General features: G+C 36.0%; 4 protein-coding genes, 3 long non-coding RNA genes and 1 pseudogene across 15 annotated transcripts in view; 6 read left to right on the forward strand and 2 right to left on the reverse strand.

The window, feature by feature from the left end:
* The window catches only part of LPPGAMMA (Phosphatidic acid phosphatase (PAP2) family protein), a 4,192-nt gene extending 4,085 nt beyond the window's left edge, over positions 1-107 (forward strand). Inside the window, exon 2 of the mRNA XM_086636478.1 lies at positions 1-107. This exon is cut by the window's left edge and continues 91 nt beyond it. The gene's annotated coding sequence lies outside the window, so the exon portion shown is untranslated.
* A 25,429-nt stretch (positions 108-25,536) lies between these two features.
* LOC147544173 (uncharacterized) lies at positions 25,537-27,494 on the reverse strand (annotated as a pseudogene).
* A 759-nt stretch (positions 27,495-28,253) lies between these two features.
* Positions 28,254-34,804, forward strand: LOC147544174 (uncharacterized). Its single transcript, XR_015224000.1, has 2 exons — positions 28,254-28,632; positions 34,561-34,804. It is a non-coding gene; the product is annotated as an uncharacterized LOC147544174 (long non-coding RNA).
* An 18,570-nt stretch (positions 34,805-53,374) lies between these two features.
* LOC147544175 (uncharacterized) lies at positions 53,375-58,814 on the reverse strand. 2 transcript variants are annotated; one of them, XR_015223917.1, is made up of 9 exons: positions 58,479-58,814; positions 58,293-58,344; positions 57,509-57,567; positions 56,723-56,782; positions 56,379-56,441; positions 55,483-55,984; positions 54,244-54,284; positions 53,818-53,921; positions 53,375-53,721 (listed from the first exon to the last, which is right to left on the reverse strand). It is a non-coding gene; the product is annotated as an uncharacterized LOC147544175 (long non-coding RNA). The 2 variants fall into 2 exon arrangements; XR_015223918.1 differs by having other exon boundaries at positions 57,509-57,571.
* Positions 58,815-60,998: 2,184 nt separating this feature from the next.
* LOC147544176 (uncharacterized) lies at positions 60,999-63,116 on the forward strand. Its single transcript, XR_015223704.1, has 2 exons — positions 60,999-62,573; positions 62,749-63,116. It is a non-coding gene; the product is annotated as an uncharacterized LOC147544176 (long non-coding RNA).
* A 2,032-nt stretch (positions 63,117-65,148) lies between these two features.
* Positions 65,149-86,586, forward strand: LOC147544177 (ABC transporter C family member 2-like). Of its 6 annotated transcripts, none has more exons than XM_086637322.1 (29): positions 65,149-65,365; positions 65,767-66,188; positions 67,119-67,297; positions 67,852-67,891; positions 68,033-68,189; positions 69,175-69,289; positions 69,379-69,459; positions 70,071-70,095; positions 70,999-71,055; positions 71,732-71,797; positions 71,933-72,007; positions 74,023-74,130; positions 75,062-75,196; positions 76,044-76,150; positions 76,239-76,332; positions 76,760-76,927; positions 77,393-77,533; positions 78,365-78,565; positions 78,881-78,979; positions 79,119-79,271; positions 79,789-80,174; positions 80,762-80,942; positions 81,309-81,632; positions 82,567-83,323; positions 83,872-83,993; positions 84,105-84,350; positions 84,748-85,168; positions 85,645-85,746; positions 86,215-86,586. In XM_086637322.1, exons 2-28 carry the CDS (start codon positions 65,856-65,858, stop codon positions 85,740-85,742), a joined length of 4,869 nt encoding a protein of 1,622 aa, XP_086493448.1. In that variant the 5' UTR covers positions 65,149-65,365; positions 65,767-65,855; the 3' UTR covers positions 85,743-85,746; positions 86,215-86,586. The 6 variants fall into 6 exon arrangements, with proteins under 6 accessions (XP_086493448.1, XP_086493451.1, XP_086493450.1 ...); XM_086637325.1 differs by having other exon boundaries at positions 65,170-65,365; positions 67,852-67,879; positions 68,127-68,189; XM_086637324.1 differs by having other exon boundaries at positions 65,276-65,545; positions 65,612-66,188.
* Positions 86,587-91,107: 4,521 nt separating this feature from the next.
* Positions 91,108-93,736, forward strand: LOC147544178 (tyrosine decarboxylase-like). Its single transcript, XM_086637315.1, has one exon. It carries the CDS (start codon positions 91,700-91,702, stop codon positions 93,320-93,322), a length of 1,623 nt encoding a protein of 540 aa, XP_086493441.1. The 5' UTR covers positions 91,108-91,699; the 3' UTR covers positions 93,323-93,736.
* A 22,368-nt stretch (positions 93,737-116,104) lies between these two features.
* On the forward strand, positions 116,105-119,572 carry LOC147544179 (pentatricopeptide repeat-containing protein At1g11290, chloroplastic-like). Of its 3 annotated transcripts, none has more exons than XM_086636970.1 (3): positions 116,105-118,892; positions 118,991-119,183; positions 119,330-119,572. In XM_086636970.1, the coding sequence occupies exon 1, from the start codon at positions 116,357-116,359 to the stop codon at positions 118,505-118,507; it is 2,151 nt and encodes a 716-aa protein (XP_086493096.1). In that variant the 5' UTR covers positions 116,105-116,356; the 3' UTR covers positions 118,508-118,892; positions 118,991-119,183; positions 119,330-119,572. The 3 variants fall into 3 exon arrangements, with proteins under 3 accessions (XP_086493096.1, XP_086493097.1, XP_086493098.1); XM_086636971.1 differs by having other exon boundaries at positions 116,172-118,892; positions 118,988-119,183; XM_086636972.1 differs by having other exon boundaries at positions 116,299-118,892; positions 118,979-119,183.
* The last annotated feature ends 24,607 nt before the right edge of the window (positions 119,573-144,179 follow it).

Genomic DNA, 144,179 nt, shown 5'->3' on the forward strand with positions numbered 1-144,179 from the left:
CTTATTTTTCTTCTGATCATGAAATATTGACTGTTAAATATTGATGTTTAGAGCAATATGAGATGTAATATGAATACTCCTTGCTAGAAATTATTTATAGTCTCCAATATTCGCAAACTGAGATACTCATATTGGAGACTACCACTTAAATTGGATACTGATATCACTTTGTTGGGTATAATGTGAGATTCTTATGTGAACTTATAGACAATCTTGTTAGGACCATAAAATATGATTCTGTATTAGGATCATTTGTGTATAGTGCAAAATGGTCGATTCAAAAGTAAAGACTACAAATCAAAATAAAGCATCTACCATGTATGTGTGTGTTTGTATATATATCTTATAATAGATATGTATAACTGTTCCAGTCCTACCAAGTCAATATACTATTTTAGGTGTGGGTTGTTTTACAATAGAGTGTAAGGAAAAAGAAAAGAAAATGTTTTTTTTAAGGTTTGATCTTCGAACCTTTGGAGCTTGCTTAGTGAAATGAGGTCTGACCAGTTGGCTACAATATAGACTTGTTTGATGTTGTGTTTGGAAATAAAATAAAATTAGGAAAATGACGGTGGATTCTGTGGGGCATAAAGAAAAATCTCTAGAGAATAAAGATTGACTTAGGGAGTACAATTATTCTTTAGTCCAAAGATCCGCTTGATCGTTTTTGGGTCCCTAATCTTCATCTTCATCTCTCCACCACCACAACTTTCGACCATCACTAATATTTCGAACATCAAACACCTTATTTTTTCTTTCTCTCTCTCTTTCTCACTCTCTCTCACTGTTTTGTTTTATATCTCAGACGTTCTCTCTGTAAATATCTCTCGGTAGATATCTATGTGTGTAGATCTCGACTTCTATCTCTTTGTCGCTCTTTGCAGATTTCTCTCTCTCTCTGCCTCTCTCTAGAGATTCCCCTGTCTACTCGTTTGTTTTTTTTATGTGTCTATCTTCTGCTCGTTCCTCTCTCTTCTTCAAGTTCAGATGATGAAGATTCAAATATCAAAAGACTTAGAAGAACAAGAAGACGGTGAATTAAATAAAGACCAAAAACAACAATCTCCCCTTTCTTCTCCTATCTTCATGATCAGTAATTGTTGGGGTGCTCTTCTTTATCTACCCTTCAATTTCATTAACGCACTAAACAAGGGTTTTCCCCAATTTTGTTTTTTCCATATTTCAAATGCTGCTCCTGTATGTTTACTTCGAATGATTGTGATAAGTACTTTTATTTAGGTTTATTGACTTAAAATTTATCCTATTTCTTCAATGTGAACGTAATTTTAGTTTTTGATACCTCAAAACTTTATACAATTATATGCTTGTAGGGTTCTCAGTTATTTTTATGATCTTACGAGCAGTTACAATTTCTTGAGTCGAACCTCTGTTCGTTAGGTTTTATTGTGTTATTCCTTAGGCAAGAATGTGTTTATTCATGGCGATACTGATATGGTACTAAATGTGTTTTTTCCTCAAGTGAGATATGAAAGAGAGAATGAACAAGAGAAAGATAGAATGAAAGAGACGCAGAGAGACGAGCAACATAGAAAGGTGGAGACAGATAGAGAGAGAAAGATAGAAATACGAGGTGGTGGGTGGGTGGTCGGAAATAATGAGTTGTGGTGGTGGAGGAGAGATGAAGATTAGGAAGTACAATACAATCAAGTTAAGGTTTGGACTACAAAATAAATGTCTTTTTAGTCAATCTTAATTGATCAAGTCTTCATTCTCTAGAGACTTTTCTTTATGCCCCAAAGCCGCGGCCAAAATGATCCAACAAGTGAAATTCTAGACAGATTTGGGAGGGAAATTTCAACCGTTAGATTATGTATTCTCTCCTCAATCTGCCTGGGATTTCTCTTTGGGCCAATGAAAGGCACCCATAATCGGGGAAGCAACGCGGGCCATGCAAGCAAACCCCTTGCTTCCGGCCTTAGGTCCTACTCTGATGGGCCAAATTGTGAATAATTTGATAACATCGATCTCAGCATTGATTAAATCAATAATTTTTGAGTTTATAGTCCAAAAAACGGGTTCTAATATGAGATATAATCCTCTATAATCCTATAAAGGGTTTCAAAACCAAAAAAAATAATATAAATGGATATCTAGTCCATTTGGTCTCATCTAGAGAGAAAACACAAATCCATAGAATACATATTAATTTATAATACCTATACTAACCTTCTTTAAATATAAAACTTGATTTACATTCTAAAATCTAAAATATATTTTTTCCATTTTTATCTCCACTTTGTCTCTCCAATCACGTTTAAATTGAAAGTAACCACTATCTTCAATATATTCCGTAACTGAAATTTCGTAACTTTCTCTCTCTCTCTCTCTAAAAACGAAATCTTCAATAAACCTCCATTAAACTCACCAGCAACAGTTCAAACCTCCATTGTTTCATCTTCATACAGCAGCAATAAAAACCTCCATTAAACTCACCAACAGCAGTTCAAACCTCCATTGTTTCATCTTCATACAGCAGTAGTAAAAACCTCCATTGTTTATCAGGTTTTAAACTGTTTCTCTCTTTGTTCAAACCATTGATAAGATCTAATATTGCTTTTTAGGTTAAAGAATCATATTCTCTCTCTAAAAATATCAGATTTTGATTTTGGTCTTTTTATTTTGTTTACTAATTCAATATCTTTGAATGTTTTCTGTTAATTTTCTCACTCTAAATTGTTCATACATGTTTTTGATCTTTATGTTTAATATTTATTTATTGATTCCTACAAATCTAAATCTGATGTTCTCATCCAATTATCTTGATGTTTAAGCTCTTTAATTTTCCTCAAATCTGTTTTTTCTGACCGTACAGGTAATGAAAGAGTTGTGTTTTCCGTACGATATGTCTTAACTGAATATAAAATATAATTAGTTTACCATACATTTTTATACTTTCTAGTACATTACGCAAACATATTCAGTACTATGATTTTATAACAGATGTATAAATATTTGTACTGTGTTACAAATTATACATACTGTATCAAATGTATCAAAAACATATTAGTCATGTGCGTAAATTATTAATAATTTACAAAAAATTATACGTGCTTTTTCACATAACATTATTCATGTCAAGCAGAACAACCAATTTCGTACTTTGTCACACATTTTACATAATTTACGAAAATGAACATTTCGTTTGTATTAAAATATATGATTACATATTAAATGTATATGTATTAATATTTGTAAATTTGATATCACAGATGGAGTTTCATACAGAATCATCAAATCAAAGTAAGAAGACGAAACTAAAATCAGATGGTTGGGATAAGATATTTACTGAACCTGGTCAATTATTTATGGTGGTGCAAAAGCCTTTCGATTTCCTCTTCGGCAATATAGTATAAACACTGGGCATGATGTTAAATTCATGAAAAAAATGATTCAAAGCGTGTAACTGCTGTATGTCCTGTTCAAGATTGCAAATGGAGAGTACATGGATGTGCACCATTGAAATGCAAATCCATGTTCATTTTGAAAGATATGGAAATGCAACATGACTGTGCAGATTTCATTAAAAAGAGCAAGAAACCCAAAATCAACAGTTCTTTTGTTGGTAAACTTATTCTCGATGAGGTTACTAGAAGTCTAGATTGTTCCACAGCAAGTTTGAAGAAAGATTTCTTGCAAGATTACGTTGTCCAGCTTCCATATTACTACACTTATGAGGGGAAAAAAGCTGCAATGAATGAAGCATTTGGTCAAGAAGGAGATTCCTATGCAAAGCTTAAATGGTATGCTGATGCCTTTTCACGTACAAATCCAAACAGCATAGTACAACTGGAAGTTGACGATGTAACTCGGAGATTTCAAAGAATTTTCATTGCACCACATGCTTGTATAGTTGGATTTCAATATTGTCGACCAGTTATATATGTGGATGGGACATTTTACAAAACTCGTTTTAACGGGTGCATACTCGCTGTTGTTGCTAAAGACGGAAACAATGGTAAATCCTAAACTTCTTGAAATACCAATACTCGAATAAACAGTATTGCCACTGTCAATATGTTATTACGTACTTTTCTAGTCCAGTTCCACAATTTATTATAAAGTTACAAAACTTTATTGAAAATTAGACATACAGTTTGACAAAGTTCACGTAGTAAAGCATAAACTATGGATCTTTTCACTAACCATAGTATACATTTTCAGGTCTATTTCCATTAGCTTATGCTATTGTTGATATGGAGAATGACCTTAATTGGGACTGGTTTCTAAGGCATTTGCGCAATGCTCTGAATATGGAAAAGACCTATATCTTTATTTCAGACCGTCACAATGGTATAATCAACGGTGTTAAAAATATTTTCCCGACAACACACCATTCCTTTTGTCTAATGGAGCTAAGGAACAATCTGAATTTAAGATTGGCTAATGGAGCTAGAAAATCAAAGTTCTCCAAACCTTGATTTTCAAGGCTGCTAGAGCTCTCCCCGAATCTGAGTATCATGCAACTATTAACCAGATGATACAGATGGGTGGTTCTAAAGTTGCTGCATTTTTCCAATCCTTAGACCCTGCTTCATAGGCAGATTCTTTCTTTCCCGGTATAAGTTATGATCACACAATATTTTTTTCATTTCATTATCTGTTTTGCGTTATTTATCTAAAATTATGAAATCCTCTAGATAAAGATTTAACTAATACTGATATAGTATACATAATTTACACAGCAAAATCCATTATTAACTATACATTAAGAGTATTTTTGTCTGCATGATCATAGTTAATGAAACTTCATTTATATTTTATACACATGTTTTAAGTTTTTTTAGTGTTGAAATAACCATATAGTATTTTTGTTTATACAGGTACACAGTTATATCTTCTCAACTATCAGAGTCCTTTAACAACCAGATTCGACATGCTCGTGGACTCCCAATTACAGCAATGTTGTATGCAATTCGTATTCATATAATGAACAAAATGAATGTAGCACTCGAATTGTCTAAATAATAGACTACGTTCTTGTGTCCAACCATCACCGATCTGTTGAAAGCAAAATATGATAGTGCCGCAACTTGGGATTTTGCCCAGGCAGCCCCATTCATATTTGAGGTTTACTCCGATCCATCTCATTGTGTTAATCTTCTTCTTATTTCTTGTACATGTAGAAGGTGGAAGGTTGATGGTGTTCCTTGTGAGCATGCCATGTTGTGCATTAAAAGCTTGTCTGGCGATCAACAAGATTGTTTCTACCATCCTATTTGGACAACTGAGTCTTATGTGAAGACTTACCAGGAACATATAATGCCTATCCCTAATTTTGATGAACCACGTACTTTTGATGAAGATTCCAAAATACTCCCACCGTTGATTCGGCGTAGACGTGGTAGGCCAAGAACAGTACGGATCGAGAGCTCGGTAACATACCAAGGAAATTGAGGATTTGTGGTAGGTGTAAGCAACCTTCCTACCACAACCGCAAAACATGTAGGGATAATATTTGATGTTTTCTCATGGTTACCGTTATGTAATATATACGTGAAATAATTAACAGATTACAAATGTTTAAAATTTATGTTTTGTCTAACGAATTTCTAGTTTAAGTTGGTTAATTTTTCATACTTTAGCATACTTTTAACATAATCTAGTTAAAGTTGGTTAATTTTTCATACAGAATAACTCACTAACCCATCAAATGCATACTATGTCATACATTTCAAAATTTGGTAAAGTATGACACATGCCACATATATAACTGGTCGACAATAACTCAGAAGGAACGCCATCAACCTCCCACCCATACTTTACATAGTTCTTACGAACACACCATCAAATTATGCATTTTTGATAATTCAGAGAAGGAATACATTTCAAAATTTAGCATCCATTTAACATACTGTATTTGTACAGAATAACTCTATCACCCATCAAATGCATGCCATGTCATACATTTCACAATTTAAGAGTCGTACATTTCATAATTTTCTCAAAAAAATACTTATTGTCTGTCAGCGTAAATTATTTTGTACTCATTATATATATCAAAATCTTAATAAATTACCATAACTTTTTCAACAAATATGAAATTTAGTAATGAAAAAGACATACTCACCAGTATCTTAAATTTCAAACAGTCAAATAACAAGTCATTACAAACAATTTCAAATCTAAAAAATTAACCATACTAAAAGAAAAACTATATTATTTTCTTTTTCCACTAATCTCTTGTTTCATACAATAGCTCGTATGTCACCTCCACCCTCTTTCACTGTGTTAATTCTATCCAATCGTCGGCAAGAAATTCCTTTGGTACTCCCCATTTGTAATGTTTCATGAATAGTAACTCCATATGTAGCATAACAAATAGACCGCAATCCGCACTGTCCGTCATTGATGAAATAATTATCATGAAACCACGAAATAATTAACATAAAACCATTTTGATATATTATAGTAATGAAAAAAATATTAAATGTTTGTTACTTATTTTTCTCCTTGTTGATGATCATACGCCGTCTTCGAAATCTTACATTTTCTTCTAAATTCAGGACTCATATATTTATACTTGTGAAGCACATCTAGTATGTTTTGCCCATACTTGACAACATTTTCTTCACAAAGTTTACGTAGCTTTACGTCGAAGAATAATGAATTGTAATGTGTCCAAGATTGATCAAAGTAATCAAATACTAACAAGGTCCAATGAATACCCCTACTAACATCTGTAAACATCGAATGACACATTGGAGCTACTATATAAGATATTAACCCTCTTTCAGCCTCATTCCTTATCCGATCTGAGAGGTGGTGGTCTATGTTTGTTTGAGTAGTTTTGTAATTTATCAAGGTCTGCGAGAGAAAATATATATATTGTACGTATCAGTATGCATACTTTATAAAAAATTTAATGTTCGAGTACATATAATATATACATATGTGTATAAATTACACATACTTTATTGCCAACACCCCATAATTTATTCAAGTTCAAATCGTATTGTATGACAAATAAAACAGTTCATCTAAATATATATCATACTTTAACATATACTTACCCATAACTCAGACGCGAGAACAAAGACTTGTCCAACTCCAAACATAACTTGGGAAGATAGATGCTTTCACCACCAATTGATAATCTGAGCATCTGTTTCGCAGTTCATCATAAGCCAATTCACCTCTCTTCCTCTAATATCACTCGTCAGATTGGATTCGCATACAATTGTTCTGCATATCAATATTTGTCAGTTCGTAGAACTAAATTTATAGATTAATAGTTATATTATATTAGAAATAACACATAAAGTCTGTTACAAACATCATAATCTTTCACAAACAACAAACATTTCATAACATAGTAAACGACAAAAGAAACTTATATTTCATTACTTCATCTTCACTCCTTGGTTAAATTCCTCAAGCAGCCCTTTCTCATTATCTTTGACTTTTTTCCACACTTCGCTTTTCTTCCAGTTGCTAAGTTTTTCTTCATCCTCAATTGAAGCTTCCTTTCCCTTTTTATCCACGTCTTCAACGTTTACGACATTTTTTTTTGCATTTTCATCCTTTTTCTTTTTGTCTTTGTTAGCCTTTTCTTTTGGTTCTGCTTTTTCAGTGAGTTTTCTTGTTCTTGGAGCTTGCTTGATCCTCTTAATTAGAGAATTTTGTTTTGGTGTTTGAACAGGATCATCTGGTTTCTCCGATCCACCTTCACAGCTTTTCATTTTGTTCTTTTCTTCTTCACTGTTCTTGGAGTAGTTTCCACAAAGCCATCATCATTTGCTTCTGTTTCAGCATTATCATTATAGGATGTTTCAACGTGAACAACGTCGGAGAAGTCATGTGGATTTGTAAAATTGATTCCCAAAGAAAAATTTAGAGTGGAACTATAATTCTTCTCTTCCTCAGTATGCACTAACACAATGGTTGTGCATGGTACATTTCCATCATGATCTGCAATCATGATTCATGTATGATTAGTATAATAAATTTCACATAAAAGAAAAGAATACTGTCATTAAATATAATATATTCATACACTGTCAAGTATATAACATTTTCATGTATAGATTAATGTAAACTATAAAGTATGCGTACTTTACAGTGAATTATACTACATTTTATCAAAAGTACATATAATGTAGTAACCTTCCTGTTGCTGTTCATCAACAATATGTTGATCCTCCACCTTATCATCTTGTTCACCACCATCAATCTTCATTTTGATCTCCATTATCTCCACCATTTCCTTCTTTATCTTCCTGATTGATAACTTCATCATCCCTCTCTTCCAAATTTAAAAGTTCTTTTAGTTGTATTACTTCATTCCTCAAACTTTCAATTTCATTTTCTTTTTTCTTCAACTCTTCTCTTTATTTATTCACTTCTCTACTCAGAGATTCTATCATCTCCATGTTATTCAACTGATCATCAAAAGGTATTTCCACTACTACCTTTTCGGTAAACTTTAACATTTCCTTCTCTTCTTCACTAATAGCTTCCACAACATTCTCAAAAACCTGCATCCCAAGTTACAAAATTTGTATTAATAATTGTATTTGGATACAACAAAGCTTCACAATCACATAATTTCATATAAAGTACACATCTTTTACCTCAAAGTATAACTTATTTTCCAATATTAATTATAAACAAGTATGATGTTCACATAGGAAAAACACATCCAAAAATATTTCTACATGCTCAGGTACCATTCCAGCTAGATCTTTTTCCATCACATTACTAAATTCATCCACAGACCACCTCAAGAACCTTGGGTATCTTGTTGCATTCAGTGCATTTTCGGGTACAGATTTGTATGTATGCACACCCAGAACTACAAAAAACAAATTTGTAAATAACTCATTATTTATTTGAAATATTTTGTAATTTAGTAAAAAAAGATGAGTTTTAAGATGTAACTCACTGGCAAAAGTAACAAGCATCCAGATGCTTTGGTTGGGTCTTCTGAATGCTTGTCGATCGTGTCCATCATATATGAGTGTATGGCTCTTGGCCATGATACGCTGCTGATAGCTCTTCTAGACTGGATGTTCTTATAAATGCTTGGCAATACAGTGAAACCCGCCAAAGTCGCAAGCATAAAGCTTGCAGATAACAACATGATTAGAAGACCAACAAATTCTATTGATGGTTCACCATTCCTCACATATTTCTGAAGTGCATTTCCGACAACAGCACTAGAAAGATCCATATTCTTGTTCCTGGATGCATCAAGTCTTTCTTTGAAATACTTGGTTAAGAAAGCACACTTCAAAGGATCTATATCGTTTTTCTTAGGAAAAACCTCATATTCGAAACCCTCCATTGGCATTCCCAACAACAGAGAGACATCTTCAGGTTTGAATTTGATCTCAACACCTCCAATAACAAATTTCTTTGTCGATTTTTTATATCGACAAAGAACATCCAATATGGCACTAGTTGGACGAGTAGTATAATTCTCCCTTAATATCGTACCATCTGCCATAGCATCAAAGAGTTTGCTGAAAGGAGTTTTGCTTATCTCTTCCTTCATTTCTTCAGTCATATAACTACGGATGCTATTTATCAACTCTATTAGTTTACTAAGGGTGTATCTGAATAAAGCAGATGACTTTTGATCAGGAATTAGCTTTTGTTCCCCTACAATATTAACCATTTTACTCCCACTTCCTTTATCCTTCAATTTTGAAGTTTTAGAACTCACACCAACCTGTACATTAAAATATGAATCATCATTGTACATTCAACCACAAACTATGTAAAGTATGCATAATTTACAATAAATTATTTAATTAATAGTAAACAAAATGCATAATATAACATATATAAATTATTTACTATATATCAGAAATGCAAATCTATAAAAATAATGTACACTGATATGTAAATGAGTCATACTTTATCACTTTTTGTATACAGTATCAATAAATTATAACAATTTACAAACACATTACCTCAGATATTGATGTTTCTTTACTTTTAGTTTTCTTCTTTCCAACTACTTCTTCAACAAGAGCTTTTCTTTTCAATGGACTCCTTCTTACTGTTGTTATTTCATCAGACACTTTCGGTGTCGATTTACTTTTAGGTGCCATCTTCCAGCTTTTGCTGCACAAAAATATATCATATTTTTGTAATTAAATGTTATGTATTTGTCAAAAATAACTAATACTTTTAATAACATCTTACAAAAACGATGGATTCTATTAAACCCTAAACCCCCAAAAAATGAATTCATTTTCAAGAAATTATGCGTATTTCTTTACACAAATGGATCTAAATGTCAGACATAAGTAAGAGTTTCAAAATAACAATTAGGGGTTTGAGATAAAAAAAAATTATAAAGATGAGATTATCGATCTACAAAACCATAGAACTATTATTCATCAATCAAAACTCATTCTTTATGCATAATATCACAAAATCAATATACCAAATAAACCCTAAACCCTCCAAATAGAAAACAAACTGAATAAAAACCATTCTATTTTTACAGAAAATTTTACCAAAATGATGAAATACTCTTCAATACAGAGTGAAATCAAACATGCAACAACAAATCTTATAAAGATTTCACCTGGTGAAAATGACAATTTGTTTTTTAACAGATTCTAAAACGAAATGGTGTTAATGAACAAACTTATCTTATCACCTGATAACAATGACAAAGAACAGTTGAGATGAAGAAAGGATGCTACCTTTTCAGATGTTACGATCTGGTTAGGGTTTGTCTTCAAGCAAACTGGAAATTTTTTGATTCCCAAACGGTGTTAGTAGAGAGGGAGAGAAAATTCTCTGTTTAGGTTGCGTTTATTTACCACCTACAAATCCCCAAATCACGCTCCCTCAATTTGGGAACTTTCCAGATTCAATCAGAAAATTAAAAAACCCGAGATTTGTAGATGAGGGACATGGAAGGTATTAATTGATAAAGTATGAGTTATTTATTCCCTTAATGTAAAAGGACTAAATGTCCATATTTTGGGAAGATTGGATCATATACCTATTACCAACATTATTTTGGTCTATATACCATATACCCATGGATGCGGTATTATGTGGATTTCAATTAATTTGCTAAGGCGGATAAGGGAGGATAACTTAAAAATTCAAAGTTTGGGATAATAGAAAACTATGTCCAATCTGGCATATATAGAAAAAAACTCATTTCGTAAAAAGACAAGTTTATTCTCGAAACGAAGCTTGTGCTCGAATTCGTCCGTATTACAATTTTCGCCCAAATCAACGTGAAAAACATTTTTGAAAATGTCTGAACAAGTCCTAGCTTGCTCTCAATAATTTTGTAAATTTCTGAACAAATATGTTTTTGCTCAAAAATTGAATTCCTAATATCTTTTACACTGTCTTTTGCATTTGACAAATACATTGACTGCCACTAACATTTTAGTTAAAGCATTTTTTTATTTGTCTTCTGAAGAAAGAAATGATTTCCGCATTTTATGTTGGGTTACTTTCCAAATAGCCCCCAACTTTGTGACCAGCTTCCTGCCTTGCCCCTTACTTTATCAAAAATCCCCAGATGACCCCCTTATCGCCACCTCATTGTCTTCACCGGCGAAGGTCGCCGGCCGGCCAAATTTCCGACCGACGACCTTCAGACATAATTTTTTTTTATCCCTCCTCTTTCTCTAGAAAAAATAATTTTTTTTATTCCTCTCTCTCTAAATACTCCGACAAAGGGGGTTTTCCTTCGCCAAAGGTCTGTCGAACAGACCATTTAAGGTCTGTTCGACAGACCTATGAAGGTCAGTCTGCCAGAAATTTGGCCGATCGGCAACCTTCGCCGGTGAAGACGATGAGGTGGCGATAAAATGAGGTGGCAGAGAGAGGTGATGAGATGGATGATAACTAGTTAACGTTGTTATAACTGTAATTGAAAAAGGGGGTCATCTGGGTATTTTTGATAAAGTAGGTGGCTAGGCAGGAAGTTGGTCACAAAGTTGGGACAATTTGGGAAATAACCTTTTTTTGTTTTGCTTTCTACATTTGCACCAATGTATTCTTTAATTTGTCTTTCACAAAAATTAAAATGTTATACATATTACCATTTGTATTTGACAACCCATTAACAGACAAATACTATTTTGGCTCTTATTTTTAAATTAAAATTTTATACCTCTCATTTTTGTCTCTCTGTAACTGTCTTCAATCTCTACGGTGAAGGGAGTGATCCCTTCACCAGAATCTCCTTTTCTTTGAAGGAGATTTTTAGTTGTCTTTTCTTAGTATATGTACTTTGATCCTGGTGGCCGATTAGTTTGATTTGAGTTTCCTTTGATTATCTTTCATCTCCTTCTTCATGTTCTGATCTTTTATGACTTTTCTGTTTTTTCTAGGTATAAAATCTAAAGAGAAGTTTAAATCAAATTTGGGAGTAAATCTCAAATATGAAATTATTGAGAAAGAGAAGATCAACAGTAGCTTTAATTCGTTACAGTAGTTGTTTAATTTGGCTAGAACAATGATGGAAAAAACACCAAAAATAACATTGGACATCATCTTATTAAGTCAAGATAACAACAACTTATTAAATGAAGAAGACAACATGACTCAACAAAGTCTGTTTGGTTCATCGTTCCAAGATATATATAAGTTTAATAAATATTAAGACCTTTAGGGTCTTTTCATTTGTGATCTTCAGGATCTTTTCATTTTGTGACCTTTAGGGTTAGTTTGTTATTGTAATGTTGTACTCCTTTAGCTTCACGTTGTACTTTACTTTTGTAAGTTTCGTGTTGTAAATCCCATGTTGTACTCAAAGGAGTCAAAACTCTCAAAACCATGTAAAATGTATTGGATTTAATTCATATATATGAATGAAAATTCTAGTTTAACTAAAACAAAAAATACTATTTTTGCCAATGTATTATATATGTTGCTAACAATATATTGTATCGACAGGTTATAACAAGTCATATCATAATTATATATGTTATCAACAATTGACTACGACATAATTATATATGCTGTCAACCGTTTATAACTATACAATTATATATATCGTCAATAGTTATAACAAGTCATGCCAACCGTTAAACAAACCCAGTAAAATAGTTCACATATTCGGTCTTGTTAACATCATAATTATAAATGTCGCCAACAACTTATAACAAGTCAGATCGTAATTTTATATGTTATCAACAGTTTATAACAACATAGTTATATATGTTGTCAACAGTTGATAACAAATATAATTATATATATATATATATATATAGTCAATAGTCTATAACAAGTCATAGCAACCGTTTGGCAAACCCATTAAAATAGTTAACATATTTGGTATTGTTAACAACATAATTATATATGTCGTCAACTGTTTATAACAAGCTTGGGCAATAGAATGGTAGAAAGAGGACTAAGGAAAAATATGACTGCCACAAGATGGGAAAATAACACAGAGATTCGTGTTTATGCTTGATTCGAGGTAATTTTTCAAAAGTGAGTTCAAAGAAAAACTCTGTGGATATATTTTTCCCTATTTGGACTTGTATTTTGAGCTTTTAGCATGCACATAATATGCTCTTTAGACTAAAGGTTGAAGATTGCAATTCAAGAATCATATACACTAACTTTGTTCTATTATGTATGACATATATATGCAGGGGAGAACCCATGTGTAGACCAGATTGGGTCCCGGACAGGCTGAAATTTGTATTTATTTATTAACGGAACTGTAGCTTAGTGATTGGGACAACACCTTGAGAAGTAGAGGTCAGGCGTTCGATCCAACTTCCATCCTATTTTTTTACTTTTATCTTCTTTGGCAAGTGTTAAAGGCTGTGCATATATAAAATGCGCCTCCATCAGGCGAAGTTTTGCGATGGGAAAAGGTGCCCTTTAAACTTTTTAGGGGCGTCTTTAAAACTACCCTAGGACTAGCTCTATTATGCCCTAATAATATGACCAACTCACAAAAGTGACCCCAAAATTTTAACCAGCTTCTAGATTTTCCCCTTATTTAATTTTGTTTGCTTTTTTAGAAATCGTTTTCCTTTGGTACATCTTATTTAAGTCTGCCCTGACTAGCTGAAAATCTTGGTTCCATCCCTGCATATATGGATTTAGAGTCGGACTCCTTTGAATAGATATTCATAACATCATTTCTCTTATAATCAATCACACATTACTCGCCTAAATTACAACGGACAGCAAAATGACTTACACGCTATATGTCCAAGTAATGTAGTAGTACATGTTTATAAAATAATGTTGGATTTATATAGACAACTAGAGTACAAATACCTGACAAGGCATGTTCTTAATATAACTAACATTATCGTTTTCGTCAATATTTGGTTGTCTAAGTGGTTTATAGTGTTGACATAAACTCCAAGACTTTGGAGGTCCAAGGTTCAATTCCTAGAGGTGGTGGAATCTATGGTTATTGAATTTGAGTTATTAAAGATGTAAATCTAATAGTAAGTTTGTCGGACTTTAGGCTCTATAGGCTTGGGCTTTAAGCCCTTTTAATTATTGGTCTGTCTGAGGGCGTTGTCGTGCTTATCACATCTTGGTGATGTATCAATGTCTTGTAATAATGAAAGTATACTGTAGTCGATTTCTAAAGAAAAACATTATCTTTTCCAACGTGAAGAAGATAAATGTTCGCCAAACAAACCACTGAATACTATGCATGCTACACTAGCGTCCAAATGACCAAGTGTTCATATTTTCAATTATGAGGTATACATTATTGTCTATAAAGTTTTCGGATATGATAAAACAAATATTCTCTTGCGGAGAAATGAAACATTGTAATTGGTAGTAGGGACGGGCTAAAGGCTCTCATGAAAATTGCTCTTCGCGCCTATCCTCTCTACGCGTATGATGTGACATGAAAATGTCACATTTGGAGAGCCTAACTTAGACTAATTAGTCATTTTCGAGTGTTATCAATAATATTTTATGTATTTTTCTTATTAGGTATCATATTTGGAGTTAAACATGAAATTCCGAATAAAAGGAGCGAATTATGACTATCATTTCATGTGCCCAAAGCGAGAGAAAATGACTTCAAGCAAATCAAATTACAAGCGGAGTCAATGACGAGTCCAACGGAAGTCGAATCGGAGTTCGGACGGGGAAGTTATGAAAGAAAGAAGCCAAGGTCTTTTCTTGAAGGCACTTCCCTTATGTTTAATGTAGAAACAAGATGGAGGCACCTCTTGATTTCTAAATCAAGCCCAAAGCCCACAAAAACCAAAGAAGAAAAGAGTAGAAAATATATGGGCACCCTCTTTATGGTTCAAAGTCAAGTTTGAGTCAAAGTCAAGATTGACTCTAGGGTTTTAGTAGTTTGGGCTACTAATCATCATCTTGATCATTCAACAACCAAGAGGTGAGAAAAGAAGAGGCTAGGGTTTTTGGGTGTTCATGAGCTCTAAGCTTCTAAGGTTTGAGTGGAAGAGAGGAAAAGAGAAAAGAAGGAGCCAAGGAGGTAGGAGTAGCCGGCCTTAGCTTGGCCGACCAAGCAAGGCCGGCACCACACGAGCTCGGGACGGGAGCCTAACAACATCTCGGGGTAGCTTCAATAGCAGCTCCAGCAAGCTTCAAGCTGCTGCTCTTGCTCGTGACGGACAGAGAAGGTAGCAGCAGCTCGGGATGGCCATAACAGCAGCAGCTTGGGATGCAAGGAAGCTGCTGCTCGGGATTTACTCAGCTGGAACTTCAAGGACACGAGCTTGAGAACTGCTGCACGGGATGCAAGGGAAGCTTGCTCAGGTCGCGGCTGCAGCTCGGAACGGCCTAGGCACGCGCGCACTTGCTCGGGAAGGACAAGATTTTGGCCGAATTTATTCATATCTTTGGCCAGATTTTTCTATGTTTTCGAGCCACTTTCTTGGCCGGAAACCTTAGGGCTTTTGTTCCCCTCGTCCTTGGCTAGCTTCTCATGTGGTTTGATTTGATTTTGGACAAGAAATTTCCAGAGGGAGAAAGCTAGGGTTAGCTTTAATGGAGGTTTTGTTCTAAATGGAGAAGATGACGGTGGTCGGTATGGGGAATCTAGAATTTGCTAAGGGGAGATCGGCTGCACCTTAAAGACTCATATTTTTCGAGGATCTTAGCCTCGAACCACATCGAAAAAGGGGAATTCTCTCATCATTTTCTTTCCATTTCTTATTCATTCACCATGTTTAGCTAACTTTAGTGTGTCGATTATATGAGATGAAATGCGATGAATTCGTGATTATGTTTAATATTATTTGATGTTTTGATTACAAATTGATGTTCATTTATTTCGATTATCGTTTCGATCGTATTTTCATGTGTCTTGTCAAGCACTTCGCATAATTAATAGACGAAACGAAGTATTCGATATCGATCGTATCTAAGTCATAATTTCATGTGTTTTGGCATGCACTTCACATAGTTAGGCGACTAGACGACACTTTCGATGACTCGGGATTAACCGATTTAGGCGTTTGTTTGACTAAGTATGATCTCCGGATATACGTAGTACTTAGAAACATCTACTTTAGGAGTCGAATATCGATTGTACCTCGACACATTAGATCGGACTACACATAGTCGTAGGTTTATCATTATGGATTCCCGGACTTCGACACCTCTCTCACTTATTTGTTTCCCGACTCTTGTTGCCTCCCGACTCTTGTTCCTCCGACTCTTCTCTCGAATCTCTCTTGCCCATTTACTTAGATAGTTTAGTAGTTTTATTTGTTTTCTTTTGTTTCTTATTCAATATCATAACCCCTCATTTATCCTTGTTTCTCTCCTTTTTAATCTAAGTTAGCTTTTAATATCTAGACCGAGGGATAAGACCCTTCGATATCCAAACTACCTTCCTATCCTTGGATCGATCCAGGCTTTGCCGGATTACTACTTGATACCTCTGCTTGGGTGTGCAACCTTTTCAGGTGCATCAGCGTACATCTCTCATCTTTCTCTCGACTTCTCTCTCTACTTTATATCTCTTCAAAAATCATTTGCTTCATAGATCCCTCATTCAAACATCATCCAATCAAGATTGCACCAAAAGTGGATTTGTTCTCTTGAAAGAGCAATTTGTTTATGAAGTATTGATCAAGATTATCCAACCCTTCAGAGATCTCAAGAAACCATAACTCAAGATCTTCCTCTCAACTTTTTGTCTCTCTCTCAATTAAGATTAGACCTTATACAAAAAATCCTGACATCGATCAAAATTAGATCGAACTTCCTAGCAATCCTCTCGACGTTCTCCTGAAAGATCCAACAAAATTATACACTACTAGTCTCGGACTAATGAAGATATGTCTCAGATTACACCAGTCCGAGCCCATAAGTAATGACTCAGGCTGACTTGTTCGAGCCCATAAGGAAGGACTTGATTTAACCAGTCTGAGCCTTTAAGCAAGGTTTGGATCAGGTTGAGACCCCTCGGGCTGACCAGTCTGAGACTTTGGTCAATCTACTCCATGACCGAGAGTTCCAATGGTAGTTCCTTTACTTGAAGCACCCGAGCAACTGACTTGATTTTTTCGTCTTTCTACTTAGCTAAAACCATCTCCGACAGCTAGACAAATAACTCCTTTCTGCTTTAGAGTTAGACCAGACAAATAGCATGAAGCTTTCTATCTCTGTCTACTTGATGTTGGTAGAGACGAAGATCTTTGTGAAAATTTTCCACACCTGTTTATGTTCTAAAGAAGCCCTTATATAGAACTACAAAAGTCAAAATCTAAATCGAACAAGGATTACATTTTGACCATATAAACAGTTATCTGAGTCCCACTAAGATTGAGATTTCCAGATGAGTTAATCATCTGGGAAAACCCTAATCAAGTAATCAGCCAGATTTTTTCCTTATTGGGTTGTGCCTGGCCGGGCCAATTAGTATGGTCGGCCATGGCATGGCCGACGTTCTTGCTGATGTCAAAAAATGTGTTTCCATTTTTAGTCAGAAAATCGAGACTTGATGCATGACAACATCTGTTATGATGGATATTCCGTCCAGATGATTGATACTCCTTCCTCCAATTTCTGCTCCTTAGAAACATGGGGGGAAGCTGCAAAAGGTTCGGAAACCTCTCCGACACTCAAGATAGTCAGATTATTCTTTACAGTTTAAATAATGAATATTGAGTGATCCTTGGGGAATGTATTTCTTGTTTAGCTTACCTTGGTGAAGGTGATGTGACGCCCTTTTATAGGCTGATTTGGACCGACTGTGATAGATGGTGTGGATGAGGCGGTTGTGATCCACAGTTTTGAAAGTATCTCACTGTTCGTACTTAAGGTTTCCCTTTTGGTTTATCTCTTATCTAGGATAATGATGCAGGCACAATCGGGCCAGGCACGCCGTCTGTGGGCCTCACGGCCAGTTTGACATCTTAGGCCAGTCGGCCATAGCATTAGGGTTTTAGGAAGAGTCCAAGTTTAGTAAGATTCGTATTGAATCTAGGTTTAGGAAGTTGCATTATTTCAGTATTTCTATTATTTAGGAAAGTCCAGTTTGAGTCTATCTAGGAAAGTCTAATATCCTATAAAAGGAGGTCCAGTCTGTCTTTATTATTTATGTTGAAGAGAAAATCCAATCAAGTTTACAGTTATTTAATCGTTCTTCACTTTACTTTTATTATCTTCTTTAATTCCGTTGCGCCTGCATCAAGTGGTATTCAGAGCCATTTTTTTTACAATTTGTTTACAATGGTAAACACTACTGTTACTGATACTCCCTTCAAAGAAAAAACGCCAACTTTTATTCCGAATGGGACAACATCAAAGAAAGATTGTCTTCGGTTACGAAGTTAGAAGAAGCTTTTGTCGAATCCAAGAAAGAGAACACCAAAAAATTTAACCGTATCGATCATCGACCTGATAAAATTAATGATGCAATCAGAGAGTTAACAATCCAAGTTGAAGGTAAGCGTAAAAAATCTTCTCCTTCTACAACCACAACACCACCGGCCACCACCCAACAAACATCCACCACTCTAACTTCTATACCCATTTATCCATCTTCACAACAACCCTTGTCTACCCCACCCACCGTGAACCCCAACACATACAACAACCCATATGGTTTGCCTCTGCAAAATTCACCAATCGATACGTATACAACCCCCCTATTTGGTCACACCTTCACAAACCCTTGTCCCGTCACACCACCACCATCCAACGTTGCGTACACGAGCCTGCCACCACTCTATAACACACCCATACAACCACCCTTTCGACAACCATACAACATCATCTTCGAACCGTCGACAAACCCTATCCTAGGTGGTCAAAACCCACAAATCCATCACTATTTGGCCGACCAATAAAACCCTAATTCCACCCTAACCGAACCCTCTTTCGATCCCTCCACTCGTACCCAAACCAGCCACCTTCACAGACCCGTTGAAACCCTACTCAAGAACCATACCCAACAGTGGGAGTCCAACCGACCCCTAACCACAACAACCTACCCGGACCCTTATAGGAACTATACCACGACCCAACCCATGTACCGGACCGATTCCTTGACCCCACTCTTACAACCCACTCCCGGAAAACTGAGGGCCCCATTACCCGAACCCAATACCAACAGTAACCTCTCACCTCCTACCCACTCCTCACAACCTATCAACCCCAACCACTAGACCTGTCAACTCGAGAACCAACCTTTCTCACGAACCCGTGAAGCCGAACCCATCGTTAACACCTACATACCTGTCACCTAGATACCCCACATCCCCAACAAAACCGTGAACCCGGACCAACCCTCAACAGAACCACAACACGCCAACCGATCTCTTCCCATTCGTCCACCATACCACCCACCGTGAACGCCCAATCCCGAACCGAGTTCGACCAGCCACCCCCCACGATCGAAACTGAACACATCCAATCGGGTGCTCTCCTAATTCAAGTCCATCTTACCGTATTCGTATGGATGTCCCAACTTACGACGGATCCATAAATATTGAGGAATTCTTAGATTACGTTTTCCGCATTGAAATCTTTTTCGACGTCATGCAAGTTCAAGGCCAAGAACAGGTACGTTGTGTAACTGGTTATTTATCTAAAACAACTCTTACTTGATAGAAACAGGAATTCGAACGTCGGCGTTTATTGAAGTTACCCCCTTTTTCCTCTTGGTTAGAACTAAAACCATTAATGTTTGCAAGGTTTCTCCCTCCAGATTATGAAAATAAACTATGTGCTTAATATCTTCGTTGCCGACAAAGAAGACGATCAGTCGAGGAGTATGCTTTGGAATTTCATCGCCTAAGTACACGGCTTAATCTACCCAATTCGGAATCTATGAAGGTAGAAAAATTCAAAGACGGTCTTCGAAACGATATTAAGGACCTCGTGAATCTACGATCCTTCTATTCCGTGTCCGAATGCATAAGCGTAGCTAGATCTTTTAAATCGGATTCATGAAGTCTTTATCGAGGACATCCTACTAGGAGACAACTGATCCGACATAATACGGATAGTCCGGATAAAACAAAACCAACGGATGAGAGCTCTAAAACCGCGACCGACAACCCATATAAGAAGCCTACCCCGGTTAAGTGTTATTGTTGTTATGAAACGGGACACTATTCTAATGCTTACCCATCGAGAGGTAAAGCTAATCTTGTGGAGAAGCAATCGGATTCAGAATCCGACGAAGAACAGGTAGAACGTGTCAGCCTCAATCCTGACAACGACGATCGAGTTATGTTGGTTACCCGAAAAATTCTTTTCACACCTTTTGAGAAGGAAAAATCACAACGAAAGTACTTGTTTGTTACACGGGGTACAGTACTGGATAAGGTATGTACCATTGTTATTGACAAAGAATGTGTAGAGAATCTTATGTCTACTACATTTGTTGATTACTTGGGAATGCAAACCATATCGAAACCTAACCCTTACCGAACTGCTACATCAAATCCGGTACCGCTACACGCGTTGATCGCATGTGTACTATCACACTTTCTATTGGTTCGACTTACAGGGCTGAGGTTACTTGTGATGTGACAAACATGGATTTATCCCACATTATTTTGGGTCGACCGGGCAATCGGATGTTGATCCAAATTTCCATGTACGCTTAAACACTTATAAATTTCTGTGGAATAAGAAGCTTGTGACGTTGTTGCCAATTGAAGAAGGTTCAGAGGAATTGAACGCCCTTCACAAACGGTTCGGGACGAACCTCGTGAGAGAAGGGGAGGCTGATGCAGGCACAACCGAGCCAGGCACGCCGTCCGTGGGGCTCACGGCCAGTTTGACATCTTAGGCCAGTCGGCCATGACATTAGGGTTTTAGGAAGAGTCCAAATTTAGTAAGATTCGTATTGAATCTAGGTTTAGGAAGTTGCATTATTTCAGTATTTCCATTATTTAGGAAAGTCCAGTTTGAGTGTATCTAGGAAAGTCTAATATCCTATAAAAGGAGGTCCAGTCTGTCTTTATTATTCATGTTGAAGAGAAAATCCAATCAAGTTTACAGTTATTTAATCATTCTTTAATCGTTCTTCGCTTTATTTTTATTATCTTCTTTAATTCCGCTGCGTCTACATCAGATAATTAGAAAATCCTATGTTCAAGGATACTTCGTAGATATCCTGCCGAGTTGATGGATCTTCTAGGAGATGTTTCCTCCTTTGAGACTCTTGAAGCCCAAGGTTCTTAAACACTTGGGATCTTTATCCCACTGAAATCTTTCGGAAGATTTAGGATTAAGTCGGTAAGCGTACAGTGCACTTCTGCGTTCCTAGTTTAGAACGTGAGGCATCGCCCTTGCTTACGTGGACCCCCTTACCCTTCTTGAGAATCCCAGGGCAGACCTGATTGTGTTTTAGGCGAAGCAAGGCTGTTACTCCTTAGCTGATCTTTGCGGACCTCCCAGTTCTTGGTTCAGGTGACGGATCTTTGTGGGTCCAGCAGTCCTGTTGCCTTAAGTCTGGTTGACTTGTTGGACTTCTGGTTTATTCTTGACTTATTGACGTTAGTCAACGGTTGAACTTTTTATACATCATTTCGAGTCCCCCTACTCCTTAGTGGAAAGTAGAGAAACTAAGGAGTAGAAGTACTCTGAAGTTCTACGCATTAATCCCAATTTTGAACTTGGGAACCCAATCCCTCCCACATTGAATTTGCTCTAAACTAGAGATAAGAAAAATTAATTTCTTGAAATAATTGATGATATTGATTTTAGAATTTTGAAACTTTTCGGAATTCTTGAAGAAAAAATATTGACTGAACAGAGGTTTTGAAGAATATCTTCTGGATATATGAGAACCAACAATTGCAATGATAATAAAAAAAAATGGAAATCTATTGGGAACCATCCCAAAAAAATCGAGAAACTTAAGAGGGTGTTTGATTTTTTAGCACTTACTAAGTAATAATCACTTAGTAAGTGATTATCAAATATAAGTGACATTGCGTTTGCTTTCCATCACTTTTATAATTGCTTGATTTTTTTCATATTAATTTTAGATGTTATAAAAATAAAAAATTGTCTATTTTGACCTTGAAATATTTACATATTAGTATCTCATACTGTTTCAACAAAAAAAAAAAAGTATCTCATACTAATCCATTAAGCTCGCGAGTTTGGATACTAGAGAATCAGGGTTTATGAATACTTTGTGTCGAAAATATTAACCTCAAATAATTAAGAATTATGAAGAGAAAGAGCTTACGTTGCATCATAGAGTTTGGGAGGTTCCGTGATTAATGAAGGAAGAGATGAAAAAAAATTTAGAAGAAAAGCTTAGGTGAAGGATGAGTGAAGAAGGAAAAAGTCATCGATGAAGTCATAAAAAGATTATGTACTTATCAATTGTTTAAGATTTTCTTCTTAATTATAATTATATTGGTAATTATTATATTAAGAGAAGGATAAAAATGTCATTTTTAGCACTTATAAAGTAAGTGAAAATATAAGCTTTAACATGAAGTGCACTTACTTTACCACCACTTAAAAGTGATTTTCACTTATTAAGTGAAAATAAATGGCCTAAAATTGTCGGCATACACTAAATAAGTGAAAGTCACTTAATAAGTGCAAAAATCAAACACCCTCAATTCTTTTTTTGATTTTAGTGAGAAAGAATGTGTTTCAATTTTGATATATTTCATGAAAGAGTCCTAGGGGATTTGGTCTAAAAAAATCTAAAAGGATTTTACGTCCCATCTTGCCAATAAATATGTCTCTCATCTCACATGTTTAGTCACGTAGAGAAAGAAATAAGGAGTTCTCTCACATGCGGTTCAAGTGGGAGTCCCTAGAGGTGGGTTGTGTAGCCTTGTTGAAAAATTTTAGTCTTTTTCATGTTATGGCTATATAATAAACTCATCCTGAGAATGTATTACCATCTTTGTCCCTGGTAGATTCCCGCCCAAATAAAGTTCAAGTTAAAATCCCAGCCTAGCTAGGTGAATACGAGAGGACTACCCATATTTCCTTCCCAAAACGTCAGCTTTAATTACCAAATAAGAATTTTGAAAACCCAAAACCCATTTTGCTTAAAACTCTTTATCTCTCTCTAAATTTCTTACTCTATTTCGCTCGCTCTCTCTAAATCCTCTCAATCTTACGGATCTCCCTTTCTAGGTCTCAGGTTTTTTTGCCTTTATTACATTGTTGCAAAATTAGGGTTTGCTATACATATCGTGTTGAACATAAATTTCCAGGATAATTACTGAAACCCCCGACTTTTGATAATGCGTTTACTGAAACCCCCGACTTTTGATAATGCGTTTACTGAAATCCCCGACTTTTATTAGTAATTACTGAAACCCCCGACTTCCGTTAGACTTAACGGTTATATTTTCAATATTACTTTCTTGTCCTCTTACTAAAACCCCCGACTTTTGATGATGTGTTTACTAAAACCCCCGACTTTTCTAACAGACTTGTCCCCTTACTAAAACCCCCACCTTTACTAATTGAGATTACTGAAACCCCCGACTTTTGAAATGAATAGACAATATCAATATGGAAGGCTAAGATGACATAAAACCCACACTTTTTGCCACTTTTGCTGCAACTATGTGAGTTTATTTGCATGGTTTTGTAATAAGAGTAATAGAACCATAATAAAATATTTTTGCCTGTAGGTTCAAGGAAAATGATAAGTTTTTAAAAAGGAGATAAGTTATGTTAATAAGATTTATGCGAGCAAGAGTCACATAATTGTATTACGAAGATAATGACCGGAATAAGCTTCATTTTCTATATCCATACATTAACACTTTTTTGTAATTGTAGACGTTATACTTGAAGGATTATCTATATGGTCATTTTGATTGTAATTTAATGTTCATAAAAACCTAAATATTGGTCAATATCAAACTGATAGAAGAGATGTTTAGTAATTATAAAAGTAGAGTGAAAGGGGGTGATCCCCATAACCAGCTAGGACATGGAATTTAATGTTCATAAAAATTTATGTATTGTCCACCACGGCACCACCCTTGTTGTTCACATTATTTTCCTTCAGAATATTAGACAGCATATAGCCGAATTCGTCTTCACGGACCTGCGTGTGTCGGAAGTGACAACATGAAAAATTAAGTAAAAGACAAGGGATGGAACTATTAGTCTTAAACCTGGAATTGAATAACTCGAAAGCCGAAACTAATTGTTTTTTGAACCTAGATTTCAATACAAAGTAGATTTCAATTATTAGTAGATTTCAGTGTCCATAAGAATGATGACCATGCAACGGCTAGAGAATGGAGTCAAAGGACTCAATTAAAAAAGAAGATATTTCATCACCAACCTCAGCATACCATTCCGACTATTAAAGTAACATCAATTTCATTAAAAACTAACATCCAACTGATAAAAAACTAACACCCATTCAACAAAAACTACCATCAATTCCACAAAAACTAAAAGTTAAATGTAAAGTTGTTGAACCCTCCGTCTCCTGTTATAGTCTGTTTAACACACTTAAGCGTCCTGGCTGGACGCTTTTGCCTTACCTTTATTCTTGTCAGTTGTTTTGGACAATGATGTGCTACCTGATGCTCGTGATACTGCTGCTGCTACACGTAATGCTGCTAATTCATTAAGAGAACGGGGTCGTGTTGTTGCTCTAGGATTACCTGTTTCCCGTGATTGTAAAGTATGATGTGCTGATGGAGTTGGAGTTGGAGTTGCAGACTCTCCAACTTGTGAAGGATTCCCTACTACGGTAGTTGTACTCTTTTTTGAGTTACTTCCAACAGCACCCCCTTTACAACTCCTGACATTATGACCAGTCTCTTTGCATCTTGAACACTTTCTAAGTTTGCTTGTTGACGCTCGATTAGGTTCTCCTGCAGACTTATATCTATTCACCTTTGGTCTACCCGGCTGCCTCTTCAATGGAGGTGCATTGACTGTTTCATTGGTAGACTGCATGTTCAAAATAGGATAGAATAAGAAACTAGAAACCCTAATCTCTTTACAAAGAAAGAAAACATAGTGGCACAACGTAATAAACACCACAATATAAGGCATTCATTCACATAAAAGGGTCCCTACATAAAACAAAAGTCATTGAAAACAACAAATTAAATATTAAAAAACCACATTAAAAATTAAACTATACCTTTACCCACTCAGTAGAATCACCAATTGGATGTACACTTCCTTCATATGAATCTTTGTATGCCCCACATCTATATAGAGCACTACACATGCTACATAAATGATAAACAAATATGAGATATAAATAAGCATAAAAGATAAACATAAGTATAAATAAGTAAGTAGGAAACCATATTTTTCGTATACTGCACCACCCAAATCCATTGCAGCACATACACCGTGAACACAAACAAACTTTCTTAGTTGCCACTGACCACAAGTGCAAGTCATGTCGACTACATTGACTGTCCAACACTTTTCAGAGTTAGTCAATTTAACTTCTGACTCATTCAAGTTAGCCCAATCAACAATGTACATGCCAACTGAAGATTCCATTAACTCCACTTCTTTTTGCATCCATGGGACCAACAAATTATCTCTCCAGTACTTACTCTTTTCTCTCCTATTTGTATGCATAACCCTAAGCATTTGGTTATGTTTGATGAATAACACACATATTGGTTTGTCCCTCAAAAGTTTCACCCAATTATTAAAAGACTCGCTCATACCATTTGTTGTATGCTCAGACTCAGAATCTTTGTCATAAAATGCTCGAGCCCATGTATACTTCGATTCCTTCATCAAATAGTCATATGCTTTTTCGTTCAATTCTCGAATCTTGGTAATCTACGTTTCGAAGTTTACCTCTTTGTGAGCTACTCCTGCCCTCCACATAAGGCTCTGCACGAAAGAATCCTTAAAATACTTCCTAAAATTTGCAAACAAGTGTCTTAAGCAAAATCTTGAACAAGCCTCGGGAAACACTCTCTCTACTGCTGCTACAAGACCTTTTCCTCTATCACTCATAAATGTAATTTTTTCACCTTCAACATCAAATGCGGCTTCAGTATTTCAAGAAAAATGGTCCAGTTGCCTTCATTCTCTGCATCACAAACCATAATTGCCAACGGGTACAGACCCCCCATTGCATCTAATGCGGTGGCTGCCAACAAAGTCCCACCATACCTACCTTTCAGAAAACATCCGTCTAGACCTATTATAGGTCTACAAGAGTTCCTGAATCCATTGACTGAAAATTGGTATGACACGCAACAATACCTGAACTGCCTAGTTACCATATCTATACCATATTGTGCAACACTACCAGGATTTGTTTCTAGAATTTTTTCACACAACAACGGTACGAAAGCAAATGACTCTTCAAAACTCCCGTATATCCTATCATTAAGAAGACACCAAGCTCTATAACCTTTCATATAATCAATTTTGACTTTGTAATGCTTCCATACATAATTTTGGACATCTTCTGAATTAAACCCAGACGGGTTCTCCCTTGCATGTTTTTCTACGACATCTGCACAAAATACATAAGAGGCACTACTATTCTTCTTACCAACCCTCTTTCCGCATGTATGCACATCATGTACCCTCCTGACTTTTATTGTTTTTGTACCACGAACTGAAGACGCATACATATGCCATGGACAACGATTTACATCATTATCTTCATGAACTTCATGATTAGGTTTGGGTTTTTCGATACAAACACACATTATCCTATCACCTTCGTTCCTTGGATGTCGCATTTCAAATTTATTTAAGATAGCATATTTTTTAGCTATCTTTCTAAGTACGCCAATAGATGAGAAAACCATACCTTTTTTAAATGCAAGGGGAACATGACTTTCATCGGTGAATTTCATTTCGAAGTCTTCCAACACCTCTGTGTCCTGAACAAAGTGGCCAAACTCTTCATCTTCCTGTGCTTGATCAAAATGCAGTGGAGGTTGTTGGGTTGGAGGATTCCCATTCTCCATAGCCTCTTCAGACTCAACATCAGTTTCTGGTTCATCTCCCTCATCCGCATCAGGTTCTGGTTCATCTTCCTCACCCAAAAATCCATTGTGCTTCCAAAAACTATTTTCATCTTCCTCATCTAGACAAATATCATCTAATCCCATTACATTGCCAGTTATCGGATCTATTTGAGCTTAAAAAAATACCGGAATAGGATCAGAAGGATCATCTACAATACAGTCATCAATTGTTAACGTAGTGTCGCTGAAAGTAGTAGTCTCACCTATTACAAGATAAAGACACTCATTTTCAAACAATCTTATAAAACAATCTCATAAAACAAAACTACAATGAAATTGGAGAAGATGAACAAAATCGATTACTTGGTAGTGGTGAAGGTGTTTCAACCATTCGTTTACGAGTACCCTTACCCCCAATTGGATTCCTGTTAGACAACTATGTTAATAAACACCCTCTCACATGAATAAACTTACATCACAAATTAAAAAATAAACTTACATTTTGCTTATCGAGCTCATAATGTCGTCGTGAAGCTATGTCTGAAATTATATCAAGAAAATCAAGTAAATTTCATACAAATCAAGCCAATTTCACAGAAAGCAAGTAAATTTTAATCAAACCGAGTCAATTTCATACAAATTAAGTCAATTTCATCATACAACCCAAGTCAATTTCATACAAATCAAATAAATTTCAATCAAATCAAGTCAATTTTGTACAAATCGAATAATATTCTAAATTCTTAAAATTTCAATGACATACTGTTGCCCAAGAAAAATATAATTTTGGGTGAAGGGGCATTAATGTCATTTATAAAAAAAACACAGACACTTGTTGCTCTATTACCAAGCAAAGTACCAAAAGACATTTAATACAACTTTATACCATCCATACACATCTAGATATGGATTTTAGTGCTTTTATTGCATGAGAAGTTTCTCATTCTACCTTCAATTTTGTGTCTCTAATTTTATTAGCTTCACTCATCTTCACCAAACAAAGAAGTTGTTACAAAGAAAAAACAATCTTGGTTTACCCAATTACAAGTCTGCTCTTTTTTAGAAATTGGGATTTTGCCCATATTTTGTACTAGGAATTTAATGAGGTGAACAATTAGATCTTAACTTTGGGGGTTTCTTGTATTGATAGATTTGAAATTGTTTCAAAGGTGAGAAGAATGTTGAATTGAAGTTGTAGAACAAGATGTTTAAATCATCAAGATGGAAGAGTGAGAAACCCAAAATCAACTGTGTATTCAAATTGCAGTTTCAAGTCATCCAGGTACAATTTTTACAGCAAATCAAATCAATTTTTCAACTTTCACCATCAAATTTGAAAACAGTACACATTATTTGCAAGTTTTATTGTGAACAATGTAGATGTAGATAGGGTGGTGGGATCCTAGGGCATCAGATTTTTGAGTCTTTTGACTGAAACATCCAAAAGGTTTGATTCAAAATCCTAATTGTAAGTTAAACCCTAAATCCACAATTCCCTCCCAATGTCATATATGAATATTTATTTCTCCTGAGTCCCAAAAATTCCCACCATCCGTTCATTGGTAACCTAAAAATATTACACAATTTATTCATCTTACGGAGCAAAAATTCCCACAGTCCATTCAATGGTAACCAAAAAATATTACATCCACAATTTTACCTTTACACATGGGTAGTTTGAATGGAAAGAGTGAGAATACCTGGTTTTATTTGTCGAGTTTCCTTGGAGAGAGAGGCTGGTTTGATGGAGTTTCGTTAGAGAGAGAGAGAATTACCTGGTTCGTTTCCTGGCTTTGTGGGAGAGAAGAAGGTTATGTTGAAGGCGCCCCGGCTTTCTGTCGTAGGCGCCCCAATTTTCTGAACCCTCAAAAAGTCCGGTTTTTTTTTTTTTTTGAGTGAAAGGTAAATTACCATAAATCATAAGTGTAACAATTACAATATAAAGTTGGGTTATCAAAACAGAAGAACCAAATACTTAGTCTAGGCAAACCAATTCCAGGGCTGCGAGTTCGTGGGCCAGCGTATTCGCGGTTCTTTTGACACAAGTGAACTGGACATTAAACGTGGCAGCATATCCCCGTAGCTCGCTTAAGTGGACGGCCAGATTCCAAGGAACCGTAGGATCCTGATCCTTTATGTATTCCCACAAAACCCTACAGTCTAGTTCGAGTATAAATCCGTCCATTCCCATCAGTTCCGCCGCTTCTAACCCTAAGAGAACCCCTTTGATTTCACTATGAAGAGGGGAAATAGGTTCGAAGGTTGTTGTTGTGGAGAAGATGATGTTACTCTCCGAATCCCTTATTACTGCTGCTGCCGATCCTCCATTATTTCTGTACGACCCATCTGTGTTGATCTTGTAACTACCATGTGGAGGTGGAATCCACTGTTCTTCCTGCATGAAAGGAAAGAAAGTTAGTAGTGAGCTAGGGTTTGTAGATTCAAAGTTAGAAACTTCAAACTTTGTTGCAGTCCAGCATCTGTTAAGATCTATAGGTTTATTATTGAAGATGAAATCATTTCTAGATTTCCACCAATTCCAGAGCAATGATGTGTAGGTAAGCCATAAGTTGTCTCCTTCTCTTCCTTTTTTTAGTAGGTTCTGAAGATTTTCGATCGGATCCATTAATAACTGTTGTAACAATAGGTTGTTTGTTGTCATGATCAGAGTTTTGAACTTCGAACAGGAGCCAAATAAATGATCCGAACTTTCTATTTCTCCTGTGTCACAGAGCAAACATATTTGAGGTAAATCATGTATTCTCTGCCCTATATTGCTTTTTGTTGCCAAACTATCATGGATGAATCTCCATATAAACATTTGGATCTTCGGATTAATTGTTGTTTTCTTCCAAAATTGTTTCCATGGGAAGTTGTTTAATCTTGATGGTAGAGATGGTAGTCTTTGAATTTCTTTATAGTATGATTTGGGATTGAATTTCCCATTCACTGTCTTCGTCCATACAAGTCTGTCCCTCAAGAAGTTTTCATTGATATGAATTTTTTGTATTGCCCTTACTGTTTCGACCGAGAAATGTGTCTCCAAAAGCTGAATGTTCCATCTCTTCGGGTTATAAAGTAAAAGATCCGATACCCAGAAGATATTTTGTGGTAGATGATATGTTAAATTAGGTTTAAACCCCACCAACTCTGGAATCCATGGATCTTGCTCGATCTTGATGGATGAACCATCTCCTACTTGCCATACACAATTATTTTCCATTGTAGGCCTAGCTCTAATGATGCCTTTTGGTCATTTCGCATTATCTAACAGCATATGAAAGTCCTCTAACGGCATATGATCGTTAAGTCTAACGAAAGTCGGGGGTTTCAGTAATTACTAATAAAAGTCGGGGGTTTCAGTAAACGCATTATCAAAAGTCGGGGGTTTCAGTAATTCTCCCTAAATTTCCATTTTTTTGTTTGATGTACATTGCCTTCATTTTGATTTCTATGCTTTTATTCATAAAGGCCACGCCTTTGGGGAACAAAGAAAAATCCGTGGAGAACAGAAGTTTTCTATAAAATTGGTCAACTGAGATTGATTTTCTTATTTCTATTTGTTGCTATAGGGATTCCAATTTTGGGAGTAAAGAAAATTAAATTTTTAGAAGGAACTTTTATAAACTAAAACAAAATCTTTTTAGGGATTTAAATCCTAAACTCCTTCAAAGTGTTTCTTCTTTTTTTCATCTTCCACTCCAAACTTTACTTTTTTCTAACCACTAAACCCTAAAAACATGAAGAACGACCTAATATATTTATAAGTGATGAAAAATATATTTTAGCGCTTCAAATTAATTGATTTTTAGGGTACCTCTCTCGGGGAGGATTAATGGATGAAGAAACTTGCTTTGGACGTCCCATGGAAGATGTATGAAGAGCTTCAAGAGATTTTGTTTGATGAATTCTAGAGTTTAGAATGTTTTTTCCCACTTTATCTTTCTAACTTTGTTTCTGATTTTAGAGAAATAAGGTAGTAGAGGTTGGAGATTTGATGAAAATAAGTAAGAAAAGTGATGAAGAAGGAAGAACAAAGAATAAAAAGAGGTGAAAAAAAATTCGAGTTTTTTTTTACTTAAACTTAATTTTGCAAATTGTAAATTTTTTTTGTATTCCCCAAAAAAATATTGCCTGCAGATTTTACAAAGAAACATGGATTCCCTAGAGATTTTATTCTCCGGAGATTTTTCTTTCTTCCGCAAAGCTGCAACCATTCATAAATGGGAAATTTTATAGGCAATGCCAAACTTGTTAAAGGTAATGTATTTCTCATCTATGATTTGGTCAAAAGAAGTTGATCAAGTATTGTTAAAGGCAATGCTCAAATTTGAGGGTGATTATCACCCACCTCTTGTTATCTTCTTCTTCCGGGAAACAGTCGCCACCCTGTAATCTCCGACCGGCGACTTATATTTTTCTTTCTCTCATTCCTTCTTCTGCTTTCTCCTTCCATCTTCCTTGTTCTTCTCACTCTATTCTCTTTACTCTGTCTCTGAAAAAAATCAAAATCAAGTTTAGTTTCAATTCAACCAAACCCTAAAAAAATCAACCAATCTATCTTCTTCTTCACTAAAATTACAAAATCATTCCATCTCTCGAAACCCTAATTTGAATCAACATCTCAATGGCAACTACTTCATTTCTCAAACCGATTTCCTTTAATATAGAATCAAAATCTCTATCTCTGAAATGGAACCCATTGCTTCAAACTTTCTCAACTCAAATTCCTCTTCGATCAATCAAAATCAACACCAATGGATTAATCAAAACTTCTTCCAAATTGAGCAAAATAAGTAAATTTAGGGTTCATAGTTTAATAAACTCGAAGAATTGTATTAAAGATGATGAAGAAAAGGGGAGTACGTGAAATCCATTTGAGGGTTTTGTTGAGGTGATTTTAAAACCCCAAAAGCTATTTAGAAACCTGCTATTACAATTGTTCTGTTAGAATTATTGCTTGCTTATAATCCACATTCAGCTTTAGCTACTTCAGGAGGTAGAGTTGGTGGACGAGCGTTTTCTTCGCATTCATCATCTTCATCAGGAAGTTATTAGACTAGAAGTCTAAGTCATAGTTTGTCTTATTCGTTGCATTATTATGCTTAGTCACTGTTTAGGTTTACTGATGGCGGTGGTGGATTACGTCGGTCCGGCTATCGGTGTTGTTGTTGGTCGGCGACGACTTAACGATGTCAATTATGCCGTTAGGTCGAACATTACTTGAGGCATTGCTTCCTTTGCCTACATTGTCTTTAACCATTTTATGAATTGCCTTTAACAAACTTTCCTTTAACAAGTTTGGGCATTGCATATAAAACCTCCCTTCATAAATTGTTATTTTGTTTTGGATATCAATGTTTTTTCAAAGAAAATCTAGGGTTTGCTGGACATTTCCTAGTATTCTTATTTTGATTTGGATATTTCAGTTTTTTTTTCAAATAAAATCTAGGGTTTCCTGAAATATAGTGATGTACAAAACTTGTTTTGTTTCATGTATTGTTATTGTAGTTTCGATATTTCTGATTTATGAAAGCAAATATGGGGTTTGTACGAAGCAAAATGTATTATGGTTTCCCCAAAATACGTTTTGTAACATGAATTAGGTGGTATGGTTGGTGAAAATACATTATGTTTTCACCAAAATACTTTTTGTTTTCACCAAAATACTTTTTGTTTCAAAAACACATTATTTTGATCGCAACATTTATAAATAACATTTTATTTTTATTGATTTTTATTTTCATATTACTGAATGTGAGGGTACGAAATCGCGGGTCAAGAAGTCAGCTGGACCGGACCGTTGACCGGATGTCGAACCTCCACCTGTTAATAATTTTGCGGGCACCGACGACGTCTTTGGGCTTAACCTGTGACAAAAGAGACAAAAACACACGTGACCGTAAGTCCCTTGGGACACCGGGATGATGTCGGCCTAAGGGGGCTCCGACGGTCATTGGGCTTAACCTGTGACAAAAAAGACAAAAACACACGTGACCGTAAGTCCCTTGGGACACCGGGATGGTGCCGTCTTAAGGGGCTCCGACGGTCAAGTCAGTAATCTTGCAAGAGAAGTAAAGGGTACGTGAACGATGTCTTTGGAAATATTACCGTCGGTTGGTATCGGAGTTTAGGCACGACTCGTAGAGTGGCCGGAGCTCGCTCTCTACGGATTGACTGACTTGTTGGAGAGAGATTATGAGGACTGTCCTTGGTTAAGGCAACCCTCGTAAATGTGGCAAAGTAAGAAAGGCCTGGCCTCTAGGAGAGATAAAGTCACTTGCTTATGCTTTGATCGTCAGGAGAGAGAAATAGTATGTCGTCCTCTTTTGGACGTTGGTCGATCTCCTTTGATGTGTAGTCGTAGGAGAGATAAAGATAGGTCCTTCTCCTTTGAACGTAGGTCGACCTTCTTTAGTGAGCGGTCGTCAGGAGAGAGAAATATGTGTCGACCTCCTTTTGATTAGTCGTATGTGGTTCAATGGATGTTTGATTAGTCGATCACAGAGAAAGAATAGGACGATAGTAATAGTGGGGGTGTCGTAGACGACTGATTGGTCCCTCTGTATGAGAGAGAAAATGATGGTGTGTACTCGATGATTGGTGATCGAGTGTCTTAACGTGAAGTTGGATGATAGTATTGAGTTTGTACTCGATGTGTTTGCCTTGGATCAGATGATCTGTATCATCTTCTTCTTGGTCCTTTTATAGAGTCTTCGATCGACTGCTACTCGGTGCTGAGTTGTCATCTTTAATGGTGGTAACGCATGACTTGTCACCATTAATATGGATTCCGTAACCTTCTGACGGATATATCCGGGATATTGTCATCTTGAATGACTGTAGCGTCTCTCCAACAGATATACGGCAGGAGGTCCGTTGAGGATTTGAGGTCGGACCTCTTTATCCAGAGCTGGATGTGCTTTCGTACTTAGGTTGCTGAGGAGGCGAGGGTGAACCTCTTCCTCCAGGGCTGGAAGTGCTTCAATATTTCAGCCTGGTAAGGGGGCGAGGTCGGACCTCTTCCTCCAAGGCTGGAAGTGCTTCTTTACTTTGGCGTTGCTTAGAAGCACCCGAAGGTAAATGGGTCGGGCCCATTAGCCCTTAATTCATGGGCTTGATCACCAAGTAAGACCATTAATCATGAATTTCTCGGGGCACTTCTGGTGACGTATTTTGGCCCATACACTGAACAACCTTTGGTGTGCAGGTCGAGGTCCCCCTCAACAGTGCAGAAAGAATAGGGCAAAGGAAATGATTGTGAGAATAATATTAGGCGCACATGATTGAAGATATGAAGGAGGAAATTGGTTGTACTCATTTTGATGTTTTTTCAGTAAATGATCATAGCATTTGTGTGTTTGTTTGTTACATTATGTATTTTTCTTTCAATAATATATAAAGCGTGGGCGTAACGTAACCTGTGGCCCTAGGGCACGGACAATATTTTCAAATGATATGTGAGGATCTGTATTTATCTCTTTCGAATCGACATTGGAAATTGACAACAAAAATAAGCAAAGAAGAGGCATGTTCTACTAAATCTCCAACTGAAATAGAAAGCTTCATTAATTACACTCAATACAACAATCAGTAACAACTCATCTCTTAATATTTTCTCATAAGAGATTTAAAGTTTAAAATGCAACTTTAGAAATAAGTTTAAACTTAATTTAAGTAAAAAAAAAGTCAAAATCAATTCATGCCTTCTTATTGCGAGGGGCACTGAAGCTTCTGGACAACACCATGCATATATTCATCTTCTTCATATGTCCCCTACAGACACCTGTAATGAATGCATGCGATCTTCTCTCCTCCACCGCTGCCTGCTGAAATTTTTGTACAATTATCAACTAAAATCAAAAATTAATTTATGATATTTGAATTTAAAATTTATGTCTAGTAGTTATATCTTTTGATATATTATTTGGGGAGATATCTCTTTTTGTGAAAAAAGTTTTTCTACTTAAAAAGAGTCTTTTTGTTCTCTATAAATAATGTTTTCTCTAAACACATTTTGATGTAATCGAAAACCATGTAGAAACTATGTCGGAATATCCTTTGCCATCTTCAATATGTTCTAATGCTCCTTAAGTGAAATTCTCCACAAGTTACTTGGTGTAGTTTCTCAAAGGCTTGTAATATCTTGGGAAGCAATTTGCCTTATAACCTTCAAGTAATCTCGATCGAGAGGGGGCAAATAATGCTTTAAGGAAAGTGTATCTAGTACACGTTTCAAGCCTCTGATGTCCATCCCTCTCATTTCTTTATCGAAGACAATTTGTCTAACAATCTTAAAGCATTATTTACATAGAGAGGGATGCTACAATAAAACAAGGAGATACGAAGTTTTCTTTCTGACCGACAACTCGAGTACAACAAAACATTTACAAACATTAACTAGTTGGAGGCCTCTTATAACAGTCACTGAGAAAGAAAGAGATGAACTACATTTATCCAGATAAATTTTTACTTCCTCTTTTTCTATTTTAATGGGAAATTGACAAAAAAATTTCAGTTACCCATCCATTACATTTTCTAACAAAATCCCTAAAATTTCTAACAAAATCTATACATTTTCCTGTTAGACATGAAAAGACAATATTTAATCATGAGTATTACAGTAACATGTGAATATACTATTAGATAAGTTTGGCGAGGAAACAAACAAAAAGAAAGAAAGAAAGAGGCGGTAAGAATTCCATGGATTGTCGTAGCATGTGAATTTTGATTCTGAACCTACCCTTGTACAAGAAAAATAAATTGTTAAAATTTCAGTTTCTCTGTCAAGAGGTTGGCTTAGAGAGTCTGGAAATTGGACTTTATTCTACATGGAATTTGAATTCTAAAGAGAGATGGAGATAATTGAATTCTAAAGAGAGAGTGGAAATTGAACATTCATTCTACATTGAATTTAAATTTTAAAGAGAGAGGGAGAGAATTGAATTTGATGCTTCGATCAATAATGTATGATGTCTATGCATGGGCGGTACAAATTCTTTTGCAGAGAAGGTTTATTTTTAATGACAATATCTCACTTATGTTAACAGAAGAATGGTGATCATAAGCATTTCTGCGTCCAATCAACATGAATGAAGGGAAACCTCTTCACTATGCTGTTAGAGATATAAGAGAGAATGAAATGTGTATCTTCCATCTACCTGATTCATCCGAAGGAAACAACTATTTGGTCTTCCATTATACCCTTCAAGGAAAAGAAGAATGAAGGGAATAGGAGAATGCAAGCAAATGCAAAAATTTGAGTCATGCCTTAAATCACATCTGTAGTCGAAGACCAAGTTTTACAAGCCAGATAAGTCTTCTTTCTTCCATTCTAGTTTAAAATCATTTGATTCGTTATACAATTGATATTTATTACTGTATAGTTCCAATTTTATGATAATAATGATTATGAACGGAAATGAAGTCATCGTTGTAAATTGAAATGGAAATTAAAACTTGATGGGCACATACTGTGATCAGTGGACATTCTTAAGGGATTCTTAATCTTATTATATAAGAAGAAACAATTTGATGTGGTGACACAAGTGGAACCGTCTCATTAATTGTTAGGAGAGAACAAGAAGGAAATAAACAACAATCAAGAGACTTTTGAAATAATCACTCATTTGAAAACCAAAAGGTGCCCCTCTAACTACCTTAACTAGCATCCTTACAATTATTTTTGTTTAGTTTGTAAAACCAAACGGTTCTCAATGTTAATGGTGGAGAATGATAAGGGATAGGACACCATCTTTTTGGATTGTTACACACTACTTATTATGTATAAAAGAATGTAGGGGTAATTAATTTTCATGAAAAAAAATATATGGACATGCCTATAACTATAGGGGGATCATGCTTGTCACAGAGCATAGTTGGAAATTTTCAATATAGAAAATGAAAAGTGAAGCTAAGTGGGTCTTGGCAGATACAATATTATATCATTAATTAATGTACTTGGCATCATCGTGGGCGGACCCACGTTGGGTCCTATGGGCACACGTGCCCCCACGGCTCCGAATGGGTTATGAGTTGAAAATGTATGTGATTCGGAAATTTCCTAAGGTCAGTTCTAAATAAAATCTGAGTAGTTGTTAAATCTTAACATGAAACTGGAATTGGCTAGGTGGTGAGGTAGTAGTGTTCTACTACAAAGGTCATGGGTTCAAATCCCAGTACCATCACCATTTCTTTTGGGTAATTTATTTTGGTCCCAACTTTCTTTGATGTTAGCATTTGGCACTCCGAATACTCTTCTTTTCTGATAAGATTTTTTTGTATTTTTGTTCTTTTACAAATTCGAGATTGACTTTTCCTTTATGCTAAAATTCACCCAATCTCCGGTAGAGTTATTTACGTCTTCATATTACCTTTATATCCTCTTCACAATTCATATTTATGTATATTTTCTAACAATATTATTTTAAATTACTCTCATATGTCTTCTTCCGTTTCCTTATTCTGTACGAAATATGAATTATGAAGATTTTTTTTCAAGATAAAATGTCTTCTTATTCTTTTAACATATAATTTGCACTTATTGATTTTTGTATAAATTAATTGTGCATACTAATTATTTGTAATTAGATTGTAGTCCAATCAACTCACGGTTGGTGGTAATCTAATTCGATGAGTGTTGCCATGACAGATAGAGATCATTGGTTTGAATGCTCATTATTTATTTATTTATTTTGCAATCCAAACTTATAACTCGTTTTGGTAGAGTTTCATAGTGAAGCTCGACAATTCGTCATTTGGGACGGTATTTGTTTTTTACTATTTAATATAATTAAATGTGCCACCACAAAGAAAAATTTCTGGGTTCGCCACTGATTCATATTATTGGAGAAATTTGTCAATGAAATTGTGAAAAGGAATATAAATGTGAGTATATATCCTTCGTCGCCAAAAGTACATAATTCCTTTTATATATGTTTCATGATAAAATAATCATGAATTGAGAAAGGAACATTAATACTGTAATTTACTAACAATCTATTTGTGGTTACTCATGCATACTCAAAATAATGGGGGTGATTAATTTTTATAAAATCATGTTCCTCAAAATATTGACAAATGTTATCGCAGTTGTAACAACAACAAATATTATCACAGTTAACAATATCTTGATGTTAGAGTGGTCTATCTAATTTCAAGTTGAAGATGTTACAATTTTAATATTTGATGCTCTCTAGTACATGCTACTGAAGGAGATAAAGAGATCAATTGTTGGATATTTAAAATTGTAAGGGTATCCAACGTCAAATTATTAGATTTGAAACAAAATATATGAGAAAGTGAATTTCAAATTTCCTAGTTGTTATTTATCTAAAATGTGAAGGTGGATATGATGGAATCAGTGAAAATTTTTAGACGTCGTCTATAACATAAAATGTGAAACACTTAATTCAATATTGAATTACTTTGTCATGTTTGCAATGTGAAAACAATATAGTAAATCAATTAAGTAAACCTATGACGAGAGGTTTGTTAAATTTACATCTAGAGAGAAGGGGTTGAAACTCTTTACATAAAAGTCACCATTGACGGCAACCCAACCTAATAACAAGACAGAGAGGGTATAGTAAATTGTTTTCCTCTCTGTTTTCAATGATTATTAGAAGGTCGAAAAACTATTTGGTGAGCGAAATCCGATACACGAAATAACGTCTTATGATTGTTGGACTAATTAGTTTAATTGTCCTTCTCGAATACACAATTCGATAATGATTTCTTTCGAAAAATTATGTAACAGACTAGCAACAATATAAAGTATAATTTTATGACCGAGTCGAGTATTGGATACTCTCTCCTTAAGACGTATTCGTCCCGCAATGGTGCTAAGCCGGGTTGTATATACGAATCGTCTCCCAAGATAAAACAGTCTTACCTTCTTGAAGCGCATCATTTCTTTCTTCAAGAAACTTCAATCCAAGTAAGTAGAGAACTCTCTTAACTTCTTAGACTTCTAATGCGAACTCTAAACTCAGAAAACTAATTGATTTTTCTATTTTTAAAATGAAATCTGGGTTATGTATATATAGATGATGGTGACTACATGGAGAGACATAATCCTAGAGATGTGTTTCTCCTAATTTTAATTCAACCAAGGCAATTGTTCAACCAAGGCAATGGTTCAACCAAGGCAATGGTTCAAATTGCCAACAATCCCCCACATGAATTAAAATTTATTCTATATGAAGACTATGCAAACTGACAATGCATACAGACTAAGAGAGTTCATATGGAAGTTGTTGCATCAGGAGAGGTGGCTTTTGGCTTTGAACCTTCCTTAGTGTATGGCTACCGGACTTACTAATTGATTAGTGAACATGATGTCTTGTGAAGGATATGATGCCTAAAGTCGGAAGGAATGGTACCCTTCCGAAGGAGTGTCCTTCGACCAAGGATGCAATGCGTGCAATTTGGCTAATAGGATCTTAATGACCTTATTCGGAAGATCATTAGTCCGGTCCAATTAGGGGTCGTAATGCTTAGCTAGAAGCCAACTACGATCGTCGAATCAAGAGTTGATTCGCGGCTAACATAGACCGGATCCTACAAGGGTTACACAACAGATTAATGATTTGAACGGAGAGAATTGACTAGATGGATAATGGCAAATAAGTGGATTGGATCCGCTATTGGTAAGTCCTGAAAGATTCGGAGAAGTCCGAAGAGATAAACATGTCCGGGCCCAAAAGGGAGGCCCGAAATGGCTTTAGGAAGGCCGGCCATGTGATGGCCGGCCCAGGAAATAGGGCCGGCCATGTGATGGCCGGCTAGGCCCTAAGTGGGCCGGACAAGGAAGCCCATAAAGGGCTATGTTGGCCGGCCACTTAAAGAAACCCAATGGAGGGTAGTTTGGGTGTTGCCTAATAATTAGGTTTATGGAATCCTAGTTTGAGTCTAATACCTCTTCTAGGGATTTCTATATATACCTAATTATACAACCTAAAGAGAGAGGCAATTGAGAGATAGAATTGTGTGTGTCTGAAAGAGTTTCAGAATATACATCTCAGAGAGAGAGAGAAAAGGAGTTTTCTCAAGTATCTAGTCAAGAAGAAGGAGTTCTTCATCTCAACCTTCAAGAAGGTCCTAGCTGACTGAAAGGAGGGAGTTCAAGTCATTATTCGGTGTCTCAAGTAGAGGAGCTACACTTGGAGCTCTTATCTTCCGAATACTGATCGGAATTTAGTTCGAGGGAAAGCGATTAAGAGGTAATCATCTTTCCAATCTAGTTCATTGGTATGTTCATGTATAGATCCTGGAAATAGTGTTAAACATATGATGTTTGAGATTCCGCTACCAACACTAGTCAATTAGGTGTATGAGATACACTAGGTTATTCCCCTTCAGTGGCATCACGAGCCGTTTGCATGAACTATCTTTGACTAGACGAATTAGATTCATACTTGAACAACTAGATATTAGTGTTTTGATGTTTGAATAGAGATTTAAACATAAGTTTGATGAGATCAAATTAGGGTTTTGGATGAGATTCATGACCTAGAAACACTATAAACATAGTTTTATGAAAAGAGTTTTCATAAACAAGCTTTAGGGTATTAGAATTTTGATAAAAATCATCAAAACCATGAAGATTGGTTGATGAATTGATCAAAAACAGTACCTAACAGCAGCTGGAACAAAGAAAAAGAAAAGAAAAATCAGTTGGAACGGTTGGATTTCCAAAAAGGTTTGGAAACCCTACTGGCCGGACCGGCCAGGACGCGTCCAAGACGCGTCCGGGCCGGACCAGCATGTCTCGGACAGACAGTCCGAGACAGACAGGGACACGGACTGGAAATCCCAGTCCGTGAAGGACCGGGAATCCTAGTCCGAGCTGGACTAGGAGTCCGAGACTCTCGGGTCCCGGACATCCCAGAGCGTCTAGGACGCGTCTAGGATATCCCAGTCCAACACGGACTAGGAGTCCGAGACTCTCGGGTCTCGGACGTCCCAGCGCGTGGAAGACGCGTCTGGGACATCCCAGTCCGAGACGGAATAGGATTCCGAGACAGGAGCGTCTCGGATATCCCTGACGCGTCTGGGACGCGCTCGAGGGAACCTATTTAGAGTCTCGGTCTAGGACCGAGACACTGGACGAGTGTCCGGATGCATCCAGGATGCGTCTGGAGCAACCAGAAGCATCTCGGATGCGACTGGAAGCTTTCGGACGCAACTCGGATGCGACCGGAACATCCAGAAGCGTCTAGAACGCGTCTGGACGCGTCCAGAAGGCATCCCAGAAAGGATGGCCTCGCCGTCTGTGCACAGAAGCGTCTGGGACGCGACTGTGGAGCACGGGTGCATCTCGGACCGAACATCCGAGATGGCACATGTGCTGTCCTAAGGCCAGACACGTCCGGGACGCGTCTGGGAGTTCCAACAGCTCTCGGATTAAGCATCCGAGAGGGATATAAGGCGACCGGATGGTCTGGACGCGTCTGGGACGCGACCAGGACGCATCCTAGACATCTCACCCGAGATGTCTATGGTCTGTCCTAGGACAGAAGCGTCTAGCTGGGCTAGGACGCGTCTGCCCGAGAGACAAAGCACGACAGGAAAGTGCTGTCTCTAGGACCGGACCTTGACCAGGCTGAGTCAAGAGTTGACCAGAGACCAGTCAAGGGACTTTGACCAGGGTTGACTCAGATCTTTTTGAGTGAGACTCAAGGGCTTTTTGGGCCATGATCTGAAAGGGAGTTTTTCAGACTTTTCCCCCAGTTCCGAGCATAATTTAACCGACATAGACCCGGGTTAGTGGAGAACCCGAACGGAGTTTTTCCTTATATTGATTTTGGAAACAATTAAGGAAGAAACATAATGTGCTTCTAGTTTGAGTATTGAGAATACGAAACTTTAGAAACATTAGACATTGAGATGTCACAAATTCCCACGAATAGCTATACGATAGCAAAACCTAGAAACGAATCTAGGATACATACTTTATTTATTATGATTGTCATATTTTTGTATGTATGGATGTATGTGATTGCGTAGAATATTATACCTTTAGATAGGATTATCGTTTCTTGTTCTAAGCGCAAGGAGTTGTGCCCGAATAATACTTAGAGTATAGGGTCTTAGAATCTATTGACGAACTGAATGATGAGATCATGGTTCAAGTGGGAGTAGTCAATAGAGGTTCTTGGATATGGATCCAATCGAACCGTAGGCGAACAAGAAATAAACTTAAAAGATGGGATCTTTTAAGGGGTAATACTAAGATTTAACAAATCATTACGCAAACCCACATAAACTTTTACGTAATAAATCATGAATGGTTATGCAAGAGTTCACAGTAACGCAACTTGATAAATTACGTAATAAGTCCCAAAAAGAATTTTGAGTAAAGCCTACCCAGATTAAGACACCTGTTGAGCCCTTGTTCATCGATGGTGGGTCATGCCAAAGCAGGGTGCCATCTTTTACCTCGGGACAATACGGGTAGATCTATGAAGAGGTCTACATGTCTAAATGGTTATTCTCAAACGAGTCAGCAAAAGGGTTTTGGACTTCGAGGCTAAAGGACGATTTAATGTTTAAATCGTCAACCAAGAGTCATATGAAATATGATCAGTAAGGAGTTACTCACCCAGGACGACGAATTAAGGGCAGTGCCAAAGTACGCTTAATTTCGAAGGAATGGGATCTTGGAATTATATTATTCTAAGGGGACGACAAAAGTAGAATAATATAGGCAAATTAAGAAAAATTGCTAGGATAACAAGTTTAATCACTTTCGCATTTCTTACATGTAGTTTAATTATGACAACAAACATCTTCAACCTCTACACCATACTTGAGAAATTGAACGATACCAACTTCGTTCAATGGGAGAGGAACCTGAGAAAGGTTCTAGGAGAAAGCGCAGAAATATTGGACATTCCAATCCCCGTGCTTTCAGAAACTTCTTCTGATGAAGAACGTAAGCAAGTAGACGATATTCGAAGGAAGTCAGCGCCAGTAACCGGTTTAATGCTAATGGCCATGGAAAGAAAATATATAGATATGTTCATTGAAATGGAGGCATACACCATTATTCGACGACTAAGAGAGGTGTTTGGAACACAATGTCGAATAGAAAGATTTAGAATCACAATGGTGACACTGGGAATGCGACTGGAGAAAGGGAAACCCGTCCGTTATCATGTTTTGGAGATGATTGATCACTTCAAAGACATGGAATGGATGGGGTCTCCTATGCCAGTCGTAATGGCAGTTGACATCATCCTGAATTCATTGGATGAAAGGTTTCAGGATGTAGTAGCAAACTTTGAAGATAAGTTTGGACGGGTATCCTTCGAAAATCTACTGGCGATTCTGGAAGTTGCTGAAAGTAGATTCAGCACCCCTGAAACTCTAGAAGAGATTCTAGGAGTTCAGGAGACTGTAAATACGGGAACGGAAGACGTTAGGAGAAGGAAGCCGTCTGGCAAGAGAATGGGCAGGAAAGCACCAAGACCCAGAACTATCCTTCCTAACAAGAGATGTTTTGTGTGCGGTAGCACATCTCATATTCGATTAAGAGATTGCTCGCGATTCTTGGAAGATCTAAACGACGGAGCTGGGAGTTCCGGTCAAGGTAAAAATTATTAAAAGTTATTCAATTAAATACACATTCCTCGAGGTATGTGATACCTAAAAGACTCTTATCATTATGAATGACAGGAGCAAGAGGGAGCTGAGTATTTATTGAAGACGAGATGAACCTGTCGAAAGCTGAGAAGGCAAGAGTTGCTGGAAAAGCTCAAGAAGGATCATAGACTCGATAGGCAATACTTTAAAGTAGTTTTAGTATTTCTTTTTCTTTTTAGAACAATGACTCTGTAATGAGATTATGGGAGTGAATAAAATATGAGATATTTTATAATGTTCTTAAAAGAGCCTATCTAACTTTTAAGTAATTTTAACGGATGATCCGACTTAGGCATTCTAAATCTAGTAAGAGTACAAGAGTTCAGTTAATCGTAGAAAATAATGTTAGACATGAAAGTCTGCGATTAGTGTGATTAGAATAGACATAAGACTTGATTGTGGAGAAGTTTTGGAAACAAATCCAAAATCGAGAAATGGGTCTGGATGACTAAAGAATATGATGAGATCATAAGTTCGATAGTCATCGGTCTTCCAAAACACAAAGTCTAATACGTATCTGCCAAACCACTAAAAACCTAAATAGCTATAGTGAATAATTGAGTCCATCTTGATATGGATAATATTTTAGAAGGAGTTCTAAAATTGTCAATTATTCTAATGTCTAAAGCGTGTTAGACATAAGTTCTTCAAGAAGAAGAACGGGGTTTTCTCGCCAATCATCGGAACACAATGAGATTGTTGCTCTCGATGGTGTCTTCATTAAAAGGAGGGTCGTTCTAAGAAGACAAGTGGGAGGAAAAATCGAATGGGATTCGATAAAGAACAACAAGAGGAAGTAAGGAGTTACTTGCCTTAAAACAAAAGAGAGTAAGAGTTACTCGGCTTAAAACAAAAGAGAGTAAGAGTTACTCGGCTTAAAACGAAAGAGAGTAAGAGTTACTCGGCTTACGTGACAAGAGATGTCGACTTAAATGGTTCAAGGGACAATCGCCTGGAAACTTCTTAAGGAGTTAAGAAAGTTGCTCAAAAACCCCAAGGAATCTTTAGAAGATTCAAAGAACTATAGCAGAAACCACTCTGAAATTGGATCGGAAATCCAAAGAGATAAGAGTAAGAATGGTTAAATCTTGTGAGACAAGAAGGTAAGTGGGAGTGTAACAAGAGTTGTTTCAGGTCCTGTATGTAGGAGACATACAAGAAAGGACAAGAAGACGAGGGTGAATTAACCATGGGCATCAAAAGTCTATGGAGATAGACCAAAGGATGATAAAGACTCGTTCAAAAGGAGTTTTGAAGAGGTCTGAATAAGAAGATCTCTTGGAGAGAAATTCTACCCAACTCCCGTGATAAAACGCGGGAGAGACACTTATGTTAGAACACATAAGAACGATCATGAGATGATTGTTGTTTACCCGAACATCCAAAAGTACTTGGAGTACGAGAGGATGTCGTCGCCCATACAAGACAGAAGATTGAAGAAAGTCATAAAAGTAATCTTCCGAAAATAAAGATGGGAATCTTTTAGGAAGGGCTAACAGATGGGAAAGAGTTTTCCATGCTGGGAGTCGTTACTTAACTCTACTAGATAAGAAAGTAAAATTAGAACTTGGGAAGTACTAATTTCAGTGGGAGAAAACTGATATTATCATAACAGCTTACGAAGAGTTCGAAAGCAAGATAATAACAAAGCAAAGTGAAAAGGAAACTAAACTGTCACCTTAGAACGATCATGAGATGCTCGGGTCTAAGGAATTAGGATCCAGGAGGAGAATCCTAAGAAGACTTGTAAAATTGAGAACGTGAAGGAGTTCACGCGGGTGCTCAAATTTTACAGACTCTTGTTATCCGAAATAAACTGGGTTTATTTCGTCATCTAAATTGTGGTTTAGAATTTAGACGACAGTCCAAAAGGATGGAGTGTTCCAGGTAGGTTTATTAGATACGTGATCTAATGAAAGAAACCCTACTAAGTGAACATGGAAGCACATCATCCTACCATCCCTAGTCCAGGTCATTAGTTGGACAATAATGACTTAGGAAGACTAGCATGAGTGATTGACAAGATAGCGGTGTTTCTTGGGCTATGGGAATAGGAGTATTCAAAGGTCAACTTCATGGGTGTATAGATGATACACTGGAAACCCGCCGAATGAGAGTACTTCAAGAGTTGAAGTTATAAGATGTCATAACTCTCATTTAAGCAAATTGGAGAGATTCCTCAAAACATGAGTACTCACTCAGTTTATGGAAGGAATGTCGAACTTTGGTACCGTCAAACGCCATCCGTAAAAAGTGGTTATAAAAGCGGCATACTGGGGGAGACAGGATAGACATGAAATTGAGTGGGAGTACAAGAATGGATTATGTTTTCCTGAGTAAAATCAGGATAAAGTATCTCCGGGCCACTTGATGAGAAACAACTGAAAAATGCATGGCCGTGCTCAAACGGATTAAGAGTTAATCGTTTGGATTGGAAGTTGTTCTCGGGATCAAGAGAGTCTGATAAATATGACATATCAGATGAGATACGAAAAAACATGGGAATCGAGCATTGCACTTGTTCTAAGTACAAGTGGGAGACTGAAGGATATGATGCCTAAAGTCTGAAGGAATGGTACCCTTCCGAAGGAGTGTCCTTCGACCAAGGATGCAATGCGTGCAATTTGGCTAATAGGATCTTAATGGCCTTATTCGGAAGATCATTAGTCCGGTCCAATTAGGGGTCGTAATGCTTAGCTAGAAGCCAACTACGATCGTCGAATCAAGAGTTGATTCGCGGCTAACATAGACCGGATCCTACAAGGGTTACACAACAGAGTAATGATTTGAACGGAGAGAATTGACTAGATGGATAATGGCAAATAAGTGGATTGGATCCGTTATTGGTAAGTCCTGAAAGATTCGGAGAAGTCCGAAGAGATAAACATGTCCGGGTCCAAAAGGGAGGCCCGGAATGGCTTTAGGAAGGCCGGTTATGTGATGGCCGGCCCAGGCAATAGGGCCGGCCATGTGATGGCCGGCTAGGCCCTAAGTGGGCCGGCCAAGGAAGCCCATAAAGGGCTATGTTGGCCGGCCACTTAAAGAAACCCAATGGAGGGTAGTTTGGGTGTTGCCTAATAATTAGGTTTATGGAATCCTAGTTTGAGTCTAATACCTCTTCTAGGGATTTCTATATATACCTAATTATACAACCTAAAGAGAGAGGCAATTCAGAGATAGAATTGTGTGTGTCTGAAAGAGTTTCAGAATATACATCTCAGAGAGAGAGAGAGAAAAGGAGTTTTCTCAAGTATCTAGTCAAGAAGAAGGAGTTCTTCATCTCAACCTTCAAGAAGGTCCTAGCTGACTGAAAGGAGGGAGTTCAAGTCATTATTCGGTGTCTCAAGTAGAGGAGCTACACTTGGAGCTCTTATCTTCCGAATACTGATCGGAATTTAGTTCGAGGGAAAGCGATTAAGAGGTAATCATCTTTCCAATCTAGTTCATTGGTATGTTCATGTATAGATCCTGGAAATAGTGTTAAACATATGATGTTTGAGATTCCGCTACCAACACTAGTCAATTAGGTGTATGAGATACACTAGGTTATTCCCCTTCATCTTGAACTATTCAATTTTCGCAGTAAGTCGATACAATAGCCAACACACAACTTCTTCCGTACATATTTGATTCTTTGGTTGTGTCCTTTTCGGCCCTGGACAGCTCCTGGATTCATGAGTGCTTTAGAGAATTCCGCCTTAAGACATTCTCATAGAACCGGCATCAGTTCTACACTCACATAGGTGATGTCCTATGAAGAGTACCCTGACGTACCCCACTTGTTTACACAAGAATATAGGCACCATTAAAAGCATCGCTTATCCTATCACCTGACAGGCAACACTGGTACTTAGGAATGGGTAAGAGAATGACTCTTTATGTGTTACTAGCGAGTATGTCACATTTATGTTGTCCCTTTTGAACCTAGATCTTGGGATCTGCAGTCAACTAGGTTGGGTTTCTATTGTGATATACTCATTTACCTTAGGCTCTAAGCCCATTCCCCTTGATAGCTTGTACATTTGCTCTTTCGATAACCCCTTTGTAAACGGATCCGCTAAGTTATCCTTTGATTTTATATAATCAATTGTTATAATTCCACTTGAGAGCAAATGTTTAACGGTATTGTGTCTTCGACGTATGTGTCGAGATTTTCCGTTATACATTTTATTATGTGCCTTGCCAATTGCCGATTTACTATCGCAATGTATTTTAATAGCAGACACCGGATTTGGCCAAATTGGAATATCCTCTAGAAAATTACGAAGCCATTCAGCTTTTTCTCTAGCTTTGTCTAAAGCAGTAAACTCTGACTCCATGGTTGATCTTGCTATGCAAGTTTGTTTTGAGAACTTCCATGAAACTGATGCACCACCTATAGTAAAAACATAACCGCTTGTGGATTTAGAATCGTTTCTATCCGAACCCCAATTTGCATCAGTATACCCTTCAAGAACTGCAGGGTATTTGGTAAAATGTAACCCATAGTCCTTAGTATATCTTAAATATCTAAGAACTCTTATCAGAGCACTCCAATGACTTGTATTTGGATTGCTCGTAAACCTACTCAATTTACTTACTAAGTATGCAATATCAGGTCGTGTACAATTCATTAGATACATCAAACTACCAATTATCCGAGAATATTCTAATTGGTTAGTACTATGACCCTTATTTTTAGTTAGATGTAGATTAAGGTCTACTGGAGTTTTTACAACTCGATTATCATTTTTGTTGAATTTCTCTAAAATTTTCTCAATATAATGTGATTGAGATAAAACTATTCCATTAGAAGTTCGACATATCTTGATTCCAAGAATTAAGTCTGCTTGACCTAAATCTTTCATATCAAATACTTTTGATAGCATTTTCTTCGTAGATTTGATCATATCTAAATTGCTACCCATTATTAACATGTCGTCTACATACAAACATAGAATTATAACTCCGTTGGTAGTAGATTTAGTGTAGACACATTTATCACACTCGTTTATACTAAAACCATTTGACAGCATGGCTTTGTCGAATTTTTCGTGCCACTGTTTTGGTGCTTGTTTTAGCCCATACAATGACCTTACTAATTTACAAACTTTCTTTTCTTGACCAGATACTATAAACCCTTCTCGTTGTTCCATATAAATTTCTTCTTCTAATTCGCCATTCAAGAAAGCTGTTTTAACATCCAGTTGATGTATCTCTAAATTATATAGGGCTGCTATAGCAATTAGCACCCGAATTGATGTTATTCTCGTAACAGGAGAATATGTATCAAAATAGTCTAATCCTTCTTTTTGTTTGAATCCTTTTGCGACAAGTCTTGCTTTGTACTTGTCTATAGAACCATCCGTTTTTTATTTTCTCTTGAAAATCCATTTATAACCCAATGATTTACACCCCGGTGGAAGATCTACTAACTCCCATTTATGGTTCTGAAGGATAGACTAAATTTCGTTATTTACGGCCTCTTTCCAAAATTGAGATTCAAGAGAAGACATTGCTTCTTTCTATGTTTGCGGTTCTTGTTCCAACAAATATGTGAGGAAATCAGGACCGTATGTTTTGGCAATTTTTTGTCTCTTGCCTCTTCGGAGTTCCTCTTTATTTTCTCCTGCTTGTGGTTCTTGAACCACATTCTCTTTATCATTTTGGTTTGTATTTTCATTGTTATTAATATTCTCAAATTTTCTCTTTTGAGAACTTTTCTCGTCGTCTAATTTACATAGAAATATGTCCTCAAAAAATGTAGGATTTCTTGATTCGATTACCGTATTAACATGTAAGTCTTGAATTTCAGATTTATGTATGAGAAATCTGTATGCACTACTATTATGTGCATATCTTATGAAAATACAATCGATAGTTTTTTGTCCAATTTTGACCTTCTTTGGTGTAGGAATCGCCCTTTTTGCTAAACACCCCCACACTTTGAGATATTTATAGGAAGGCTTTTTTCCTTTCCATAACTCATAAGGAGTTTTATCCTTTTGCTTGTGAGGCAATTTGTTCAAAATATAGTTTGATGAAAGCAAAGCTTCCCCCCACAAATTTTGGGGTAATCCCGAACTTATAAGTAATGCATTCATCATTTCTTTTAAAGTTCGATTTTTTCTTTCAGCGACTCCATTTTGCTGAGGCGAATAAGGAGCCGTAGTTTGACGAATAATACCACTTTCAGCACAAATATCAGCAAATGGTGATTCATATTCACCACCTCTATCACTTCGTAAAGTTTTGATCTTTTGATCGAGTTGATTCTTGACTTCGCTCTTATATATTTTAAATTTTTCTACGGCCTCGTCTTTACTTCTTAACAAATAAACATGACAGTATCTAGTACTATCATCTATAAACGTGATGAAGTATTTTTTCCCACCTCTTGTTTGAACTGTTTTTAAGTCACATATATCACTATGTATCAGTTCTAACGGTTCTGTGTCTCTTTCAATTGAACGGAAAGACGACTTAGTCATTTTTGATTCGACACACACTTCACATTTATGATTGGGATTAAATCGAATTTAGGTATAAAGTCCATGTTGATTAATTTTCTTAAAGAATCGTAATTAACATGTCCTAACCTCTCATGCCACTTAATACAAGAATCAACAATATAAGCGGAATTGTTAATTTTATTAATCTTAGGAATAACAGTCATTACATTCATCTTGAATAGACCTTCACTTAAATACCCCTTTCCCACGTACATCCCATTCTTAGTAAGAAAAAAATTATCAGATTCAAATACAAGCTTAAAGCCATTCTTACTTAATAAAGAACCAGAAACTAAATTCTGTCGGATGTCGGGTATATGAAGCACATTTTTCAGAGTTACTTCCTTGCCAGATGTGAATTTCAGAATGACTGTCCCGTTCCCTTCAATCTTTGAAGTTGCTGAATTTCCCATTAGTAAAGGTTCAGCATTTTCCACCTTTTTGTAAGATGAGAATACTCCTTTATCTGAACAAATAGGACGAGTAGCACCAGTGTCTACCCACCATTTTCTTGGATTATTTACCAATTTGCTTCAGAAATAACGGCACATAAATCGATCACCTTAACATTATCAGACAAGTTATCACTCACTTTGTCTTTTGTCTTTTTCTTCTTGAAAATTTTCTTCCAAGTTTTGGAGCGACTATTTTTGACATGATGTCCTTTCTTGTTACTAGTATAACAAGTCCCTTTGAACTTCTTAGGGTTCTCTTGATATTTTTCTTTTCCTCCCGTAACCTTTTCAGGGTTTTCTCCATGAGAAACATGAGTTGGAGGGACATATATATTGTTTCAAGTGTTACTTGTCGTTGTCTGTTGAATACACAATTCACAGACGAATAAGAATATGGTAACAATCACTATACCTTCCTTGGTTGTATACCTTCTTGATGATAACCAATAATTCTAAATATAAAATTACAAAGTAAATGAATTACTTACTAACATTAACAGAAACTCAGATCAATCTATATCTATACAAATAATGTTTGTTTCATACCATATAATAGATAATGAATACGTTTAAAGAAGATGATGCTTCACTTTTATTCTTTCTCTTCTAATATGTAATACAAATCAGAAAATACTAACAACAAGATTCTCAAATTGATGTATGCAACTATGCAAGAATAAGACTATTCTATGTTTATAAAGATTGATTACTTACATAGATATTAATGAGAATCAAAGATAAAGAATATAAACAGTAATTTGGATGTAGGCAAATATCGTCCTTTGTCAAGGGAAACTGTTGTTACTATTTTATGTGTTTGACACCCTTTGATATTTAGTTATTCTGTTGAATACTACCCTTGCAAGGTTCTAAAAGTATTGTCTGTGAATATGCAAAGTGAGTCCTATTGAGTTGAATATAATCAACAGACCCAAATACAACAAGATTAATTAATACCCACATGCAATTAAAGTAATGAATATTAACTCCCTCAGTTATAACAGTGTCTTTTCTATTCAATATACAACAATACTATTCGTCCAATAGCCAATAGGGTTTTTTGATTTAGTGAAGACAGTGACTAAACTTATATGTATACTTTAATTTGAACTAATAATAGATTGAGAAATGCCACTGTCTACCTATAATTCATGGAATTGAGTCACTATCAGGGATTCCTAATAACAAGACAGAGAGGGTATAGTAAATTGTTTTCCTCTCTGTTTTCAATGATTATTAGAAGGTCGAAAAACTATTTGGTGAGAGAAATCCGATACACGAAATAACGTCTTATGATTGTTGGACTAATTAGTTTAATTGTCCTTCTCGAATACACAATTCGATAATGATTTCGTTCGACAAATTATGTAACAGACTAGCAACAATATAAAGTATAATTTTATGACCGAGTCGAGTATTGGATACTCTCTCCTTAAGACGTTATTCGTCCCGCAATGGTGCTAAGACGGGTTGTATATACGAATCGTCTCCCAGGATAAAACAGTCTTACCTTCTTGAAGCGCAACACTTCTTTCTTCAAGAAACTTCGAACCAAATAAGTAGAGAACTCTCTTAACTTCTTAGACTTCTAATGCAAACTCTAAACTCAGAAAACTAATTGATTGTTCTATTTTTAAAATGAAATCTGGGTTATGTATATATAGATGATGGTGACTACATGGAGAGACATAATCCTAGAGATGTGTCTCTCCTAATTTTAATTCAACCAAGGCAATTGTTCAAACAAGGCAATGGTTCAAATTGCCAACAATCCCCCACATGAATTAAAATTTATTCTATATGAAGACTATGCAAACTGACAATGCATACAGACTAAGAGAGTTCATATGGAAGTTGTTGCATCAGGAGAGGTGGCTTTTGGCTTTGAACCTTCCTTAGTGTATGACTACCGGACTTACTAATTGATTAGTGAACATGATGTCTTGAACTATTCAATTTTCGCAGTAAGTCGATACAATAGCCAACACACAACTTCTTCTGTACATATTTGATTCTTTGGTTGTGTCCTTTTCGGCCTTGGACAGCTCCTCGATTCATGAGTGCTTTAGAGAATTCCGCCTTAAGACATTCTCATAGAACCGGCATCAGTTCTACACTCACATAGGTGATGTCCTATAAAGAGTACCCTGACTTACCCCACTTGTTCACACAAGAATATAGGCACCATTAAAAGCATCGCTTATCCTATCACCTGACAGGCAACACTGATACTTAGGAATGGGTAAGAGAATGTCTAGTAGGAATGGGTAAGAGAATGTCCAAGTGGGGGATTGTTGAAAGTTTTGTATAATTATCAACTAAAATCAGAAATTAATTTTATGATATTTCAATTTAAAATTTATCTCTAGTAGTTATATCTTTTGATATATTATTTGGGGAGATATCTCTTTTTGTGAAAAGGTTTTTCTACTTGAAAATAGTCTTTTTGTTTTCTATAAATGATATTTTCTCTAAACACATTTTGATGTAACCATGTAGAAACTATGTCGGAATATCCTTTGCCAACTTCAATATGTTCTAATGCTCCTTAAGAGAAATTCTCCACAAGTTACTTAGTGTAGTTTCACAAAGGCTTGTCATATCTTGGGAAGCAATTTGCCTTAAAAGTTTCAAGTAATCTCGATCGAGAGGGGGCAAATAATGCTTTAAAGAAAGTGTATCTAGTACATGTTTCAAGCCTCTAATCTCCATCCCTCTCATTTCTTTATCGATGACAATTTGTCCAACACTGCCTCCTTCCTTTGCTGTTGTCACTGCCTAATATGCAACCAAAGAATTGTTGGCAGTGTTAGTTATTATCATTTACCTTCAATCCAAGAAAATCAAAGAGATCAAAGAACTCAAGTTCCTTACCACCAAAAGGAGTTCCGCCACCAAAAAAGGATGAGAAGATGTCAAAGGGGTCATGACCACCACCTCCAACCATTCCTTCCTTAAGCCTATGCTGACTTCTTTAACTGCAATCATAAGCTTAATTATCACTATAATTGGTTTAAACTACCCGATTAAAATTCATTAGTGTAAGAAGTGACAAATTAAAGGCTCAAATTGTATAACATAATATCATTCAAGCAAACAGATAAGCCTATAAACTCTCAAGTATAGATGCTCACTATTGCAAGAATACCAAATCAAGCAATCAAACATTAATTCAAATATATATAGCCCAACAATACAAAATGCGAGAAAAATAATCAAAAGTAAGATAACCTATCCTCAAATCAAAAGTAATGTATAGTTAACAATTACAATGAGATGATAAGAAGAAAGCAAACTTACCACGAAGAGAGAAGGGAGAAAGACCCATTTCATTGATTCAACTGTTTCAAACACAACCGATAAAAATATAGTCAGTTTAATTGGGTCTACGTTTACAGTAATGAAGAAGATAATCGAAGTCAAACTTGGCTGCAAGAGAGCTACAGAGAGATTGAAGCTCACCCAGTTGTAGAGAAGAAAAACATAAAAGTTCACCCACAAACAAGCAACTTTGGAAGAAACAATAAGTACGGAAGATAAATGCTCTAAAAGGTCGGGCATGCCGACACCAAATGGACCTGATAAAACTTGGCTTCCATTCAACTAAGACATATCTAACACCGATTTATAGTTTTAATAAGGTTTTTCTTTTGTTTTTCTTCATCTTTTTCTAGGGGAAAAGAAGTAAATAGTATGATGATGGATCTTCCTTCCTCATGGACTTCTTCAATTCATCAAATCGTAGATAATCTGTCTTAAAGAAAGGAAAGAAAAATGGAAAGCATACAAAAGTTTTGATTTGGTTTTAAATGAAGATGAAAAGAAAAGAAAGATGGATTTATCTTCGCTCAAGAAGATCAAGTTCTTAGTAGTCTGAATTTATTGTATTATTGTTGTAATTTTCTCTGTCAGACCTTTAGGGTCTCCTTTCACGATCTTTAAGATCTTTTTATCTGATCTTTAGGGTCTCTTTTCTCGATCTTTAGGATCATTATGTCTGTGTCTAGTCCAATTTCTTTCCCTTCATGAAGCACTTTGCATTTAAAGGTATGTAACTCTCATGAAGTTTTCAGAGGAGAGAAATAAGAATTATCCTTGTAACATTGTGATTTTATCACTTATGAATGGAAGCTGTTTCCCTTGGCTTAAAAAAAACACCGATTAATAAAATCCTTGAATATACAAAAAAAATTGAGAATGGAAAATTGAAAATGAAATTTGATCTATAAAAGCAGATGTAAGTTATTATAAGACCATTATGAAACTTTTGATGTAAAAGCTTCGTTACAATTTTTTCACCATTTGAAATCAAAGGATCAAAACATTAATGATCTATTCGGTTAGTCGGTTCATGGTGTAAGAGTTATGTTACAAAGTATAGATAAACAAAATATATATATATATATATATATATATATATATATATATATATATATATATTTCTCTAAAACAGAAGAATCGGATTGAAACAGATTGAACATAAATCAAAACCCTAAATCACCATTAAGAACAAAAGATAAAAGTCAACAATAATTATACCTTCCGACTGGTTTCAAGAGGTGAAAGTCATCGTTAAGCAGCTCTTCAGCAAATTGAGGATTCATTTTAATTCCTAAGAGATAAACCTCCAGAAGTTGTATCGATTGCGGATCTAAGGATGATATATCCCAATAATCCCATATAACTCTATATCCATATTAGCCATATCTGTAACAACGAACTGAATTAAACAATACCAAACCATAGAATCCTAAATCTCAACTACAACTTTTCTTCAATTGCGAAACCTAAATTGATAATACCTCCCGGCTGGTTTAGTGTAAATTGAGAGAAACTACACATGGAAAATCAAAAGAGATAGGGATACCTGGGATGAGATGAGAGTGCAGGAAGGAGATTTAACCGATGAAATATATAGACATAAATATTTCAAAGCAACCATATTGGAAATTCCACAGATATAATCTATACCTTCCGGCTGGTTTAGAAAGTGTGAGAAATTGAGAGAGACTGCACATGGGAAATCAAGAGAGAGGGATACCTGCGATGAGATGAGAGAGCATGAAGGAGATTTAACCGATGAAATACATAGACATAACAATTTCAAAGCAACCATACTGAAAAAACCATTAGGTGTAATAACTAATATTCACCAAAACCTGCACTTCTTTTAATTTTGGATTTACTTTTTTTCTTATTAAAGCATAATAATTCTTAATTAAAAAAACTTTCCCTTAAATCTATTTGTATCTAGTTGGTTTCGGGTAGTAAGAATGAAACAAACAAAATTGGGGCTAATGTTCAGGAGCTTGGATATAGATCCGACAGGGAAGCCAACTCAACTCTCTATTTTCACTTCAAAATACAACATACAATTTTGTACATATCTGCAACTTATTAGATCTGAAACCGTATGAAACAAATAAAGAGCTTACCTCGACTAAGAAATAGGTCAGAAGATGGAGCATATCTTATCAACAAATTGTGGATAACTAATACTGCATAAAATTTAAAGAGATGAAAGGAAATGAGTGAGCAAAATAATACATTGAAATGAAATGGAGGTTAAATATAAACACCATATTGTCTATGAAACAAATCATTGATGTTGAGTGCAGAATTAAATTTTTATGTTTTCTTCAAAGTTCTGATTTAAACATGATTTAAATGACTTGGGTTAGGTCCATTGACTTTCAAACCCTAAAAACATAAACATGGATCAATCTGTAAGTACACAAAATGAAAATAGAAGATGAATCTAAAGTGAAAGAGAAGATACCTCCAAAATAGTGGGTGCCCCATGATGTTCTATAATCAAAACCCTAAGTAACATATCAACCTAGCTAACATATGAAATCATTAGAATCAACACCCATAACACAAAATTAGACAGTTATTTAAAAACCTTCAAAAACAAAGATATGGGAAGATCTGAAAGGGAGAATATTTGGGAAAACTCTAGATTTAACATACCTTGAAAGCTTCAATGAAGGGATGATATTTGATTGAGAGAGAGGGAAATATGAGAATAATTGTTGTTTTCGTTAAATCTTTGAAGTGGTGGATTTTATGCAAGACTCAAAGAAAGGGGAGCTTCATCGAGCTTCTATGAGTGAGAGATCGAAAAGAAACAGGTAGAAGAGAGGGGAAATTATCGTATCCCTTTAGTTTGGGCGGTTTGATTCAAAATGGCATGTTTTTTTTTACTATACCACCCTTAGTAGTGTAATAAAAATACAATTTAATAAAATGGAGCATATCTTATTAACAAATTGAGGATAACTAATACTGCATAAAATTTAAAGAGATTAAAGGAAATAAGTAAGGAAAGATAATACACTGAAATGAAATGCAGGTTAAATATAAACACCATATTGTCTATGATACAAATCATCGATGTTGAGTGCAAAATCAAAGTTTTATGTTTTCTTCAAAGTTCTGATTTAAACATGATTTAAATGGCTTAAGTCCATTGATTTTCAAACCCTAAAAACATAAACATGGATCAATATGTAAGTACACAAAATGAAAATAAAAGATGAATCTAAGGTGAAAAAGAAGATACCTCCAAAACAGTGGGTGCCCCATGATGTTCTAGAATCAAAACCCTAAGTACCAATCAACCTAGCTAACATATCAAATCATTAGAATCAACACCCATAACACAGAATTAGACACTTATTTAAAACACTTAAAAAGCAAAGATATGTGAAGATCTGAAAGGGAGAATATTTAGGAAAATTCTAGATTTAACATACCTTGAAAGCTTGAATGAATGATGATTATTGATTGGGAAAGAGGGAAATATGAAAAGAATTATTGGTTTCGTTAAATCTTTGAAGTGGTGGATTTTATGCAAGATTGAGAGAAAGGGGAGCTTCATCGAGCTTCTATGAGTGAGATCGAAAAGAGATGGGTGGAAGAGTGGGAAAATTATCGTATCTCTTTAGTTTGGGCGGTCTGATTCAAAATGGAGTGTTTTTTTTACTATAATACCCTTATTAGTTTAACAAAAATACATTTAAATAAGATGGAGTATATCTTGTTAACAAATTCAAGATAACTAATACTGCATAAAATATAAAGAGATGACAGGAAATAAGTAAGCAAAGATAATACACTTAAATGAAATACAGGTTAAATATAAACACCATATTGTCTATGATACAAATCATCAAACATGTGGAATGCAGAATTAAAGTTTTATGTTTTCTTCAAAGTTCTTATTTAAACATGATTTAAATGGCTTAAGTCCATTGATTTTCAAACCCTAAGAACATAAACATGGATCAATCTGTAAGTACACAAAATGAAAATAAAAGATGAATCTAAGGTGAAAAAGAAGATACCTCCAAATCACCCATGATGTTCCAGAATCAAAATCCTAAGTAACATATCAACCTAGGGAACATAATAAATCATTAGAATCAACACCCATAACATAGAATTAGACAGTTATTTAAAAACCTTCAAAAACAAAGATATGTGAAGATCTAAAAGGGAGTATATTTAGGAAAACTCTAGATTTAACATACCTTGAAAGCTTGAATGAAGGATGATTATTGATTGAGAGAGAGGGAGACATGAGGAGAATTGTTGTTTTCGTTAAATCTTTGAAGTGGTGGATTTTATGCAAGATTGAGATAGAGAGGGGAGCTTCATCGAACTTCTATGAGTGAGAGATCAAAAAGAGACGGGTGGAAGAGACGGAAAATTATCTTATCCCTTTAGTTTGGGTGGTCTGATTCAAAATGGAGTGTTTTTTACCATAATACCGTTAGTAGTTTAATAAATATACAATTTTTATAACTGGGTGAAGCAATCTTAACCATCCAAGATAAACTTGGGAGAGAATAGAGGGGAGTGTATATTCTTAAAAGATACCCTCCTCTCTTATAATATAGATGTTTAAAATAATTAACATTATGAACGCTGCATTCTTGTTCTGAAGTACCATAATAAAATGAGAATTGTCATAGTGTCTAATGTTATGGATAAATAATTGGTTTTTTGGAAGCAATATACCATCACAACAAAGAAAAGTTAGAAACATAATAAAAAATGCATTTTGTAATAGAAACTTTTATTGTGTTTCAAGCAAATTCATAATTGTTACGTAAATGTGAGTTTTTTTACCGAAAAAAACATCATTTTCAATTGTCAAAATATGTATGAAGAGATATAAAACAGATCATACAAAATACAATTTATAGCATTATTTTTTTCAAATGATTGAAGAAAATATTACTTTTAAATTAAAATGTCATCATGTTTATCATTAGCAGTGGAAAACCTGTTTTGTAAGAAAAAATATATCAAATTATCAAACAAAACATAACATGCATCGACATGTTTATGAATAACAAAGATATAAAAGAGTTGATACAAAATGTGTTGTGTATGAGACATATATTAAAATGTGTAATCTGTTTCTACATCTGTATTGCTAAGAAAAATTATCTAATGGAAGATGATTACCTAATTAAGATGAAGCTAATTATGAACATGAAGACGAAGATCAATGAGAACAAAAATATGGAAGAACCTTTATGTGAAAACCCCAAACCCTTTTTCAACAATAATAGAAGAAGATGATAATCTAGATTTTTTCTGTTGGAATATCGATATAAACACGAGCCAAACTCTTGACTGTAAAGAATAATTACAGTTGGGAAGAAGACGTTGAAGATGATGTAAGAAGATGAACAAAATTTTAATATGTAAACAAACTTTGACCGTGAAGAAGATGATGAAGATGGTGTTCGGACAACCATTTAATTTGCTCACAGTTTAGGTGAAGAAGATGAAAGCAATGGAAGAAGAAGAAAACTTGCAGCAGTTTTAGGTAAATATAATGGATAAATTTAGGGTTTTTAAAGTTTTGATAAGGTTTTCACGGTTTAGGTAAGATATTTTTTAGAAAGAGAAAGTAACGTGGTGGAGGAGCATTCATCAGGTCTTTTGATAGGAGAGAAAAATTGCAACTAGAAAACTGAAAGATTTGTGGAATTGTCGGTTTAAAAAAGTGATTTTAAACCCTTTATATAAAAGTTTATTATTGGTATTAAAAAAAAAATGAAAAGTGAAGCTAAGTGGGTCTTGGCAGATACAATATTATATCATTAACTAATGTACTTGGCATCATCGTGGGCAGATCCACGTTGGGGCCTATGGGGGCACGTGCCCCCACAGCTTTGAGTGGGTTCCGAGTTGAAAATGTATGTTATTCGGAAATTTTCTAAGGTCAGTTCTAAATAAAATCTGAGTAGTTGTTAAATCTTAACATGAAACCGGAATAGGCTAGGTGGTGAAGTAGTAGTTTTCTACTACAAAGGTCATGGGTTTATGTGAAAACCCTAAACCCTTTTTCAACAATAAAAGAAGAAGGTGATAACCTAGATTTTTTCTGTTGGAATATCGATATAAACACGAGCCAAACTCTTGACTGCAAAGAATAATTACAGTTGGGAAGAAGACGTCGAAGATGATGAACAAAATTTTAATATGTAAACAAACTTTGACCGTGAAGAAGATGATGAAGACGGTGTTCGGACATCCATTTAATTTTCTCACAGTTTAGGTGAAGAAGATGAAGGCAATGGAAGAAGAAGAAAGCTTGCAGCAGTTTTAGGTAAAATATAATGGATAAATTTAGGGTTTCAAAGTTTTGATAAGGTTTTCACGGTTTAGGTAAGATATTTTTTTAGAAAGAGAAAGTAACGTGGTGGAGGAGCATTCATCGGGTCTTTTGATAGGAGAGAGAAATTGCAATTAGGAAACTGAAACATTTGTTGGGATTGTCGGTTTAAAAAAGTGATTTTAAACCCTTTATATAAAAAGTTATTATTGGTATTAAAAAAAGAAGGGAAAATAGTTATTTGGGTTTGAAATATTATCATAATAACTAAAAACACCTAGATCTTTTCCTATTAAGTATAAGTTATCAAAATATTATGAGTAATAATAGGTCAAGTCTAAAATAATATGGGAAACTACTCTATTTTTTCCTTCCTAAAACACCCTTACCTATTAAAATATATTTTCTCTCAAAAAACTCAAAAAGTTTCGGGGTTTTTCATCATCGTCAAGCTCTCCTCTCTCTCTCCAAATTTTCTTCAATGGCGACAAAGATTCAGAAACCTAAAGACGTTGAACTTGAAGGTGAACTCACTAAGAAAACTCTAGATAATACCTGGAAACCAACTGATGATGAATCTCTGATAAAAGAAGATGAGCCCAAATCAAGCTAATCTTTGGACACCGCTTTGCCTTCTTCGATTGTTGATTCTTCTGGTACAGCTTCAGATCTTCAAAAGAAGATGCGTCACCATGAGCGGTTTGGTATGCCTATTCAACTTTCTGTAAAAATTAAAGTAGAATTCTGGCGCTGAAAGATTTGGTGTTTCAACCTAACTTCTTCATTTTATTTGAATTTTGGTTTTAGGGTTTTCTAGAGTTTTTTTTTCTAGAGTTTATAGATTATTTGCTTATTAATTATATAATCTGTTAAATGTATTCAAATAGTAATGGTTGTCCCGCAGAATTTAGGGAAAATGACATAGTTGAGTTTAGGTTTTAGTAATTTCAATGAGATAAAGTTGGTTGCAAGGTTAAATGTTCAAACACGGGATTAGGAGATAGTAGATTTGATGACCTTGATGAGGTAGAAGGGGACATTAGACTTCACAGAGCATGTGCATTTTGACCTTGTTTAAAGTCCAGTTTCCATTACTTCTTGGATTTCTTCAAGTGGCTAGTCTATTCTAGAATTTAGTCATCTTTCATTTTCCATGGTTTACATGAGAACTGAACAAAGTCTCCAGGGTACTACTGCTGCCTATGAAGAGGCAAGTGTGCCAGCAGTTGACGGAATTGATACCCCAATGAAAGGGAGGTTGTTTGTTAGCATGAAGGAAAGGTTTCTGAAGATGAACAACAAAGCACTGATATGGACATTAGCTTCATCTTCGGCTATATCATTATTTAGTAATCTTTCATTTTCCATGGTTTACAATAGTCTTTGTGAGTGCCTGATTTTCCCATTTTTATTTCTTTTCACCGAATTCCTTATTCCGATGTATGATGCCTATCTTATTGTTTATTCTTGGGATGATAACCTATAGAGAATGTAGTGCTATTACACACTCTTATAAGTGATCAAGTTAGGAGATCTTCAATGTCAGATGATATTTACCTGAATTTTTATTGCTATACTAGTTCTGAACTCATATTCTTTATGGGCTGCTTCTTGATTACCATCGAGAGACTGTAGGAAGAAACTAATCTCAAATGTTAAGGTCATAAGGCAACACTTTTTCGTATGCTTGATTTCTATCCCCCCCATTACGAAATGAAATTCTTAAAAACTTCTCTTTACCTTTGTAAATTGGAATGGTACTACTTGATACTTCTAATCGTGTTCTCCATTTGTCATCTCATGTGCAAAACCTTCTCGAGCAAATGGTGAGTTCCTTCTTCTGCATAACTAAAAGCAATTCCGTTCTGAGATCCTGTACGTCCATTCTTCAAACATAAAATATTGTATCTGAAATGAGTTGTGTTTGCAGCAATCGAGGTTCCAAACAATAGAATCTCTAAGTTTATTTGACACTCTTGAACATGCCATCGAGGTGAACTCTTTTTTCTCTTTTCCCTCTTAATCTCGTTGATTGCCTTATGCCCCTTTTTTATTTAAGGTACTAAATCAGAATAACATTTTATGTTCATTTTGGATTTGTATGTGTATATTTTGTTCTTTGTTTCCTTGACTACATGATGTACTTGATGAAATGGGTACCAAAATAGATGAGTTGGAGCAAAGCATTAATGAAGTTAAAGCCGATATCGAGATAGAAGAATCACATTCTGATTTGGATCCACTGACGCCAAAGCTCGAAGACACCAAGCCTAAAGACCGTTCTGCCTAAAAACTAAACCTCTTTGCTTTGCAACAGAATCCTGTGAACTCTCGTTAATCTTGTCATCTACAAACTTTTTAGTTAACTAGATACTTTTCTAAGTTGTGTCGTTTAATGAAAGCTTATTGAGATTCCTGTAACTATCCTAACTCTGAGAATACTGTGATTCTGAACGAAAATGTCAATCTAGGTGAATGTCATGATTGTTAACATTATACCGATTTCGCTTTCAAGATTGCATTAAGTTGGTGTTTTTTTATTGTTTGATTTAACTTGTCTGAATTGAATTATTTGAATAAAACAAACTATAAATAAGTCTGCAAGGGTTGTTCAGCCTCATCTGAATCAATGATTCGGCCATTATAGGGGCCAATTTATCAGGTTCCTCATGTCATATGTGGGGACAAATAAAGATGCATCCACAAAAGCAAAGGGATGAAAGTCTACAAAGCTACTGCCTAAGATGTTACAACTCCATCACCCTACTTTGAAAAAGCAAGTATAACTATTAAAAACTTAACTTTGGCTTTAATTTATTCAAGGTGGACAGAAGGTGTTTGATGAATTTCCTATTAGAGATGTGATTTCGTGGACTTTAATTTTGGTTTGTTATATTAACTGTGGGTATCCAAGAGAAGCTCTTATTATTTTTTGTCAAATGTGTTTGAAGGATCACACTCATCCAGTGGAGGTGGTGGCAGTGGTGGTGGTGGAGTACCACTACTCCAGATTGAGGAAGAAAGAATGAAATTGTTGTTCGGATATGTAGCATTACCATAGTCTTTGTTTTTTTAGTTACAGGTGGGGTTAGTGGGTATGGTGCTGGAGATGATTGTAATGGTGCAGAACTACAAGTCTGCATTGAAGATGGACCCATCAAACTGACTGTAATAAATTGTTGATTATAAATTGGAGTTTGAATTTTTTTCACGAAATCGAGTTTGCAAGATCTCCAACCCGAAATCACATATGCAATGTTTGCAAATCATGTTTGCAGTTTACATTATGCAAACACATGTTTGCGGTTTACATTATGCAAACACATGTTTGCAGATCAGATTGTTGCAAACACGTTTGCATAACAATTTTTTGCAAACACGTTTGCAGAAAAACGTTAAGGAAAAAAACGCCGTTTTTTTCTGGGATTTAAAATTTTTTTTATTGAAAGTGGATCTTGTTAGAAAGCTAATGAAAAAACATTTCTAAATATATAATTTTTATAGAAATCCGACATCTCAAACAAAAGTTAAATCGTTTTAAAGTTTAAAGAAAAATAAAAGAATTTAGTTATACAAAATGACAAAAAGGGGTATTTTAGTATTTGCACACTTTTTGACCTGAATAATAATTTTCAAATGTTGTGTGCTTTTCTACTCATTTTCAATATTATTTTGACCTTTTTAAAAATTACCCCTTAAAAGAAAATATGTATTATCGAGATTTGTATTTTATACGGAAATGGGTTGTTTTGGACTAGATATCTATTTATTTACTTTTTTTTGGATTAAAATCTATTTTTAATATTAGGATAGATTCAATGTGGTATTGGGGGTCAATATTTAGACCCTCTTCATCAAAAAAAGAAATTTTTAGACCCTAAACTTAAAAATTGTTTCTCAAATTATTTGGTTTCGGTTCTCAAAGTTATTTTAGGCCAGCTCTTTGGGGAAAGCTAAATAGTTTCTGGGGTGTGAAGACTTGGTCAAAAATTGGTCAAATTTGTTTGACAATTTTATTTAGGGGGAAAGCAAAATAGCTTCTCCACCTCACCTCTCTCTTTCCACCTCACTTCTCTCTCTCCACCTCATTGTCTTCTCCGTCGAAGGTCGCCGGCCGGAAAATTTTCTGGCCGGCGACCTTCAAACATAATATTTTAAAAAAAAAAAAAACAAAAATCTCTCTCTCTCTAGATCTAGTGATCTAGAGAGAGATATTTAAAAAAAAAAATTAAAAATTTTTTTACAGAGAGAGATTAAATTTTTTTTTTTTTTTTTTTTTTACGTTGAAGGTTGCCGGTCGGAAATTTTTTTCGGCCGGCGAACGTGTCGGAGGATACAGATAGAGAGGTGAGGTGGGGAGAGAGAGGTGAGGTGGAGAGAGAGTGAGGTGAGGTGGAGCGTTTTTTTTATTTCCCCTTAAAATTTATTTCCCCGGAAAATTTCTAAAATTTTACATATTCTCGTTAAAATTTCACACCCCCGAAACTATTTAGCTTTCCCCAAAGCGCTGGCCATATTTTATTCTTTCCATCTCTCTCGCATAAAGAGCTGAATTAACGGAAGAAATCAATGTGTGGGAGATTTGACCCAAAATATCTGTTTCTTTTTGGTAAGCTTGGAATACATTGTAATTCGTAAGCCATGACGCTGGCACCAATATTTTTGTTTGGTCTATGATTTTCTACCTTGTTAGTCGTTACCAAAAGGACCGGAAAAAGGAGACTTTAGAAAAGATGAGATCGAACCTCTTCTCTTCCATCCATTCATTCGTCCATTCACTATCAGGTATGTATATACATTTTTGTTCCACCAACACACTTTTTCTTTATCATTCTTGTCTCTCCCTCTCTCCCTCTCTCTCTCTCTCTCTCTCTAGCTATCTTGTTTCTACACCCTTTTTGGTTCATGAGGTTAGGGAAATTCTTTATATTTTATTTTTGTATTAACACTTTTTTTTTGTTGAAAGTTTTTGTATTAACACTTAACTATCTTTCATTCAGTTGTATCACTGTAGAAGTGAATATTTTGAAGGAATTAAACATACCCATTTCTTAATTCAATAACATTAGCAGGATTTGACTTGGATTATCAGATTGCATTGACCCCCCTTTCTTCACCAGAACATAGCTCATTATAGTATGCCTTTGTGGTGTTTGGTTTTTGAAATAAGTTGTTGCATGTTTCAGGAATCCGTTTCAATTGAGCAATGATAAATAATAAGGTTGATTAGTGGAGGAATAAAACAAGGATTATAGTTGTTGTTAAGTGGGTGAAGATGGGTTTTGAGCCATTAGTTTGGTACTGTAAGCCTGTAGAGAATGGGGTTTGGACAAAAGAAGTTCAGAATGCATTTGGTGCTTATACACCTTGTGGTATCGATTCGTTGGTGGTTTCTATATCTCATTTGGTTCTCTTGGGATTGTGCTTTTATCGGATATGGAAGACGGTGAAGGATTATAGAGTCCAGAGGTTTCGATTGCGGTCAACTATATACAATTATTTCTTGGGTCTGTTAGCTGCTTCTTGTACTGCAGAGCTATTGTTCAGGTTGATCATGGGCATCTCAATTTTGAATTTGGATGGACAAACTGCGCTGGCGCCTTATGAGGTACACTAGTTTCGCTTATGTCTAAGGAGCTACACTAAGTCACTCTTTTTGAGGATTTTTTTTAGGTGTATGAGTTTCATGTTTAACTTAATCGACTGTTAACAAAAAGACGTTTAACTTAATTTTGAACACCAATGTTTGGTGATTTAACGAAACTAATGAGTTCGAGAAATTACTGTGCAAAAAAATGTAATGATTGTCTTGGTCTAACTTCTTAAGAAGTTTGAGTTTGAGAATCCTATTTGAGTTCAGACGAGGAAAAAATTGTTTCCACTACCGACCTTTCGAACGTAGTTTCAACTTGTTATCTAAACCGACAAGCTTACAATTTTGAATACCCAACAATTTGTGGTTGAAGACATCGTGTAAGTAATTAGAAACCTACGACAGATGGATGTTTGTACGAGGTGTTAACAACTTCGAAGGGAAAGTACGAGGTATAGGACACTGAGTGGGAAAATACCAACGGGTACACAACTGTACAATATTCTTATTTTCTTAGGTATTAGTTCCTTCAGTTTTTACTTACGATTTTCTTACTTTGGATCAACCATTTCTTACATTATACACAAAAGACACTGGAGCAAGTGCACCCAAGATTTACATTCAAAGTCTCAGATTGCACTCACTGAAGTGACTGCCCAAAGAGAGGTTCCGAGTATAGGACCAGAGAAACTCTTACAAGGACTATGCAAGCTACATAATAAAAGAGTAGGAAATTTTAGTAAAAGCTTGAACTAAAGTATGAAGAGCGAGCTTTTTTGCGATTAGGATACAATAGAGTATTGCGAACCTGGCTCACATTTCGGAAGTCCGATAAAATTTTGATATTGTTGAGTTGATAAAAGATTCTATTTAACTATAACTTGCGAAATTTTATTAATTCGAAGCTGTTGTGGTTTGATCTCTAACCATCTTGTCATGTTGCAGATGCTTTCTCTCCTCATTCAGACTCTTACTTGGATAACTATGCTGATTATGATTATTCTTGAGACTAAAATCTATATCCGCGAATTCCGTTGGTACATCCGGTTTGGACTCATTTACGTGCTTCTAGGGGATACTGTTATGCTGAATCTTTTTCTCTCTGTGAAAGAGTACTTCAATCAGTAAGTTATCTCATTTAAGAGGTTCTGAACTCTATCTTTCGAAGATCTTAAACTTCCTAAAGTAGTTGGTGGGAGCATCAATAAAGGTTTAGACTTTTAAAATAATTAAACAAATTATCTGAAGAGTTCAATAAAGGTAATGATCAAATAGTTTACAACTCTTTTTGGATATTAAATATATAAAAGTAACAAGTTATGGCCTTGTAATAACTATCCTAACAAAGTAACAGATAATACGAAAATTGTAAAAGAAACTAATCCTAATATAATGTAGCGAAGTGAATAAGTATAAGTAAAAGATAAATAGAACATGTAAAAATAAATTCTCCAATGTGTGTAGTGTTAAAAGAACATCAAGTCCAGTCCTTCCTCCCTCGAAAAAAAGATTTTTTCATCAAGCTTTCACAAGTAAAATCCTCCGCCTATGAGGTTGAAATGCCGAAGTTCTATTTTTTTAACGATATAAGTAATGATCTGGTGTTGCTGTAAACCAAATATGAATATGTTTGCTTGTTATATTCCCTGGTTATAAACTTGTCAAATTGTCAATGCAGATCTGTAGTATATGCGTACATCAGTGAGGTTAGCTTCCAGGTTGGTTTCCTAACATTGAAAATCCATCTTTGGTTTTCCGCTACTGATATAGATATATTTATCCACCTTTTATCTTTCACGAGAGTTTCGTGTTTTGGAACTTGACTCTAGAAGGCTCAGAGATATAGTGTTCATACGCAGATCTTGTTTGGAATTTTGTCAATCCTTTACATTCCTAATTTGGATCCATATCCGGGCTACACTCCAATAAGGGAAGAGATTGTTGACAACGCAGAGTATGAAGTTCTTCCTGCAGGAGAGCAGATTTGTCCAGAGACACACGGCAATATACTTTCCAGTAAGTGATATTTGTTGTTGTTTTTTTTTTACGAATAATGGAAACTAAATTTGGAGCCATTCCTATTCATGTGAAGACACATTTCAGTCTCATGAAGACGTTTTTAGGTATCACAATAGCATTTGCTACGTTAACTGTGACGTGCATCACGGATCGCTCCATTATGTGGTACGAGTACCGGTACGCAATACACATTTGTGTGTGTCAGGCTGTCAGCTTTTCTTTTTTGTTTTTTTGTGTGGGGGTGGTGTTGGGTATATTAAGTAACATTGGTTATGTTCTCTAAGGAGGTGAGGTCTACTAGAGCTGTATCTGGTTGATGAAGGTGTCTCTCTTAACTCCCTTTGTTCATCATCAATGTTTTGTCTTTGGGATATCCATCAACTGCAGATAGTCATGATTTCTAAGAACGATAACTGGCTAAGTTAAACAGATAATTGAAGAGGCCTAAAGTCCAACTAAACATGGCCTAAAGCCCAACAAATTTTTATTACATTATTTATACCCTATACCATAATAACCCAAGTTCAATAAACCATGAAATCCACCTCCTCTGGGAATCGAACCTAGGGCCTCCAGAATTTTGGAGTTTATGTCAACATTATCAACCACTTGGGCTACCAAATGTTGGCAGTTTCTTTTTGTTTATAAATAAATTTTCCTTCGCTTATTGCGGTTTAGAAAATAAAAGTACACAATGGAGTGCAAATTTTTTCCAGGGAATGGAGAGTTGTAGTCTTTCAGACTCAGATTTGGACAATATAAGATACAAAATATTGCAATTACTGTAGATGTTCTTATCTTTGTTATACATTAATAGTTAAAAGTACTACAAAATCCCTAAATTTTACTCCCATTACCAAATCTGATGAGCGTCTGCAACTTTGAAACATCTTTTCCTATGATAACCATGAGTAGCAATCGTATTAAGTGCATTTATCATGAATTCTGTTATCTGATGTATTATGAACTGTCCTTCTTGCAGAGATATATTTTGGATGGATGACTCCCCTAATGCAGCAAGGATATAAGAGGCCCATCACTGAAAAGGATGTTTGGAAATTAGATACTTGGGATCAGACTGAGACGCTGAATGACAAGTAAACATCATGTTATGATCCTTAAAATCAGTTTTCGTTTGACTTTTAGCATCTTAGGTTCATCACAATTTGGAATGATGTCTATGAAGGTTCCAGAGATGCTGGCTTGAGGAATCTCAGAAGCCCAAACCGTGGCTGTTGAGAGCGCTACATAGTAGTCTTGGAAGAAGGTATGAAGTATGAACAAGATTGAAACATGTTTTTCAGCCTTACAGGCGAGGACTGCACCAAATTGTCTTACAAAACTCTTCTAAAATATTGTGATTCTTTTCACCCGATTCGCTCTAATGTCCTAAAACATCACGCCATACCATTCTTTTGGCGTTTTACTTAGAATTTGCCTCCTAAAGCATAAAAAAAGACGTCTCTAATATAGGACTGCACCAGATTGTGTTACGAATTTTTTTCTCAAAAGTTGTGAACTTGTGATTTTTTGCAGTAGGAGAAAGCTCAAGGCTAGTTTAAGCCACTATTTATGCTCAAAGCATAAACTGTAGCTTTATAGTGTTAGGACATGATGAGATGTAGAAAATAAGCAAGGATCAACAACTAGTTGAGAATAAAATCCATTAAAACGACACGGAGGTAGTGAGGCATTAAAATCAATTCATAAAGTGAATAAATTAGAGATACACCTCAAAAAATACACCTACACCGCCTTTTTGAAGATTGAAATAGTGGCTAAAAATATTAACATCTTGTTGCTTTCTCGCTGAAAGTTTGTAATTGATTTTATTGTCTTTGTAATGTTTTATGATATTTGGGCCTGCATGTTTTGCAGGTTTTGGTTGGGAGGTATGTTTAAGGTAATGACTCCATAGTCCATACTTCACATGTTGTGTTTTTAATTTTCGTTTTTAGAACGAAGTATTGTGTTCAATGGTCTTAGAGCTGTGGAGGCTATAAACATGGCTGTCAGGCATAACCAGACCAATGTATGTGCCATCTTTGTGGTATGGCTACAGTTTCGAGGTGTCATTTCTTGTCCTAGGCCAGAAAAGGACGTGGAATAAAAGAAATAGAAGTAAAAGACTAAATGAAGAAACATACTCATTTCTTATGCTCTGCGTGAGAGTCATTTCAAATTATTTGTTATGTTTGTAGAAATTTTGTTCTCCAAAGTACCTCTTTATACTTATACTGTTTTCCATTAAGTCTATCTCATGTTACAATGTTGGATTGGCTTTTGTTGACCAGACATAATATTTTCTTAATACGAATTTTGTAATAAAATATTTTGAGTTCTAAAGATTTATACTAAGATTTTCTTGGTTTTACTTTTTGAGAAATCGGCTACGATCTAAGTTAGTCGTTACAAGGCATTGATACATCATGAAGATGTGATAAGCACGATAACCGCCTAAGTTAAACCAATAATGAAAGAGGCCTAAAGCCCAACAACACGAAAGACGCCTAAAGGCCGACAAACTTATTACATTATTTATACCTTTAATAACCAAAATTCAGTAACCATTAGTTCCACCTCCTATAGGAATCGACCCTTGGACCTCCAGGGTTTTGGAGTTAATTTCAACATTATCAACCACTTGGGCAACCAAGTGTTGACAAGATTTTCTTGTTTTGCTGATGAAATTTGAATAATTTTATGTCTTGTCCAAGGTAACTCTTTTGTGAATGAAACACGTTTTAAACTCTTTGGCTAGGGATTACTCTGCTGATACTTCTGACATTTTCTTATCAATTTTTAGATTGGCAATGATCTTTCCCAGTTTGTGGGCCCAGTAATATTGAGTCAACTCTTACAGGTAACTTTTTTCTTTTCATTTTTGACGTATTAAGTTGTGTTTGATAACAAGAAAATGTGCTCCGTGGAAGTGAATAATTTTATTTCTTTAGAACCAACATAAATACCACGGTAATGATGGCTATCAAACAGAACCTTGTTATAATGTGATATTTTGTATTTTTATCTACTTGAAAAGAATGAAGTTGGGATCATAAACTGCTCTTTATTAATGTCATTTTTTGCAAAATGTAACAAACTACCAATAGATTATCCAAAAATAGAGCTGTATGTAAAAATTAAGGAGATACAAAGAAAATAAATAATTGTTTATGACTGTCGACTATATCTCCATATTGGGATTTTTACATTGCAATAGATGAAACTCTTTTAATTGTGGGAGACACTGATACAGGTACCTATGTTTAGTAGCATATAATATGTACCACGGATGTAGGTAAGTGGGGTAGTTAATATCTCCTTTGCTTTTTGCTAGGTCCCCTGTTCTAGTGCATGTTATTGTTCATGTGTTTTACGAAAAAACCTTTTACAAGTAATTGATCATTATGTAATTAATTTATGTGTTTTTTTTCCTTAGTTATGTGTCAGTACTTATTCTACATTGCTCGTGATTTGACATGCTTTTACATTATATAAAAGTCTGTAATTCGCTTTGTTATGAACTTATGATCTTACAGTCTATGCAAGAGGGGGATCCAGCTTGGATTGGTTACATCTATGCGTTCTTAATTTTTGTCGGAGTGGTACAAATCTATGCACTTATTAATACTCTTTAGTTGCCTTCGAGTGTTTCCTGTTAATGCTATGATTCTTATGTTGTAAATTTAATTCAAACATCCAACAAATTGAGTCAGTTTACAAGATTTAATTTGTTGCAGGCCTTGGGGGTGCTCTGTGAAGCACAATATTTCCAGAATGTGATGCGTGTGGGTTATCGACTGCGGTCAACATTGGTATGTTGGAACTTGTTTTGCTTTTCAGGCTATGATGATTGATAAAAATGAGCTTTTAGAATCGATGTGCAATTTCTCCATCCTTTCGGACAATTCCAATTTCTTGACTAGCTATCAATCCTCACTTGACTTGTCTTAACAACTAATGGCCTAAATCTAATAATGATTCAAATCTACCTAATTAATATGCATATTCCATAATATTTTTTATGCCTTCTTTCTATTCAAAGAACCCGAGGAAAAGAATCAATAACTAGTATATCTGTCACTCCAACAATTCTAGATAGTATATATGTGCCTATATTTCATCTGTTAACTATCAAGTGATAACCATAGTACAGATTTTTTCTCTTCTCTTAATATATTAGATCAAAGTTTCAAAAAAAAAACCTATCAAGTTATTAACTTTTAGTTTTAATGGGAAGAGAAGTATTCCGGTTAGCAACTTAGCTTGGAAATAGTTTACAAATTTAATAAAGTGGTGAAAAATTATCCGATTAGGCAAATAAGGGATTTATTGTCTCGTTCATTTTTGAAGATGATCTATTATATTTTATCTATTTTCATATGAATCCCAGTATAAGTAAAAACAAAGCTTAAATGATTCTTGCTATTATGTAAAAAAGACACGGATATTGTTTTACTAGGGGTTTTATTACTTATTTGTATTATGTCGATATCATGTCATGGTGTCCGCTATCAAGACTTATTCGAGAGTCTTATTAGTAGATATGCTGATAAAAGTAAGGGTAATGATTCAGACGCTTCAAAAGCTCTTAAACAGAACTACAAAGAATAATATTGAAAGCACAGGAGTTGTTTGATTATTGGATTAATAAATGAATGCATAAGCCGACCTGTATGTAGGGTCTTGTTCTCTGGGAAATTCATATGGTTGCTACTTGCTTAGATAGTTAGATGGTGAAAATCTGCTGCATATATTATGCCCCCAGTGTCGTTCTTCCGTATTTGCAGCATTGGTATACAATTGTGTTCTCGTAGACTAACCAAAGAAATCTGGCTAGCATAAGTGCCTAATGTGTAGATTTAGGGTCAAGTATTGATCTCCGGGTCACCTAGAAGACGTATTTGTTCAAGGTCTTTTGTATAAGATGAAGTGTAACGACTATTGATGGACTGCTCACAGCAAAAACATGTTATGAGGAAATATCCTTGTATTAGAGCGACATTAGGACACTTATTCCCTTAAAAAGAATGTGATCTATACCTTTATTGATATGGTGGATATATGAAACTTGGATATGAAAATAAAATCACAGGTTGAAGAGTTTATAAGTGGCACGTCTATTTCTCTGATTCTCTCCATGTCGCTCGCTAGAACTATTTAGATTTAATTATATCCTAATATTCTATTTCTTTTAGATTTTAGTTATTCACTACTATAGTTAGTTGTTTCCCCTCTACTAGAGCACACGTCAGAACGCCTTTTTTCCCTAAAGGTGAATCTGAATCTATAATCTTATAGATTTGGTGGATATATGAAATTGAATATGAAAATAAAATTACAGGTGGAAGCGTATATTTCTCTCCATCTTTCTCTTTAGAACTAGTTAGATTTAATAGTAATTTATAAGGGTTCAATGGTTCATAACTTCGTATAATAATTAGTTGTCTCCCCCTAATATTTGGTTGAAACTGAAATAATCTCTCTGCAATGTTGAATTTTCTTACAAGTTTTCTCCAAATTCGTTTGAAACATATTGTTCATCAAAATATATATTTTAGTCAGATTCGTATACAATGCATATAAAGGGGACCTGAAGTGAAATTTCATCTTCGCTTATTCCAGAAAAGATATTATTTCAGTCAATTTTGTTGAAACACGTCAAAATTCAGTTCAATAGTTCTTATAGTTTATTCGGCACATAATTGGTTTTGTCATTGCATTAAAGAACTTCTACAACATGGGATTGCAATCCACATGTGTCCATATAGTTCATATTTCAGGGTGACCAACATCATTTACATATATCTATGCATCTATGTGATTTCAGGTTGCGGCTGTATTTCGTAAATCATTAAGATTAACCCATGAAGGGCGTAAGAAATTCCCTTCCGGAAAAATTACTAACTTGATGACCACAGATGCTGAGGCTCTTCAGGCATGCTCTTTCTGTACCCTTTGTTCCTAATAAGCTTTGTATTTTTCTGTGTGACACGGATGGACTGTTTTACTGTTTTTGTGTCTTATACTCGGTTACTGGTGTTCACCACTTGTGCCGAACTCTTAAACAGTTGTACAATTATGTTAGGACCATAACATACCACTCTATGCTAATGTCTTTTTTTATATATAGTAACAATAGTTCATCCAAAATATATTATTGCGAGTAAAAATGATTTTGCATGGAGTTTTTTGGACTTATCCTTGCAATCTTAAATTGTGGCATAATGTCTTCCATTCCATATTTCTAAGATTGTAAGGGTATGTATTTACATGGATGAAACTCAAATAATTGAAGATTAATTTTGCAAGGGTTCCTCTTCAATGATCCTTGCAATCTTAGTTTCTTAGACTTTTATGCATACTTGGTTTTGTAGGTGTAAAATTGTGCCTGCAATGATGTAGATTGGTATCCATTAATCTCACGTAGTTACTGCATTTGCCGTAAATAGGAGTTGAAGTTCTAAATTATCTTAATATCACCCCCCTAGCAAAACCTTGGTTTCTCCTCTGAGTATTATGGTTTTTATCGAGCAATGAGTATATATATATATAACGATCGGTTTAAATTTTATCTAGACCTTATATAACAATATTCAATAGTTTTCTCGAAGTATATAGAAAAAGAAAATCATATATTATTATTGACTTCCGTTTTCTGCAGACCCAATACAAATTCCTGGTTCTGCCTTTGCTGTTAATGACCCAAAAGTATCATTTAAAACTCCTTTGATATTTGAAAAACTAGGTTGTATGAACATTATTCCAAGCGATATCTCCTTATTTACTGCAAGTTAGTTTAACGCTGAGAATTCCCATGGCGGGTCTGTTTTTTGACTTAAATGTGCTGTTCTTTTTTTGGCATACAGCAAATATGTCAACAGCTTCACAGTTTGTGGTCAGCGCCGTTCCGCATCATCATTGCTGTGGTTCTTCTGTACAACGAACTGGGTGTGGCTTCGCTGTTAGGCTCTTTTGTACTAGTTCTGATGTTCCCTTTACAGGTACCAGGCCCTTCCACCCACATTTGTTTTCGTGATGTTTGTCTTCTTTTTATTACCTATTTTTGTCCTCCCTTCCAATTTTTCAGTGCTTTTCTTTTCCTGATTGCATGCTCATTTTCTGTTCTTCTCATATTAATGATTAATCTGCTCCTACCTCCTAAGTACACAGTGGGGGCATTAACTGTTTATGAAGTTACTTGCTCAAGTGAAAAATACATTAAAACTTTTGGAAAGAGACATGTAAAGTTGAGGTTCCGTTTGATATCTCTATCATATGTGAGTAAGAAGCGGTTAACCTTGCCTGGTGGTTATTCTCTCTCTCTCTCTCTCTCTCTCTCTCTCTCTCTCTCTCTCTCTCTCTCTCTCTCTCTCTCTCTCTCTCTCTCTCTCTCTCTTCCTGATCAACTTAGGAGTCAAAGAAAAAGAAAACAATGAAGGGAGACTGTTGAGCTTAAACTCACTATGTCGTTTATTGTCATAAACTCATAATTCATTTGTTAGTCTTACTTTTTAAACTAGTCACGTCTCCCTAAATATCTCATTAAGCAGTCTTAGCCTAGTTGGTTGTGAAAACATTTAATGTTTGCACATGAAGACGTGTAGTCGTGTACTGGTTTCCAGTGTGTCCCATATTTTTCACATGAGTGAAGTTAAAGAGAAAATGAACTACGTTGAATCTGTATTTACTTTCTAAATTGATATCTAACCTAACCCTGAGTTAGGATATAGATATGTCACTATCTAATTTGATCCTTGTAAGTGTTAAGCTGCTATAAAAAAAAAAAATTGATGTGGATTCTCTTGTTTGTTTATTCTGTTGGTTGTGCTTTTTTTTTCTGGCAAACAGACCTTTGTGATAAGCAAGATGCGGAAGTTGTCAAAGGAAGGTTTACAGCGTACGGACAAGAGAATTGGGTTTATGAATGAAATTTTGGCTGCAATGGACACTGTGAAGTATACTTCATTTTAAATATGACCAGCGTTATTCTTTCATACACTTCAGACAGTTGAAAAATTCTGATCTTTATACTTAAACGAGTAGATGCTATGCATGGGAGCAGAGTTTCCAGTCTAAAGTTCAAAATGTTCGGGATGATGAGCTCTCATGGTTCCGAAAAGCGCAACTACTAGGAGCGGTAAAGTACAAAAACTTGGTCTCGTTTGAGCTCATTATGATTATCATTGAAACTTGACGTGATATGATTCACTATTTAAAATCTTAATCACAATAACTTGAGGCTTCTGCTGCACTTACTATGAAATTCTTTTGGTCCTTGAAGTTTTATCTGAGTCATGCATGCTCATTATCTAATTCCTTGGACTCCCATGTTGCTTGATAGCCTCTATGCAGTCCATGTTTGTAGGTTATCATATTGTATACCTTACGCCACCAATCCTTATCATCTCTTGCACTTTTGTCACTTGCACCTGATTAATCCTCATCTGCTGATCCCATTCATTCACCTTACACCGATAGACATGCCTGAAGGATCCGAACACCAAGGTATCACATTTCTTTGAATTTCTGTTTCCTCCTAATGTCTTGTTTTCTTTTGTTTGCAGTTTAATTCTTTCATCCTGAACAGCATCCCGGTTGTGGTTACGGTGATTTCATTTGGGTTTTTCACTTTGTTCGGTGGGGATTTGACACCTGCTAGGGCGTTTACATCACTTTCACTATTTGCAGTGTTAAGATTCCCCTTGTTCATGCTTCCTAATTTGATTACTCAGGTGCTTTTTCTTTTTTTAACTCTATTTCTGTTGTTTAGAAACTGATACAATGGATGCGTGGACTTCGTAGATATACTTTTGCCTGACTAACATGCAATGTAAACTAAAGTGATATGTCACACGATAGTCGATAGGTATGTGTCTCTTTGCACCCAAACTTTGTGAAGATACAAAGATAAGTGATGCTAGTATCCTATAGCTTTTCCCGAAAATGAAAAATTCCAAGCTACACTTAATTTCCGCCATCTCAAATGTTCCAGAGGCTCCAGATATTCCCCGAGACATTAGTTCTTGTGGTTGAGCTGTCATTTTTCGTATGAACCACTTCAAATTCGATATGGGGTCTACAAGGTTTCTTTTTTATATAACACAATGCATTAAGAAACAAGCTGATAACAAACTGGTATGTGATTTAGTCTGATAAATTACTTCTCAAGACACATTATAGATTATCTATGTTGACAGGTTGTAAATGCAAATGTGTCATTACAACGTCTGGAGGAATTATTCCTAGCTGAACAGAGACAGCTTTTGCCCAATCCACCTCTTGAGCCAGGGCTTCCAGCAATATCAATCAAGAACGGATACTTCTCTTGGGATCCAAAGGTCGACCTCTCAATTTAGTTTTTTTGATGTGTATCTGTACTTTCGAAATTATTCTCTTTCTTACTTCTATTTTTTAACATTGAAAATATGCTTGGATAAAACGTATAGGATTCTTTTACAGCTAATTTTACCACTCAACATGGTATCTGCTTATTTACAAGCTTTATGATCCGCACTAAGGTGTCATTTGGCGACACACGAATAAGTAACTTTTTTACTTATTTAAGTAAAAAAGTTAATAAGTTAGTTTGTTAATGCAAAAAGTTTTGACTTTACTTAAGTTAAGATTTGACTTTCATTTGAAGTTCAAAATTTTTGCTTTTGACTTCAAGTTAAGTTACTTATGTCCAATCCATACACGAATGTAACTTGACTATTTCTTTTTTCTTGTCTACTTCCGCTCCACCACAATACAAATTTGCACCACCACCATTGTCACACCTCTACCACCACCACCATTGTCACACCTCTACCACCCCCACAGCACCTCCACCAAATATGCTTTTGATATTTTTTAACTTTATTAAAGCAAAAGTACTTCAACTAAGAGTAAAAGTTCTTCTACTTTTGTTTGCCAAACGACACCTAAGCCTTCCACTCTTTGAGGAATTGATCCTTGATCAGTGATTCAAATCCGTGTTACAGACTCACAGATGCTTATACCATACTAGTTCAGAATATATATATATATATATATATATATATATATATATATAGAGAGAGAGAGAGAGAGAGAGAGAGAGAGAGAGAGAGAGTATACACACGCATAAAAAAAGGAAAAAAATTGCTTGCAGTCGATCACCTTCTAAATTAATTTTTTTGTCATTTCAGGCAGAGAAGCCCACATTATCAAATATCAATTTGGATATACCAGTTGGTAGCCTGGTTGCTGTTGTTGGCAGTACTGGGGAAGGGAAAACATCACTAATATCGGCGATGCTTGGCGAGCTACCTCCAACAGCAGATTCAAATGTTGTTATTCGCGGAACTGTTGCTTATGTTCCACAAGTTTCATGGATTTTCAATCAAACTGTAAGTTACATTATCTTTTGTAACTTTTCAATTGACAGGAAGGCAGTTGCCGTAGGCCGTAGCCAGATACCCATATTATAGATCTTGTGGTTCCTCTCATCGTGCCCTGTAAAATCCAGGATTCTCATCCTAGGATCATGTAATCATGAATGACAAATGTCTTGGTGGCTTATGTTAGTTTGCTTCATACAATTGGTGATGCTGGAGGTCGTTGCATTAACACAGTTTTCAACCACTTTAACTAAAGCCTGTCAGAGAATTTGTTACAATAAGAAGCATTGGTAAATGCTAACTTCAAACTCTTACTTGTACCAGGTACGCGGCAACATTTTATTTGGCTCTCCTTATGAAGCAGCACGATACGAGAAAGCAATAGAAGTGTCTGCATTGCAACATGACCTTAATATACTTCCTGTGAGTAATTAGATTTGCCAAGAAGTATTTGACAAATTATCTTGTCTAGCTTGCGTTAACATCATGTTTCTCTTGTGTTCAATACATCTATCCTAAATTTTTGGTAAATATCGCCTAATACTCTTACTTATTTTTTCAGGGTGGTGATCTCACAGAGATTGGTGAAAGAGGGGTGAATATTAGTGGTGGACAAAAACAAAGAGTATCCATTGCTAGAGCCATGTACTCCAATTCTGATGTATACATATTTGATGATCCATTAAGTGCTCTAGATGCCCATGTCGGTCGACAGGTAATCACATTCATGTGAACAGGATCAAATCATGTTCTTGATTATTTGACTGCCATGTCATCCCTTTTCTGGTAGAATGGGCTAATTGTTAATTGACGGTAAGAGTTTATGGTAGTCGCGTGTGGTAAATGTTCTTTTCCGGAATGTAGCCCGTATTATTAATTTTCTTCTTATTTAGAAGAACCTGGTCTATGTAGTAATGTTGTTCGATAATAATGATGAAAAGCAGTACAATCAAGAGAACCTGACTCCAGTACCAGGTTTCATTTGTGTATGAACACATGTAGCTATGAAACTACTGAAGTATATTTTGGTTACTATAAAATAAGTACTCCCGAGTCCTAACAGGACTTCGAAACATTCAATTACATGTAGCTTGACTGATAAAAGTTTCAAATAGAGCTTTTCGATTATCTGCACCTTGCTAAAAAATCTCAAAGAGTGGGTCAATCTTCAGATCAACCTATTATTTCTTCTTTTTATTATCTACAAGCTGAAACTAGCACTTGCTGTCCAGGTTTTCGATAAATGCATAAGAGATGAACTACAAGGAAGAACCAGAGTGCTTGTAACCAACCAGCTGCATTTTCTTCCACAAGTGGATAGAATTCTCTTGATTCACGATGGTATGGTTAAAGAAGAGGGAACGTTTGAGGATCTTACCAAGAATGGCATACTCTTCCAAAAGTTAATGGAAAATGCGGGAAAGATGGAGGAACATGTGGAAGAGAAGAAAGAAAATGAGAATTCTGAGTTAACGACAGTAGAACCCACTGTGAATGGTGAAATGAATGAGTTGCCAAAAGACGCTAATCGTACAACTAAACCAGAAAAAGGCAAGTCCGTTCTTGTGAAGCAGGAGGAACGTGAAACAGGTGTTGTGAATTGGAATGTTCTGATGAGGTAAAAGTTTAAACCAAGTCAACAGCAATAGCGTATATTCGTATGCTCCTAATATTACATGCGTGGAATACTTAAAGAAATATGTACGTAGTTATCTTCAAGGAGATGACATTGAGGCCTCTGAGGGCATTATAACACTACATGAACTATGTAAAAGCTGAATACTAGTTCTGTCTTGTTTCGTGGAATTAATGAGAAGGGTAACTGGGAAGAAATCTAGTAAAGAAGAGACCTAGATATATTCCTTCTTAATGGACTTCCAGTGTGGTTCTTAATCAATTTACGAGTGAGTATTTATTGTAATTAAATATCCAAGAATATGGTTCCTACCCTAATAATACATGTCGGCAATAGGAACATGAGGCATTTTCAAATTAGAACAAGGAACTGAGCAATATGGGTGGACCAAGACAGAATAAAGTACCTCTTTTCTTGGTTTAAACTTTAGATTTACAATGACCGGATTTATTAGGCCAATAAGTTACTTAGTACCATACGCTTTTGTTCATGTGGGCTGTGGCAAAAAATCTGTTGGCAAAGGTGTACTACAATACCATGTTTTGTAATGACATTGAGACATCTTGCAGGTATAAGAATGCATTGGGAGGCTTATGGGTAGTTATGATACTCTTTGTCTGCTACATGTCAACCGAGATTCTTCGAATTTCAAGTAGCACATGGTTAAGTGTTTGGACAAATCAAAGCTCCCAAAAGACCCACGGTGCTGGGTTTTACAATCTCGTTTATGCATCGCTATCTTTCGGCATGGTAAACCCAAAATATATTTAGAATTTCATTTAATGCTTTTCAAACTGCTAACTGAAGCTTTGGGTGTCTTTTGGTTTGGGTACTTCAAATTTTCTTAAAGGTTTACTAGAATTCCATTAAATTTAAGTATTTAACAAGAAAACAAATTTGGTTGATTTTGTAAAAATAGTTGAAATTGGAAAATAATGGTTTGACTTTGGGTTAATTACTTTTAACAGTAACAAAACCTGACTTTACATCAGTCCTTTTGATTTTCAGAAGCATTTTTTCTGTTGTATTTGAAATATATCTCTTAATTACGCTTTTTGGTTGAACTGCCAGCTATTTCGAGAAGCTTAATCTACAAAATTTATTTGCTGAATTTAGGTTCTAGTAACCTTGACGAACTCTTATTGGTTGATCACTTCAAGTCTTTATGCGGCCAAAAAGTTGCATGATGCGATGCTTGGGTCTATATTAAGAGCTCCAATGGTATTCTTTCACACCAATCCAATGGGACGGATCATCAATAGATTTGCAAAGGATATTGGCAACATAGATCGCAACGTTGCTGTATATGTCAATATGTTTCTCAGCCAAGTTTCACAGCTCTGTTCAACTTTTGTGCTGATAGGCATTGTCAGCACAATATCCTTGTGGGCCATAATGCCACTTCTTATTTTGTTTTATACAGCCTACCTATATTACCAGGTAAACACAATGTTTTATTTTTATATATATCTGAAAATAGATCTCATCTTCCCAGGTTGCTTGTTAACCCAGTCCTGTATTCCTTTTCCATTTTTAACAGTTTTTCCATTTTAGTGTATGATAGAGAGTGAATGATGAAAATATTATTATATATTTCAAAGAAGACTGACTAAAAATGAAAGGCCAAACAAAATCTATATTGAAGCCAAGGTTCTGTCTTGGGTGTAGTGAAAAGATTGGTTTTGGTATGTCAGATGAAGGTTAAAGTGGAAGGTCAGAGAGAAAATGGTCTTACATTCTCTTTGTTCTTTTTACCAATCTGAAATCTGATGGTGAACAAAATTGATGTGTAATTCTGTTGTTTGAATACTAGTTTGTTCTGCTTTTATTTCTTTAATGGAGTAAGACAATAGAACAAGCTTTCATCTCTAGTGCATGAGTTCCCAGCTAAAGTTAAGACTGAAGTTGTGATTCTGAGAGGTATCCTTGTTTCAAAATGTGAGTTTATTAGAGAGATCTATGTATGCAAAAAATCATGTTTAACAAGTAAAACTCGCAAATACTAGATTCAGATTAGTTAATATATATACTAAGTCTTAAGGGCAGGAGGAATCAACAAAATAAATAGTTGGGATCATATGTTTGTAACTAAATCGAGGCTCGAAGAGGTAATAATGGTCCTGCATTAGCTAAGCTGGGTAACGAGTTCTGGCAGCAGCAGTGTGAAGTGCACAGAAATGGAGAATTATATAATAAAAGTTAGGGAGACTAAAATACCTACACAAAGATACCCGCATCTGCAGAAAGACTACTTACATAATCGTTAATCTGTTCTACAATCAACTGATGATGAATAGTACTGTCAACTTGATTACTTGAGTACAAGTGCAGTTTTTTTTTTTGTTAAGAGGCAACCATTGTTTGGGTTTTGCAGAGCACAGCTCGTGAAGTAAAGCGCTTAGATTCCATAACCAGATCTCCGGTATATGCACAATTTGGAGAAGCGTTAAATGGGTTATCGACTATTCGTGCATACAAAGCATACGATCGGATGGCTAAGGTGAACGGAAATTCTATGGACGACAATATCAGGTTCACTCTTGTGAATATGAGTGCAAACCGCTGGCTTGCTATTCGTTTGGAAACACTTGGAGGTTTGACAATTTGGTTAACAGCAACATTTGCTGTCATTCAAAATGAACGAGCAGCAGACCAGGTTGCTTTTGCATCCTCAATGGGTCTACTTCTTACTTATGCCTTAAATATAACAAACCTCTTGACCGGTGTTCTGAGACTTGCAAGTCTTGCCGAGAATAGCTTAAATGCTGTTGAAAGGATTGGCACATACATAGATTTACCTTCCGAAGCTCCTACAGTTGTCGAAGGTAACCGCCCGCCACCTGGATGGCCTTCATCAGGGTCAATCAATTTTGAAGATGTCGTCCTAAGGTACAGGCCCGAACTTCCTCCTGTCCTCCATGGTTTGACCTTCACAATTTCTCCTAGTGAAAAGGTTGGAATAGTTGGGAGGACTGGTGCTGGCAAATCTAGCATGCTCAATGCTTTATTTCGTATAGTGGAACTGGAAAGTGGAAGAATCTCTATTGATGGTTGCGATGTCGCAAAGTTTGGTCTGACAGATTTACGCAAAGTTCTTGGAATTATTCCACAGTCACCTGTTCTTTTTTCAGGTATGCAGTTTCCAAATTGCCCTGTGTTTAGATCAGATGTCAACTGAATTAATTGAGATGGATTTGTGATTTAATGGGGGCGAGTCTCTTCAGTTTTGTTATTTGATAAAGGGACATAGAGCCCATGACCTCGTTTTTCTCCTTCTCTGTTTTTCCCTGAAAAGAAAAGTCTCCATCTTTTCGTTTAGAAAGAGAAACATAAATTTTATCTATGGGAAAAAGCACTTGTAATTTCAAATCTTTATTGGCTTCTGAGTTATTCATAATCAGTTAACTTGTCAGGTTCTACAACGTTTAGGTATGTCTTAGAAAAAGTTTGTAGGTTGGTGTGCTTAGGTTATTGCATTTCCTTATATGGCACATCCAAAACAGATGGGGAGTCATCGATAAGTGCATCTGTGCATGTATGATTATTATATTTGTAACTACTAAGCATGACATGTTTTTCTTTTTCTTAATTTGTTACTATCATATGCTACATTCCAACTAAGCCTCTTATCATAATTGAAGTTTGAATTATTTTCGTATCCACTCTTTATGTTATCTAGGAACTGTACGGTTTAATCTTGATCCTTTCAATGAGCACAATGATGCTGATCTTTGGGAGGCTTTAGAGAGGGCGCACATAAAGGATGTCATCAGAAGGAATTCTCTGGGTCTTGATGCTGAGGTAAATTACTCCTGCTTGCTTTCAATATTTTTTTAGTCCCAGATATGGGCTTCTCCTTAGGGATACTTGTTCAGTGCTTACTAGAAGAAAATCTTATTTTGGTTTGTTTAGGTTTCTGAGTCAGGGGAGAATTTCAGTGTTGGACAAAGGCAACTATTAAGTCTTGCTCGAGCATTGTTAAGGCGATCAAAGATTCTTGTTCTAGATGAAGCAACAGCAGCTGTAGATGTTAGAACGGATGCTCTTATTCAGAAAACTATCAGAGAAGAATTTAAGTCATGTACCATGCTCATTATTGCTCACCGGCTAAACACCATCATTGACTGTGACCGTGTTCTCCTTCTTGATTCTGGCAAGGTATGTTATGAGTTAGTTTTCTCAGCTTTGTTCTCATTACCTAACGCTTTGTAGATCAATACCTTGCTCATGATGGGCATCGTTCATGCCGTCCTGGTCTTCTTTAGAATTTAGGAATCACGTTGGAGATTATCCACAGAGATTATTTTGTTGACAAATTTCACCCATTTCATTTTGATATCTATACGCTTATCATTTTAGCATGCACAAGAACATAAAATATTAGATTGTAGCTTTGAGAAGTGTGGTTCCTTATAGAGGAACTTGATATGTCAAAATTAGAAGCCATAAGGGAGGTGTACAAGTTTCTTTCTGTTCTGCACTCTGAGCGATGATGTAATTTCTGTCTAAAGTTATGATAAAATTAAGTTGTAAGTATTTAAATTTTTTGAGCCAGGTTCTAGAATTTGATACCCCGGAGGAACTATTGTCAAATGAAGGGAGTGCTTTCTCACAGATGGTCCAAAGTACAGGTGCTGCAAACGCTGAGTATTTGCGAAGCTTGGTTGTTCGTGGGATAGAAAAGTCAAGAAAAGAAGAGAGTAAACAACTAGATGGACATAGAAGATGGCTGGCCTCTTCTCGGTGGACTGCTGCTGCCCAATTTGCACTAGGTGTTAGCCTCAAGTCTTCTCATTCTGATCTACAACAGTTAGAGATTGAGGACGATGATAACATCCTCAAGAGGACAAAGGACGCTGTCATCACTTTGCAGGGTGTTTTGAAAGGGAAACATGACAAAGATATCGAAGAGAAACTAGATCAATACCAGGTTCCTAGGGATAGATGGTGGTCAGCTCTCTACAAAATGGTCGAAGGTACACGCATAACGCTTATGCTTACATTTGTGGAAATTCATTTATGCAGTTTAAGTCCATAATATAGCCATCGTAAGAAAGTAAAGAGACAAGCACAACAGGAAAAGGAAGAAACAAGGTGGATTGCTAGATCATCCGCGTTTCAATTACCTATCTGGCACTCACTATATAGTAATTTGTAAATAGCAATCACCAAGTTTCTAAAACTAGTGAAGCTGATTTGATAGTTGAAGCTGATCATGATATTATTGTATCAAGGAATTCATGGTCGTACTCATCACAAGGAAATTTTGCACCAATGTAGAAACGGTTTCTATGGATTATTTTGTCAGACTCTTGACCTCACCTAGAAATTACAGACTGATTAAGCCTCATACAATTTTTGGATTTCACTTCTGTGAATTGAAATGCTAGTTTTATTTGATGAAGTAGAGTTGAATGATTTTCTAAACAACCCCTTCATTCTGTCTTTTCAGGTCTCGCAATGATGAGTAAGTTAGCTCGCAATAAGCTTCATCAATCAGACTACGGGTTTGAGGATAGACAGATCAACTGGGACCAAGTTGACATGTAGTTTGGTAATCTTTCTCTTTCTCCTCGATCTCTGCAACTCTCTCTTGAAGTAGAAACAGAAAACCTTATAATGCCTTTGGTTCTAAACGTAAAAGTTGCATCGTCCAATGAATTGTATTAGTAACCAAGACACATTGGACACCACATGAGAAACTACTGTCCATGGAAAGAAAGAACGTCTCATTCTCCAAACGTCTCATTCTCCGAACGTCTCATTCTCGGCTATGTTATGGTGAATGCATCTGAAAATAACTAGTTATCATTCCCACATGCTTCCTTAATTCTATGTTCACCGCACTGAAACTACTACATGTTAACTTAGAAGAGGTTCCTTTTATTCTCAATAGCGTGGCTATAGCTAGCTAGAGTGAACATTAATTCTTCTGGATTGATCAACTGTAAAACTAAACTATATTTGAAAACAATATATTTTGTCAACGGTGATAATACTTATCTGATTTTATTTGTTATAGATGGAGTGCTGGCTTCATCCGAAGATCCTCAAGTAAGCCAAGGAAGTGCGGACTTGCCCACCTTAAACAAGACGTGGAGCAGCAGTCCTATAACCGAGTTGGCAGCTGTTGCTGTGAAACAGAAAAAAGCTAGAAAAAATATAAAATGTGAGACACGAGTTATTTTTTGGGGGTGTTCTAATTTGTGAAGCTGAAAATATTTCTTCAAGTACGCGTAGAAAAAGCAGAAATGGTGAGCATAAGTAGGGAACTTGGAACTGTCCTTCAAATTGTATTAAGATAATCTGTTTTCATGACAGAGCAAATGTTGTCTAGTTATTCTACCTACACCAATATCTAACTAAAATTCTTATAATACGTCTCTTGATCTCATAATTCAGGGAAAACTAGAGACTTGTTCGTTCACCAAAAGCATGAGTTCTGAGGGATTTAGTTAAAACTCGTGTGATATTATCCGTTACCCGATTGGAAGTTATATTGTCACACGTGTGATTTCTTTTATGGAAAGAGATACTATCCATTTTTTTTCTTTGGGTCCTTGTGGGGTTTGCAAGTTTGTAGTATGGTTGCGATAAATTTGCATTGTTCTGTGATGGGTTTGCGTTGTGTTCAAGAAACAAATGAATATGCGAGGCCCAAACCAAATAAAGTTTTGAATTGTCCTTTTAACCAAAGCAACCTCAAAACTGGGTCTCTGGGTCGCTCATATATTAGTGACTCTATAGGAGCCACAGCTTGAGCCACAGCTTGAGCCACACCTTTCACTATAGAGTCGTTGACTTTGACAAATGTAGTCTGACTAAAAGATTCTGTAGGCGCACCCTTTTTGACTAGGCACTTTGATAGAGTAAGCATACTCTAGGACTGTAATCTGAGTGGCCCCGGGTTGGTTCCAGTCCGAGACCTTGCTTAAGCTCTCAGACCGTCTAGAGCGAGGCTTTTCCTAAGTTTTTGGATTGTCCAGTCTAAGACCTCCCTGACTGGTTTGTGTTCAAGATGACCGCGAGTTTTTCAAATTTGAGAGAACTGATTACTACTTGTAAATCACTTGAAAATCGATCTAAAACCGGAGATGTTTCGAGCAGTTAATCACTTCAAAAACTTTTCAAACACTAGATCAAAACATGAAACCATAAAAGATAGGATTTTTTAAAACTGGAATAAAAAATTGAGATATTTTGAAGCATGTCTTTAGTCTCTTATTTAAATGAATGAACTATAGAAAAACGCGGAGAAATCTAAGAATTTTGATGAAGATTTCGATTAAAAAAATCAAAATAAAAATGGAACAAGTGATAGGGTGCTCAAGGCGCCAATGTGAAAAAATGAAAGGAAGGTCGGGCACCTACAGAAAAAAAAAAGGCCTAAAGCAAAAATGATCAGGCTGCCTATAGACCCTCATTTAATTTATGAAACCCCTCGAATTACACCTCCTACCCTCATTAGGCTGCCTATTATGAAATGTTTTACTACCTAAATATATAGTCATTTCCTCTTTTCTAAAGCCCCCAAAAGATGACAGCTCACCAAAATGACCCTCTAAAAAATGACCAATTTACATTTGGACTGTCTGTTCTTTTATGTCAGTCAACTTTAATTGTTGATTATATTTTTTATATTTATCTCTCTTCAAAATTCTTTCCCTCTCTATCTTCTGTCACTTTTTTCTTTCTGATCACCAGGCAATGATCATCATTTATACAAAAAATTCCGGAAAAGAGGGAATCTAGACAAGGAAATTAAATTAGGAGGTCGTGGAAGGAAGAGGGGCACTCCTGATGTGAAGAGTTATCCACCAGACAGGAAATCCAAAACTAGGAAGAAGGTTGTTGAACGAAACCTAGGGCTTTAGTTGGAAGATATGTGAAAAAAAATACTAAAGTTTAAAGAATATGGCGTTTTCGTGGGAAAGTTTTATCGTATAGTATAACATTATAGAGAGTTGATTATGAGCATGGAGATTCAGACGATTTGGAGTCCAGCAAAGTCAGTGAGATTCTTGATTCTAAGATGACAAATAGGAGAAAGAAATTAGACTAGTTGATTTCGTCAATCAACCAAGAGATCAGCCAGTAAGGTTATGGAACCAAACAATTATGTTCATGACTCTGGAATAACTCCTATCAGTAAGATGAGTCTTGATCCTAAATGTAGCTCTAAATCGGATGTCGAACGACAAGTACTTGAAAATCTCATTCTTGATGCAGATGATGATTCTCCTAGCATTTCATGTGAGTCTCTTTGTGATTCCTCCACAGAGAATGATGCCCCAACAATTCCGCTACCACCAACATAGGCTCTATCCTCTGGCAATATCAATGTACTGGGGGAATATGTTTCATATGTTTTCTTGGTATATAATATGGGGATGGACATATCATGAATAATACAAAACCACATCATGAATTGAATTAGCCTGATAACTACTATCACAGACTCTAAAGACCATATAAAGACCCTCTTGGCACTCATAGGAGGCTTGACAGTCATTCCTGCATTTACTTTATTTATATCTTTTAGCACAAATTCAATATTTTACCTCCACTGTGAATCAATTATGACCTTCAGATTTTCAAGGTAGATGCACAACCAACTGACCAAGCAGTTGTTGGACATTAGAGAGGTGTGTTGATGTCAAAAATGGTGATTCCGGTTATCAGTCAGGGGATAGAAACTATCATGATGAATTCGTCTGAGTGAATCTGAATGAATGATACTCTTTGTTGAAGGTGATGTGATGCCCTTTTGTAGGCTGCTTTGGACCGACTGTGATAGACGGTGTAGATGAAGCGGTTTTGATCCACCGTTCGGGATTAAGACTACTTTCTGGTAATTAGGAGATTTAGGATTTCCTCTTCGAGTTTATCTCGTATCTTGGATATTTAGAAGTTCCTATGTTCAAGGATACTTCGTAATATCCTGAGTTGATAGATCTTTCTAGGAGATGTTTCCTCTTTTGAGACTGTTGAAGCCCAAGTTAGTTAAACACTTAAGATCGTAGTCGACTGAGATCTTTAGGAAGATTCGGGATTAAGTGGGAAAGCGTGTGACACACTTCCGCCTTCCCATGTTCAGGGCGTAAGACATCGCCCTTGCTTACATGGACCCCCTACACTTCTTGAGAATCCCAGGGCAACGTGGTTGTGTTTTAGGCGGAACAGGGTTGGAGCTCCTTAGATGATCTTGGCGACCTTCCAATTCTAGGCTTTGGTAGCAAACCTCCTCGGACTTAGCTGTCATGTTGCCTTGAGACGGGTTGACCCGTTGGACTTCTGGTCTTCTCCTGACTTCTTGACGTCAGTCAACGGTTGACCATTTTATGTATCATCAAGGTGCAAAGACCAATAAAAAGTCATATAAGAAATGATTTTCAAGATGGGAAAATAATTTAAAATATTATGAATTTTAACTTTCTAAACTATCCTTTCGCTTTAAAAAAATAACTGAAATATTTTTTCGACAATTAACATACAAGCAACTGTATCCACACCAGAAATAGCCTCTTCCATAGCTAGTCATAAGAATTGATTTTTCTTTCTTGTTTTTTTAATTATGGTGAGCTTTGTCTAACAAAATTTTTTGGCTCCACCCTTGATTGGATATACTTCCGTAGTGCTCAATACTATACAATGTATTTGTGTTGGTAATTTTTCAATTATCGATTATCGTATTTGTAATTTTTCGTTTGGTAAATGATTTTGCTTCCACTGAGTTCAAATCCTAGACCCGCCACTGATCGTGGTAATCTATGAGTTTTTCAAATCTTAAGTAGTAAGAAATTCAAGTTTCTCCTTTCTTTTTCAGTTTTATCCTCCACAATTTTGGTGAAGAATTGTAATTCAAAAGTGTTTCTACACATCTTGAGAAGTTGGTTAATCTCCTATTGCTTTTAAAAAAAACTGTAGCCCATTATTATCATCATAGTGGAAGACTTCTAGACTAGATCTTGTGATTTTTTTTCCCTTACTTTTGGAGGGGTTTTGTGCCATTAAATCATCTTGGTGTGTTGCTTTTGCTTTCACACATCTAATCTTCATTTTCTGGACACGTTATTTAGGTTATTCCTAACACGTGGTATCAGAGCCTAGTCCTGGCCCAACAATTATTGAAGCTAAACCGTTGTGTGAGGGAGAGATTATTAAGGTAATCCCACATTGGTAGTGGAAGGAGCACGGAGTGAGTTTCTAAATGTAGGGAAAACCTTACCTCTTAAGCTAGCTTTTGGGGTGAGAGAGGCTCAAAACCACCCAACAGGATATAATACATTCTAATAATATTGTCGTACAAATTATTCTTGTTTCGTCGATTTGCATTTAAAATCTATTTTCGTCTGATATTTTTCATTCGATACGGTATATTATTTTGGGTGTAATTGGGTTTAACAATTTATTAACTTTTCTATTTTTACATTATCATAAAAGAATGGACTAAAATTTGACACTATACTTCCAAATTCTCAGCTACGGCCCAATTTATACAAAATTTAATGTTAGATGTTTTAAAATGCTAAGACTCTAACCTGCGAACTTAGTCGGAACAAAGTAGATTTAAAATGTCAATTGAAGTTTAGTTGAAAGATTTCTGATCAGTTTTAAACTGAGGATGAGATCTCCATCACTCTCAGTGCAACATACTTACCCATGTGAAAATCATGAATTGATAGATCATAGTTTTGTACCTTAGCATTCTCATTGATGTTATTCTTACTCTTGGTTCGGCTGTAGTTTGGTTGTTGTCCAGCCACCCCCTAACTTATTTGGGTAGGGCATCCCCAACTAACAACCATTTTTAAAAGTTGTAGAAATAAAGATGTAATATTAGTAAATGCAGCTACCCAAGAACATGGCTAGTTCTACAAATTCATTAATCATGACTACTTTATTTCACAACCAAATTTTGTTGAGAGTAGTTGAAAACCAACTCCCATTCCTCCTTATATCCTTTAACAATTTGTGAAAAAAGGAGCTCAAATTCAAATTGTGATATTTGAGGCAGAAACTAATAGTCGTAAACTCGTACTTCTTAAGTAATGCAGCTGGGGTGAGTCGATCTATTCTGTTAAATGTAGTTGAAATCTATGGCGGACTAAATGAAGGTCAATACGGTGATGTTTTTTTTTCATTTGATCTCAAAATTATTAAATCATATCTCGAAAAAAAATGAATGAAGGTCTAGAATAATTGTGCTTAATAGGCCAAATATCGATAAATTTAGTCTCTTTCTCTTTTGTGTATGTGAAAATTAATGGTTGGGAAATTGGTTGGAGATGCCCTACCTAAATAAGTTAAAGGCAAAGTTAACTGGCATGACCCTTACCTTCAACTTTTTCAGCACTCATAAATTCCAATTTAATAACTACTGTATGAAAGACAATATATTTATTATCTCTTCCTCTACTAACTCTTGTATAAATCAAACAAGTTCATCATTTGAAAAGATACAGTTAAACAAACTATTTTGATCTCTCACTCACTTCAACCAATCAATGGGTAGTGCTGTCGATAACGTCGATATCATCTCATCATTGCTATCAGAAAATCTTCTTCTAAACCCACAAGACTTGAGAAGAAAAGGTCATATGATTATAGACTTTCTTGCTGATTACTATGAAAACATTGAGAATTACCCAGTAAGAAGTCAAGTAGAACCAGGTTATCTAAGTAAACGTGTACCCGAATCAGCTCCATTCAATCCTGAACCCATTGAAACCATCCTTGAAGATATTCAAAACGACATTATCCCAGGTCTTTCACATTGGCAAAGTCCTAACCATTTTGCTTACTTCCCTTGTGCTGTTAGCACAGCTGGTATACTAGGTGAACTCCTAAGTGCTGGATTTAATGTAGTAGGACTTAGTTGGGTAACTTCACCAGCTGCTACTGAACTAGAAAGTATAGTTATGAATTGGCTTGGGAAACTTTTACAACTTCCTAAGTCTTTTCTCTTCTCGTCTTCCTCATTATCATCATCGTCATCAGTAATTGATGATAATAGCAACAATATTGACGATAACAAAGTAGGAGGCGGTGGAGTTATGCTAGGGACTACTTGTGAGGCTATTTTATGTACCATAGTGGCTGCTAGAGATCAAATGTTGAACAAAATCGGAACAGGAAACATTGACAAGTTAGTTGTTTATGGTTCTGATCAAACCCATTGTGGGTTTCAAAAATCTGCTAAGATTGCTGGTATTAATCCTCGAAATATCCGTGCCATTACAACATCCAAAGCTACCGATTATTCTCTTTGTCCTACTGCCTTTATGTCAACAGTTCTTTCCGATATAGAATCCGGGTTAATTCCATTATATCTATGTACCACTGTTGGTACTACTCCAACTACGGCTATCGATCCAATAGGCCCCTTATGTAAAGTTGCAAAAGAACATAATATTTGGGTTCATATAGATGCCGCTTATGCAGGAAGTGCTTGTATCTGTCCTGAGTTTCGGCACTTGATTGATGGAGTAGAAGAAGCAAATTCATTTAGTTTGAATGCACATAAGTGGCTATTCACTAGTTTGGATTGTTGTTGTTTATGGGTTAAAGATTCTTCAGCACTAATTAGAGCTTTGTCAACAAACCCTGAGTATTTGAAAAACAAAGCAACTGAATCAAAGAAAGTGATTGATTATAAAGATTGGCAAATTGCTCTAAGCAGAAGATTTAGATCAATGAAACTTTGGTTAGTACTAAGAAGCTATGGAGTTACTAACCTTAGAAAATTCTTAAGGAATTGTATTGAGATGGCTAAACAATTTGAAAAACTTATAGTCATGGACAAAAGGTTTGAAATTGTAGTTCCTAGAACACTTTCAATGGTGTGTTTTAGACTTAAACAGATCAATATTTTGGATGATCAAAAAATGAATAAAAGGATTGATTCTGTTGAAGATGAAGGAATGATATTGAACCAGATGAATAGAAAATTACTTGAATCCATAAATGCATCAGGCAGAGTATATATGACCCATGCCATGATAGAAGATGTATATATTATCCGGTTTGCTGTGGGTGGAACACTGACTGAGGAGCAACATGTTCATTCCGCTTGGAAGGTTATACAAGAACATACAGATGCCATGTTAGGTGCCCTAAATAGTAAATAGTGCTACTCATTATCATGAAAAGGAAGGATGAAATATGGATTGAAGGTAATAATATACTATATTTATTAGCAAAAATGTTGTTTGATCCGAAAATTGGGGGCGACCTCAGCGCGAAAGTTGATGTGACCGTCTCCCACGGGTCCGGGCACATGGAGAGAAAAACAAACTACCAATAAGAGCCAACCACATCATCTTTCGGGCTGAGGTAGGCCTTCATTTCGAGCCAAGTAGCATCTCTTGTCTGTGTGTATTTTTATATTTTGATTGTTTCTTTACATTAATATCGTTTATAATTAATCTTATCATGATGGCTTTTACCTCAAGGATCGGTCACAATTGAAGACAAGAAAAAAGAGGATAATTTATTTTTGTTATACATCGATTGTTACTTAAATTCCAATATTTATTTTGATATGTTACTCTTTTAACGTTTGTCTATTTTATAACAAATACCATTAGAAATAGACTCCTCGAAAAAAAAAAACCATTCCTCAATTTCCAAACATCGATATTAACTGGCCCAATAAAAAGTGGTTAGGATAATCAGACAAAGCCAAATTTTCACATGATATCAGCAAAATGTCATCATAACGTCTTCAATTTTGTTTTGGGAGCCATACGAGCTGCTGATGTCAAACTTGTCAATCTAGTATCAGTCAGAATAACGAATCCGTGATGCTGGATCCCGCTTCGGTTAATCTTGTTCTTGTTCCTCTGAACCTGAAGGAAAAACGTGCAAAGAGCTCAGAAACCTCTTCGACGCTCAAGACATTTAGATTGCCCTCGCAGTTAAGAGAATTGAATATTGAATGAATTGTGGAGTTTGTACCTGCTTCGAGGCGAGTTGATGACCTTTTACAGGTTTGCCTTTGAGTTTATCTCGTATTTTTTATATTTAGGAGTTCCTCTGTTTTAAGATGCTTGAACGATATCTTTTCGAGTTCGTATGTTCTTTAAGAGATATTTTCCCTCCTTGGAAGATTCTTGAAGCCCAAGTCAGTTAAATAATTAAGATCATCACCGACTGAGATCTTTGATTAGATTCGAGATTAAGTCGCCCTTCTACCTCCCCATGTTTCAGAATTACGGTATCAGACCTGTTTCCGTGGACTTCCCTAGCCTTCTCGTAAATCCTATTGCAAACCTTTTTGTATTTGAGGCGGCGCAGGGCTTAAGGCGCCTAGGACAATCATGCAAACCCGGCTTGAGTGGTAGACCTCCTTCGGATTTGACCTCCTTGTTGACTTGACGCAGGTTGACCCACGGGCTTTTGGTCTTTTCTTGACTCATTGACCTTAGTCAACTGATGACCATTTTTTGGATCATCACAACTCCCGCCACTCCTTAGTCAAAAGTAGGAAAACTAAGAAGTAGAAGAACTTAAAAGTTTTTCCTCCTTCGTATGCATGTAGATCATGTGTATTGATAATGCATGAATAATTTGAATAAATTCTAAAGTTTTAAATATACTTGAACCAGGGTTGTGCTTGAAGCCTGGTTGTTCTTCTTGTAACTTGAATATTTTTGTAGCACCAGTTGTCAGGGTTGCATCGCAGGGTTGCTTCTTCAGGGCTACTTTCCTGAGCTTGTTTTTCATTGAGCTTGATTTTGCCTAGCTCGTTCGCATGCCCATTCGCATGCGATGAACATTAATGCCTTTGCTTTTGATGGAATGGCTTCATTCCTATATCCCTTAATTTTCTGAAGTCAGACGTCTGATCTTCTGATCACGCATTTTCTTGGTTTATCTTTTAGACCACGGTACGTGCCTTATCTCTCAATCGTGGGACACGCGTCTTCTTTCTATTGGTGCATGGTCTCAGTCGTATCTTGTCACGTTAATGCTATGTCTGGCTTGGTCAGAGTTTCGTCGTGATTCATTGCAGCGCAATTATAACTTAGTCAATTTTCGAGGCGTTTTATTCTTTATCCTTTAGTGATTGGTGTTTGCTTGCTTCATGGACAACTTTTTTCAAGTTGTTCTTTTTCTTGATATTTTTTTTCATGTCTTCTGATTTCTCTGAATTTAAAGATGAGGTCCTTGTTCGAATTTCGTTTAGAAATGGTTTGTTCTTCAGATTTGAGCCAAGGCAGAGCTTAAGGCGCCTTAAGACAACCGTGCCAACCCCCCAGAGTTGGACTTGAGTGACATACCTCCTTCGGATTCAACCTCCTTGTTAGCTTGATACCGGTTGACCCGTCCGACTTTTGGTCTTTTCTTGACTTATTGACCTTAGTCAACTGACGATCATTTTTTGGATTATTAGACATGGGTCATCCTACCTAATGGAGGAATAATACTTAACATTTTTTGTTAAATATAATAATTCTTTACATCAATGTACTTAATTCGTGGACCTATTGCGACCCGAGATGCAAAAAATATAAAAGATAACACCATATGAAAGTTCCAAGGTTTAATGATGTGGTCAGGTCTCGGTGGTCAATATATGGACAAGCAAAAATCTTATATGGACAAAACTTACCGGGTCATGTGTACGTCAACCACAATGGACTTATATTTAACAAAGGTGTGCAACGGTAAATACCTAAAATTAAAATAAAAATTAACCTGGGGATTAAAACAAAATCACTAGATTAGGGAAAAACACTTTTTCTTCGGCTTCTTCTTCTTTCACCATTGCTACAACTCACTATCGTTCAATTTTGTCTGGAACACAGTTTTGAACCTTTATGCGAAGTAGAATTGGTGCATGGTCGCTATTATATCGGGGTAAACGAAATATCGTGGCGTCAAAGAAAGTTTGTAACTACTGCGGGTCGCACATTGCTTTGTCTAGACTTTCTCTAGTTAAATGGTGGATTGATCTCTTATTTGTCCAAGTGTATCCCAGACTATTGAAACCTAAGTCGATTGACCCGCTTGACTAGTAAAGGTCCGAGATTAAGACAAAAAAGGATTTGTGGTCGAACCCCCCCCCCCCCCCCCCCCCAATTGTCTTTGGTTGCGCCTGAAGCATTCAGGTCCTCTACGAGGCAGTAGGTGTTGGGTTGTGGTGACTTTTAGTGTTCTAAGCGGAATCTCAGACATCTAATGTCTAACACTAGTATTCGCTGGATCACATGCATAAGCTAATAATTAACTAAGAGTTTAGAGATTACCTTAATCGTTAAATTTTCCCTCGAACCTTTCCAATCAAATGTGAAGACCAAGAGCTCCAAGTGTTGCTCCTCTACTTAAGACACCCGAATGATCAATTTGATCTTCCACCTTGTAGCTAGCTAGCTAGAACTCCAATGGTGGTTTCATATGAAAAACATCTTATTCTTTATGACTAGTTAGATAGCTTTTTCTCTACTTGATGTTGTAGAGTAAGAAAGCTTCTTGACAAATTCCACACATTATTCAAGTCCCTAAGAGACATTATATAAACCCTAAGTTAGAGTCTCACCCTAATTAGGTTTCCAAGAAGTCCCTTCTTAATAAGATTAAAGAAAAATTCGAAAATAGAAACTACTTTCTATTTTCTCATTCCTTATTATTGGCCGGCCAAAAACAGCCCGTCTTGGGCAGATCTGGCTGGCCCCTATAGGGCCACACGGCCAAGCTTGGCCGTTCCCTCTTGGGCCCCAAATCACCCTTTTCGGTACCCCGCCCAAATACACTTATTTTCGGCCTTTTGTGTTATCTTTGTTTAAACTTCTTTTAGGCCTATGAGACATGTTAATGGGACTCTCCCATGACTATATGTCTCATCCCACTAGTCATATCATCCGATCAAATAGACATTCTTATGTGTAACCAGATGTAGGATCCAGTCGAAGTTAGTCGCGAATTACTTCGTAATTCGACGATCGTAGTTGTTTTCTAGCTAAACACTACGACCACTAAATCGTCCGACTTGATGATATTCTTCATCAATTGTCCTATCCGACAAATTTCTCGCATTGCATCTTTGGTCGAAGGACATCTCTTTCACACTCCCATTTGTACGTAAACACGTGCAATGCTCGATTCCCGTGTCAATTTGTATCCCATCTGATACATCACATCTTTCAGACTTTCTTGATACCGAGTACAACTGTCAAAGACAAATGATTAGCTTTTAATCAATTTGAGCGCAGCCACGCATTTTCAATTGCTACTCATCAAGCGGCCTTGAGACACTTTTTCCAAATATAATTAGGATGACCCAATCCATTCTTGTACTCTCACTAAGCTTCATGTCTATCATGTCTTTTCCAGTATCCGCTTTTATAACCTCCTTTTACGGCGCGGCGTTTGGCAGAACTAAAGTTAGACATTCCTTACATAAGATGAGCGGATCACTCATGTTTTGGGGAATCTCTCCAATCTTGTCAATGAGAAGTGTTTTGACGTTCATCATGTACTTCTCATTTGATGGTTATCCAATGCATATTCCTAATAGTACACCCACGTAGTCGATTCGAAAACTCCTATTCCTATAGCCCATGAAACAACGCTATGTCGTCGACCTACATGCTAGTTTTTTTTACTCATTGTTGTCCATGCAATGACCTGGACTAAGGAGATGATAATGCAATATTCCAAGTTCCCTTAATGGGGTTTCATTCATCAAATCACATATCTGATAAATCTATTTGAAATGATTTATTATCCGTGGGCTGTCGTTTAAATACTAAACCAAATTTAGACGACTGTGAAATAACTAATTTATTTCCGATAACGAGAGTTTGTAAATTTGAGCCTCTTTCGTAAAACTCCTTTTACATACTCAATTTACTAGCCAAGGTTATTTCTGAAATACCTTATGCCTTGGACATATTGTATGGCTCTCATACTTATGTCTTTGGTGATAGTTTAGTTGACTACTTATGTAGTCCGATTAAACCTTGCTTATTATCAATTAATCGAAGATCGATTCCTTTGATTTTTTATTTAGTTTCTAGTAACCCTTTACTAGATTTAAGGCTTCCAATTTTTCGTTTGTAGAGTCTGCATTAATTCCCAGCTTGAAATACTTTCCGTCTACTTTCCTTCCATGTCTGGAAGTTTGCATTAACATGTTCAACTTTCTCCACTCTAACTCATCCAAGTAATTTTACAAGCCTTTTAGGATGTCAGTGTAGTTTCAGATTGTCTTATCTGAGTTTGGATGTTAACATCTCTCAATCCTCCAGTATTCGAGATGTCTTTAGCAAATGCTAAATCATGTCCCACATGACCGATCTTATGCGTATAGCATAATCATCTTCCTCATGCGCGTCTGCTAATCAGGGTCTCCCACTCTGAGTCTGGTCGAGCTATGCGTCATGAGGTTTGGGTCGAATGTCTCTTTTAGAGTCTTTCGTATTTGGACTTTTAAGAATCCCAAGTTTTCTTATCTTAGTCATATCATCATTTGATCTATATTCATAGACCTTTGATGCCCAAAGCATTTCATCCTTTGTGGTCCTTCATTAACTGATTCCAACATCTCTATGTTGTTCTCAATTCTGGTGTGCACAGTGCACACCGGACCTGAATAGCGTTACTCCCACTAACCTTCTTGAAATCCTGAGATTTAAGATTTTCTTCATTCTTCCAGAAATCAAATGTCTTTGATTTCCTCTATGAATCTAAGATTCTAACTCTTGCTTGCTTCACTCCGATGACGGATCTCCGAAACATGCTTGCTTACTAACTTCTAAAGTCGGTGATCGTTACGGTTTTGACTTCCTTGTGTTAGTTATAGACTTAGACTGATATAAGATCTTGTTTATAGTCTCTTGGTATGAATCCACGATTTTAATCTTCTTCATCTACTTTTGGGAAACTCCAATGTTTCCATCCTTCTCAGTTTTCTCCTTTGAAAACTAATTTCCGTCCAATCGTTTCGCTCGATTGACCAATTATCAAGTTTCTGATCTTGACGAGAAAGGATTCCATAATGTATTGACTCCCAGCCAATAGTAGAGTTGGTTTCCGTCTCTGCGCAGGTCTATGCTCTTATCTCTTATCAGTAAGATTTCAATCTTCTGAGCTTGTTAGATAAGTAGTAATGACCTTCAGGGCTTATAAGCAACTTGATACTCTCAACACTTAGATATCTCTTTTGAGTAACTTTCAACTACTTGATAGTTCTCTCACGAATTTCTAGTCGTCTTGCGAGGTAGGTACTCATTCCTTTTCCTCCCACTGTTCTATAACAGTTTTGTTGCTCTTGGTCGAAGCATTCCACTTTTCCTCCCACTTATTCTACACAACTAATTATGCCTTTCGGAACAAATTATTAGGAGGATACCATTATGAGCAACAAACACTTTGTTCACTTAATTGGTCGTGTGAAGCCCAAATTTCTTTTAAAGAAATTGCGCTAGATTCGCTAATTTATGCCTTGTAATTCTTATACATGGCCCTTTTTTAGCCTTTTAAGACGAATTTCGGTTATATGTGGGAAGATGTGTCTGGACATAGTGTTTATCGGATGACAGAGCTTGATTCGTACTCTTCAATTTATATCCTTTTCGATGTTCCAACTTGGATAGGTTAGAAGTGACGAAAAACTTCTCTTTTTGACTCAAGACCTTCTTTCTTGTCAATTCGATTCTTCGCTTCTTAAGCTTTCTTGGTTATATTGAACACTTTGTTCTCATCCCTTTCTCATTGGGATGATCCCGTTGTATGAGTCACATCTTGATGCGCCTCTTTTACAGGTATAACCAAGTTTAGAATCTTTCGGTATAAATCGTTAATTTAACACTTTTAAGACATCTCAATTTAAGAACTAAACTCTTTTATTGATTCTCAATAATACTTAGTACAAAGATGATGTCTAGCTAGAAAACGAATTAATCTAGATTAGTGCCTAAAAAATATTCTGATCCCTTTCAGCATCCCTACCAGTTTTGGCTTCTGCTGCCTCTTGGATCTCTTTTCCTTTATACAAATACTTAGTTCCCAACTGCTCCTGTACATTCACAATGATAGGAGATAAGGTATCTCTTACCATATTGGGAAATTTTTAGTATTTGTAAATTAATCGTCAATACCTGAAGTGGAAGCTACTGTTCAATTCTTCGTGTCTTCCAAGAACTTAAGGCAGTTTCTTTTCCAATGCCCCTTGCCATCGCAGTAGAAACATCTAGCATCAGAAAGGGAACCTTTGTTCTTGGATTTAGCATTCTTGCCTTTTTCTTTGAACGCAGAATTCATCTTCTACCTTTTGTTTTCTTGAATCACAAGAATCTCATTCTTTGGTTCCAGCTTTGCTATAAATTGCTCGGCTCCCTGAAGCATTGCATCAAGCTCCTCTAAGGGCTTATTCCATCCATTAATGTCGTAGTTCATCTGGAACAGATTGAACCCTTTATAAAGTGAATTAAGGATATTATCCTTAGCCGCTTCTAGGCTAATCGGAGAATGCAGCTCTTCTAGTTTCGCAAAAAGTTCAATCATTTGGCCCAACATGAGGGCCTACTGGTTTTCCTTTTTCGAGGCGCAGACTCAATAATTTCTTGGTGCTTTCAAACCTCTCCATTCTCGACATCCTTCGGAGTGACTCCTCAGGTTGCCGGCTAATGGTGCGGTTTTCCATGTTAGAGGGTTTCTCTAGAAGAGTGGCCTCCATGACTGCTTGCATTCAAGAAGTTACCGGTTTCAGTTCTGCCCTCTTGCAATTATCCTTTTGATGATATACCTCTTCAGTAGTCGAGATAGCATCCAATTGTGAAATTGAATAGTCTGAGACATCCAACTCGTTTTCAAACCTGTTATCCAATATTTGAAGTGTCTCTCGATTCCTTCCTTCATGGATAAAGTTGTTCAGCACCTCCCTTAGGTGTGATTTAATGTTGATCTCGTTATCTTTTGTCATCTTAAAACTACATGAAAGAATTGCAAAGTTTTAAACTCGTTGTCGCTTTTTCGAAAAAATTCAGTTTTCCCACATTATTCAATAAAACCGCCCCTAATTGAATAACGCGATTCCAAGATCCTTTGCCTCGAGTATCCAAAAATCTTTTGTTGATCTCGTTGAGAAAAACCATTTAGACGCGTATACCTCTGCCATAGGTCTACCCGCATTGCCCAAGGTTGAGACCCTAAACCCTAAACCCTCAAAGGCTGTCTTAGTGTGGGTAGCCATTTTTTCTCAAACTTACTTTTAGGTATACGTTTAGACTATAATCACATGCATAAGCTAATAATTAAATAAGAGTTTAGAGATTACCTTAATTGCAAAATTTTCCCTCGAACCTTTCCAATCGAATGTGAATACCAAAAACTTCAAGTGTTGCTCCTCTACTCAAGACACCCGAATGATCAATTTGATCTCCCACCTTGTAGCTAGCTAGCTAGAACTCCAATGGTGGTTTGATATGAAGAACATCTTCTTCTTTATGACTAGTTAGATAGCTTGGGAATTAACTCTCTTCTTTCTCTACTTGATGTTGCAGAGTAAGAAAGCTTCTTGAGAAATTCCACACCTTATTCAAGTCCCTAAGAGACATAATATAGAGCCCTAAGTTAGAGTCTCACCCTAATTAGGTTTTCCAAAAAGTCCCTTTTGAATAAGATTGAGGAAATAGTTAAAAATAAAAACTAGTTTCTATTTTCTCATTCTTTATTATTGGCCGGCAAAAACAAGCCCATCTTGGGCCGATGCCCCTATAGGGCCACACGGCCAAGTTTGGTCGAACCCTTTTGGGCCCCAAATCACCTATTTTGGTGCCCGGCCCAAATACCCTTCTTTTGAGTCTTTTGTGTTATCTTTGCCTGAACTTCTTTTAGGCCTATGAGACATGTTTATGGGACTATCGATCCATGATTATATGTCTCATCCCACTAGTCATATAATCCGATCAAATAGACATTCTTATGTGTAACCCAATATAAGATTCGGTCGAAGTTAGCCGCGAATTACTTTGTAATTCGACGATCGTAGTTGGTTTCTAGCTAAGCAAGACGACCCTTAAATTGTCCGGACTTGATGATCTTCTTCATCCATTGTCATATCTGACAAATTGCTCGCATTGCATCTTTGGTTGAAGGACACCTCTTTCAGTAGGGTATAGTGATATTACAGATCATGGTCAATAATGTGACGCCCCGCGTTCCGACTCACTGTTTGCCCGACAATTTATATAAGAAACTCAGTCTAGTTGCCAGAACTCTCATAACGGGTTACAAATCAAGAACAAACGCACCGGAAGATCAATATAGTTTAAACTTTTTGAAAATATGTTCGGAAAACGTGTAACACAAAATAGTTTTCATAAAGAGAAAAACAACTTGAATTCATGTACATGAACAATTCACAGAAGGGACTGAATTTGGACAGAGTCTCCTCTATAAATTGAACATATCAAACCTGAAAACCTGTCAAATATTCATACATGTTTCATAAACTCCAACATACCAAGAACATCAAATTTAAAGTGATAATGTGTGTACAATTTACATGTGTACAATCACAAACAAGTGAGAGAACAATGTTACATATATAATATTAACGTTGTGATAAAATCGTAAGTTGAAAATATAATAGAATTTATATCGAGCTTACATAATGTGAGCCATCGAAGTAAACTGTGTCACTCCGGGCCACCAATACCTGCAACTGAACAAAAATAAATAGGAATGAGATAACCCGAAGGTCAGCTCAGTTGGATACCTAGACAATCTACCCGCACAACATGCATCAACAGTTTAATATATTAATAGTTGTAAGTGTTACATATATACAGAGATATCAATATGCACACCAAGCAAGGCAATATAGCAAGATAATTCTTCTAGCTTACCAAGATCACGACTGAATACACCCTCAGTCGAGGTCACCTATTGTTCGACTAGGAAGAACCGTTCGATCTTTGTTAGTGTGTAGGCAGGTGGTGCCTTATCGAACGTTTGATTACTGCAGTGTACACATGGATCCACGTAATACCCCGGTAAGAGCTTTCGTAACTCTCCCTTTGTATCATCGCCCATCGGGCTGGCTTGTGATCTCAATACGTATCGAATAGTAAATCTCACCCAAACAGTGATACGTTTAGAATATGTCATGACTTACCCAGACGACTATAAGAGCATCGTCGTGTAGCAGAGCCATATACCCACGATGATACAACTATCTCACCTTGAGGCGCGTCCTACCTCCGGTCAGATCTGACGCTTCCTCGCAAGGTAATTCATTAACCATTCGAAGAAAACCCAAACATATGCATGAACCTATAATAATATTAAATGATTTGATAGGCTCCCAAAGCTACAAAAACAGGGCCCTCCGAAAGGTCCCATCAACCCAAAGGAGAAGAGCATTCCCGCGTCCAAAGGTAGGGTAAACCTTGTTTAAAGGCAAGCTTTTACAAGTTTCCACTTTCAGGGATTAAGTATTTTCTTATTAAGAAAACTCGGGTAAATACCCTCTTTCATTTCGGTGAAAACATTATAAGTATCAATCACAACAGAATTCACACCGCACACACCAGTAGCTTAGCAGAATAAATAAACAAGCATGGCATTGGGTCGATCCCATAATCACTCCAAGGGTCGGAATACCCCAACTCCCATTCTCTCCGAACCCCATTGGGGTAAACTGGAATGGTCATTCCCAAACAGCTGGCCACGCACCGAGTGTAACCCTTAACATAATTCATGGCTAATCCATAACATAAAAATAAACAAGGGGACCGACCAATGCCCGTCAGAAAACAACATTACACGTAACACAGATCAAGCAATTCCGCCTCCATGTTATACATGCAGCTCAAGCGATTCCGCCACCATGTGATTATTTTTCAGAAAAACCAATTTGTTTTTAAAAGAGAAACATCCATAACATAGAGCACACACATACATTCATATCATACCATATCATATCATATCATAATTTGAACTAGAGGACGATAAAAAGAAGAAAATAACTATATATATATATATATATATATATATATATATATATATAATGGTGAAACGAGGAATACCCGTGTGTAGAGTAAGAGCGTGGAACTAAAGCTGGAACGAAGAGCAAGAACAAAAATCACAATCAACTTACCAGAATATTCGATCATAACGGACGTTGTCATGCATCAAGTCCCTGTTTCATGCTGATACGACGGAAGACCATTTTTTGACATCAACAATAAGTACATGTGGATACTTTTCAAGCTTCAGCTTTTTGAGCAAACTCGTACAACTATGCGTGAACTTGCGTAGTGTGTAAATCTTAGATAATATGTGTGAGCTTGTGTAAACTTTACTACATGCAAACCCGTGTTAACTTAAGTACGTAGCTAGAGCCTGAAAAATTGATCAATCATTTCTCGTAAAAAAGTTTTTGGCTTAGGAAGATTTGGAAAATTAAATTTTACACATACACAAACAAATTACAGGGCCACATTTGCTTGATTTGCTTCAGGCCTCCAAAAAGTCACGGCCGGCCTTGATAACAAGTCAGTAACTATAGTCACGTGTATAACATTTGGCGAGTAGTAGTTAATAGTAATATTTATAGAATCTGTCCAATACAATAGTAGGCCTCCACTACGGCCAGTGGCTGGTATCAAATGATTATTATTCAAACCTAATCTATTAAAAGATGGTGTAGTAGATCTATTAGTAATATAAGTTTCGGATAAAACTACTATAAATGGAAAAGTTGACTTTAGGAACGAAATAAGAGTGGATTTTGTCGGGTCGTTTCGGAGACCCTGACAATTCCACGCTAGAATATTCATGACTCCATCGACATTTGGGTTGTCGTTACCATTTCCGAAGTCGAGTCCTCCGATGTCAATCTTGCTAAGCGTTTCACTGTTTTCCTCGTTTCGTCAGCCTCTAATAATCTAGCAGTATTGGGATCATTTTCATCAGAATAATGGGGGAGAATATTAGGACCTATTGCAGTAGGGATGTTCTGAGTTCCTGACTGTTGCTGATGAGTATAGGAACATTGACCAGGGATTTGGTTTGAGCGCTTAAACTGTTTGAGTTGTACCAGATAATCTAAAAAAGTTCCATAATTGTCTAATAGAGATGGTGTCACTGCCTCACCTGTCTCTACATCACCACATTTATCAACTAATGAAAATGAATCATTTTCTCGACCAATCCTTTGAGCACTAAAGGGGACTTTAAATTTTTTTAGAGTATTTAGGCTCCATTGCTTTCATAACTAAGTCCTGCTGGTCCACCACCCTTTGGTGTAACAGTTGGACAACCCTCTTAAGCCCATGAGGTCGTGGGAACGAGTCTCGATAGAAGCAGTTTCCATCAAGATCTATCCTATGTAATTTAGGCTATAAATAATGTAATAATTTATCGTGCTTTAAGCCTCTTTGTTGTCAGGCTCTAGGCCTCTTTCATTCCTGGTTTAAATTAGGCGGTTATCGTGCTTACTACATCTTCATGATGCATCAATGCCTTGTAAACTAGTCGAATTCTCAACACAAAAAAAAAACGAAGTCCCGCTGATCCGAATATATATTGAGTTGAAGGAGGTCACCAAATTGGATAACAGAGGGGCAAAATTTGATTGAATGCCCCCACAAGAGACACAGTAACGATGCAATCTTCCAAAACGTGTTTCAATCGAAATTAATTTTGTGTGTGACATTTAAGATTAACACGACGAGGGAGAGGTCGGGTAATATCAAATTCCACTGGAATTCTACCATAAACACACCATTTTTCTGCCTCTTCTGGGTAGTGGATACAAATTTGCCTAATGATGATGCTAATCGGTTTATCGTTGTATTGTTCAAAAGACCTATCGGGATTTCATGGAATTGAATCCAAAACCATGAAAAATCAAAACAGTGCTCTTTTGGGGTTAATTTTGGATCACTAGTCTTAACAATGACAACTTCGTCTTGAATGACCCATAGAGAACTGTCCGATGCAAGGCTTGTAGGGTTTTGTGTATCCTATACACTAACTAGTGTTGTAAGCGGAATCTCAAACATCTCATGTTTAACACTAGATTGCCCAGGATCCTTATGCATAAACTAATCAATGAACTAGAGAGGGATAAATACCTTAACGCGTTTTTCCCTCGAACCATTCCAATCGCATGCAAAGATCGAGAGCTCCAATTGTAGCTCCTCTACTTGAGACACCGAGTGAATAGACTTGATCTCCCTTCCTTTCAGACTGCTAGGACTTACTAGAAGGTTGAGAAGAACTCTTCTTCTTGACTAGATTGATAGAACGGGAGCTTTTTCTCTATATTCCTCTCTCTCCAATAGCTGTATATTCAGAGAGAGAGAGAGAGAGAGCTGTATATTTTTCCTTAGAGAAAAATCCACACCTTTTCTGTTCTCAACTGACCTAATATATAGACCAACCCTAATTAGAATCTCATTCAGATTAGGTTTTCTATTTCTGGGTCAAAGAAAAGATAATTACCAAAATACCCTTTTAGGGGTATTTTGATAATCCCCTTAAGTGTGGCCGGCCAGGGCAGCCCACCATGGGCCTTATGTGGCCGGCCCACTTACTCTGGTCGGCCATCTCATGGCCGGCCCAAAGAGCCTTCCTTCTATCTTGTCCCGAATCTCCATTCGGACCCTTTCGGCCTTTCCAGTCGAATCCCATCCAACTTTAGCCAGTTCCCGTCTAGTCAATTCTCTCCGATCAAGCTACCACTCTTATGTGTAACCCGTTGTAGGATCCGGTCTATGTTAGCCGCGAATCAACTCCTTGATCCGACGATCGTAGTTGGCTTCTAGCAAAGCATTACGACCCCTAATTGGACCGGACTGGATGATCTTTACGTGTGGTCATCGTTATACTAACTGACAAATTGATCGCATTGCCACCTTGGTCGAAGGACACTCCTTCGGAAGGACATCCCCTTCAGACCGAACGGATAAATCTTTCAGTCTCCCACTTGTACTTAGAACAAGTGCAATGCTCGATTCCCATGTCGCTTAGTATCTCATCTGATACGTCACACCGTTCAGACTTTCTTGATCTGGAGAACAACTGTCAATTCAAATGATTAACTCTTAATCCATTGGAGTGTGGCCACACATTTTCCAGTTGCTTCTCCTCAAGTGGCCCGGAGATACTTATTCCTAACTTAATAGGAGGACATCATCCAGTCTTGTACTCCCACTTAACTTCATGTCTATCCTGTCTCCCCCGGTATGCTGCCTTTATAACCTCCTTTTACGGCGCGGCGTTTGACAGGTGCAAAGTTCGACATTCCTTACATAAGATGAGTGGAGCACTCATGTTCACGGAATCTCTCCAATCTTGCCTATGAGAGTTTGTGACGCTTTTTCAACTCCTTGCAAAACTCTCATCTTTGGGTTATCCAGTGTAGATTCCCCAATCTACACCCATGTAATTGACTTAAATACCATATTCCTATAGCCCATGGAACTGCGCTATCAGTCAATTCCCATGCTAGTCTTCTTGAGTCATTGTTGTCCACGCAATGACCTGGACTAGGGACTCAATAATGAATCTATTCCATGTTCACTTAGTAGGGTTCCATTGATCAGATCACGTATCTGATAAACCTACCTGGAATGCCTCATTATTTTTGGACTGTCGATTAAATACTAAACCACGATTTAACGACGAAATAATTAAATTATTTCTGATAATAAGAGTTGGTAAATCTTGAGCCTTCCCGTGTAACTCCTTACACCCCCAAGTTTACCAGTCTAAGCTTTTCAGGAAAGCTTATTGCCTATGACCTTAGTATTACCACCATACTTAGTCAAGGTGACAGTTTAGTTAATAGATCATATCTATATGGATTTGGCTTGTTATCATCCGATGATAATCTCCAGTATCGTCATACTGAATTAAAACTTCCCAAGTTTTAACTATTTTCTTTTATTTATAAAGTTTGCAACAGTCTCTGCCTGGAACCCTTCCAGCTCACTGTTCTTCCAAGTCAAGATTGTCATCTTAGTCTGGAAGTTTGCAACATATGACTTTTCAACCTTTTATTTTCACCGAGATCTCACAAGTTCTTCTCAAGTACATTGTGTGATCCAGATCAACTCATCTGGATTTGATTGGTGACGACTATAAATACTCCAAGTACTTTGCGATGTCGAGGCGAATGCTAATCATGTCCCACATGACCGATCTTATGCCTTTTGCATAACCATCTTTCTCATGCGTGCTTGCTCATCAGAATCCTTCAGATTCTAAATCTTGCTAAGCTGTGTGCCATGAGACTTGGGTAGAAATACTCCGTTTGAGTGTTTCACATTGGACTTTTCAAGACCTTTTCTTGAACAAGTCTTATCACCTTCTCGATCCATCTCCATAGATCTTTGGTGCCCAAAAAGCATTCCACCTTTATGTGGTCCTTTTATTGAGTTAGTTCTAAACTGTTTTCAACATCAGCATGTTGTTCTCAATCTCTAGTATGTCGTCTACATACCGGACCAAAGAAAACTGGTTCACTCCCACTAACCTTCTTGAACTTCTTAAATTCAAGATTTCTCTTCATTCCCAAAGAAAACAACTCTTGTATTCTTTGCTGAATCGAAGATTTCAACTCCTAGATCTTTAGTCATGCTCTGGGAAACACCAATGTTTCCATCCTTGTCTGTTTTTCACTTTGAAAAACCTATTTGGACTTAACAGGAACCCTTCCTTTAAGCAAAATAGATCAAGTTCCAAACTTGATTTCAGACATGGATACCGTTTTGATCATATGGCTCCAAGCCATGTTTCGTAGTGATTCCGTCACAACTTCTGTGTAGCTAGCTCATTTTCTTCTTCAGCCGGATCTCCATCCTCTGAGACAGATTTATGAGCTTTCAAGGTCTATAAGGGGCGTGAGCAACTTTGAGACACTCTCAACTCCTTGAGGGTTCTCCTGCGAATCACATTCGCCCTGCGCGGGAGGATCTCCGAGATCTACCATCTCTTCCTCTCTTTCCTTTTCTATCAGCTCAGAATAGTTAGGAATCGCGACTTCTGACATCGTACAACGGTGTCAGTTTGTTGCTCGGATCGAATTTCTTCGATATCTAATATTTCTCCCACTTGTCTTCTTGAAATAACTCTTATTTCAAGGAAGACACCACCACGAGCAACAACCACCTTGTTCTCTGATTACTTGTGGAAGAATCCTCAATATTTATTTATCCCATAAATAAATATTCTTTCTTGATATGCAAACTTGGTTCTCGGAAACCATTTACGTTTCATATCTATAGACCTTCAGGAAAGACCACTTTTGGAACCCTTCCAAACCCATACTCTTATGGTGTCTTTTCAGCTTTTGACGGAATATGGTTAGCTAGGAAGAACGACCGTGTTTGAGAATATATCCTAGAAAGTGTTCGGAAGATTGGCCTTAACCCATCATTGATCGACTCATGTCTCACATGTTCGATTTCTCCCACTAGACTCATCATCCATATGATGTGTTTGTGGAGCAAGGTGAGAAACTATTTCTCAACTTCTTTTGATGGTCATCAAATTTCTGATTCAAATATTCATCATCTCGATCCAATCGAATGACTTATATTTTCGTCAAGTGGATTCAGGTTAACTCTAGTTAGTATATTAATAGTTTCACGTACATCTGTATGTACAAAAACTATTAGTTTACTAGCCATTTCTCCCTTTCTAAAAGGTGACTTTGTCAAATGGCCACGTTGAACAAAATTCACATGTGTCGTATGATTCAAAATCATTAGACTTAGAAATCCATACCATTGGATCTTCTTCATGTGTTTTATGTCAATTTGACCAATGACAAAACATGAGTTGACGTCTCCGAATCCTTTGATTATAGCCTATCGTATCATTGTTAATGCTTTTGGTTCTCTAAGAACCTTTCGTTAATTTAGCACTATTTTAAATCATCTGATGTTTCTAGAAGAACATAATAACTCTTACTAAGTTCTACCTAGATTAGTGTCTAAAAGAAGACTTTGATCCCTTTCAGCATCCTTAGCAACTCTTGCTTCTGCTCCCTCTTGGATCCTCACTTCTTTTAGTCAAGTATGTAATTCCCTTGAGCTCCCACTAAGCCTCACATCCGGTCTTAAATACCTGATGAAGTGAGTCTACAATACGTGCTAGATTAACTTAGTTAACAAGGATATAAGAATCGGAATTCATAATTCCTTTTCTTTTTTCTTCCAGGTACTCAGGGTAGTTTCCTTGAATGGCCTAGCCAAACTTTTAAATCGACCCTTTAACCTTTTGAATCATAAGAACTCTTCTTATATTCTTTCGGTAACTGAATCATAAGAACGTTTCTTAGATTCACTTTTCCTCAATGTTCTTTTCAAGACGACTTTCTTAGAGGCACCATCCTCTCCATTCACGACTTCTAGTGGAACTCTTCCTTTAGTTGTCGAATGGTTGTGCACGCATCCATATCATTAATCCCTACGTGAGAGAAGAATTTTATGGATGTTCACAAAAGACTTTGGATAATCATATCCTCAGTCGTCTGAAGAACCAATGAACATTAGGAATGAGATATTCTCGGACGTTTTCTTTATTTCGAATTCGAGAACGCTTCTCGGATTCCTTTCCAATCATGAAAATAATTTTCGTTTTAATTCCTTCTGAAGGAATGAACGAAGGTTGGAAAACTATTTTCTAGTAGTCATATATCCTCTACTTTTAAAAGAAAATAAAACAAAATCCTAAAACTTATTATCATTGCAAAAATCGTTTTTGCCATATTATTCAGTGAAACCCGTCCCCCTTTGAATAATATGATTCCAAGATCCCATTCTTGTGAAGTTAAGCGTACTTTGGCACTGCCCTTAACTTCACCCTCCTGGGTGAGTAACTCCTTACTGATCATATCTCATATGACTCTTGGTTGATGAATAACACTTATTTGTTCAATTCATCCTTTTGCCTCGAAATCCAAAACCCTTTTGCTGACTCGTTGAGTATAACCATTTAGACATGTAGACCTCTTCATAGGTCTACCCGTATTGTCCCGAGGTAAAAGATGGCACCCTGCTTTGGCATGACCCACCATCGATGAACAAGGGCGCAACAGGTGTCTTAATCTGGGTAGGCATTACTCAAAATTCTTTTTGGGAACTCTTACGTTTTTGTTTGCATGCATTACTGTGAACTCTAACATAATCATACACCACACAAAACGTAAATAAGTAAATGCGCGCGAGAAAATAAATCAAGCAGACATGATCCTAGTGTTGGGATTTACACCCTTCTACTAGTGTTTATAGCGGAAATATGACATCTAATGTCTACACTAGTATTCCCAGGATCACATGCAAAACTAGTAATTAATCTAATGGAGATAGTGGATTACCTTAATCGCTTTTCTCTCGAACTAGTTGAATTGATTGAAGAAGACCAAGAGCTTCAAGTGTAGCTCCTCTACTTGGGACACGAGCAATCAATTTGATCTCCCACCTTGTTGTATAGCTAGCACACCAATGGTGGTTGGATAGAAGAACACCTTCTTCTTTGACTAGATAGATAGTTAATGGGAATTAGCTCACTTTCTCCTCTCTACTTGATGTGGTAGAGTAAGAAAGCTTAGAGAGAAATTCCACACCTTATTCTCTGCCCTAAGAGTGTTTATATAGAACCCTAATAAGAATCCACCTCCTTTTAGGTTTCCTAAAACACCCTTTAGAATAAGATTTAGGGAAATAGTCGAAAATAGCAACTATTGGTATTTTCTCAATTCCCTAAGGAGATGACGTCCAAACCCAGCCAAAATTGGCAGATTTAATTTTCATAACATAAGGAAATGTCCCTCCAAAAATCAGCCCAATCCGAGCCCTAAAAGTGCCCGAATCGGCCTAGGCCCAAAAACCCTGTTTTTGGCCTTTTTGTACTATCTTTGCCTAATTCCTTTTTAGGCCTATGAGATATGTTTATGGGACACTCCCATGATTATATCTCACTCCCACTAGTCATATCCTAGATCAATTTGTCACTCTTATGTGTAACCCGTTGTAGGATCCGATCGAAGTTAGCCGCAAATTACTTCGTGATTCGACGATCGTAGTTGGTCTCTAGCTACAACTCTACGATCCCTAAATCAATCGGACTTGATGATCTTCCACATCAATTGTCCTATCCGACAAATTGCTCGCATTGCCATCTTGGTCGAAGGACATCTCCTTCAACTCCTTCACCTAGTATGGCCCCTAACCTAAAAGATCTAATCTTCTTAGGTTCTTTGCTTGTTTAGCCTCCGTTCGCCTGGATCTCCATCCTCGAACATCCATTGAATTCTCCCACTCGAACCACGATCTCATCCTTTGGCTCTTCAATGGACTCTATTGTACCCTTAACTCTAATTACAAGACTCAACGATTCGCAGATCGTATAAAACTTGAAATTAAATTAATTACATCGGGCACCCATCCGTGCTTAAAAACAAGATAGAACAATTCTATGGCCATACTAGAACCCGCATTCACATCCATACATACATAATAATATGACACTCATAAAACACCCAAGTATGTATGAGATTCGCTTCCTTAAGTCAAATCCAGGTTTGCTATGTTCTAGATAGCTATTCGGGAGAAACTACCGACATCTTTATGTCTAACGCGCCTTAAGTCCAACTAATGGCTCGTTTTGGTTTTATCCTAAAAGATTTTGAAATCGTTTTGGAAAAACTCCGATTCAGGCTTTGGTTGGCCCGGGTCGCTTTCGGAAAAAATATGGTCAAAGTCGGAAGAAGAAAACAGAAACCTCCCACTTAAGTCAGGGCCCAAAAGACCCGAGTCTAACTCCAAAGACTTAAGTCAAACTTGGTCAAGGGACCCTTTGACTAGGCCCAGTCAAGTCACGGTCAAGGTCCGTACCAAGGTCGGACCCGGATTGGCACGTTCCAGATCGTGCCAAGTCCCTCGGGTGGACGCGTCCTGGCCCTAGGCCAGACGCTTCCCAGCCCCGCAGACGCGTCCTAGACGCTCTGCCCAAGCCTATGCTTCTCGGACTCCCAGTCCGAGACAGCTTCTGGTCTCACCAGACGCGTCCCAGACGCGTTCTGGAAGGAACAGTCCCGGTCGCGTCCGGATTCTCAATCCGAGACGCGTCCGGACTTCTCTGTGGTCGCGTCCGGATTCTCAATCCGAGACGCGTCCGGACTTCTCTGTGGTCGCGTCCGGATTCTCAATCCGAGACGCGTCCGGACTTCTCTGTGGTCGCGTCCTGAAGACGCGGCCTCAGGTGCCAGACGCTGATCCTTCGGGATCCCAGTCCGAGACGCTCTCGGACGCGTCTTTCTGTCCGAGAAAAGCTCGGACGCGTCCTTATCCGAGACGCTCTCGGATTCCCAGTCCGGGAAGGACTGGGACGCGTCCTGAGCGTTCGCGACTGGCCAGACGCGTCCTGGTCGGTCCGGCTCCTGGACAGCACCATCTTTTCTTCTAATTTTCAAAATTTTCCAACTTTTTGCTGCTGTTTTGATGAATCTTCATCCAAAACCCTGCAATTTGAAAACTCTTTATAAAAAACCATCATCTTTAAAATTTTCTTTTGAAAACTCTTTTCAAAAACACAAAATTTTAAAGTCCTCCCATTGAAACTCTTTCAATTTTCTATCTGATTAAGTCTAAATCTAATTTAAACTAATCAATTTCATGTCTAAATCCCTATTTAAACATAAAATCATCTAATCAATCAAGATCGAATCTAATTCGACTAGCCAGAGATAGTTTCATGCAACCGGCTCTGATACCACTGTAGGGTTTTGTGTATCCTATACACTAACTAGTGTTGTAAGCGGAATCTCAAACATCTCATGTTTAACACTAGATTGTCCAGGATCGTTATGCATAAACTAATCAATGAACTAGAGAGGGATAAATACCTTAACGCGTTTTTCCCTCGAACCATTCCAATCGCATGCAAAGATCGAGAGCTCCAATTGTAGCTCCTCTACTTGAGACACCGAGTGAATAGACTTGATCTCCCTTCCTTTCAGACTGTTAGGACTTACTAGAAGGTTGAGAAGAACTCTTCTTCTTGACTAGATTGATAGAACGGGAGCTTTTTCTCTATATTCCTCTCTCTCCAATAACTGTATATTCAAAGAGAGAGAGAGCTGTATATTTTTCCTTAGAGAAAAATCTACACCTTTTCTGTTCCCAACTGACCCAATATATAGACCAACCCTAATTAGAATCTCATTCAGATTAGGTTTTCTATTTCTGGGTCACAGAAAAGATAATTACCAAAATACCCTTTTTGGGGTATTTTGATAATCCCCTTAAGTGTGGCCGGCCAGGGCAGCCCACCATGGGCCTTATGTGGCCGGCCCACTTACTCTGGTCGGCCATCTCATGGCCGGCCCAAAGAGCCTTCCTTCTATCTTGTCCCGAATCTCCATTCGAACCCTTTCGGCCTTTCCAGTCGGATCCCATCCAACTTTAGCCAGTTCCCGTCTAGTCAATTCTCTCCGATCAAGCTACCACTCTTATGTGTAACCCGTTGTAGGATCGGGTCTATGTTAGCCGCGAATCAACTCCTTGATCTGACGATCGTAGTTGGCTTCTAGCAAAGCATTACGACCCCTAATTGGACCGGACTGGATGATCTTTACGTGTGGTCATCGTTATCCTAACTGACAAGTTGATCGCATTGCCACCTTGGTCGAAGGACACTCCTTCGGAAGGACATCTCCTTCAGACCGAACGGATAAATCCTTCAAGGCTAAGTTCGCTTGCTGTAACAAAGCGGATTAGAAATAAGTTATCAGATATTCAGTAAGGGTAAATTTATTTGGACCATGTAACACTTCGAAAATACGAAACATAGCTTGACCAATTTCAACCTTCTTGCTACTAACAAATTTCATAATACCATTTTGTTTATAGAAATTGAATCCATGGTAGGATCTGGTCCTTCAACCTTGGGAACTTTGTCATCGTGCGTTGTGAGGGCAGCAAAACGCCGGAAGTCAAATTGATGAGTATCCATAGTAAAAGAAAAGTGTTGGATGAGGAGTGAAGAAATCTGAATAAAAGAGACTAAATTTCACTAATTAAGAGCATCTCCAATGCAAAACTCAAAAAGAAAACCTATTCATCATATGTGTCAAGTGCCAATTGAGATTCTCACTCCTACGTGGTGTTAATAGAGATCATCAAATTCTTTTTGTCTCCAATGCAAAACTCTATACTTATCTTATTTACTTATGTGGCATAGTTAATTTTGTAAATAAATAATTAATTATTTTAGAAAATATAGAAGACTTGATTTCTATTGGTTGAAAATCAACTATTGATGAGTTGGACAATTAGAGATATCTAGAAATAGAGTGTCCTCTTGAGATATCTCTATTTCACCCTCGACACGTCTTCTTAGAGATCCAAATAGAGTGTTGCATTGGAGAGGATATTTAAGAAAAAACTCTAAAAATCATACGTGGCACTCGGAGTTTCTAAGATTGAGTGCTGCATTGGAGATGCTCTAAGGCTCCTTAGAGCATCTCCAATGCAACACTCAATCTTAGAAACTCGGAGTGCCACGTATGATTTTTAGAGTTTTTTCTTAAAGACTCTCTTCAATGCAACACTTTATTTGGATCTTTAAGATGACGTGTCGAAGGTGGAATAGAGATATCTCAAGAAGACACTTTATTTCTAGAGTGTCCTCTTGAGATATCTCTAATTGTCCAACTCATCAACATTTGATTTTCAACCAATAAAAATCGAGTCTTCTATATTTCCTAAATAACTAATGGTTTCTTTTACAAAAATAACCATGACACATAAGTAAATAAGATAATTTTAAAGTTTTGTATTGGAGACACAAAAAAGTTGAGCATCTCTATTTTCACTATTTTCGCCACTTAGGAGTGAAAATCTCAATTGAAACTTGAGAATAGGATGAATATAGATTTTTTTTGAGTTTTGTATTGGAGATTCTCTAAAGATGAAGAAGAGGATAAAATTTAAAAGTCGTCTGAAAACTGTCAGAACTGATAGAGAAAATTGACCATAACTGCTCCTCTCATCTCTATGATGATAAGTACGGGCAAATTTAAACCCTTATGGATCGGAAGCCCAACTAAACTAAAATGAACCCCTCCATCTATGTGCACGTCTCTGTCCACTCCACCCACTTGTTTCTCATTTTGTGAAACTGAGAGAAGCTGAAACATGCTTTCCTCTCCACGCAGGAAACTTATCTCCCGCCTCCCATTTAAATTCAAAAACCTTCCCACCACTCAATCCCATCAATTTAGTTCTTTCTCTTGCCTCTTAGATTTCTGCAACAAAATTGAGTTTCTCCAACAAATTCATGCAAGATTTGTTGTCTATGGTCTTCATCAAAACCCAACTCTCTGTTCAAAGCTCATTAACTCTTATGCTAATCTTGGTCATCTCCATCTCTGCAAAAAAATCTTCACTTCTGTAAACGACCCAAATTCTCTTCTTTACAATACAATTCTCAAAAACCTCTTCAAGTTTGGTAATTTTGATGATGCTCTTCTTCTCTATCAAGATATGGTTAATAAGTCCATGTACCCAGATGAACTCAGTTATTATTTTGTTCTGAAATCTTGTACCCATGTTGGAAACTTGAGAAAAATCCATGGCCATATTGTAAAACTGGGTTATGATTTGGATGTTTCAGTTAGTAATGCTTTGGAAGAAATGTACAGGGTATTTGAAGATGATGGAAATGCACAGAACGTGTTCGAAGAAATGCCCACGAAGAATTCGTGGTATTGGAATTCATTGATCTCGGAGTGTAGTCAAAATAATGAGCCTGAGGAGACTTTTGAGATTTTCAGGAAGATGATTAAGGAAGGACTAGAACCTGATTCAAGCACTGTTATTAGTTTGTTAAGATCATGTGTCATTTTGAACTCAGTTAGACTCGGAAGGTATATTCATCTTTTGATTGTTTTATATAATTTATCTAAAGATTTATCTGTTAATACTGCTTTATTAACAATGTATATAAAACTGGGTAAGCTAGATACTGCAAAATTACTCTTTGAGAAAATGCCAATTAGGGATTGTGTTGTATGGAACATAATGATTTTGGCCTACTCTCGAAATGGGGACCCCGGGGAAGCCCTAACGTTGTTGATGAAGATGATAAGGTCGGGTGTTAGGAGTGATTTGTTTACAGGACTTGCTGCCATTTCTTCGGCTGCAGAGTTAAAATCCTTTGAGAGGGGTAGACAGATACATGCACATGTGATTAGAAGTGGTTCTGATTATCAAGTCTCAGTTCATAATTCATTGATCGAGATGTATTCCAGATGTGGAAACGTAAATATTGCAAGAAAAATTTTCGATTTTCTTTTGGACAAGACAGTGGTTTCTTGGAGTTCAATAATCAAGGGATACGTAAACAATGATCGATGTGATGATGCTTTATCCCTCTTCTTCAAAATGAAAATTGATGGAGTGAAACTCGATTCTGCAACAGTAATAAATGTTTTGCCTGCTTGTGTAAATCAGGGTGCTCTAGAACATGTCAAATTCCTTCATTTGTACTCAATGAAGACTGGTTTAATATCGGTAGTTTCTGTGGTTACATCACTTTTAGATAGCTATGCTAAATGTGGGTGTATAGAGATGGCACAAAAGCTCTTTGATGAGGAAGAAGTTGATGTTAAAGATACAATTTCATGGAACTCTATGATCGGTGCTTACTCTAAACACGGAAACTGGCAACGTTGCATTGAATTATACAACAGAATGAAGGATTCGAAATTGAGACCAGACAAGATAACCTTCCTTGGACTATTAACGGCTTGTGTGAATTCTGGCTTGGTAAAAGAAGGTTGGGCAAGTTTCGTGGAGATGACAGAGACTTATAATTTCCTACCTGATCAAGAACATTATGCTTGTATGGTAGATCTCTTAGGTCGAACAGGACACGTCAATGATGCTCAAGAGCTTATAAAATCCATGCCGTTCGAGCCAGACGCACGGGTTTGGGGCCCATTATTAAGTGCTTGCAAAAAAGGTTCAGATACTAAGCTTGCAGAGTTTGCAGCGAAGAAGCTGATTAGTATGGAGCCCAAAAATGCTGGGAACTATGTTTTGCTTTCTAATATATATGCTTCTGCTGGAAAATGGGATGAGGTTGCTAAGATGAGAGTTGTTCTCAGAGACAGAGGCTTGAGAAAGACACCGGGTTGTAGCTGGTTAGAGATTAATGGACGGGTACATGAGTTCCGTGTGGCAGATCGTTCTCATCCAAAGTGGGAGGATATATATACCATCTTAGGAAGTCTTGAGTTGGACATTAAGATGAATAAGTCAAAGAATTCACAATCACTATCTTGATTTCACCCTTTTCATTTTCCTGGTAAATCGTGTTTTGGGTACAAGGAACTTCACATTTACCCGGTAAATCGTGTTTTGGGTACAAGGAACTTCACATTTACCGTACTTGAAGTTGGACCATGTCATCTGTACAGAAAGCACTTCACTTCTCATCTCAAAACATTAGTATTTAGTTCCCATTTAGAAGTAATAATGTGGGTTTCCGAGAGAACTTGAACTTGAGCAGTTTTAAAGAAGGAAAGAGTAATAAATCATAGGTCAAGAAGACAATACCAGAATCCCGATCCAATAAAGTCATCCTAAACACTATATTGAAACCCTTAGCCTAGAGACTAGAGGATTTCGATCAAGTCTTATGTGGATGAAAATCGTAGAAAGGATGCAGGTCTGGAACCCCTATAAATCTTTGTTGTTGGTCAACTGATTTATTTATTTTTTTAATCTCTTTTGATTATGATACTAATCTAGCAGATTTTCCAGCAGAGAAGCGCATCAGTATGGAGCCAAAAAGTGGTGAGCGATGCTTTACTCAACAATATGTATGCTTCAGCTGGAATATGAGATGAGGTTCGCTCTCGGAAATAGATGCTTGAAAAACACACCAGTCTGTAGGTGGTACGAGATAAATCCAAAAGTCACGAGGACAATCTTGAATTCTTCTTTTGCATTTTTCATGGTAAATCTTGTTCTGAGAATCAGTCTATTGGCGTTTTATATTTGTCGTACGTGAAGTTGAATTGTCTCAAATGCTTAACTCCTAACTTTCATATTAAAGTGTCCATAATTTAGAACTTTACTCCCCCATTGTTTGTTGTTGATCAGATAAAGCCCAAGGCGCGCGCCAAGAAGAAATGGAGGTCGTTGCGGAAATTAGGATTCTTTGGAGGATATGTGGTACCGCCTACTTTAAATTTTGTATTAAGAAAGATTTTTTTTGTTGTAAAACAAGTTTTTTTTTTGGTAAAATTGTAAAACAAGTTAAGTCGTTCATTTTACATCTTGAAAAACATTTGAAAGTAGATATTTTAGAAAGATAATGTAAAGAAAATTTTCCGGGGTATAAAATTTTTAAAAGAATTTGTGGATTTTGTCAAATTTTCTGGAGAAACAAATAATTTTTTTTTCTTCCCCCTCTCCTCCCATCACCGGCCACCACTTTCAACCACCAGCACCATCATTTTTTTCCCGCTTGAAATGGACTCATTCAAATGAAAATTTGATCGTAACGTAGATCATCTTAATTCTACTATGTTCTCACTTTTTCTCTTCCCATGTTATACCAAACATAGACAATTGAATTTCCTGTGACCTAAAATATGATTTTCTTTTTCATTAGAGTAACTTAGTTTTCACATCCAAATGTTTTCACACAAACCAAATAGCTTGTTAAGTGATTTTCAATCATTAAGTGCAGGTCAGTAATTTTAAGGCGTCTTGTATTTTCACATAATAAGTGAAAATCACTTCTAAATGGTAACAAGGTAAGTGCGAAAAATGGAGTTTGAGTTTGATTTCCCGAATTTACTTACTAATTGCTACATGTACACAAGAGAACAGTACAATCCACTTCCTCTTTAGACAAAAAGAAGGAGAACTTGGAATTAGAGAGAAGGAGAACTTGGAATTTTTTTTGTTCTTGAAACTCTGAGGGAAATGATCTTTCAAAAGACGAGGAAAATCAAGTGGAAAAAAAAATCCTAGATAGGAAAAAGAGAAAAGATACACTACTTTTTTGCTCAGCCACTAGTAAGTAGAGAGTTATTTATAGTTCTACTTATTCACAGAGCTATTCACGAAGTTGTTTATTATATTTATAGATCTCCTCTAAATATATATGTATATCAGTGTATGTGCCAAAATTGTCAATTGTTAGTAGATCTTTTCTATACATATATGTGTCATTTATAGTTATGGTCTTTTTAATCCATAGTCAAACAACTTCCCTCACTCTATATATCCAAATCAAAATCAAGTTGGCAGGAATGATCCACTAATGAAGGGTCCAAAGTTGATAGACAAGTTTTTAGAAAGAAACTTGAACAAAAGTTTGAAGATAGTTGTAAGAGCTAAAGCTGATTTTTGTTGATAATGTCTTAAGGTCATAGTTGCAATGAAGATTATAGGTGATGTTTAATTAGAAACAAAAAATCATTCCAGTCGGAATCCCTTGCTCTATCAAAGCGTCGGACTTCTAAATTCTCATAGGGTCCCCCCGGAATTCCTTCCAGAGCTTGTTGAATAATTTTTATGGATTCTGTCATTTCACTGATTCGGACTAAATAACGAGCTAAATTTATGGGAACCGTCCAAAATGACCGTCACCCAAACCGTCTGTGAGAGGGACCCGGGTTTTTCTCTCCTCACGTGGAAGTGTGACGGTCATTTTGAACCGTCCAAAACGACCGTCACCCAAACCGTCTGTGAGAGGGACCCGGGTTTCTCTCTCCTCACGTGGAAGTGTGACGGTCATTTTGGACGGTCAAAATGACCGTCAAGATTATAGGTGATGTTTAATTAGAAACAAAAACTCTATGAGAACCGTCCAAAATGACCGCCACCCAAACCGTCTGTGAGAGGGACCCGAGTTTCTCTCTCCTCACGTGACTTCCACGTGAGGAGAGAGAAACCCGGGTCCCTCTCACAGACGGTTTGGGTGACGGTCATTTTGGACGGTCACCCTAGCCTTACTAAATTAGAAAAAATATTTAAGTTGCTGCTACAATCATATTTTTAAGAATATTGAATTGCGAAAAGACTTTCATGATGTGGGAATACAAAGATGGTATGGTGGCTTATTGAAAAAAACAAGTTAAAAAGAATCTTATGATTGAAATATTATGGGAACAATCTTATGGTTGAAATCTAAGTGATACAAATTTATTAAAATTTCATCGACATGGTGGAACGCGCAAGAGAGTTCTACATTTCACTATAATGAAATATTCATTTTTTTTGTATTAGTGTTACTTTCACGATTCTAGACCTAGTGAAGTCAGTACTCCAATCATTCGTTAGAGTCTATAGTTTCTCTGCTTAGCAAGTTGTATAGATCATATTTGGTCAAATACCTTTTTTTGTTGAACTATTTGGTCAAATACCTAGCGACAAACTCCTATCTTTCTTTAATTACGGTATTTCCGAACAAGTTACTGGATGACAAGCCTAATGGTTATCTTATTGATAACGGTAAGAAAATTGATATTGATGATAGTGACGATATTAGTGAAAACATTGACCTTGATACAGAGCTGCTAACTATGACGAATGCCCTAACTATGTATATGACGTCGAAAATAGAACAGTTTGATATCACCCTTTAATTTTAATTAGCAAAACCAATGTCTCCTTGCATAATATGTATTCCAAACCTTCATGATTTGTATGTGAATGAGTCGAATTACTTAGCCCTCGTATATTAGTGAACTATCTCTCCACGGATTCGGAAGTTGTGAAAAGGTACATCCATAGCCATGTATCAATTATTAAGAATGTATAAACATGCATCTATTGAGTTGTTTTCCGTTTGAGGGAGAAAGAAGTTCTTCCTGATAGTAAACATGTAGATGTAGAACGAAAACTTGTCATTTTCAAAATGAAAGTTGGTCATAAAGAAATCAAGAAATTTTGGTGATAGTCGGGCTTTTGACCAACCCAACAAGTCCCATGGAATGGGATTCTTCTAGTCAGTGTCGTCGACCTTATGCATGGCCTAGGCCTTAGGCCGAACAATGTACGGCATCATCGGACGACACCTTATGAGGCCCTTGTGCATCATTTGCTTGGTCTTCTACTGTGCCTTATGCACTAGTCCCACTAGTCATATCTTCCCATCAAACGAAAGTTCTTTGTGTGTAACCCGTTGTAGAATTCAGTCGTGATTATCCACGTAGAGACTGGTTGAGTTGTAGATCGTAATTGGTTTCTAGGTAAACATGATGATCCGCAAGACAGTCGAATTTTGATTACTTGACCATTTTTCATATTCAACTAAATGATGACATTGACATCTTCATCGAAGGATATGTCTCTCACTTAATTCTTCAATAAGGTTACCTTGTTCCTTTCGAGGTTATGAATTTTCCCTTACAAGTCCTTTAATGATGCTCCCAAAGCTTTCGCCGCCATGTCCACCCATTATGTTTATTCTCTAAATAATCTAACCTCTTCTCAAGTTGTGGGCCACCTACAACCACATCCTTCGTGTGAATTGTCCTCCATCGTAGGTCCTCCGACCAGTCTTCAGTGCTTCTTTGAGTTGCCACCGCTTTGAGCTTTCTATCTATGATGTCAATTGTCACAAGCTTTCTTTCTTGTTGGGTCCGTGCGACACTTGTGGCCACTTTAGGTATAAGTCATCCGGTAAAGTAATATTACAAACAAAACCATAACTACAAAGACAAATAAGATGGTATATGGTGGAAGCTTATAAACAAAACTAAGTATATACAAAACGAAAGCTACCTAGTGGCTAAGGAGACCAATAGCTCTTTAGTTGTCCACTATTTGGAACAGGGGATCTTTCACTCAAAGTTTACCATCAACTCTCTTAAATACATGCAAAATTCTCCTTCACCTATTTTCACAGAGAATCAACATTTTTTGTTAACCAGACATATTTGTTATGAAAATGACTTGTGTCAAATGAAAGCTTGCTACCTCTATACATGCTCCACTATAATGAATATGAACATATAAATTGGTATGCATCATAGACGTTACCAACAAGACTTGACAAGGTGCATGGTTTTGACGCAAGGTTTTAGCCACACCATTGGTGAATGATTAGTTTGTGTGAGTTAAAATTTTAGGACCAAAGATGGACGAGTGTGCAACAATACTTAGTCAAAACAAGTTGACCTAGTATGGATAGATGCAATTTTATAAACAATGTTTGTACTTGTTAGAGACAATGTGATTTTTACTCAAGACTTGGTCAAAACAAGTTAACCTAGTATGGATAGAGGCATCTCCCTTACCCCTCGTTTTTTTGGGTGTTTGTCACCCACTTGTTCTTATTCTCTCCCTCTTGCCACCTTATATTTTTCTCCGGTAGAAGATCATCAGCACAACCTTCGGCCAGTAACCTTAACTTTAAGAACAATTAAAAAAAAATTCTTCTTCCTTCTTCTCACTCTTCTTACATTTCTTCTTCTTTTCTTTTATCTTTTTCCTTCTCTCTCTCGTGAAGGGTGGTCATCCCTTTCTCCGGCGATGGTAGAGAGGTAGTGGCGTGGTCGTTGTTTTTCTGGGCTTGGTGGGAATTTATGATTGGGCCTACATATGATAATCTAAAAGCTAAACATTTGCTTGAAATATAAACCAATATTCGAAATAAATTAGTTGTTGATATTATTAAATAGAAAGTTCTCACACAATTTTGTTATTAAAAGGTACTAGGCATGACCCATGCCTCCGACGCTGACGATGTGAAACACTTTATGCGTCACAAATTCAGGAGAAAAAGAATAATTACGACTTTGCACAGACATTTAGGCAATGTCAAATATTGTTATTTTAAGGAGTTTTTTTTTACCGTAACGATTCTTTCTCACACTAAAAGATAAGTCAACACTGAATTGCAGTTTCCTGTTTACATTGTTAGATGTTGAACCACCATAGCTATTGTTCTCGAACATAACACGTTCTTATTTTTAATTAATTTAAATATTGGAACAAAAAATCAGCAAATGCATCCAACCGTATTTTTATCAACTTATGTACAAAGAATTTGACACTTTTCTAAACAACGACGATTAGCTCAAACCTCGAAAGAACTATTATCTCTGAGCAATCAACACAAGATCTGAAATATCGGATAAGACATCACTACAAAAAGAACATCGGATGGAAAAAAAAATGGAGAACACACAAGGTAAAACAAATATAAAAAATCTAAAAAAAGATGTAAAGAGAAAAATACCTTCGATTTTAAGAGAGCTACCTGAATTAATTTTGATGGAGTCAAGAACCCTAACAGAAATTGTGGAAGGAGCATGAGTTACATGGAGAAGAAAAACTTTCAAAAGTCTGATCAAAACGTTTTCAAATCACTAATATTTTCTTTTCATTGAATGCTAGTCTAGGGAGTAAGAAATATGAAGAAAATAAATTTATTGAATGAATATGTTGGGAGGGGGCAACAAAATATGTTGAATAAATTCCATAATATGTTTTTTGGTTCAAAAAAGAAATATGAAGAGAAAGATATTGAGAGAAAAGGAAAAATAAGTATGGTTATATCTATTTTGTTCAATGGGAATTATGAAGATATGTAAAGTTAGAGAGATAGTTGAATGAATACAGTAGGAGGGGACAAAAACTATTGAATTCTTTGTTTTCCAGTTCAGTGAAGAAATATGAAAAGAAAGATTAGAAAAGCTAATTACAATTACTAGAACGCGGTCAATGAACATGTGTAGATAGTATTCGGGAGTTTGAATTAGTAAAATCAATAGGAAATTGACTTCTAGTGACAACCTAATGATACTTATTCATATTGCGTCAAGATTTTGATGACTGAAAGCGAAAGAACAATACACAAATTAGATATAAAAAAAAGTTACTACTCTAACAAAACAAAGAAAGAAAAGTTACTGATATTCTCTGCAACTCATCTACCTCTGGAGAAAGAGCAACACATTATGAGGTGTGTTTGTACCCGTCACTCAATATGAGTTTATGATCTCTAACTTCTTGCCCAAAATGAGAACATTAGTGTAGAATCTTCAAATTACCGCAAACTGGGAGGCAATGGGGAATGACAACTGATAAATAAAGACTTGACATTTTACAAGAGATGAAAAAAATTATGAAAGACAGAGACTTATAGAAAGAAGCCAAGATAGACGGTTAAGACTTTTTCATGCATTGTAGTGATGCAATATCAGTTGTCATTCCCCATTGCCTCCCAGGTGAGTTTGTACCCGTAACTCAATATGAGTTTATGATGTCTAACTTCTCACCCAAAATGAGAACATTGGTGTAGAACCTTTAAATTATCGCAAACTGGGAGGCAATGGGGAATGACAACTGATAAATAAAAACTTGACATTTACAAGAGATAAAAAAATTATGGAAGAAAAGAGACTTATAGAAAGAAGCCAAGATAGACGGTTAAGACCTTTTCATGCATTGTAGTGATGCAATATCAATTCAAATGTTTATCTAAATAAAGTCCAATTAACCATGTCAATGAAGTTTTTGTTTATTGATGAGGTAATAAAGCGCCGTGCCTGTAGTATAATTGAACAAAATTTAAATTTGTACACCCACAACCTGTTATATTTCACCACTAGGTATATCCCCTGTCTTCGACACAATAAAATTTGTAATTACTTACGAAAACAAATGCTAGATCAAGTGAAACAAAAAATTTAATCGAATGGTGAATGAGAAAACTACTTAAACTATAGTAATAATTCTGATGTAATCCAGTGCTTTGGTTAGCCTCAATGCTTAAATACCAAATGATTAAGGAACCTAGCAATGTGATTGATTGATGTTGTAGAGTTAGTACAATAATATGTTAGAATGATATACATAAATGACATAGTATTGCTTGAACTTATAGGTGATACGTCAAGAAACGATGCGAAAGCAAAAAAAAAAAAAATTGTAACCAAACTCAAAGTGAAGACAAATAAATTTATTAGATGAAAATAGGATGGTGTTGGTTCATGCTTGAAAAGAAACTACATTGTGTCCAACATTGTCATAACGCAAAAAACAATATATGTTCGTTAAGTTTCTAGTAAATCATATTTTAAAATTCTCTACAAGGAGAAACTACATGTATCATAGATGAGTATAGATTTGCAAATAACACGTGAATCTTTAGGGAATAACAATATCATATTTCATATAACTATAAATTCTCTATGGTTACATGAAGTACCTCGAACAAAGAAAGATAACCACCCAAAAATAGAGAATAAAGGGATGTTGTCATCTTTTAGAATAATCTCTTATAGAAAATGATACTTTGAGAAAGAAAAAACTGCATAGAGAAATCAAAGAAAGACAATAGGGAAATCTTGAGAAGTAGGGTGAAGATTGTTGCGCCCCACACCTGTATTGTTACCTTCTTGATGTTCACCTCTTCAGCATCATCCAAAACAAAATTCATGTACTCCAAAAGTCTGTGTGGAATTAATCCCGAAGAGAAAGGGGTTAAACTTGCATTCATTATCTGTTCTAGAAAAATGAAACTCGTAATAAACTCGAACTGCCCAGTATAATTCAAGTATAGCTTCAGTGTTGTACGAAATTGTTTCACAACACTTGCATAGTTAAACATAACAAAAATATGGCGAGGCTTGCAGGGTGATTGCAATTATGAGCTTACAACAACGATCGTTTCTTCCCACTATACTCTCAATGATGGAAATCACTTTAATCTCTCTCCTGGGATTTAATATTTAATGATTTTTTTCCTTTCCCTGTATTGACTGACAACAACTTATCGACTTAGAACTGACGAAGAGAAATTAGTATTTGAGTGAACCCTCTTTGTTTTTGTGTTAATGCAAATTTTGACACCTCTATTTTCCCAATATAATATAAATTATTTAGAAAGCACAGTAGAGAACTAATGGTTTTCATACTCATTATGAGTAAAACTTCAATGCAAGAACACTAACAAGTAAAGCTGTAAAGATAGATAAATAATACTTATGTTACTTCAGTGTACTAAAGAGAATAATAGGCCAAAAAAGGAAGGAGAAGCAGTCGAATGCCTAGAAGCGACCTATATGTGCACCCTATCAATAGTAATGTAAAGAGAGGGGATTCACAAAGAAAAATTGAAAAAATAACATATTTAATACTATGCTTCAGTCAGTGATTATATAATCCTCAAGCTTGTTGAGTTCCAAAACAAATTCACAAAAATACCTGCATCACATAACAAGAACTAAAAGCTCCATTGCAAAATCTAAGAGAATTAGAGTTATAAAGAGTCATTTTGAGATAGAAGTTCAATAATTGTAGTTATAAGAAGATTAAAACCGAAAGAGTTACATAGAGTCACTTTGGATGAAAGTTCAATATTTGTAGTTATGAGTGGGATGGAAGTTCAATAGTTGGGATTATGAGAAGAAAATTAAAACCAAAGGCTAGAATGTGAAGATGAAGAATAGATGGTCGAGATTTATGATTTAGTTTGTCCCAGTTATATCTATGTGATTGTCCTACTCACTCTCCTGGAGTATTTATTTTGTCCCAGTCAGCTTCATTAATTTTGTCCCAGCAACAACCCAAGTTGTGTTTTGTTATATAGATATAGATTACCATGTAAAGGATCCTGTCCTACCTAACACGAAGTACATCCGTCTGGTAGAAAATTACTATTACTTGAAGCTTACTGGTGCCAAATTATTTCTCGAGAATGAATGCTTACAACATAATGAGGGAATGCTAAAGTTTTGAGAAATCAAAAATCCTACAATCTCACATCAATCTACCTAGTAATTACAGTGTTGGAAACCTGACCTTCAAATTTATAATGAAGTTCGTAAAAGACACAGATGATTCTGATGTTTGCCCAAAAAAAAGAAGATAAAAAATAGTCATCCTAACTTCGTAAAATAACAAGCTCTTTCCTATTGATTTCATATTTAGTTTCATTAGTGCAACACTAAACCTCAAAATATCTATTATACAAAACAGATCCTTGTGACTAGGACACAATTAATGTAAAACAATATGACTAGGACAAATTCATAATCTGACTAGGATATAAATAATTTGATTAGGACATAACCTTAATCCTTCTTCCTCCTCCACTATCAATTGGGTTTCAACTTCCTTTAACTCCTCAAATTCTTTTCAATCTCTCTCCATCCTCTCTCTCGCTCAATGTGGTTCATTAATTCTAATTATCCAGTTCTCTAGAATTCTTGTGAAATCAAAGGACGAAATTTAACCCTTCCATCTTACCCTTCTCAAAACTGGTGGGAAACGGAACAGACAACATTTAACTCTTCCATCTAACTCTACTTTTCTTACCTCTGCCTCCTCTTCTCTTAATTTTTGTTACTCCAATTTTCTCTCAAAGTCTCTGTAATTATTCCACAATCTTATTACAACTTTATTGTTAATTTCATCTTCCGATCTAATTAGTTTTTTGTTATTCCTATCTCCAATTGCTTTATTCTTAAAATCACTAACCCAAACTTTCATCAATGACTGAATCATAATTGTATATCTCTTTTCGTCTTTCTTTCTAAAACAGACAAAATTTGGGACAAAATTTCTCACATCCTTCTTTCATTACCTAGCTGAAATTTTTATTGTTGTTTGGATTCTTGTAATTCTGGTTATTGGAAGATATTGTTTCTAGATTTTAGTCTTCGACCAATCCAGGTATTGTTCTATCTTTGTCCAATCATGTAATAACTTGTTACAGTTTTAAATTGTTATGTTTTGATTTTTTTGCAATACTTTGCTTACTCTTATACTGTTTATGTTCAATCTGGTAAGTGAAGTAAGATTCATTATTTTAATAAGTAGCACAAAACATGTTTGATAGAACTCCTCAATGAATTCTTCTCCTTGTATAGTATAAGATGCACAAAGCTTGTATGATACATTTCCTCAATGAATTGGACTTTTTGTATAATATTTTTTTGGTGTTGTCTAATGTTATTTGGGAGGCTTCTTGATGATATAGATATTTCAGAGTTAGTTTCTTTAATCTATATCTTTGAGTCTCTTTGAGTACACAAGGCACTGGGTATATTTGAGTAAATAGAGCATGGTGATCTTTAGTATATTTTGAGTACACAAGACTATAAGTGTAGTTAAATTCTTAATTTTTTAGGGCTCGACATAGCATATGACAAATCTGTAACCTGTTCCTTACAATACCTGGTTTCCTCATGGTTATGAAGGTCCATTTTAAGTATAGGATTCTTGAAATATTATTAAACCAATTTCCCGTTTTTACACTGTCTGACAAGATTCAATAGCAGGTAACATGCACCTTGAATGATGCGTTTAATTTTTTTTGTTGTTTGATTTTCGCATAGATTTTACGATGTAGATAACAAGATATGAATGTTGGTGTATTTTCTTATGATGTAGGTATGAATTGTTCAGGGTAGTTTAACACCATATTCAAGACGGAAAAGCTAAGACTTTCATCTCTATACAAGAAGATTGATTTTTAAACCTAGACTTGGTGGCAGCAGATGTTCCTAAACTTCAATCTCCACGGTGCAAAGGTAAGATTCCAATCGATTTATTAGTATTACATCCAATTAGTTCAGTTTGTACTTCGAAGGGTTGTTAAACTATCTCGGTTTGGTTTATTTAGAAAAAGTTATGTTTTTTTAGGTCGAATTAGTTTACGTTGCAAGTAACAACTTAATCAGTTAGGTTCGTAGATAAATGATGTATTAGTATATTATATGATATAGTTAAATGGCAGGACACCTATTTTCCTTTTATTTGTTTTAAAGATGACTCGAAAACAGGTACTCTATTAGAACCACACTGTCCCATTTGGTAAGAAAGGTTTGGAGTTGCACAATCAACTTTTTATTAACACGAATGATCATTCCATATAGAGTTGAGGATGAATAGTACTAATTCGACACATTTTGTTTACAAATTAAAGTCTTGAATCAATTTCAAAGGTAGCAAAGGAGTACGGAAAGAGGATGACACCATGTTCAAGCATTGCTTGGCGAGACCATCTTTGAGTGCCTCTCTTATTACCTTCCGACTTTGTCAAGAACTATTATGACTAAAGTTGTCATTAGATAAATTTTCTTAGTTTATTATATTTTCTCTTAACGTGATTCGACACATTCAATATTCATTATTTCTTGTCCAATCTCATTAAGTTTAAATTTTTAGTAAGAAAGAGTGCTACGTTATTACTCCGAACTCGGAGTGAACATTTGTAGAAGTAAAATTAGCATTAACTACAAGACTTGATGACTACAGTTATGACCGTTCATAGACTCTTGATGTTCTTCATTTGGACTGATAAAAAGCCATTGTTGATTATGAGATTTTATGGTCTCATTAATTTTATTTAAATTTCAAATTGTCTTTGCATTTTTTAAATATTGCAAGATAGTACAGAGATTGAAGAAAAACAAGTTTCTAAGATCTAAGGAAGTGCTAAAATTCTCAAAGTATTCGATTTCTCTGTCTGATCTGAAAGTGATGTTTTTGTTTCTGCATTAATATCATAGCAAAATGGGGGAGATCTCATTAACTTCCAAAACCCTTCATCTCACAAACTTGATGTCTCTTCAACCTTCCAGATCAGTTCCTCTCCCTCAGTCAATTCCATTTCTTCAATTTCCTCTCTCACAAACCCCCTTACACGATATTAACTCTACCACCTTCAACTTCATAAGTTTGAATCCTCACCTCTCCGCCTCTCTCTCTGAATTCGATTCAGCTCTTCCTCCACCAGGTCTTATCATCACACAAAGGCAGAAACAACCTTTCTACGGTTTGCTTTCAATGGGCTCCTATATAATCCTGAGTTTATAATAATACCTTTATCTCATAAGATCTGCTTACTTTTTGTTATGCTTTTAGGATTCTTTGTCCTCTAATCTGTGTATTCATGGGACATTAGGCCTCGCTGATTGATGTTGATTTTTAAAAATTGTAGTGGGGAAGAAGAAGCGGAACAGGTTGCAGCGTTTCTCTGTTACATCTTTAGATACGATCTTCCAGGTAAGAATTTTTCATTAGGGTTTAATTGTTGTTCATATTCATCATATTTGACTGAGAATTTTATGTTTCTAGGACATGAAGAACGAATATGAATTCTACTGTAGGCAAGCATTTACTTTGTTTTAGGGTTGAGTTCTAGGGTTTTATCCTATAATTATTTCTTCTTAGGTTTTTACATGTTGATCTTTAACAAATGCAGGTTTGATTCCCATAATTTACAACCAATTACCTTTAAAACTTCCCAATGTCCCATTGCCTTCTATTATCACTCAGACGTAAATCTTCACCCTCTCTTAACGTTATAACAACACTGTTGAAGAAGAACTCGAGATACATCGTTACAGCTAATGAAAGCATTAAACCCTAAAAAAACTAGAAGTTGCTCAATAAGATGCTTTATTGTATAGTCCATATCTTACTATTTCACCTGAGTTAAGTTGATTTTAGACTTCTGAGATATAAAAAAAAGGTGATGTGAATAAGTAGTCAAGGTTCTGCGACATCTCACGATAAAAAATTGATTTGAACTTCCCTTACTAATGTTACTTCATCTTTGCTCTTTCATTTTCCCTAGATTTCACGTCCCCGCTGTTCCTCAGATATACGTTTCTGCACCGTTGTACTACTTTTTACTTACCGCTAACATGTACTTTAATTTCTATCGTTTATCTTTAACCTTCTCATTAAAAAAATTTCGCAAGCTGACAACCGAAATCTAAAATCTTTGAGATTGATTTTTTTTTCTTTTTTTTTTGTATCAAAATTATTAGATATAGGTTCATTGTTTTATGATCTTGAAGGACAATCCGATATTCTGATGGTTCTGCGGAGTGGATTTCATACATTGTAAAGGGATATAAATCATATTACTCGTTATTAAGTGAATTTTCTTTTCTCCAATATGTAGGGTTTTCGTTTCGGGTTTGCTTAAAAATTTTGAACTACTTTTAGCTTCCCCCTTTCTTTACCTAGGTAAGTAAATTGCCCTTTCTGATGTTGTTGTTTGTATGGTTTAAAGATTTTTAGTTGTTCAATTAACTATTATTGCAATACTCTTTGTTTATATTTTATTTGTTTATTTGTCGCATCCTAGCTTACATCTCTGCCATTTTTACCCCCATCTGTTCCCACTACCACAAGAAACTCAATGACTGAAATTTTAGTAAAGTCCAAATCATCTGATCCGAAGATCAACCCTCTTTTTCAGGTACCATTTCTTGTTTGACATTCCTGTTATCGATGTTTATTTGCTTTGCTTTGTAATATCGAATTGTATTTCGATCTTAATAAAGGGTTTTGACTTTTGAGATAGAGCACGAGATTAACTATCCATTTCCTACTGTCTCTCGTTAATTAGACTTCCCTTTGTTTTGTATGTTATAGTGAAGAATACTTTTTTTCATTGGAATTGTATGATCTGGTGAGATTAACTTTGCCCATCTTGATAGTTGTTCGACTTCGGAGGTCTTCTTTTTGTCATGAAAGTTTCTCTTAGTCATCAATATACTTCAGAGGTCATGTTATAATGTAACATTGCAGCTTATTATTTTTATTCATTGTCTAATTTGAAGTTCTTCACCTCTTTGACCGCAGGTACACATTATCTTTCGTATATAGCTCGATTCAAGTATCTGTATAGCTGAGCAATTAGACTTTTTTTTAAGTAACACACAACTATTGTAATAGTCCCACATTGCTCACAAGAGTGTCCAGAGACTGGGCTATATGTGTAAGCTCAAGCTTAGTAAGTACCGAGGCCTTTTGGGTGGGCTTGTGTTGCTTTCGCCAAGAACAAAACCCCGTACCCGTGTGGGCTTGGGCCTGGGTGGTTAAAGCGGGGACAATATCGACAACTGCTAAGGCTTGGGGCGTTACAAAGTGGTATCAGAGCCGAGGACGGCTCTTCGCTAAGGGTGGGGGATTGTAATAGTCCCACATTGCTCACAAGAGTGTCCAGAGACTGGGCTATATGTGTAAGCTCAAGCTTAGTAAGTACCGAGGCCTCTTGGGAGGGTCGTGGTGCCTTCGCCAAGACAAAACCTCACACCACGCTGAGTGGTGGCTAAGTGAGGACAAAATCGTTGTGGGGAGGTCCACGGTGTCGCTGCGTACTCTGATGGTCGGGCGAATCGTGTGTCGTCGCCCATACCGAGGCCTTTTGGGTGGGCTTGTGTTGCTTTCGCCAAGAACAAAACCCCGTACCCGTGTGGGCTTGGGCCTGGGTGGTTAAAGCGGGGACAATATCGGCAACTGCTAAGGCTCGGGGCGTTACAACTATCAACCTTAATTCTTAGTTCCCAAGGTAAATCACTTAATGTCGTGTTATTTTCCATCAATATAAATTTTCATTGACATTGACTAACATTTTTGTTAGCTAAAATAAATCATCCACAACTCACCTCATTCAGTGGAGTTCTCTTAGCAAGGAATTGTTCTAAGATGTATAGTACAGTGAAGTTTTTCCAATTTAATATGTAATAAACATATATTGCTTCTTCGTTTGGAAATCATTTGATTTATCCGTAAGTAATTTATCTAATTTGTTTTTTTTTGTTGAAAAAATTTATCTAATTTGTTAACTCACTCATATTTTAATCTATATGATTACTTCAATTTTCTTTCTAAGTTCTTCACTTTTATTTTTTTGTTTCAACAAAAAAAAAGTTCTTCACTTTTTACTAGCTCAAGTAAGCCATAGTTCACATTTGTGAAAGAAGTATTTTTGTTTTAAACTAAAACTATAGAAAGTTTTATATATTGATTGTGCTAATCACAATCTACGCATAATCCTTGTGAATTTTATGCAAAAGCCATTAATATGTAATATTTAGTCGGAGCACAAATTTTTTATCTCATTCATCGATCACCTAAGCAACTTTCTTTTGACAAGATATATCATAGAAGATGATATTTTTGTTAGAGTAAAACACTAATTGTTTTCAACTCATATATGATATAATCCGTTGTATCTATAGTTACACACGAGGCATTAAACAAGTAAAAATTGTAAATAATTGCTCTAACCTCAATTTTATTATCACTATTACTATTTGATAAAGGGCATTGCCCCCGCACGAAGTGCGGGGGTTATGCCTAGTCTATATAACAAAACGTAACTTGTTTTGTTGACTGGGACAAAATGAATGCTTGATGACGAGGACAAAATAAATGTGTACATCTCATCTTTCCCTCACTTGATCTCTCCCCACATAAACCTTTCACTTTCCCTCTTCAAAATAAAAGACCATATCATTAAACATTGAGGTCCACTACATTGAAATAATCTTAATATAACCCAAACGTCTTAGAATGAGAATAGAAAGAGTAATGAGACAAAACAAATTTTTCGTTTTAAAAAAAAAGATTAGTGGTTTATTTGTCCGAAAAAATTATTACCTATTAAACAATTGCAATTGAATTTTGGAATATTAAATATTTAGGTTCACTCGATTTGAATTGTAATAGAATGACTTTCTTTCGTTATTAAAAAAAATGGTGGTTTATTTGTTTAAAAAAATAAATTATTATGTTATAAACAATTGAAACTAAATCCAAAATATTTATTCATAAGTAGAAACTATATTTGTGGGAGAAAAATAGAGAGAAAGAAAAACATTTTCTCAATGTGCGCATAGGGTTTTGATGGCTTTACGAGCACGATACGCGAAGTACACACATATATATAGTCATATTAAATATTTGAGGATCCCGCAAAGAAGTCTTACAAAACTCTAATCAAATAATGAAATTATTCAAATTCTAGAATACGATGACAATCCAAAGTAGCCACTTTAACATCCCTAAGATGAAAATTTCTTCTCAATTAAGACGCTCTTCACATTGATCCGAGATGCATAGACTTTGAATCTATTATGATTTATTCCTCTTAAAGTTTAGAACTGCCTTAAATAGTTCATCGCACTCCTCATAATTTTGGATACAAGTAAACATGCCATTAAAATGAAAGTAAATGGTAGTAACAGTTTTAATTGCTACATTTAAAGGTTTTAGAATAGCGAAACAAAATAAGAAACGTCCAACATTGTGTAGTAGAAAATAACTTTTTTATTCCAAGCAATTACAAGAGTAAGAGCAAAGCCACCTATAGGAAACTCTATCACAAATGCAATATACGAATCCAAGCAAATGCACTAGACCTTCATACATGCTAACTACGTAATGAATTCCACCGTGCCGAAGGCACGGGATATACGTAGTCTATATACAAGTAACAATGGACATACAATCAATAAAAGAATAGTGAACATTTCATTCAAATATCAGCGAAAGTTGAACGAGTAGCGCATACAATTAACATCTCATCTTCTTCTCCATAAGTAACCCCACCAATAGGCATCGTAGCATTTCTAACGAGACTCTCATATTGCACTGTCGCGAAAGAGGTTGTTAACATAAATTAAATTGTAAGAACTTAACCATCATAAGTTAGGATGCTTCCATATTTTATAAATGTCATACCAAATATATCAATGGATCAAGTTGAGATAAAATGAGTAATCTATCTATGGATTTTCTTACCAAGAAAGGCGAAAATCTTGTTTGCCAATTCTATAAACTCAAACTATCTTGGATTTGCGCAACACATATGAGTAATTGATTTTCCGACGCCATTGGTTGACTCCAAAATCAATCAGAACTACACACTAAAGCAACCTAAGAATTCTCATAAGAATAATAGAGAGCTTCTAGTAATTCTTCCATGCATGATGGTAAACTCTTTACATAAATGAGCATTAGATGCTAAAACCATGACAAAGGTGAAATGTCAACTGTAGCTAAAACCAATAAAAACATCAAAAATACAAAAAAACATGTAAGGTATGCATAAGTTAAATTCAAACATATTGATGAATATTTAAAGAGAAGACAAAAGTAATAATAACTACATTGAAGTTGAGAAAAGATATAGGCCCTTGAGCATCTTATATAAGGTCAATTTGAAGTCGGGAGAATGACATTGGTGCAAGAGTTGTTATCAATCCGAAGTCAAAATAAAGAAAATATTTAGATTTCTAAACATATAACTCAAATAATGAAAGTATATATAGAATATCACCTTTTTCGTTAAAACCGAAATACCTTCTAATGGTGTTAATGTAACAATATTCCTAAGTTCCAAAAATCTTCGGAACCTGCATACAAGTTCTAGAAATTAACCTATGTAATATGCATCTCCCTGCTTTTGACTAAATGAACAAATCCATTTATAAATAGAAGTAATTAGATGATATTAGATTGGTTGGCGAAAACATGAACCATTCATCATCTAGGAATGTTAAACATTATAAAAACTAATCAATGCAATATATTATATTTGTGAACTGGTCGTCGTCATTTTTAGGTAAATCCACTGAACTCATATATAAAAATATAGACTCATCACCATCTAAAAAACCCTAAGAATAAAAATCAGATAAGCATCCCTATTCAGAACTTATAACACAAATCTATAGCAGCGGGAGCTGTATAAATTCCTCCTCATATGCATCAATTAAAATTTCAAATACATAACAAATTAGATGAAAGAAATGTAGCAAAACCATCGTATAAATCATCTCAATTGAACAAATAAATATAGTTGAGATAAAGCAACTATTTTGAAAGGAAAATTTGGCTGAGTAAGCAATATTAAGGGTTTACGATGAAGAAAAGGGGTTTCATTGAGATAAAAGAACCCTCTTTGTATCATTTCTCTGTGACTATCTCTAAATTTGTTAAGAATTAATGCAAATTTGGAAATCCATGAAATGGAAGAAGATGAAACAATAGAGAAGGAATGAGGAGTTCTTAGGCTGTCCCTCGAAGAAAAAGGAAGTTAAAGAAAAATTAAACAGAGAAGATGAAGGGTTTGTAACTCATTGACGACTATTTTGGTTTAATGGGTTGGAGAGAAGTGGCCCTTAGATTTTGATTTAACGATGTCCAGTCAGCATCAATGAGTATTTATTTTGTCCTAGCCAGCTTGCATTTATTTTATCTCAGTCAACACCAGGGGGAGCCCACATAAGGGTCCATGGGGGTACGTGCCCCCACGGCCCAAATGTGAACTCGCATGTAAGAGTGCCTTTATACTTAAATGAGAGCTTCGCTGTAAGAGTGAGTGCCTTTAAACCCAAGACATAAAGTTTTAAGCCATTCAAAATTTCCCTTAATTTAAGCCTAATTCTCATTTGAACCAATCAGCAAAATTCATCCATTACTCTTCCAAATCAATTTATTCACTTATTACTCCTCCAAACCAATTTCTTCACCCTTTAACCTTAAATCCACTATTAATATACCTTTTATTTATTGGAACACTATCAATTTACTTAAATCTAATAATACAAACACAAAACATCAATAGATAAACATTACAATTTGACAAGGGGTTTTAGTTTATTTCTTCTTCTAGTTTTAATCTATTTGAAGTGCACTATAAATTGCAAAATATTTCATGAATTTTTTTTTTTTCGTAATTCAAATTATGTATGGTCGTAAAATTGAAAAACATTACTTTCTAATTTTTATTTTTTGTTTGGTGTTTCGGGTAGTTTTTTAAATTCTTTAATTATCAAAAAGTCATTGGTAATAGTTCATTTAACTAATTAACGATAAAAGTGCACGAATATATTAGAATTTGCAAAAGTCATAGAAATATTTTAAGCAAAAACATATGGTCAAATCGTAGACGCAATTTGAGAGATCTAATAATTGTTCAAAGAAAAATGCCAAATACAACAATTTAAAAATAATAGAAGTAAATTATGACGATATTAAGTTGCCATTAGTAAAACTAAGTAATTTTCTACTATAATATGAATTTTTGATTCCTTACACTAAAATGTGCCCCTATAACAAAAGATTTCTGGCTTCGCTACTGGTCAGCACCAACCATTCTGTTTTGTTATATAGATGTATAGCTGCATTATTTACAGAATTATTCTGACTGAATTTCTTTTCATATATCAATATGATAAAAAAAACTAATAAACATTTGAATTACGTAATGAAATAAATCCAAAAATTATAATGACACAAAAAATATAATGTATAAGAAAGATAGTTATATTGTGCATTATTAAAAAATAATTATATTTTGCATGATTCAAAAATAAACATATTTGGCATAAACCGTTGATGAATATACTTGAGAGTGATGGAAAGAAAGTGAAATGTAAAATAGAAGAGAAAAAAATCCAAGAAAATAACCAAAAGAAGATTGAAGTAAGATTGACCTATAAAATTATGAGAAGTGGGCCTTAAAATTTAGATATTATGCACCTTGAGGCCCCAAAACAACTTTGATTGATTAATAGAGAAAATGTGCAACTTGTGAATTAGACATACGGACTCCCTACGTGCAGACTAATAAGAGCACCATGTGGTCTATTATTTGTTTCAATGATTAAAATAAAACCTCTTTCTTTAAGGAACTTTTCAATTTGTACTAAAGAGGGTCCCTTAAGAGTGCGGGCCAGTTTAGTGGCACTATTGGCACCCCCTCTCGCCCGCTCCTGTAGAGAAGGAAAAAAGATACGAGGTGAAAAAGAAGAAGGAAAAAAGAGAAAAAAATAAGAAGAACAGAAATTTTGGTTGAAGGTACGAACGACCTTTTGCAGGAGAAGGAGATGGAGGGTTGGTTAAGTCAAATTTGAGTTGATCTATCAACCTTTCATTTTCTCTGATTTTATCATAGTTAAATGTCTGGAATCAAAAGAATCATAAGAAAATGACTAAATGTATTGTTAGTAGGGGTGGAACGGACCAGACGGGTAGTCCACGTCACTTACTCTTACGATCCGGACGGAATAGACAAATTCTCAATTTGCCCATTCGGACATCAGGAAGAATCGGGCGAGCACTTGAAAAAGTTTGGTTGTCTGTCGCCCGTCCGTGCCGGCTTAAATTGTTGGGCGATCCGGGTACCAGACCGGTCAAACTCGGACACAATGTTTACTTTTTTTTGCTTGAGTGTTCATAAAAGATACTCATTTAATTTCACCCAACCAAAACATATAAACATAGCCCGACCAAGAGTGGTCTATCCCTCGACAATTTTATAAGAAATTTTAATAACTTTTTTCTTTATCACTACTGATGTAGGATTAAAATTTGGAGACCAAAACTTATTATATAACGATAACATAGTCCCACATTGTAAATTCTTTGAGATGAAAGATATACAAAGCTTTATAAATAAGAAACGTAGTCTTTTATACACATACGTGTAAGTGTGTAGTCTAATGCTAACTATGTTAATTGATTTAACAAGCTATATACGATTAAAATGTCTAAGTAAGTCGAAAATATTAATCTGTCGGGCAGACTCAGACGGAAGGTCGGTTAAAGTCTTTTGTCTGTGTCCGTCCAACAAAACTTGGTGGTCCGGACGGGTAGCGTCCGGCTCGGACACCAGACGTCCATGGACACATCGAGCTTGGACGGTTTGTGGACGGTTCCGGACTCGCATGCCTTTTTCCCACACCTAGTTGTTAGGTCAAACTCAAATGGACCTTTTTTTGCATCTATTGCTTGTAACCAAAATATATTCTTTTTTAATTGAAAGATAAACAAAATCTATTATATAAAACACAAAATTTTTTGCTCACTAGGACAAACCGAAAGACAAATCCAGTCGTTCGTTGCGTTTTCTATCAAATCTTGGCCTTTAGATCCATTACTTACCCAGGAAATTAAAATATTGTTCACCTACCCAATGCAAGAAAGTAACCAAAGTGATAAATCGGGACCGTCTGATTACCTTCTCATTAAATCAATCATTCAAAATTTACCTCTTCTAATTAAATCTATCATCCAAAATTTACCTCATCATTAAATCTTTTATCGAAATTTACCTCCTCTCATCATATTTATATCGTCATAAATGGCCATCTAATGGGTTCCATTTCAATCTACGTCCACAATTACATTTTTCCCCTCTTCCACCCATTAACTTTCTTCGGTTTGCTGTAAAAAAAAACACCTTCCGTTTAATCTAACTCTCCATCTTCCTCTCCTTCTATTTGTTGCCCTCATAATGCTCATTAACATTCACCAATTAATTGTCCATATCTTCAGAAAAAAAAATTTTAATTGTCCACATTTTTGATGATATAACACCCTCTTTATTGTCTTTCTTGGCGTCTCTTTCTCTAAAACATGAATTTATTAGCCAGTAATAATGAAAATTATTAGTATGACTAAAACGAAAACTCATCAAAATTCATCCCTTCATTTTCTTAATTTATAGGGTTTCATATTTGGCTTCTCATATTTCTTCTTCTCTTCAGCATATATTATTGTTTAACTGTGAGTTTGATTATAAGAAATAGCATGATTTGTAATTAATTTTTAACGACTAGTATATAGTTTCTCGAGTCTCTTCTTCTCTTCAACTTAAATTGTTTAATAGTGAATAATTCGATTAACAACACCTAGCAGTTGATTACCAAACACTTTGCTTGTCAAATTGGTCATTGAGGTATTTGAGGTAAGAATACTAATCTTTATTTTAGTTTCTTCATATTCCAATCATTTTGAGGTCAAACTACTTATCTTTGTTTTAGTTTCTTCAAATTCTTTATGCGTTAGTTTCTTCAAATTCTCATGTTCTTTTAGCCACTTGAACTTATGTAGAATGTTGTCTTCCGTTGAAAGACAATATCTCTCCGTTACGGTGGAAGTGAGGTTGGATTAGTTTCAATTTCTTCTTGAATTCTGGAAGGTACTATTGGTTCATATTTCCAGAAATAAAGAATAAAGTTTTTTCCAATAGTTTGGCTTCATTGTAGGATTCGATTATAGGTAAATAGGCGATGAAGCTTTATGGAAGAACGATGAAGCTTGTTCACTAGAAAGTATTTCAGTGCAAAGGATAAGGAATAGATGATGTTGTTGGAAAAAGGGGCTTTAAACCAAATTTGAAGTTGGGCCTTGTGTGGAATATTATGTGGGCTTGGAGTTTGAGTGTGGCTTGAGTATTATAGGGTTATCAAATAGAAGTGTGTTGGAACAAAAAGTGGGTGCAAGTGTAAAAAAACGTGTTTTGTGCTTTTTTGAGATTAAAAAAAAGTATCCTAGTGAGAGAAAGTAAAAATGAGATAGAGTTCTTGGTGGTTCTTTTGCAAGAGGATGTGCTACTTTAAAGAGATAATCTAATGGAACAAGACTCTTTAGCTTAATGGTATTTTGTGTTGTTTATGTCAAAAGGTTAGTAGTTATCTATGAGTATTTAACTTTGTTGTAGAAAAGATTTGAGTTCATATTTGAATCTAAGTTTGATGAGATTTAGTTGATTGATAATATTAGGGTTCATTACTTGAGGTTTTTATTTGTGATTAATCTTTTATCATCAAACAACATGGTATCAGAGCCATAATGCATTAGCATTTTAACACTTTGAGAATCTAGGGTTTGTAAAAAAAATTGGGGATCTTGTAAGAAAGATGGCAAATATGGTACAATCTCAAATACCTAGATTAACAAAAGAAAACTATGGACATTGGTCTATCCAAATGAGTGTGTTGTTGGGTTCTCAAGATTTGTGGGATATTGTTCAAAATGGTTATGTAGAACCAAGTTTAGAAGAAGAGGATAGTATGAATGATTTACAAAAAAATGTTCTTAAAGATTCAAGGAAGAATGATAAAAAAGCTTTGTTTCTCATATATCAAGGGATAGATAGTCCTACATTTGAAAAAGTATCCGAAGCAAAATCATCGAAAGAGGCTTGGAATATTCTCAAGAATTCTTTTAGAGGAGTTGATAAAGTAGTGAAGGCTCGTCTTCAAACTTTGCGCGGTGAATTTGAAAGGTTGAGTATGAATGAAGGAGAACTTGTTTCCGATTATGTTTCAAGAGTATTGTCTAATGTTAACGAAATGAAAAGGTGTGGTGAAAAATGTGATGATGTTCGGGTGATGGAGAAGATTTTACGGTCTTTGACACAAAAATTTGATAATGTGGTTATTGTTGTTGAAGAATCAAAAGACTTGGAATCTATGACGGTAGATGAATTGATGGGAACATTGCAAATCCATGAACAAAGGGTGAATAGAAATGTTACAAACTCTTCAAATTATTCGGTTGATCAAGTGCTTCAAGCAAAACTAACTTTAGAAGAAAAACAATGTATATCAAAAAAGGAAAAAGACTATGAGAGTTATGGAAGAGGCTATGATAATCATAGAAGGGGCTTTGGAAACCAAAGAGGAAGAAATCCTTTTAATAGAGGAAGAACAAATGAATCAAGAGAAAGAGGTAGAGGAAACTTTACTAGACCTTATAATAGTCAAGGTAGAGATAAAAGGGATATTGAATGTTACAATTGTCACAAACTTGGACATTATAGTAATGAATGTTGGTATAAAAATGAAGTGAAGGAAGAATCAAATCTTGTTGAGAACGATGTAGAAATTAATGTGGATCCTACATTGTTATTTTCTTGTGATGGTTTGATGAATCTCATACAAATACTTGGTATTTTGATACCGGTGCAAGTAATCATATTTGTGGGAAAAGAGAATTGTTTGTTGAAGTAAATGAAAATGTAAAAGGAAATATAAAGTTTGAGCGACTCTTCAAAGATTCCGGTGCTAGGAAAAGGTAATATCTTCATTCAACTAAAAAATGGCAACCATAGTTATATTTCCGATGTTTATTATGTTCCCGATATGAAAAATAATATTTTGAGTTTGGGACAACTTTTAGAGAAGGGATATGATATTAGATTGAAGGATCTTCATCTCACATTAAGAGATAGAAGTGGAACTCTCATTGCCAAGGTGAAGATGGCAAAAAATAGATTATTCCCTTTGAACATTCAACATGGTGATGTAAAATGCTTAAACTCTATTGTGAAAGATAAATCTTGGTTGTGGCATTTGAGACTTGGGCATCTAAACTTTGATGGGATGAAGACTTTGGCAAGCAAGAATATGGTAAGGGGTTTACCATATATTGATCACCCACATAAAGTGTGTGAAGGATGTATCTTTGGTAAACATCATCGAACAAATTTTTCGAAAGAAGGAAGGTGGAGAGCTTATAATCCATTGGAACTTGTGCATACCGATGTTTGTGGTCCATTGAAGCCGATGACAAATGGAGGTAATAACTATTTCCTTACTTTCATTGATGATTATAGTAGAAAAACATGGGTATACTTCTTGAAAAATAAATTTGAAGTATTTGAAGCATTTAAAGAATTCAAGAATATGGTTGAAAAACAAAGTGGTTATGTGATCAAGAAATTAAGATCCGATAGAGGTGGAGAATACACTTCAAGAGATTTTGATATGTTTTGTAAAAATCATGGGATTATTCATGAACTTACTCCATCATACACACCACAACTAAATGGAGTGTCCGAGAGGAAAAACCGCACCATATTAAATATGGCAAGAAGCATGTTAAAAGAGAAAATGTTGCCTAGAAATTTTTGGGGGGAAGCCGTGGCATGTGCCGTGTATTTGTTGAATAGATGTCCTACAAAAAGTGTGTATACGAAGACACCGGAAGAGGCATGGGGCTACTACAAGCCAAGTGTGGCTCATTTAAAAGTTTTTGGGTGCATTGCTTATGCAAAGATACCGGAAGCAAGAAGAACAAAACTTGATGACAAAGGTGAAAAATGCATATTCCTTGGTTATAATGAACAAACAAAATGCTACAAGTTATTCAACCCTATTGCCAACAAAGTTCTCCTTAGTAGAGATGTTGTATTTGAAGAAGAAATGGCATGGGAGTGGAAAGGAAAAGAAATTACTCAAGTTGAACTTGAGCTTGAAGGGGAAGAACATGAAAAAGAAGAAGCACCAAGAGAAGTTCAAAGAGAGCCACAAACACCGATGTATAGAGAAGCATCATCATCGTCATCACCTTCATCCTCGTCTCCATCATCTTCATCATCGGGGGGAAGTTCTAGTGAAAGACCAATGAAGACGAGAAGTTTGAGAGAAATTTATGAAGT

This window comes from Eschscholzia californica, unplaced genomic scaffold (assembly GCF_041429995.1).
Source record: "Eschscholzia californica isolate CP2 unplaced genomic scaffold, dmEscCali1.0.p SCAF_4, whole genome shotgun sequence".
Taxonomy (NCBI): Eukaryota; Viridiplantae; Streptophyta; class Magnoliopsida; order Ranunculales; family Papaveraceae; genus Eschscholzia; species Eschscholzia californica.

Bases quoted from the DNA above. Each gene is read 5' to 3' on its own strand.
- LOC147544177 (XM_086637322.1), top strand. From the start codon at position 65,856: ATGGGTTTTGAGCCATTAGTTTGGTACTGTAAGCCTGTAGAGAATGGG. The intron at 72,008-74,022 runs GTATGTTGGAAC...ATGTGATTTCAG, and splicing joins ATCGACTGCGGTCAACATTG to GTTGCGGCTGTATTTCGTAA. The intron at 77,534-78,364 runs GTCGACCTCTCA...TTGTCATTTCAG, and splicing joins ACTTCTCTTGGGATCCAAAG to GCAGAGAAGCCCACATTATC.
- LOC147544178 (XM_086637315.1), top strand. From the start codon at position 91,700: ATGGGTAGTGCTGTCGATAACGTCGATATCATCTCATCATTGCTATCA.
- LOC147544179 (XM_086636970.1), top strand. From the start codon at position 116,357: ATGCTTTCCTCTCCACGCAGGAAACTTATCTCCCGCCTCCCATTTAAA.